Source organism: Papio anubis, chromosome 7 (assembly GCF_008728515.1).
Source record: "Papio anubis isolate 15944 chromosome 7, Panubis1.0, whole genome shotgun sequence".
Taxonomy (NCBI): domain Eukaryota; kingdom Metazoa; phylum Chordata; class Mammalia; order Primates; family Cercopithecidae; genus Papio; species Papio anubis.
The window spans coordinates 37268106-37397550 of record NC_044982.1 but is presented as its reverse complement, the minus strand read 5'-3'; the positions used below and the strand labels follow the sequence as shown (position 1 = coordinate 37397550).

At 48.4% G+C, this 129445-nt stretch overlaps 1 protein-coding gene across 2 annotated transcripts; it reads left to right on the top strand.

Moving 5' to 3' along the window:
- Positions 1-16896: 16896 nt before the first annotated feature.
- Positions 16897-113209, top strand: GALNT16 (polypeptide N-acetylgalactosaminyltransferase 16). 2 transcript variants are annotated; one of them, XM_017961276.2, is made up of 16 exons: positions 16897-17308; positions 78600-78757; positions 82558-82656; positions 83201-83268; positions 83823-83888; positions 86326-86447; positions 89341-89428; positions 90945-91029; positions 91360-91463; positions 96522-96648; positions 97398-97490; positions 99582-99665; positions 105864-106005; positions 106691-106816; positions 110852-110991; positions 112516-113209. In XM_017961276.2, the coding sequence occupies exons 1-15, from the start codon at positions 17132-17134 to the stop codon at positions 110987-110989; spliced, it is 1677 nt and encodes a 558-aa protein (XP_017816765.1). In that variant the 5' UTR covers positions 16897-17131; the 3' UTR covers positions 110990-110991; positions 112516-113209. The 2 variants fall into 2 exon arrangements, with proteins under 2 accessions (XP_017816765.1, XP_017816764.1); XM_017961275.2 differs by having other exon boundaries at positions 110852-113209.
- The last annotated feature ends 16236 nt before the right edge of the window (positions 113210-129445 follow it).

The following is a 129445-nucleotide window of genomic DNA, read 5'->3' as shown; positions in this document are numbered from 1 at the left end:
TCTTTGGCTCTATCTTTGGTAATTTCTTAAAACTAGAATCTTAGAATTGGATTGTGAAGAGGGGAACTCATATTGCCAGGGTTGAGTACAAATTGACATCACCTTTTAGGAATGAAATGCTTCTCTTTGACCCTTTAGCTCCAGTGTCCCAGCATAGTCACTGAGCTTCATATGAGTAGCAGTGAGAGGACAGTGTCACAGCAAGGGCTTCTCTGCATGCTCCCTGATCTTGTGTTTGCAGGTTCAGCATCTCTTCTTGAGTCCTTCCCGTCTTCCAACCTTATTGCCTCATTTCCCCCTTGTAGTCAATGTTTTTTGGAAATACTGTTTATATTTATTTTAAAATAAAAATGTAAAAAAGTAAAAAAATAAAATTTTAAATTTTAAAATAAAGGCTATAGGCAGATGTTTTTTTCCTGCTACGTAAACAATTAGTGATTTGCCATCCCAAAGTGAATGAGGCACAATATTCAGGGCTTTGTTACTGCTTAAGAGCACAGCCATAAGTTACTTATTCTTATCCATGTCACGGATAGAGATGAGATGACAAAATGTATTCTGTTGAAATAAAGCCATTTTAATCCTGGATTTTAGACTCTCAAGAATCCAGCAGACAGAAAGAGGTTTTGTTCACCTTCCTATTCTGCCTGTTAGTTTGGGGCCCTAACATTTGACTGTGAGTTAAGTTCTTAGTTTACCCTGCCTCTCAATTTTTCATTCATTCATTTATCCTTTCTTCCTTTTTTCCCCTTCCTTATGTCTCAGCTTTATAAGAAGTATCATTTTTTTCTTTTAAAGGAGATATTTTCTCAGTTTGCTAGTTTACTAATTATTATGTATTTTAAATGAATCTTTTTTTCTGGTCTTTTATGTTTTCTATTATAAGATGGTCATTTTTCAAGCGTACCTAATCCCCTCAGGAGTACACTAAGCATCAGTTTTTGTGGAAGAGATAAACTAAAAGAGGGCATAAGAATGATTCTTGTTTTGATTAACTATTGATTGATCTGAATAACATAAAAATAATACATAATCTCCCCAATACTTTTTTTTTTTGACAGGGTCTCACTCCAGACTGGAGTGCAGTGGTGCAATTATGGCCCACTGCTGCTTCAACCTCCAGCGCTCAGGCAGTCGTCCCATCTCAGCTTCCCAAGTAGTTGGGACTACAGCCTGTGGCACCATGCCTGGCTAATTTTTTTTTGTTTGGTTGGTTTTTTTGGTAGAGAGAGGGTCTTGCTTTGTTGCACAAGCTGGTCTCAAGCTCCTAGCCTCAAGCTGTCCTCTCACCTTAGCCTCCCAAAGTACTGGGATTACAGGTATGAGCCACTGTGCCCAGCCCCCAAATACTTTTGTTTCGGAATTCAGATACAATTTTCAGGCATTCACCAAGATGTCCCTTGTGCAGAAACCCAGCGACTTCTTCCTGTCCCAGTCCTGGAGTAGTTTTGCATCAGGCGATGGAGCAGGGATGACATGCAGCCACACAGCCTATGTGTTCAAAAGTACCTATTCCACCAGCCTGCTAGAAAGTGTGTTAGTCACTCCCTTTGCTTGAGGAAGCAAGGCCTTGCTTAAATGCTAACATGTTATTTGGAAAGGTGGGAAGTACATTAGATCATTGGTTTTTTTTCTAACCAGCTTTATCTGTGGCCAATTCTGGTTGGGGGGCCTTAGAAACTGGGTAACTGGCCGGGCGCGGTGGCTCAAGCCTGTAATCCCAGCACTTTGGGAGGCCGAGACAGGCGGATCACGAGGTCAGGAGATCGAGACCATCCTGGCTAACACGGTGAAACCCCGTCTCTACTAAAAAAAATACAAAAAACTAGCCGGGCGAAGTGGCGGGCACCTGTAGTCCCAGCTACTCGGGAGGCTGAGGCAGGAGAATGGCATAAACCCGGGAGGCGGAGCTTGCAGTGAGCTGAGATCTGGCCACTGCACTCCAGCCTGGGCGACAGAGCGAGACTCCATCTCCAAAAAAAAAAAAAAAAAAAAGAAACTGGGTAACTGGACCAAATGGTTAATCATTTGAGAGAGAATCAAGAACTGCCTTTGCAGAGGAATAGAGTTGTCAAAGGACCTAGTTCATGCATCCTGGGTTGTACCCCCTTCTGATATGGTGCAGGCTGCCTCAAAGGTCATTTTGTGTTGTGACTGAATGGAGATAATGTCATACCCTCCAGACTGAACTCAAAGCATTTGCTTTTTGCTATTTGTTATTCTCAAATTTTTTCTCTCTTGCTGGATGGGTAGCCTGTTGCCTTTCTCTCAGCATAAGCTTCAAAAGCTGCCGAATTTATAGGCAGCATTATTATAAGCATGATGTTTGCGTTCAGAATATTCCTGAGTTGAAATGGCTACTTAGAATCTACTGCTGCTGCTGCCTTTTTTTTTTTTTTTTTGAGACAGAGTTTTGCTCATGTCACCCAGGCTGGAGTGCAGTGGCACCGATCTTGGCTCCCTGCAACCTCTGCCTCCTGGGTTCAAGTGATTCTCCTGCCTCAGCCTCCCAAGTAGCTGGGATTACAGGCGTGCGCTACCACGCCCAGATAATTTTTGTATTTTTAGTAGGGATGGGGTTTCGCCATGTTGGTCAGGCTGGTCTTGAACTCCTGACCTTAGGTGATCCACCTGCCTCGGCCTCCCAAAGTGCCGGAATAACAGGTGTGAGCCATAGCGCCTGGCCCCTACTTCTGCTTCCTAAAGATCTCCCTTCTCAGGCTGCAGCATGCCAAAGTGGAGTTAAGATTCTGGCTACTCAGGCCACCAGGGTATCTATTAAGTCCTGGATAAGAAACAGAATTTTGAGCTTAGTAAGCTACCGGGGGCGAAAAGGAATGAGATTGAAACATGGATAATTTTAAAGGAGGTACATTTATTTGTTTAGTGGGGATGGAGTGGGCTGGGAGCTTGTTCATGAACTGAACTTTAAATTTTGCTCTTTCCTGTACCTAGTTCTGTCATGTATTGGAGGATCAGAGAAAAGTGTGCTGGTGACTGAGGTTCTGGTTCCAGCCACCAGCTGTGTGCCTTTGGACAGATCACTCTTCTGGGCTCCTTTCTGTATCTATAGAGGTTTGAATTAGATGTGCCGTAAGGGCCCTCCTAGCTGTAGCATTCTGTAATCCACCCCACTGTTTCCTTATGTGGCCCTTTACCTTGAGTACTGTGTACTTTCTGCTTTGTTGCACACTCTCGTCCTACCCCCAGCACTGGGAATGGAGACTGCAGGGAAAGAAGGGTAATGAGGGAAGCAGGATGCCACACCATGGCCTCATTGGCTAGGGAGAAGCCTGCTCTCTCCATCTGGTGTCAGAATACCTGTCTCACCGGAGATGTGTGGCTCTAGGGAACTCACATTTCCCTGTCGCCCAGTCGACTGAATAATCAGAAAGAGAGAAGGGAAATCTGTATGTTCAACCATATTGCCAGTGCTGTAGGATTTAATAGGAGATAAGTGTAAAAGGGAAATGAGGCAGGCGTGCCAGGTGTTGTAGATGGGAGGATATTGAGTGGGGAAAGACTGTTTCTCATTTTAAGGGTAAAAAAATTAAGATTATATATATATATATATAGGTATATACACACATATATGTATATATACATATATAACATACATATACACATACATACACATGTATACATATATACACATATATACATACATATATACATATATACACATATATACTCCATTACATATATACACATATATACTCCATTACATATATACACATATATGTATGTAATGGAGAATTGAATTGGGTACTTAAAAAAAAACAAACTTTAAACCAGTAAGTAAAAATACTCTTTCTGTGTTTTGTGTGCAGTATTGTGACAGCCCGAGAACATTGGAGGCATCCATAGTGTTAACACGTTCTTATCCATCCGTGAGTCCTAAGACATGAAGAACTCACAGGGAGACAGGGAAGCATCTCTGGAGCCTGTCTTGTATAACCCTGACTTGCCTTGGACTTTGTCCTGCTTGCCTTTGCCTTTGCCTTTGCCTTTGCCTTTGCCTGGGCATCAGCTAGACAGACACGTGCAAAATCTAAAGTTTGCATTTTATAAGCTGCTGAAGACATTTATCTCTATATATCCATCCCCTATGACCTGACAGAAAATACAATTTCTAGTCCATCCTTGTGCTTAGTTTCAGTCCCAAAGTGGATTGGCTTTTCATTGTGTAACACAGATTTGTACCAAGTGTGTTCATCTTGGAGCTCTTTTCACAATAGTCACCTAGATCTAGACATGAGCCCCTGCTTTCTACCAAATTGGGGTCCTTTTGTTGTTTGTTTCAGAAAAAGTAGGCAGCTAGCCAAACAGGAAGCTCAACTACATTTCTCTGCCCTCTCCTCGATGGACCCTAACTTTATCTAAAATTCTGAAATTTCTCCTTATATCCCATGGAATCAACTAAAGCCCTGTTGGCTGGCTTCATTTCTTAATCAAGATATGTATGTTTGGCCCTGGAGGTTTGGTAAGCCTGAGCTGTTGCACATATGGCTCCCTCTGAGTTCTTGGACACAATGAGCAGGACAAAAGTTGGCTACGAAAAGGAACAGAAGATGACTTAGGTTAGTTTTTCTTTTTTCAATGTTATACAAGTGCAGAGCACTTGGCTGCCATCCCCCTCTCACACCATCAGCAGAGCTTGACCTTGGCCAAGATTTTGCCTCATCCTCTCGGCATTTCAGCAAAGAGTTGCATTTCAGTCATGGAATGCTTAACCAAAAGCACATGCTGTCGTGGTGGTTTCCAAAGAGTAAGTTTTTGCAAAAAGTCCACATAATGTTTCCTCATAACAGCAGCTTTCTCTGAACCACCAACCCAACAAACCTCTTAAGTGGTGAGTTTTTGGCTTCTTTGTCCACAAGGACTGGGATTTTTTTTTTTTTTTAGCAATACTTTATAAAGTGCAGTATAAGTAACATATGATAAAGTGCACAACTCTGAAGAACCCAACTCAATGAATTTTGACAAATGCATATATCCGTATAACCACCAGGGGCTGGTAGTGGTAATATTATGTGAAACACCTATTCTAATGATGTACATTTTGGGATTGGAAGGTTGTGCATTCATCTAGCTAAGAAAATTACTATGAAACAGTAAATCCAGATCAAAATGTGATGAAGATCCACCTGCCACAGAGAAAGTATTAATAGAATATAAGGCTAGGGTCTAGGAGAAGTGGCCCAGGAAAGCCATCCATTCAAATTTTGTTTCCTTCCTACTTGAGAGGGTTGGGGATGAGAGGTCCGCCCTTCCCTGGCTCATAAGCCCATGAGTTGTGTAAAACACTGTTCAATAAGGCAGAATATAAGTGCTCTTATATATTGAGTCCAGGCAGTTTTCCCTTTTGTCACATCTAGTGGATTTGGTTATTGCAAAGCTTCCTGTTTGATTTTAATACGTTGATTTTTTAAAATAGGTAAAACGTACACATAGTATGCAATTTTTAAAAAATATATAATGAAAGGAAAATCGCTCCAGTCTTTCCGCCCTCCTTGAAAGCAACCAGTGTTACTATTAATTTGTATCCTTCAGAGAGATTGTATGTATGTGCGGTTTTGTTTTGTGTTTTAATTCCCAGGTTTCTTATTTGGTCGCGAACGAATAATATTCTCCACCCCTTTGTTTCATACTTTAGACTCTAGGGCATTTATACAGAAACGTTTTGGATACTGCAGCCTCAGTAGGACTAACTCTTTTTGTTCTGTACCATGAAGTTCATCCTCTGTATCTGTCAGCTGGTTCAAAAGTCCATGTTTCTCACAGGATTGGCCATGGGTTGAGAATCATTGAAGCTGTGTATATTGGGCCCTCTCTCTCTCTCTCTCTCTCTATATATATATATATATATTTGAAATTTTCCATTAAAAATGTTTTTTTTTAAAAAAAAAACTCAGTCTTCTGTTTGTTTTAAAATAATGCTTAGTTGCAACCTAGAAGCAAACTATAGATTAATCTCTAGACAGAACCCCCTGCCCCACCATCCAAGTCAGACATTCAGAGTTCCCAGTTTGCAAATGTGACCTAGGATGGTTATTCACCTTCACAAGCCATCCTTCTATTTAAACATAGGATTGACTCCCAATTTAGTTTGAAAAGCCAGCAGGTAAAATTTGATTTATACACTAATTCTTTCAAGAATATGAATCTCATGCAGAAGAGGGCTCATATTCTGCCTTCTTGAACAGGTTTTACACAACTCATGGGCTTATGAGCCAGGGAAGGGCGAACCTCTCATCCCCAACCCTCTCAAGTAGGAAGGAAACAAAATTTGCATAGATGGCTTTCCTGGGCCACTTCTCCTAGACCCTAGCCTTATATTTTATTAATACTTTCTCTGTGGCAGGTGGATAAGGAGTCAGATCTTCTCCAAATTAGAACTTCCTGAAGATACACAGTTCAGAGAAAGGAGCGAGGCTCTTGGTGTTTTCCAATTCAAGTCCCGTATAGTTTCCCTAGGGCCATTTTACCCTTGGTGCCCTTTCATGCTCGCTCCTTGGTCTTGCCATAGTCTTAACACCCAAGGCCTCTCAGTCATCATTAAGAATATTCCCACTGGTCAGGGAGTGCCCTTGGAGTGTGCCCTTAAGAGCAGCTATCAGATTTGAGCAGTATCTGCTTTCTGACAAGTTTGAAGACAGGATGAAGGAAGCCATTGAGTCTTTCCCAGTGGAAATGGATACCACAAGCTGCCTTTGGGACTGTGTTCGATATATGAGGAGTTTAGTGGCCTGGCAGCTTGGGTAGGGGTGGGGATGTAAGTGTGGGTCATTCAGGATGGGGCAGGGATCTTCATGGTCTCAGCCATGTCATCCATTCAGGGTCCTGATGCTGGAATCCTTCCCTCAGCCTTTGGCTCCAGCCTTTTCTGGGCAGGGAAACAGAACGAGGCAAAATGCCTGGTGTGTTTTAAATAGATTCTGCTTGTGGCAGCCAATGAATCCAACAGCTTGGAGGGTGAGTGACCCTTCCCGACACTTACGTTGTGCCATTTCTCTTGCCCCTAGCCCCTGGAATACTGACCACCCTGGCCCCTCCTGCTGTCCTCCCCTCCGACCTAAACTCCAGTGATGTTAGCCATCCTCCTGCTGCTCCCTAGATGGACTCTCTTCAGGCTTTTCTGGTTTTAGTATTTATTACACTTTCCACTTGGCTTTTTCTGTCCGCAAAGCTGATTTTCCTCGTGCTATTTGTTCACTCCACCCAGTGCACATCCCCATCTGCTGCTGCTTGTCTGACTCTCATGGCTTCTCGATTATCTTCTTGCCTCCACCTTCCCGTGGCCTGCTAGGGGACAGCCCAGCCCCATCTGGGCCTGTGTGCAGTTGGACAGGCAGGGGAGTCTGCTCATTGCAGTGACAAACATTGGGGCCTGCAATGTGAGGTCAGCAGTCAGTGCTAAAGTACAGCCAGGACACCCCAGATTGAGCATAGGCAGCACGTAAAGCCGTTTTCAGAAGAGTATCTTTTAGCAGAGAGAGGACTTCAGAGGACCAATGTGGCCTCTTCCCACCCTATCACGGAGACCACTTACAAGACCTAAGCATCATGATCTCTGGTTTCCCAGTAAGGGGTCATACAAAGGAAGGACATGAATATTTTTTACTTACTAAGGGGAGATTGGCTATGTTGATTCCGGAAAGAGGTAGGGTGTGGGGAAAGTGAATGGAGGGTACAGGCTCCTACCTCGAACAATCTCGGTTTTGGGGAGAGGGAGAGCTCCAGACTGGGAAGCAGACCTCAGTGATGACGGCTATTTCTTGGCAGTGTGGCAGTGCCATAAGTTGGCCAAACAGGTAATGGGGGAATCAGAAATCTGAGGAGGGGCATAGGGAAGTAGGACACACAAGTGATGGGCCAGCACCCATTCAAGGTTAGAATCAGAAAAGGAAAGTCAGGTGGAGGCTGGATGTCATGAGGGAAAGCTGATGAGGAGCCGGCACTGGGGAGACCAGGGCAGTGGGACCCTGCCAGAGACCCTGCAGCCCAGCTCTGCCACATGGAGGCAAGCAGTTTGGGGATGAGGCGAGGAGCAAAGGGATCTGTGAGGACCCTGTCTCCTACTCATCTCTCGCCCTTTTATTCTTTTTTATGAGCCTGTCCTCATGTTATATTAGTAGTAGAAAACAAACAAAGGCAGTCTGCCTTTGAAAGGGGGTGGCACAGCCTGGAGAATTTAAGGCTGGATGTATTTCCCCCTTTGCTGAATTCTTAGGCCTCTTTGCCCATCTGGTGCTGGAGCTATGGGGCCGGCCCCTTACTGGAGCACTCTGGATGGAGTCCCTACACAGCTTGACAGCTCAGATAAGTGCCGGTGGCAGGGGTAGCCAGCAGTGGGTGTGCACCCACAGAACCTCTCCAGGCCCACGGGGCAGCCAGGGGAGCAAGGCTGTTGGCCAGCCTGGCTAGAGAGGGGTGTTTGCCTTAGGGAGGGCCTGGTCTGAAGGCAGCTTCCAGTGTGTGAGTCCAGCTCAGTCACTGGGCTCCTCTTCCCCTAGGCACTGAGCTGCAGAGAGACATGTGGTAGAAGAAAGAGGAAGGAAAACTTTTTTCTTGCTGGAAAAAAATTTTAGGTAAAGAGGTAAAAAAAATTGAAAAGGCACAAAAGGGTATACAATGAAGGTCTCTCTCCTACTCCTGTTCCCCTCAAATTCCCCTCATCAGAGGCATCTCCAGATGTACCAATTTCTTGTACATTCTTCCAATTTCTCCTTTTTTAGTCTGCTGTAATCCAGAAGTTTCCAGATTCTTGATCAAATGGACTATTTTAAGTTGTTGGGGTGTGTGTGTGTGTGTGTGTGTAAGATATAGGGGGGGAAATCAAATGATAATAAAGAAAATTGTATCCTAGTTGATTGCCCATTATTCTTGCTGAGGCAGGGGATGGTTTAAAACATTAAAACAAGTAAATAGAATTCTAAAATGCTAGCACTTGAAAGGACCTTCCAAGTACCTCTCCTCTCCTCTCCCCTCCCCTCGCCTCCCTTCCTGTCCCCTCCCCTCCCCTCCTCTCCTCTCTTCTTTCTTCTGTTTTTTTTTTTCCCAAAGCCCTCCCTATAAACATGAGGAAGAGGCCCAGATAAGTGACTTTTTCAGGGTCACCGTGCTAGCTGACAGCACATCAGCTACTAAAGTGGACATTAAAGCAATGTTCCTGGGATTGGTATATATTTTGAAGCTCTCAGCAAGGCTGAAGATATTCATCGATACATTCTGAAGTATAATTTCTAAAACCCAGGTTTCCCAACTCCCAATTGTCCCAGTTGCCCAAGAAAATACTGAGTGCTCCATCTTTAGGTAGTGGTCTTTGTAAAGATAAGTGATGATTCAGAGGTGGAAGGAAAGACAAATGATCAGACATGGATTTAGAAATTTCCTCTGGTGGACACAAATAGGAGAAAAGAAATTAGTAATTCCAGGAAAAGCCCGAAGTCAAATTCCAGTTGAAAACAGAGCATGCGCACACATGCACCCGCCCGCCCACCCATACACAAGTACTGGCAGAAGACAGAAGATGACTGCCGGCAAAGTCTATTGTCTGTCTATCCTGCTGGGCTCCAGGCTGAGATTCAGGGTCCAGGCAGAGGCTGTGAGAGGCAGCATAGTGCCATCCCTCTGCCAAAAAACCTGCAGCCCTCTGGCTTACTGTCACTGGGCAGGTATTTTCTTGTTGGGCGAAAGGGAGAAATGTCAACTTAGACTAGACAACTAAGAAGACAAGCTGTGCGTGGGGAGGATGTGCCTGGCCATGCCACCATGGAGCTCTGCCACCACTGGCTCCATGAGCACTGACAGACAGCCCCAGCTGTTTCCTACCACCTACCAGGAGGAAACGCCATAAGATTTACATGCTGATAAAATGGCAGGATGATATTTTAAAATCCTCCCTGTTTTGGCATCAGCTCCAGACACTGTGAGCAATTTCAGTGTCCAAGCCAGACTGATGGGCCTTTTGATGGCTTCAGAGGGTGGCTTCAGTGAGAAGGGGACATGTAGGACTGTAAACATCGGCTGTAAAAGCCTTCAATTGCTTTGAAATGGTAAATTTCCAGGCAATATGGATCTGATGTTATATGCCTCCTGCATTAACAGCTTTTTCTTCCCGTTCAATTATTTTGACTAGTAAGGGAGTAGAAATTACACTTCAAAATATATCGATGGATATTTTCAGCCTTGCTGAGAGCTTCAAAATATGTACCAATCCCGGGAACATTGCTTTAATTTCTACTTCCCAGTTTCACAAGGAAAATGGAGATATCAATTATAAGCACCATTAGACTGAGGGAAATGCAGGACCAGGACTATGGATCTCTCTTCAAATTCTCTTTGGTCTTGTCACCTGACCTTTTTGATATTGAGCCAAATCTTATTCAAACCCTAGGTCAAGGGGTCCATCCTGATATGTACCAGATGAGATGCCCAATAAAGCAATGAGTATTCCTAAGAGCCTCGGTCCAGGGACTTGAATTAAGGCATTTGACAGAGGCAGAAAAAAATGCCAGTTTTCTGTCTCTCCATCTTCACACGAGGCATCCGGAAGCCCTCATCTCTGACAACATGGCCTTTCTGCCATGCCTAGGTGCTGGATACATAGGCAGCCACCCAGCAACATATTCGCCCCAGCTGTGTTTCTGGCTTTCTCATCTCTACCTGACTGGCGCCATCTAGTCTCCCTGAGCTCCAGATCTGGATTTATAGATGCCTTCCTGGACCGACCACAGAGAACTCAAGTTCACTGAACACACCTCCCCAATTGGCTCCTCATCCTATATTCCCCATTTCAGTTAATGGTTACATTACACCAAAGCACTAGTCTCCTAAGCAAGAAACTTACATGCTATTCTCAAATCCTTTCTCTCAATCCACCTCCAACGCACCACCAAATCTTACCCTCTTTCTCTTCTGCTTCAGTGTTACTGCTCTAATCTGTACTTCTGTGGAGCTCTATTATATCATCTTGTGATTTTTTTTTTCTTCTGAGGCAGGGTCTTGGTCTGTCACCCAGGCTGGAGTGCAGTGGCATGATCATAGCTCACTGCAACCTCAGACTCCTAGGCTCAAGCTATCCTCCCAACTAACCCTCGTGAATAGCTAAGACTACAGGCATGCACCACCATGCCCAGATAATTTTTAAATTTTTAGTGGAGATGAGAGTTCACTATGTCACCCAGGCTGGTCTCGAACTCCTGGTCTCAAGCATTCCTCCTGCCTTGGCCTCCCAAAGTGCTGGGATTACAGGCACGAGCCACCACACCCGGACTCATCTTGTGATTATCTGTGTTTATTTCCCCATTGTCAATTACTGGACTTTTCAGAGGCTACAACCAGATTCTATTAATTTTTGTATCCCCAGTACCTAGAATTGCTTGGCATGGTAGGTGTTCAAGAAGGAAAGGAAAGGAAGGGAGTGAAAATTCCACGCCAATGGGCAATCAGGCACTGGCTTTACAGTCTGAGTGGGCTATTTGGCATTTTCATGGGACAGAATGGGGAGTAGCAGCAGCTGCCACCCTCAATATTCATTCATTCATTTACTCTGCCTAGATATTTAGTGAGTGCTGCCAAGATGCCCAACACTGTGCTAGAAACTCATGATACATAAAAGGAGGCTGCCAGGCTCTGCTCAGAGGAGCTCCCATTCAAGGGAGAGACAGGCATGTGGCAGGCACTAACCTGGCCTCTTGGGTCATGTAGTCTGATCTGAGGACCTTGGCCACTCAGCTCTGCAGAGGCGACGGAGAAGGGGAAGGGGCTCAGGAGAAGGTAGTGGAGACGGGAAGGTCAGAGAGGCCTTGGAAAGGGCTCTGCCTCTGGGATCAGTTCTGCTGAGGAGTGGTTTTATTTATGTATTTCTCCTTTGTACAAATTCCTTGCTTGTTAATGAAAATCACTTGACACATTTCTAATTAGCCTGCAGCCTCTGCAATGCTATTATTCTCAAATGCAACACCTGGGTTATTTCATGATCCCTAGTAACATTTATGGTTCTTGCAGTTGTCCACCAGAATTGGGGTCATTCCTTCTGCTACTTCTGATGGGACCACAAAGGACTTTCTCTCCCCACTTATCCTGGGGCAGGAGGGCTTGGCCCTGGCTCCATGACTTGGGGAGGAAGCACTGGCAGGGGACTCACTACACTTGTCCGTCCTGGTCCTAGATGAGTCACCCGCTTTGTCTGTGCTCTAGTCCTGTACTCATTTCTCAAGTGCTTGGCTTAAGAGAGAAGTGCATTTTTCATGAAGCTACCCTGCCTTTTCTCCTCCCTCCCTCTTCCTCTCCCTTCCTTCCATCAACAAATACCTATGAGATCGCATTCCAAGGGCTTTAGACAAACAAACAAAAACCAAATACTGCACACTAACAAGCATGTACTATTTGCCACTACTATAAGCACTGGGAAAACAGTGGTAAACAAAATATACAAGAACCCCAGTCCTCTTGGAACACATACTCCAGTGGCAGAAACTAATAAGTAATAAACCACGGTTATCAGATAAATAGGAGGAGGAAGATTGACAATAAGAAAGCTGCCAAGTTCCTTTCAAAGAGCTCAGTCCTTTCCTCCATATATAATGGTTTGTAGAAACTCACCTTATAAATATCTTTTCCTTAGAGACGATGGGTGCATTGAGTGCGCTCAGCTGGCAGTGGGCAGCGGGCAGCGCATGCTCCACTTTATGCTGGCACCTCCGTGGGCATCAGTATCCTCCCCTGTGGAAAGGGGATGATTGCTCCTTCTTCACAGGGTCGTTGTGAGTATTCTGAGATCCTGTGTCAGCACATTGCCTGTTGCATGGTAACATACATTCTGTCCACCATCCCTGCCTTCTTTCCTGCTTAGAGCAGATATGGGCCCATGAGGGTATCCAGTCAGGTCCCTTCCCTACCTTCTGGGCCCTACTGCTGCAGACAGAGCAAGAGCTTCTGAGCTGGCCCAGCATCTCAAAGGTAATGAATGGGAGGCTGGGGCCCTGCTCTGTGCCTGTCCCCTGCCTTGCCTCCAGCCTGCTGAGCAGAGGCTCTGGAAGGGGCAGCCACCACCCACGGGCAGGACAGTCTATGAATGCTGGACATTAGCCATGGCCAAAGAGGCTCACGTCAGATCTGTTCTTGGCAGCAATAGTGAGCAATCCCTTTCAGGAGGCCCCTTTCACCTCTAGCAGCCAGCAACAGCCTGCGGGAAAGAGCCCCAGGGCACTGGGGTGCTTACTAGGCACTGGATTTTATATGACTTTATTTCATCCTATCTTTCCCAACAAAGTTGTGAGGTAAGAGCTGTCAGTGCCCCATTTTGCAGTTGAGGAAACTGAGGTTAAGAATTTGCCTAAGCCACTCTCTTAATTTGTGACAGGATCAGCATTCAAGTTCAGGTTGTCTAGCCCCAGAGCCAGGGCCTTACACTGAGCTGTACCCTTTCCCCCTCGGTTATCCACTCCTCTACAACCCCCACACCAAAGGCACGGAGGCGGAGGCAGAGGCGGAGAGCTCCCTGGGGCATCTGGGAGCCCCAGGGGCTTGTGGAACTTTGCCCAGCTTACCCTGAGTGCTGGCTTTGACAGCTTTAAAGCAATGTGCCTAAGAGAAATCCTGTGCCTAAGAGAAATCCTGAAAGGGAGGAAATGCAAGTTCTAAGTGGCACAGTTGGTGGGACCCCCGCTTCCCCCAGGACATCTCATATCCCTCCTTTTATGGATGAGAAAACGGAGAACTGTGGGCAGGGGAAGTGAGGCTCCTGCATACAGAAATTCAGACCACACTGCAGATTTCCCAGTGGCGTCAGAAGCCCTGCACTCGTACCCAGACACAAGCGTTGAAAATGGCACGGGACTTAAACTGAGCTTCACCACTTATTTGCTGTAGAATTCCGGGCAAGTTGAGTAGCCTTTGGGCTTCAGTGTCATCGTCTGCAGTTGGGGATATGATCATCCTTAGCTCAGGGTTGTATGGGCTTTAGAGACAGTATAGGTGAAGTGGTGGCACAGTGACTGGCATCTGGTAGGTACTGAGTAAACTGTAGCTATTATGATGACTCTTGTTTTCAAAGTTCAAAGTACGTGAAGAAACAGTGAATTCCTTAGGTGTTGCTTTGATTCTATGATGCTGCTGGAATCCATTCCTAGTACCAGAAAGGAAACAATACTCATGGTCATTTCTGAGCATTGAAACCTATCCCAGGCAGGGCCAGTTCTGCACCCACTTGGGATTAGAATCTGAAACAAAGACCACAGACTGTGGCCAAGGTGGCAATTCCTGGTCTCTAGCTCTGCCAGAGTGCCTATGGCTTCAGGCACATTACTCCACCTCTGTCTATGTGGAATTCCTGTAAGTCAAATGAGCACGGTAATTACTTGCTGTCTTACCCCCACCCCACCCCTGTCATCCCCCAGGGAAGTGCCCAACTAAGGAAGAGCTGTGGTAAAGTCATCTAGAGAGGCTACACTTCACTTCTGTGCAGTCTTTCTGGTGGCGGGGGCCAAGGAAACCTTCTGTCAGGGACAGAACTACCAGGAGTGACCATTTGGGGCAGAAATATAGCATCCTCACAACTGAGCCCTGGGCAGTAAGTGGTGAGATGTGAGAAACCCTGCCACATTCTAGCCCATCCTTCCCCTCCCTCCTTCTCCCCATGGAGCCTTCCTTTTGGAGTCACTAGAAGCCCCATCTGCCTGGTCTCAGTCAGCATGGTCCAGCTTCATCCCCATGCCGAGGGGTGAGTTTGGAGCCTTTCACCAGGAAGTGATAGGTGATATGATGTCTTCGGATCCCACATCCAAAGGCAACTAGATATGCACACACCAGGCTGGGATGAGGGGAGCAGCCTATGACAACAGGGCTACTCCCCAAGTCTTTTACCTGGCTCACCTGAGAGATGTGTGAAAATGGGGGCACCAGGAGATTACGTAGTTTCCTTACATTTTCTTGGTTGACCTGAGAGGCCTGTGGAGCCTAATTACCAAGGAGTAAGGTCTTTCCTGGCCTCCCACAGATGGCATGACCACTGGATCTGCCCCATGATTCCTGCAGAAACCAGATGGTGGCTTGGCATTGGTTTTCTCCATCTATGCAAACGAGCCCTGGCCCCTGGCGCACTATTAAACTCCCCAGGGGAGAGACACCACCTGGGAGAGCATCTGGTGTCTCCACACCCCTGCCCCTGTTGCTTGTGACTGCCACACCTTATGCCTGAAACTCCCTGCTACTTGTGTAGACCCTTTTGGGGCCCTCTTTGGTGCATTCTCTTCTTTCTAGGCCCATTCCCACTTGGGTCACTTTTGGACTTATCTCAGTGTCCTCGTAACTAGTCTTCTGAGTGAGGATATCGTATTGCAGCGATGACCCTGGGTTTTCCGCGGCAAAAACCCAACTAGGGGTTTCTTCACCTCAACAGAAATGTATTGAGCATCTATTATGTGTGCAGTTTAGTCTCGAGTGCTGGAGAAATGGAGAAAAGCCATCTGATTTTACCTCTATCTGTCAGGGTGGTGCTCATGGGATGCTTGTGGGGGGCATGATGCTGTGACCTCAGTTTGCCTGATTCCCCAGGTGGCTTCATTTAGAGGCTGGACCCTATGTGGGTCTTCGGAGAAGCCATGGTGTCCAGCAGTGCCAGCGGGAAGCAGACTCCTCACCAACTCTGCCCCGGCATTCAAGGACCTCCTGAGTTCAGACCCACCCAGCCTGGCCAACCTCAACTCCCATCAAATCCTAGGCCTCCTGCAACGCCCTGCAGCTCTCTCTCTTGAACACATCAAGCTCTTCCATCCTCTGGATCTTTGCAAGGCCTATTCCTGCATTCCCTCCCCTTTCCTCACCTCCCCCTTCCTTGCCTCTTAAGTGATTCATCCACCTTTCTGGGAGCTTTCCCAAAGACCACTTTACAATAAATCATTTCTTCCTCTGTTGGATCCCTACTTTGTTGTTACACATCTATTCATTGAGCGTTCTGTGCCCGACACTGTGCTAGTCTCCCAAAACTCATCTAAGTCACTTGCTTTCTGCCTGAAGAGTAGTTCACGCCTGATTCCCAGTGCCTCTAGGGCTGGAGCGGAATCTCAGCGTCTGTGTCCTCGTCTCTCACCACCACGTTTTGCACTTTGTCGAAAGGTGTCAGATGGAGAGATGGCTTCCATACTGGGCTCTGCCCACTAATTAGCCGTGTGGCCTTGGGAGAATCATCCGGCCTCTCTTGCTTCCCTTCTTTCCGATGAAATAATGCTGACGATGATATTTCAGGGTTGTCCAGGGTCTATGGGGCGGGATAGGGGGAAGCATCGTGAAATCTGGGAGCCCCAGGCCAGTGAAAAATGTGGAATGGCTGTACCCCCACTCTCATAGCACTGGTTGTGAGGCAGCGTCGTTTCCCCTTCGCTCTCCTCGAATGTCAAGTGCACCAGCTTCCAATCCCTCCTCTGGGCGGGCCCTGTCTGGCTAATCTTGGCTGCAGATTCCAGTACAAACTCAGGACTCTCCCCCGCCCAGCCGCCCCTACCCAAGGACTCGGCGAACACACCTTGAATCCCGCGCCAAAGCGCAGCCCGGAACTGCAGCTCCGCGGCGCTGGCCCAGGTCGGGGGTCGCGCGTCTCCAGTCGGTGACTCAGGGCCGCTCGGTCCGGGGGTGGGTGTGGGTAGGCAGGACCGACCAGGGCCGCGCGGGGGCAGCTGCCGGGCGTTCGGTCATCTAGCGGTGGGAGCCGAGGCTGGCTCTGGCCAGTCGCCATTCCGCCGCGGGCGTCTGTCTCGCCGGGTTCCCGGGCGCGGGAGGAAGGCCCGCGCCGCTTCCCACCCGGCGCGCTCCTCTCCCAGTGCGCAGTGGCCGGGTGGGTCAGCCGGCGGCGGCTGGAGCGCGGGGCCGGCCCTGCGCGCGAATGAATGGGCGCCCGGGGGACGCGCGCGCTCGGGGCTGAAGGGCATTAGGACCGTGAGGATCGCTCCGCGATCCTGTCTCTCCCTATCACCCCCCCGCCCCCCCGCCACCTCTCTCCTTTTTCTGCTCTGCAGGACTGAGCAGCTAGGCGCGAGCGAAAACAAACAGCTGGGGCTGCGAGCGCCCCCGCCCCGGCCCCTAGAGCACGCCGGCCCCGGCCCCCACCCAGGGCGCCCGTCTGCCCACCATGAGGAAGATCCGCGCCAATGCCATCGCCATCCTGACCGTAGCCTGGATCCTGGGCACTTTCTACTACTTATGGCAGGACAACCGAGCCCACGCAGCATCCTCAGGCGGCCGGGGCGCGCAGAGGGCCGGCCGCGGGCCGGAGCAGCTCCGCGAGGACCGCACCATCCCGCTCATTGTGAGTACGCCCCGAGCGTCGGGCGGCCGGCTAGGGAGCCGCGGCGCGCGTCCAGCCCCTGCGCGGCGGCCGGGGGCGCGGGGCCCGGCCAGGGGCTGAGTGCCCGCTGCGCTGGGCCGGCTTTGTATATGTTGGAGCATTCCTGCCCGTTGTTATGGCAACCTCTGCTGGGCGGCGGGGCTGGGGCGCACCGACTAAGGGAGGGTGACAGAGGGTGGGGGCTGGGAGAAAGTGCTGCAAGTTTGGTGGGCCCGGCGTGCGCGCGCGGCTGGGAACGTGGCGGCTTTCCCGGCTCTGCGCTACCGGGGCCGGGGTCCTGGGGGCTGCAGGAGCCTCGTGTGCCCCGGAAGGCTGCCGGGCCCAGCGCGCAGCGAGCGGGCTGTGGGAGCCACTCGCAGCCGAGCGCGTAGGTGGCAGTGCGCAGCCCCTCTCCAGCCTTCTGGGGGCAAAGGACATCGGGTGGGGGCGTGCGTAGGGAAGGCTCTCTAGGCGCTGCGCCTAGCTTCGAGCGCCCTTCTGAGCCCGGGTCAACTTGAACCCGCTTCTTCGGCGCGGACACTCAGCTCCCTTAGAGTTCTCTGGGTTGGGGAGAGGTCTCTCACTGTACGCGTCCCTCACTCCCAACATTAGGGTCTGCCACCACGGGTGGGCGGGCAGTGTCAGCGCCCCAGCTTGGCGATACCCTTGCATGAAGTCAGCCTCGCGACATCTAAGCGGGCGGGGAAACAAAGGCGGTGTGGCACAGCGGGGGCGGCGGCGGGGCTGCGGGGGCCCTTGGCGCTCTGGGGACCCGGGCGGGGGCGTGCGGAGCCGCAGCCGCCCTGCAGGGGGCGATCCTGTCGCTGTCTCCGTCCGAGCCCCAGGTGACAGAGCTGTGTGTGGTCAGGCAGGGGCACCTGTTGAGGCGGGAGGCTTTGGCACCCGCCGAGAGCGCGCTCGAGCGGGCGCGTTCTTCCAGACGGGGGCGGTTGGTGGACGGGAGCCTCGGGCGACCCTCGGGACCTACCAGGGCGGGGCAGCCTGGCCGGATGAGGACCAGGAAGAGGAGAGCCGAGTGGGGCGGGGGTAAGGGAGGGAGAGAGCGTGGCGATTCCGACAAGGAAAGATCTGGGCCTGGGGGCGGGGGAGTGAGGAGCTCTGCAGGGGAGGTGCAAGGTCCGGAGGGCTGAGGCTTGTATGGAGCCGAATCCGAGAAACGCATCCAGACGCGGATCTGAACCCCAGGAATATCGGGAAGTTCACTGGAGAGTGTCCCCTCATATTCCCATCCTACCCCAGATTCCGAGCCCCCTGCAAAGGAACCATTATTTCAGGGCTTTGCCTGAGGAGACCTGGGGGGTGGGGGGGTGAGGTTGTGGGTTTTGTCCTAGTTACCAGTCTGGGTGAATTCTCTGGGGGCAAGCCTGATTAGGTTCCCTTCTGGGCTGTCCTCCCAGGACAAAAAGCTGATGAGGAAAAGCCTCCTGTGCTGAGACCCCAGAGTGTTATGATCTGAGCAGAGGGACAGGTTGGAGCTGGAACTGTCCAAACCAGCAGTGGCCTCCAGACCCCAGGGAGCTTCCTCCCCAGGAGCCCAAGCTGCCACATTCATACTCTGTGACAGAAACAGCCCTAGTGCTGTGTCCCTCTTTCTGGTGAGGTGATGGGAGGAGGGTCTGAGTTGGAAGGGGAGGAGAAAGAGGCTGGGCAGGGAGGAGGAGAAGAAGGAAGAGAGCACAGGGGACTGCTGCTCAGAGCCTCTGCTTCGGAACCCGGAACCTAAACCCTGACCTGGCCCATGCACCTCTCTCCCGCTCCTTCCAGAGTCCTGCAAGATCCATTGGGAGGGCCGCTCACATTTCTCAAGAGTCCCAGAATGGTGTAGGGGACCTGCTGGAAGGATTCAGCACTGATTTTGAGGGATGGGAATTGGAGGTCATGAGAATCACCAGTAAATATCCTCTTGTCCATGCTTATTCCCACAGGGTTTGACTTGCTGCAGGTAAGAAAAGGTCTCAGAGCGGGAAGCTAAGTTTAAAGTATGAAGGAGTATCAGGGAGATACTTGGGAGCTGGGAAGTGAAGGTGCAGGAAGAAAGGGAGGATGGAAGTCCCTGGGAGTGGCAGAGCCTTCTGTGGCCACTTAGGGGCACAGCCAGCTCCCTCTTTGTTCTTAAGCTTTAGATGCCTGTTCCACCAGCACTGACCCCCTAGTCATGCACCACTTTTGACAACTGCCTTGCATTGTATCATTGTACTCCTCTCTTCCAGTTATTTCACTTCCATGTGATTCACAGCTGAATGTAAGTAACCCATGCAGGAACTATGCTGGAAGCTCCTTGCATCTCCACATTGATGCACACAGCAAGACTTCTTTTATTTTTTGAGATGGAGTCTCACTCTGTCACCCAGGCTGGAGTGAGGTGGCATGATCTTTGCTCACTGTAACCTCCACCTCCCGGGTTCAAGCAATTCTCATGTCTCAGCCTCTTGAGCAGCTGGGACTACAGGCATGTGCCACCACTCTCAGCTAATTTTTGTAGTTTTAGTAGAGACAGAGTTTCATCATGTTGCCCAGGCTGGTCTTGAACTCCTGACCTCATGTGATCCATTCGCCTCAGCCTCCCAAAGTGCACAGCAAGGCTTCTTAAAGGAGTGAAATAGGATTCTCACCCATTTCTGGGAGCAGTCAATGCTTCACATGCCCTTAATATTATTATATTGTATTCATATCACCTTAATATTTTATTATCAACTGTAACCTGGCTCTAAGTAAGGAGGTAGGGGGATGTATGCTCAAGCTTCTGCAGGCATTGAACCCTTTATTCAACTTAAAAGGGGCAGGTGCAGCTGAGAATTTACTTTCTCCCTGCAGTTTGTGGTAACTACTTATTCAGAAACATTTCTCTGTCTAGTTGGGCCAGGACGCTGCATGTGGATTTTCAGATTCTTAGAGAATGATGTGGCTAGCCCTGCTGTCAGAGACTGGCAAATTCAGACAGGCGTCATCCTCACTCCCTTGGGGAGTCAGAGAGCTGAGCTGGGAAAGGGAGGGTCTGCAGAAGCGCCTGGACCTGGAGGCAGCTCTGCTTTCACAATGTCTGGACTATTCGAAGCCAGCCAAGTTGCTTCTGGACCTTGGCGATGCCTGTTTGGCATTATAGGGTGTCGGCATGGCAACCGTATGGCCAGATTTCTCAAGGAGGTCTTGATTTTTAATATTCTGTCCTGCTGTCAGCCCATGTGTCACCAATTTTGATGTGAAAAATTTGGCTATGGAATCTGTAAAGCTAAAGGGAGATACTGATTCCATCCCTATATGGCTGCTTACGATGTGGCAAGGTTTGTGATTTTTCTATGCTGTACTTGATGGGCGAGGCAGTAGATCTGGGGACACCCCCTTGAATCTACACTGATGCACGCTGGGACAGGACCGCAGCCAAACTGGGAGGCAGGGCAGACACAGCTGGCCTTGAGTCTTCAGTCCTCACAGTTGGGAAGAACATTTGTGGTTGTTTTGGTTTGGGACTTAGGTTTTCCATATGCCAGTTCGCTAACAGGCATGGGTGGGAGGCTAAGGTGTTACATGGAATTTCACTTTACAATTTTTAAAAAGGCTATTCATTTTCGGTATAGGTGCACTCATTTGCGTCAACAGTCTCCTATTTAGAATTGTGAAAGATTTAGGCAAGATTTTTCTTAAACTGGAGTTTCTTAGCCTGAAATTGGGATACTGCTGAATAACCATGGACACAATACTTAACATCTCTGGACCTTGGTTATTTTGTCTGCTGAAGATGAGTTAATGATGTGCAAGGTTTGTTGATCCTGAGATAAGCAGATGATAGCTCCATTTCTAGATGTAAATACATGGCTTTAAGGGAGTTCTCCTGAAAGGTGTTGTGAAGTTTCTGCTTATGGAGGGACATGCTCCTGTCAGGGGAAGTTCCCACAGGAACTCTTGGGGCCTTGTAGGAAGCCCCCGCTTACCTAGCAGAAGGGGATGCAAATGATGGCTTTTCTGGTAGTGTTCTCAGAGAGCAGATGCTTTAATAAGATCTAGAAGAATTTGTATTTTATTTATAATGTGTGCATTTTGGAACTGTGGGAATATGATTTGCCTAAATATAATAACAGAAAGTGATTTCGTATTTAATTGGTTTAGGTACCACACTCGAGAAAGACAGTGAGGAGGAAGAAGCACAAACACCCACAATTCCCTTTGTCAAAATGTTCGGATTTTTTTCTTTTCTTTTTTTTCCTCTTTTCTTTTTTTTTCTTTTTTTTGGACACAGGGTCTCACTCTGTCACCTAGGCCGGAGTGCCGTGGGGCACAGTCATGATTCACTGAAACCTTCTGGGGTCAAGCGATTCCCCTGCTCAGCATCCTGAATAGCTAGGACTACAAGTGTGTGCCACCACACCTGGCTAATTTTTATAATTTTTGTAGAGACAGCGTCTTTCCATGTTGTTCAGGCTGGTCTCGAACTCCTGGACTCAAGGGGATCCTCCCACCTTGGCCTCCCAAAGTGCTGGGATTACAGGCATGAGCCACCGTGCCCAGCCAAAAATGTTCAGATACAAAGGGCCTGATTTCCTGTCAATGGGGTCTGTTCCTGGGCCCTTTCGAGACCTGCCTCTGGGACACGGGGTCAGCCCAGAGGCAACAAAGACTGGGGGTGGGGAGGTCTTTGTTGGTAACTCTCGGCTGCCAGCCCGAGAGTTACCTTCCTGGAAGGCCAGAGATCCAAGGGTGCAGGACTAGTTTTAGGGTGCTGCTCATTCTTCTGCAGGTCTTCTACTTCTGTGCTGTAACAGCATTTCCCCCCCACCCGCTGCTCCAAGAGCTTTGGGAGCATGGCTTCCTTCCCTGGTGGCTGTGTTTGTCCTCTCTGCAGGCAGAGGAAACCCTTAGGCCTGGAAATGCCATTTAAGGTAGAGGTAGGGGAACCCTGGTAGACCAGGACCAGGCTGAGTTGCCCACGGGACTGTCTCACTGTAGTGGAGGAAGCTTCCCTGAGGTTAGAGGGGAGCCTATAGCCAAGTCGTCATTACAGTTACAAGATTGAAGATTTATACCCTGTCTGCTTCTTGAGGAGACCTTAAGCACCTTCCCCATGAACAGTAAAGCAAAGACACAGGAGGCTAAACAGACGTGGAGAGAAACAGAGGAGCCAAGCTTTCAGACATGAGTCAACGCTGATTATACTTGGGCAGTAAATTCGGTTCAGTTAATCAGTGTGCTTGCCTGGTATGGTCACCGACTGTGTGTAGCCCACTCTGAAAATGGTGTCAAGTGGTTTAGTCCCTCTTCTCTGAAAGCTTACCTGTCTAGCCTCCATAGTCACTGTATACTCTGTTATGTTGATAGTGACAACATTCATTGGAGACCTGGATGCTGTGTGTTTTACAAGCTTACCTCTCTGAATCCCCTCAACAACCTAATGAGATAGGTGCCATTGTTAAGTTCTCATACGAGTAAACACACTTACTCATGCTCTGACAACTAGTAAGTGTGCCTGACACTAGGTGTTTCTGACTCCAAAGCCCGGGCTCATGTCTTCCTTCCCCTGGAGCATCTTCTGGGCAAGATCCAAGCCTGGTCTATCAGTGCATCTTTTCTGGGGCACCTGAATCAGCACCTTGCTTTGTATTCACTCCACAAACATTTGTTGGGGAAAAAAATGCAAAAACCATACAGAACAAAATGTTGGCAGTAGGGAGGCAGGATTATGGGCAATCCCTCCTTCCATCTTTTGGGTTTTTACCCCCACATTTTCTGTAATAAGCACCCATTGACATGACAGTGTTCAAACCAACAAAGATAATTATTTTAAAAACATATTTGATGACTGTTTAAGATCACTCTTGACTCCAAAATCAAAGTATAACCTTCTTAACCACATCTCACACTTCTGACTCCCCATCAAAACTTAGCATTGAGCCAACTTTCAGAAAAGGCAAGAGACTTTATTTGAATTATTCTGTAGGGTTCCAAGGAATAGAACTGGAGCCAGGAGGTGAAAGATGCAGGGAGAGAAATTTCTTTGCAGCAGAAGGAAAACATTCTCACAGAACCATCCAACATCGGAGCAGTCCAAAGGCCGGCCAGGGTTTCTCTCCACGCTCCCCGTTGGCCCTTAAGTGCACCCAACAGCAGCGGGAAAGGGAGAAAAAAGACTCTCTGTCATGAAATAGGGCCCAATTATTGCACAGCAAGAGCCCTGCACCCTGGGAAATAGGCGGGCCCCATGCACTGAGGCCAGCCCAGGACAGGGTAACGACCAGAAATGCATAACTTCTGCTGTACTCCTCTCTGCCCTGTTCCTTTGGAGCTGCCAAGCAAGGACAGAGAGAGGAAGCCAAGGCTGGTCAGAGGCAAAGCTGCAAAGTTGGAGGCACTGGTCTTTAGCATCTTTCCTCTCCCAGGACTGAGGCCTGCATACGTGTTTCTGCCTGGTGGAGGCACCTTGAGTCTGACTCTTCCCATATTCCACTTCTATTTTCCCAATCCAACCCAGGTGTGATTTCCAGGTTACCTGTCCTGTCGCCCAGGGCCCTGACTGTTGCTGCCTGGGGTGGCGCTGGCTAGCAGTGCCCCTGAACTGTGTGCTTATGGAGAAGCCACAGCCCTGGCCTGCTTGTCTCCCCACACCCCTAAACTTCGGCTGCACCCTTGAACTGTATCTGGCTAGAGACAGTATGGTCACCCAGGGGACTTTTGTGAACATTTCACACCAGACAGGAGTGGCAGGCCAGAGGTACTTTGGGAAAGAGGGGGCGACTGGAAGAAGCTTGTTGATCATATTATGTAGGGAAGATAAGGCTCAGGCAAAATTTGAGGCGGCATGGAGGCAGGTCTGCCCAGGTACCGCCTTCCCACTTCTCCAGACCCATTAGGAATAACTTCACATTTCGCTGAGGAGCACCAGCTCCTCTTTCTTGCTGTTTCACAAAGTGAGGTGTGGCTCTCTGTAGAGCAGGGACAACATTGTCTCAGAGTTAGAGGCGGGTGACATGCCTTCATGTGAATTGTGCTGTTGCAGGATTTTCCTAGGCCCCTAGATGGGCCAGGCAGAATGGAGTGGCTCAGGATGGAAACAGAAGTTGGCTGTCAGCAGGGGATGGAGAGAGGGAATGGAGAGAGGATGTGAATGAAGGCCGAGGGATCCCATTTCTAGGCTCAGCCCTGCCCACAAGGGACTGTGTTTCCTTAGGTGAGTCACTTCCACTCTGTGGACCATAGTTTCCTCATCTGTCAGGTGAGGGTTGAACTACAGGATGTCGGAGGTCCCTATCAGCTGAAATCATCTTGGACTTTGTTGAACTTCTCACACAAAAGTGAGGTGGCCTTCAGCCAGGGCTTAAGTCCTGATAGTGCTTGAATTAAGGAGACTAAGACCAGAGAGTGAGGTGTACAGAGACCTCGACCACATGTGTTGAGAAGGGCTGTAACCTTTAAATTCTCATAAGGAATAAACTGGCCCTCCTCCTTCCCCTTTCTCTTCCCTTGAAACACAGTCTGATGGAGTTACGCAGCTCCCTGCCTGCTGTACTAGAAGCCTAAGATATTTGTGAGTGTGTCTGAGAACACACAGGCATGTATACAGAAGTGTCTACAAGTAGACTTCAGATATCTCAACAATCTTGGAAGACCAGAAGGAAGCTACAAAGACCCCTTTGCAGAGCATAAATAGCCACAACACCCGTGGACTTTACTCAGAAGACAGGCATGGAATCGCCCATAGGCCACAGTCTGGAAATTAACATTGTTTATAACAATTGATTTCAGTAGTTCAGGGGGTTGGTCATCTCCTGGCAACTTTCAGTTTTCCTAGGTTACAAATATAGTAGATTGGATGAAGCAAGATGAGGGAATTACTAGGAGCTGCTGACACACTGAGAAGTGACAGCTGACAGCAAAGGCCTAGCCAGGAAGGGCTGTGTGAGGTAGGAGTGGCCCTGGCCCCTGCTGCCTCCACATACACACAAGATCAGAATGCTGAAGGCAGCATCTATTCATTCTCTTGACAATTATTTACTGAGCACGTACTATGTTCTAGGACTGTTACAGGCCTGGAAATAACAAACCAGGTAAAATCCAAGCTCTCAAGGGGCTCATATTCTAGCAGGGAGAGGCAGAAAATAAACAGAGAAAGATATATTAGGTGGTGGCAAATACTACGAAAGTAAAGCAGCATAAGGGGGCAGAAAGATGGCAAAAGGATGGCCAGGAAAGGCCTCTGGTAAGACTTCATTGGAGATGGCATTGGCATGCAAAGAGAGTGAGCCATGCGGACCTCTAGGAAGATAGTGTTCCAGACAGCCTAGGCCAGGGCGCCATCCCCGGAGAGTGTGTGCTTAGAGGGGCAGCTGGAGCAGGAGGAAAAGTGCCCACAGCAGAGGCCAGACCATTAGGCCTTGCAGACTGTGGTAAAGATAGGCTCAGAAATCCGTCCCTGAATCATCAGGAAGTGATAAATTCCACTCGGTGCACAGGCTTGGTAAATCAGGGAACTGTGTCATTCATTTCAGAAAATTTTCCAGCAAGATGCTCAAATTTAGTTGTTAGTGTTGGTTCTTTTTTCTTTTTTTAAGACTTTTTTCCTTTGCAGGATATGTGTGTGTATAAAAGTGTTGGTTCTTAAGGAGGTAAGTGTAGGTTCGTTGGAAAATGTTCTGTGTCTTGGAACACTTCATTTCCTTATAATGTGGGATCAATGTGTGTTGTGTGTGGTATGTGTGGGGTGTGGTGTGTGGTGTTTGTGGTATGTGTATGTGTAGTGTGTATGTTGTGTGGAATGTGTGATGTGTGTGTGATATATGGGCACCTGGTGCACAGGGCTCTTGGTGGGGAACTGAACTGTGGCTGTTCATTCAGGCACCTTTTCCAGCAAGATGCCCAAATTTATTGTTAGTGCTGGTTCTTTTTCTTTTAAGACTTTTTCCTTTGCAGGACAGTATAAAGCAAGTTGGTTCCATGAGGTAAGTGTAGGTCTCATGGAATGTTCTGAGGTCTTGGAACACTCTTATTCTTTTATAAATGTGGATCAATGTGTTGTGGTATGTGTGGTGTGTGGGAAGGTGGTGTTTAGAAGGTATGTGGAATGTGGAGAAACCAGTGGAAGGGGGTCTGAGGAGATCTGACGGTGGTCTGAGGGAGGTGGATCTTAGGTGGAGGGTCTTAGGAAGGAAGAGGGGAATGGATGGATGGATAACGGATGGACTGGGACAAGGACAGTGAACGCAGTGTGTGGTGCGTGATGGTGAGCCCAGTGCAAGAAGTGTGTGATGTGTGAGCCAGGAAGGGCGGTGAGACGGGCTCTGTAAGGGTGTGTGTGTGTGTGTGTGTGTGTATGATGGGCAAGGGAGGTGTGATGTGAGGCTGGTGGAGGGTGCTGGTGCCCTAAGCGATGTAAAAGGGAACAGATAATGGAGGCCTTGTTGAAATATCGGAGTGGGGCAGGCTGGGGAGGACTCTGTCTGGAAGGAGAGTTTTGTGTGGGATGGAGAATTCCTCTGAATGGTGGTACCTGATCAAACCCGCCTTTGTCTCCTTGTCTGGTTCGTGGTGTTCTCTTCTGGTACAGTTGGGACTCTGGAAATTGTTTTCTGGCAATGCAGGAACTTGGAATCCCTGCCCCTCCCCACAGCTTTTCCTCTGTTCGAGCAGACCCCCTGCAGGCTGAATTTTTCTGGGGCCTTCCCTGAGACACAGAGCAGGCACTCGTGTGGGGCGGGTAGTCACTGCTGGGTGGGAGTGGGCACTGTGCAGCTGTTTTTCGGGCAGGCAGTGGATAAAAGGGGCTGCCCTCAGGAGGCAGACAGCTCTGCCGGGCCCTTCTGAGGTGTGTCCTCTGAGGTTCAGTGGCTCCTCCAGTGCCCAGGTGACTGGTATGACACAGCGTCGTGTGTCTCTGGCAAGCTGCAGGCAGCTTTTTTCTGTGGTTTGGGTCACACACAGTTCCAATCCCCTGGCAGTCGCACCCTGTGAGATGCTGCTTGTCAAAGTTCAGATTTTCATCCCTTCATCTTCTCACAGCAGCTCTGCCTGTAGCTTCTTTAAACAAACTGTAGGGGAGGGCTTCTGTTACTTCAAGGTCTTTCATGTCAAGTAAGGGAAGCTGGCCTTGGGCTGCCACAGCCCACTGAGGCAACCTGAGTTGCCTTCCAAAGTTGCCAGGTGAGCGGTCTGCTCCAGGGGGCTCCGCTTCTGATGCCTCACACGTCTGTGACCTGATTATTTGCTTGGAAGTCATCTTTTCCCCTCCCTGTGGAAGTTCTCACTCGATAGGGAAATGCAGGGAGTGTGGGAGGCCTGGGGTACTATCCCAGGGATGGGGAGCAGCGCAGCCTGGGGCTCAGGGAGAAAGAACATGTGATCGCCTAGTGATGGCTTGCTGGGGATCTGGTGATTTGAAGGGGCGAAGCAGTCAGGACTGAGCACAGCCCCCAGAAATACCGCACCAACCTGGAGGCCGGATGAAGAAGGAGAACCAAAGGTCAGGGTAAACACACCGCAAGGACCAGGGAAGGCAAGGGAGCAGCAGGCCAAAGCGCATCTCCAAGTGGAAAGCAGAGGCTACCCACGGTGATGGGTGAGTGCAGTCTTGGTGGTGCCTTGTGGGGGCATGAACACGGCAGAGGCCTTCTCCCAAAACAACAATGGGAAATGGCTCATCGCTGGATGTACCCCAAGACTGCCGACTACAGTTTGGTTTTTTTTTTTGTATACCAGAGAACACAGCATCACCCAACTACCTCTTCCAGACAATGCAGGGTGCCTGAACCACACCGGGGCCAGGGCTCTGGGGCTGGGACTCACAGCGAGGTAAGGATGGGCTAGCTCAAGGCCTATGGAGCTTGGAGATCTGAAGGCCAGTGCTGGGGCAAAACTGAGGGCAGGCCAACCAGAGATCCCAAGAAAGATCCCTGGCAGAGAGGAAAACTGGGCATAAAGTGACAGGTCTGAAAGAGTGCTCAGAGGAGCCAGTCCCTGGGATCCCCGAAACCAAGCCGAGTCATAGGAGCTCCAATGGGAGGCTGGCATCTGCCCAAGGCTGGGGAGAGCCCTCCTCGGCACAGGGTCCAGACTGTACTCACCAATGCAGTGGTCGCCAGCCATAGGTGGCCACCGAGTGCTTAGAATGTGGTTAGTGCAACTGAGGAACTGAACTTTTCATTTTGATTCTCATTGATTTAAGTTTTGAAACAACTCTCATTTTAGCTGTGGGAAAATATTTGGGAATGTTTAGAACTTCGGTGTGTGGAATCTATATTTTCAACTGTAAATTTTTGTGAAATCTCAATACAGATCAAGTATCTGTACTGAAAATTTAGTATCTGAATTGAAATCTGCTGTAAAATAGATATCGGATTTCAAAGACAGAAAAAGAACTAAAATGCCTTGCTAGTATTTTTTACATATTGAAATGATAATTGGATATATTAGGTGAAATAACATATTATTCAAGTTAACTTCATCTATTTCTTTGTATGTTATGTGGCTACTAGAAAATTTTAACTTGCATACACAGCTTGCAGTCTATTTCCACTGGGCAGTGCTGGCACTCACATTCATGCATATGCCCTCTCTTAAGTGCTAGGAGGGACCAGGTGCTGTGGCTCATGCCTGTAATCCCAGCACTTTGGGAGGCCGAGGAGGGCAGATCGTCTGAGGTCAGGAGTTCAAGACCAGGCTGGCTAACATGGTGAAGCCCCATCTCTACAAAAATATTAACCGGGCCTGGTGGCATGCACTTGTAATCCCAGCTGCTCAAGAAGGGGAGTCACAAGAATTGCTTGAAGCTGGGAGGTGGAGCTTGCAGTGAGCCAAGATCGCACCACTGCATTCCAACCTGGGCAACAGAGTGAGACTCCATCTCAAATAAATAAATAATCAAAAAATGCTAGGAGATTATCCAAGGAAGGTTATACAGTCATGTGCTGCAACGATGTTTTAGTCAACCATGGACTACATACACGACAGTGGTCCCATGAGATTATAATGGAACTGCAATAGTCTTCACCTACTGACCCTATAGCCATTGTAATGTTGCAGCACAATTAACTTTATTTCAAAAAATCAATTTAGTGTAGACTACATATACAGTGTTTATAAAGTCTACAGTCATGTAACATCCTAGACCTTCCCATTCACTCATCACGGACTCACTGACTCACCCACAGCAATTCCCAGTCCTGCAAGCTCCATTCATGGTATGTGGCCTGTACAAGTCTACCATTTTTTGTCTTCTGTACTGTATTTTTACTCTACTTTTTCTAGGTTTAGATACCTACAGATATAAAAATACTTATTGTGTTACCGTTGCCTACCATTCAGGACAGTAACATGCTATCCAGGTTTGTAGCCTAGGAGCAACAGGGTATCCCATATAGCCTAGTTGTGCTGGAGGTTATATATACCATCTAGGTTTGTGTAAGTGCACTCTGATGTTTGCACAGTGATGAACTTGCCTAATTACACATTTCTCAGAATGGATAAGGAATGCATGACCATATATAAAGTGAAGAATCTGGCTGTGCATCCTAGTTTACCTTGACTTCAGGATTAGATCTTTCCATTCCAGCTGCTGCTGAGCTATTGGTTCCTAATTCACCATTATCCGTGAGCATGGGATACCTCCCAGCATGGGCCCTAGTCCTCATATCATCATTAAAAACAAGGTCAATATTTTTTGCAGTGTCTTCTCTTTTAGAAATCCCTTCTAAGCTCTTGCTGTGATGAAAATGGGTTTTGGAGGAGGGGTAGGAGCAGTGGAGGCGAGAAGCCTTTTACTCCCCTGGAAGGTAGAGGGATTAGTTCCAGTCTGTTGCTTTTGGTGTTTTGTCTTTGTCCTGTTAGAGCCAGAATGACAAGTAGGTCTCAGCTCTAATGCCAACTCAGAACCTGTGGAAGTGGCAGCCTGGAGCACTGCGATGAGGATTCTGGAGCTGCCTCCAGGCCGAGCGGGAAAGAGGCTATGATCAATTCGCCATGTCTGTAAAGGGCTTGGAAAGGGACCCTAGGACATGCACCTTGTATTTACTAATCCTGCATTAGGTGAGGATGTCTTCTTGGAGTGATTTTTCTCCACTTTAGAGATCTGATATGCTTTAAGACATCGGCCACTTTGAAGAAGCAGAGATGAGGCTTACATTGAGCCAGAACATGTGCAGAAGACACATTCTCATCTCCTTGGGCCAGAATCCTAGCTAAGGAGATGTGTGACATTTTAGTAAGCATTCCTATCGGGAAAATCTCAATACCCCCTTCACCTACTTGGTGAGGGTGAGCTTGGCTCTGATCCGGGGTCAGCTTACTGGCAACATAGGACATCGTTAGAGCCATAAACCCAAGAAGAGTAGGAATCTGCAGGGTCTGGGAGAAATGGGAGGGGGTGGCTCTTTTTCTGTCTTTCCTCTTCTTCACTTAAAAACAGGAGCTGTGGATTTGAGAACATGTCCTGCTTCTTGGTGCTAAATTTCTGATGATGGCTTTGTTCAGGGTGCAGCATAGCATAGTGGACATTGGAGCCAAAGTGTCGGGGTTCTAGTTCTGCCACTTACTAGCAAGTTACTTAAGCATTCTGTGCCTCTGGCTTCTCGTCTGTAAAATGGGGATACTAGTAATCCTCATTTTAGAGGGTTACTCTGAAGATTGAGTTAATTCCCATCTAGAGTTTGGAATTGTGCCTAACTCATAGTAAATGCTGTACAAGCATTTTTTTTTTGGAGATGGAGTATACAAATACAAATTGTTATACAAATTAATATACACATTTGTACTATAAGTTATTATTTGTTAATTTGTGTATTAGTTACCTAGTTCTATGTAACAAATCACCCCAAAACTTAATGACTTAAAACAATAATTATTTATTCTCTCTCATTGGGTCAAGGAATTTGGGAGTGGCTTGGCTAAATGGTTCTGGGTTTTCTCATGTGGTTGCAAACAGATGTCAGCCAGGGCTGTCGTTATCTAAAGGATTGAAGGTGTTTCTCTCATATGATTGGCAAGTTGGCGTTCGCTGTTGGCAGAAGACCTCAGTTCTCCACGTGGGTCTCCACAGGCCTCCTTGTGTGTCTTGTGTGTCTTCATAGTATGGTGGTTGGCTTCCTCCTGAGTAAACAATCTGGGAGACCCAGGCAAATATTGCAGAGCCTTGTATATGTGTGAATGTAGTCTTGGAAATCTCATAAACAGAAGAGTAATATGATTTGAGAGATTGCTGCGGCTGCTGGTTTGATAATAGATCAGAAGACAGCAGGGATAGAAGCACTTTTTGACTGTCCGGTTTGTTCTGGTACTTTCCCCCTTGACCAGCACAGCAGGCCTCAAGCTGATTATTACTGTCCTCATTTTACACATCAGAACTTGACTCAGAGATGGCAGGTTACTTGCCAACAGAGCCAGGATTCTACCAGGACTGCCCGGCTTCAAAGCTGTGGACACACCTACTTGTCAGGATACCCACCACCTACAGCTTACAAGGGGAAAACAGATTCTGCGAAGGATCTTAGTTCCCTTATACCTTCAAGTCCAGATGGGGAGCCTCAGAGGGCCGAGAGGTACTCATGGGTCAGACAAAGGATTGGAGTGAGGAAGGGGTGACCGTAGCAGCTGCCATAGCTGTGGGAAGATAGAGGGACGGGGGCAGAGTTTGGAAGGTGTTAGGGAGTAGAAGGATGCAGCCTGGGGAGAGCCCCTGCAATTGACTTAGGCTCTCCAGATTAGAACCTGTGAGGTCAGGGAAATTCTTGGTGTTATTTATTATACCCTAGAGAGTTCCATGCAAAGGAAGCGGGACCACCCACTTGGGCTGGAGTACCTTGCAGGAGTAAAATAAATGAAATCGATCAGTATATATATCAGTATGAATGGAGCTAAAAAATATGATGTTAGGGGGGAAAAGAACTGCATTGCAGAATTGATTATTTAGTATGATACCATTTATGTAAATTAAAATAATACAAAACAGTTCCGTATATAGTCCTTGTGTGTGTGTGTGTGTGTGTGCGCGGGCACGCCCATAAACATCTCAAAGTATAAAAGTGGAACTGGCCAGGCACAGTTGCTCATGCCTGTAATCCCAGCACTTGGGGAGACTGAGGCAGGAGGATTGCTTGAGCTCAGGAGTTTGAGACCAGTTTGGGTATCATAGTAAGCCTCTGTCTCTACAAAAATTTGTTTTTCATTAACCAGGCATGGAGGCATGCACCAGAGTAGTCCCAGCTACTCTGGAGGCTGAAGTGGGAAGATTGCTTGAGTCTGGGAGGTCATGAGGCTGCAGTGAGCTGCGATCATGCCACTGCACTCCAAACTGGGCTACAAAGTGAGACATGTTGTATTAGTCTGTTTTCACGTTGCTAATAAAGACATACCCGAGACTGGGCAGTTTACAAAAGAAAGAGGTTTATTTGGACTTACAGTTCTACATGGCTGGGGAAGCCTCACAATCATGGCAGAGGATGAAAGGTGGTGGCAAGAGAGAATGAGGAGGAAGCAAAAGTGGAGACCCCTGATAAATCCATCAGATCTCGTGACTTATTCACTATCACAAGAATAGCACAGGAAAGATGATTCAGTTACCCACACTGATTCAGGTACCTCCCATTGGGTCCCTCCCACAACACGTGGGAATTCTGGGAGATACAATTGAAGGTGAGATTTGGGTGGGGACACAGCCAAACCATATCACCTGTTTCCAAAAAAAGAAAAAAAAAGAGGACCAAAGAAGATACACAGCACACTTATGACAGTGAGTGTCGTGGAGGGAGACGGGAGAGAGGATCAAAAGCGAGTGGGACTTTATCTGTAATGTTTTGTTTCTGTTGTTTTTGTAGTTTTGTTTGCTGTGGTTTTTTTATAAGAAAGAAGCTTGAAGGCCGGGCATGGTGGCTCATGCCTGTAATCCCAGCACTTTGGGAGTCCGAGGCGGGCGGATCACAAGGTCAAGAGATCGAGACCATCCTGGCCAACATGGTGAAACCCTGTGTCTGCCAAAAATACAAAAATGAGCTGGGTGTGGTGGCGGGTGCCTGTAATCCCTGCTACTCAGTAGGCTGAGGCAGGAGAATCGCTTGTACCTAGGAGGTGGAGGTTGCAGTGAGCCAAGATCGCACCACTGCACTCCAGCCTGGGCGACAGAGTGACTCCGTCTCAAAAAAGAAAAAAAAGAAAGAAGCTTGAAGCAAATCTAACAAAATAGAAACAGTTATTAATTCTGGTGGCAGTACAAGTAATTGTATTCTTTGTCTTTGTCCTTTCTGGAATAAAAAAAACCTCTAATTTTAAAACATGTTTAAAGTAAAAGGAAAGAAAGAGTTTGTGACTAAGGTTGCTGGATCTCAGCTGTATGAAGGTTGAGAAGGAGGATGCAGTGGAGGACCGAAGGCAAAATTCCTGTTCCCCCAAGCCTGTCACCCATGTGGCACTGTGGTCACCTGCCTGGAGGACAATCAAAGTGATTCTTGATTCTTCTGAACCTGAAGATCAACCCTGATGGACTGTCGTTGAAGGCACTGGTCATGGAGAAAGGACTTCCCTGCTGAGAGCCAAGGCAAGAGAGACGAGATCCCAGGACCTGAAGGCCAATCTGTAAAAGGGCTGAATTGTCAAAATTGGGTGTGTCTTCACAAAGGACAAATGACAAATCCTTTTGATAGAAAGGTATGAGGTCAAAGACAAAAAGCCTTTATTATTATATTTTCTCCTTTTTTTTTTTTTTTTTAAGAGACAAGGCCTCCCTCTCTCACCAGGTTGGAGTGCTATGGTGCTATCAAAGCTCACTAACCTCCAACTCCTGGGCTCAAGCAATCCACCCACCTCACCCTCAGCCTGTAGCTAGGACTAGGTGCACACCACCATGCCTGGCTAATTTTTAAATTTTTTGGAAAGACAGGGTCTCACTACGTTGCCCAGGCTGGTCTTGAACTCCTGGGCTCAAGCAGGCCTTCCACTTTGGCCCCCCAAAATGCTAGGATTATGGGTGTGAGCCACCACACTGGTCATGTTCTGTCCCTTTAGACATAATATGTGTTTAATACACAAGAAGGAAATCAAAAGGAAGGAAATAAAAATCACCCCAAATCCTATCATTCAGGGTTACTGCTATTAATGTTTTGGCAAATAATTGATTCAGATCTTTTTTGATTGTTTTTTTTAAAAAGGAAATTATAGGTTCCATACTGTTTGTAACTTGTTCTTTTTATTTAACACTATATCATGAATACTCTTCTGTATCATACTCTTCTTTCAAATATTTTTAAATGACTGTCTGGAATTTCACTGCTGTCTACTGTTCCATAGACTATATAATCACAGTTCATAAATGATGAATGTTTAGATTAGGTTGGACTATATGACGTTGTATTTTAGGTAAAAAATTGTCAAATTGGCAGTTTCTTATGGTCTAACCAAATATGTTGTCCAGTGTTTCACTGTTATAAACAACACAATGAGCATTCCTGAAGGCAAATCTTTGCACGTAGCCTTGATTAATTCCTTAAATAAATACCTCGAAATGAATTGTTGAACATAAAGACAGGATGTGACGGGGTTGGAATTAGGATGAGGCAAATTATCTATGCACAGAGCCAAATCCTGTCTTTATCTTAATTTTTTTTTTTTTTTTTTTTTGAGACAAAGTCTTGCTCTTGTCACCCAGGCTGGAGTGCAATGGCGCGATCTCGGCTCACTGCAACCTTCACTTCCCAGGTTCAAGTGATTCTCCTGCCTCAGCCTCCCGAGTACCCGGGATTACAGGCGCCCGCCACCACTCCCGGCTAAATTTTGTATTTTTAGTAGAGACGGGGTTTCACCATGTTGTCCAGGCTGGTCTCGAACCCCTGACCTCAGGTGATCCGCCCACCTTGGCCTCCCAAAGTGCTGAGATTACAAGCGTGAGCCACCAAGCCTGGCCATTTATCTTAAATTTTAATATTTTGTTCATTAAGAATTTTTTGCATTAATTTTGATTTTTAAAAATACTTCATTAAAATATTATGTACTTAATTACTGAGTTTTTGAGGGTCCCTTTACATTTGCACCTGAGGTGAGTGCCTCACTTGCATTACCCTGAAGGTAACGATAGCACTACCTTTTAGAGTCGTTAAGATGAGTCAATCTTTTGTAAATCTCAGAACACTGTCCATAGTAAGTGTGTTCAATAAATGTTATGTACATCTCCTAAAACAGCATTGATTTTCTTTTTTTTTTTTTTTTTTTTTGAGACGGGGTCTCGCTGTGTCGCCCAGGCTGGAGTGCAGTGGCGCGATCTCAGCTCACTGCAAGCTCCGCCTCCTGGGTTCACGCCATTCTCCTGCCTCAGCCTCCCGAGTAGCTGGGACTACAGGCGCCCGCCACCTCGCCCGGCTAGTTTTTTTGTATTTTTTAGTAGATACGGGGTTTCACCGTGTTAGCCAGGATGGTCTCGATCTCCTGACCTCATGATCTGCCCGTCTCGGCCTTCCAAAGTGCTGGGATTACAGGCTTGAGCCACCGTGCCCGGCCAACAGCATTGATTTTCTTGTGTGCAACAAGCACTAAGCTAGAAGCTGGTTTATAAGGATGAATAAGATGCAGTTCCTGCCCTCAAGTTGCTCAGCCCTGTAAGGGACCGAGTGAGTGTGGGAAGGGCTGTGGGAGCCATGGCAGGGCGTATGCCGAGTATAGCATAGTCTTGGTCAGCTTCACTGAGGGCTGAATCTTTGAAGATGAGCACGTGCTTGGTGGACAGGGGAAGGAACATCAGGTAAGGGGTGTGGCCTAAGCAAAGGCTTGGCATAGTAACCCCAATTACATCTTGTAGGGTCGTCTCATAGGGTCATCTCATGGGGTCATAGCCTGAATGGAGGGGGAGTAGGCCGAGAAATAAAACTGGGCTGTTGGGGAAAGAGACTGCAGCTTCACCCTGAAGCTGGTATTTATTCTGTTCCCAAGCCACACAGACTACAGGACAGTCCAGCCTAGAATAACCTACTCATGTTCCCAGGGGCGCCCCCCCCGCCATGCAACAGAAATAATGGTGCCTAGTATTGATTTATTTTTCTTATTTTTAAAATTTTGTATTGTAGTAAAATACATATAAGATAAACTTTACCATCTTAACCATTTTTAAATGTACAAGTCAGTGGCATTAAAGACATTCACGTTGTTGTGTGACCATCACTACCATTCATCTACAGAGCTCTTTCATCTTCCCAAACTCGAACTCCATGCCCATTAAACACTAACTCCCCATTTCCCCTCTCCCTAGCCCTTGGAGGCCACTATCCCGCTTTCTGTCTCTATGACCGTGACTACTCTAGGTACCTCAGATAAGTGGAATCCTGTAAGGGGTGTCTTTTGTGATGGCTCGTTTCATGTAGCGTCGTGTCCTCAGTGTTCATCCATGTTGTAGTGTGTGTCAGAATTTCCTTTTTTTAAGGCTGAATAATAAATACTCCTATGTATGTCTATACTGTATTTTGTTTATCCATTCATCCATCAGTGAACCTCCTGGGCTGCTTCAACCTTTTGGCTAATGTACATAACGGTGCTGCAAACACGGTGTACAAATATCTGTGCAAGACACTGCTTTCGGTTCTTTTGGGTGTATATGCAGAAGTGGAATTCCTGGATCGTATGGTAATTCTATTTTTAATTTGTTGAGGAATCACCGTACCTTTTTCTTACCATTTTTTTGCTGGATAAGGGAGCTGAGGCATCCAGCACAGTGCCCACACCTAGAAAGTGTACAATGAACATTGTTGACTGGATGAGGCACATGGAAGTTGAGTCACTTGCCCAAGGTCCCAGAGTTGGTGCCAGATTCGGGGAACAGCCAGATTAGAATCCAGAGGGCAACTCTAGGGCCCAAAGGCTCTTTACCTCCAGGTTGTACAGCTCCCTGAGAGGGCCTGGCTCCATCAGTTTCATGATGTCTTCTCTTCCCTTTCCTCCCCTTGGGGAAGAAACTGAGGTTACAGCCCTTAGGGGAGCCCCCACTGCCTTCGCTGCAATGAATTGCAAAGGTGGCCAAACTGCTCATGGCTAATAAAAACACGGAGTCTTCACCACATGCCCACAGCAACGCCCAAGACCAGGGCAGCAGCTGCTGTGCACCAACCCAACTGTGCTGCAGATTGCTTTTCGTTAGCTGTTCCTTGTATACCCAGTGGACAGAGTCTGTGATTGTACTTGACCTCCACAGTGCCTGGTCCATGGTGAGCACTTGGGGACTCTGCAATGATTGAACCTACAGGGCCTACTGTGTGTCATACCCAGAGCAAAAAGCTTGACACATTCTCTGATTTAATGCAGTGAACTAGGAACTGTCAGTATCTCCATTTTGCAGATGAAAAAACTGAGACTCAGAGAGGGTGTGACAGCTAATCAGTCACAGTGCTAGGATATAGAGCAGGCTTCTGGGTTCCTAACCACACAGGCATATTAAACAGGAGGAGGACCTCATTCAGCTCCAGACCTTGTTAGGTGTGCAGGGTCCCACTCAAAGCCCCTAAAGAACCCTGGATTGGGATGGAGGAAAAGGATGAGAGGAAAAGAGGGACAATTGCAAAGCTGGTGGACCCAGTGCTCTGCTTGTCTGCCCTCCCCGCTTTCAATGTTCTGTGAGCCTGGTGGTGGAAATCTCTCTCCTTTGTTGCCAGCAGGGCTGGAGGCTGCATCCCTATGTAGTCATGACACCAGCCGAACCCTCCACTCCTGGGTTTCATGGCTCACGTGACCCCAACGAGAAGTGGCTTGTTAAAAACTCTGACGCCAGCCTTTCTCCATCCCAGCACACAGGCATGTGCCATTTCTGAGACCTAATATTTTACAAGCCTGTATTGAAGGACCCAATACAGTCTCCCATTACTCCAAACACAGTCCTCTGCCCGAGGGTGGGCGCTGGGTGGGAGCTGAGACTGTCCCCAGGGCCTGTCTAAACCCCAAGTAACCATGATGGTCATTAAAGAAACAACACTGATTTTGAAATTGCCTCCTGCTGGTATTTGCATGCACAGAGCACTTCAAAGACTAAGTGTTAGGATTATGAATTTTCATATGTTTCGTTGTGGGGTTTGTCCCAAAGAACCTATGAGAAACATCAGACTTGATGAAGAGGATGTCTGCACTAGCTGGACTTTGTTTTCTTTATGTGAAGACAACTCAAGTTGCATGGTGAGGTTTCATCACTTTCAGAGGGGCTTGTAACCTGGGACCACCCGCGTCCCTTGGAGGCGATTCCTTGCATAGTTCCCTTGCACGCTGCCTGCGTGGACACCGTGTTGAGTGGCACTGGAGTGCACAGGCCTGGAGTCAACCAGATCTGGATTCGAGTCCCCGACTTTCCTCATCTATTGTTCCCTCCACTCACTGTGCTCCTTCCACACTGCCCTCCTTTCTTTCCAACAGGACCAACAGGACCTCAAGTTGTCCTGCCCTGGGCCCTTTGCACAGGCCATCCTCTCTGCCTACAACACCCCCAGCTCCTCAGATCTGACCAAGGTTGGCTCCTCTCCCCAATCCTCTCCAGCCTGTACCTTGCTGTATTGCCTTCCCCACGGTGATCACCCTCGGAAATGATTTTTTTAGGGTTCCCTTTTATAAAGATAATGTGAACGTGAGCCCTGTATCTGCTCTAAGTGCAGGCTTAAGAATTTGTCCTATTTATTTATTTGAGACAGAGGCTCCCCCCGTTGCCCAGGCTGGAGTGCAGTGGTGCTATCTTGGCTCACTGCAACCTCCGCCTCCTGGGTTCAAGCAATACTCCTGCCTCAGCCTCCTGAGTAGCTAGGATTACAGGTGCACACCACCACACCCGGCTAATTTTTGTATTTTCGTTAGAGACGGGGCTTCACCATGTTGGCCAGGCTGGTCTCAAACTCCTGACCTCAAGTGATTCTCCCACCTTTGTCTCCCAAAGTGCTGGGATTACAGGCGTGAGCCACCGCGCCTGACCAAAATGATTTTTATGTGTTCTTTACTGCTCTCCATCCCACCTCTTCCACTAGCATTACAGCCCGTGAGGGGCAAGGCCATCTGTGGTGTTCACTTCTGTACCACCAGATCAGCCCCTGCCATGCAGACACCTGTAAATTTGTGCATTTACCATGGAGCAAGTGATCTCACCTTTCTCAGACTTGGTTTCTTCATCAATAAAATGAGCATGATTATGGTCACAGAATTACATGAAAAGAGACACTGTGCACACATTAGTACATCTTGGAACAGAACAAGCACATCACAAATGATGGATCATTAATGTCATTCACCTGAGTTCCTTGAGCACATCAGGGAGTGCACCTGTTTAGCTGCATCAGGGCCTGGACAGTGCCTGGCACTTGGTGGGCACACAGTAAATGTTGCCTGAATCGGAGGGAGGCTGGCCAGTATTGATATGGCTGCAGTTTATTTGCTCACTTGGCCCTTCATAGTCTGCATCACCCATGTCATGGTTGCTAGGATGTTGGTTTGTCTGCCATGGTCACACTTGGCCTATTACAAGTCCTGACTCTTGGGCTCAGGCTGGTGAGTAGCTTTGTGTAATGTGCCAGGGAGCTTTTCCAAGGTAGGAAAGACAGGATGGTAGTTATCACAAGGATGAAGACCACCAATGCTGGAATCTAGCTGTCTGGGTTCAAATTTAGCTCTACCACTTACTAGCTGTGTGACCTCAGGCAAGTTACTTAACCCCTCTATACCTCATACCTACATCACAGGGTAGTTAAGAAGATTTGATTATTTACTCTAAGTGGTGCTGTTAGAATGGTGCCCAACACTTAGTAAGTGCTGCATTCATTTTGTTTGTATTATTATCCCTCTGCTTTCTTAGCTTCCCTGTGTCATGTATTCATTCATTTAAGATATATTCATTATGCACCTACTATGTATCAGGAACTGTACAAGGGACTGGCAAATCAAAGATGAACAAGAACAACATTCTGGCTCCTGTCTTCAAGTTGCTTACAGTAAGGTGGGAATTGGTGATAACAGAGGTGCGGATAAATACCAGGAGAGGGTGTGCTTAAGAATGATGTGGCACATCCTTACCCATCCTGATTTGGAAAAATGGATTCCTGCCTTTTGGTGCTCACACTTGCCCTGCTATACAATCTTTGACCCTCTCCTGAGACTAGACTCGACTTCTCAGGGCTGGACATCCTCCTTATCTTCCCCCAAACACCTGCTGCAGTTCCTCGAGAAGGGGATGCCTGCTCTTCAGGCACAAGGAAGCAGAGGCACCACCTCAATGCCAGCAGCCAGGCCATCCTGCCACCCTCCAGACTCCAGAGGCAAGTGGGCCCATCAGCAGCAGCAAGGAGAGAGAGATCAATGCACCTGTCTCAGGAGCTGCACACAGGAGCTCCCAACAGCGGGTCAGCTTCAGGACTGTAACTTCCAGTTAACTCACCCTGTGTGGTGTGTGCAGACAAAGGTGACATTGGGGAGCCAGAGCCAGGAGGCTTTTACACGTGGCTGCTCACTCATGACAAATAATGCCCCTGGGCAGAAAACTTGCCACCCACCCTCGGCAGGACTCTGGGGCCTCCACTGAGCACCCGCTTAGGTACAGGAGCCTCTGATTCAGGAAAATGCTGTGTACTTGCAGCTTCATAATATGGTGAATTCTGGTTCCACAACTTACTAGCTGTGTGAACTTGGGCAAAGTATACCTCTGTTCTGTTTCCTCAGTCGCAAAATGGGGACTGATATGGTTTGGCTGTGTCCTCACCTAAATCTCTTCTTGAATTGTAGTTCCCATAATCCTCATGTGTCGTGGGAGGGGCCAGCTGGGAGGTAATTGAATCATGGTGGTGGTTCCCCCATGCTGTTCTCTTGATAGCGAGAGAGTTCTCATGAGATCCAATGGTTTTATAAGGGGCTTTTGACCCCCTTCGCTTGGCACTTCTCTCTCCTGCCGCCATGTGAAGGACGTGTTTGCTTCCCCTTCTGCCATGATTGTAAGTTTCCTGAGGCCTCCCCAGCCATGCACAACTGTGAGTCAATTAAACTTCTTTCCTTTATGTTACCCAGTCTTGGGCAGTTCTTTATAGCAGCATGAGAATGGACTAATACAGGGACTGTAAAAGTGCCTGCTGTGGGAATAGGATTGTTGGGAGGATCAAATGAGATTACACCTCTGAAATGTGTAGTATCCTGTGTGCCTTTCTCATCATTACTGTTGTCATTATTGTCATCTTCCAGGAGCAGTGAGGTCATGCCGATAAAACACACATGGAAGTAGGATGACTTCCATTTAAGAAAGATACTTTAATTTTCATGCCACACTGTCAATTTTGCACCTGCACAATGTACCGCTGTCTACATTTCCATTGTAGGCACCACTGTAGCTGGGGCTGTGGCAGTCACATGGAGGAAGGGCCTGTTTGACCCTCAGAGAAAGAGGGTTTTGTGAGGACACCAGAGAACTGGAACTGCAGTTGAAAGGGGAGGAAGCTGAGCCCCCATCTCCATCTGTCCCTCAGGGACGGTGCCATCTCTCACACAGAGTCTCTTCGTCTTCTGGGTACACACCCCCTACCCCTCACTAGCCCTGGCTTTTCCACACTTCTGCTGGCACATGGCATGCAATCATAGTGACCCCAACCCAGATGTGCCTCATGGCCCCTCAGCTCAGCATCCTGGTCTGACTCCCTCACCCGCCCCAGTGCAACCAGTTTCCCACTTCTCGAAAGAGCCTCTGGTGGCTGTGGCCTACCCTGCTAAGCCAGGCCAAAGAGGTTAAAGATCGCTCTTTAACCAGCACCTGGCTGGGTTGCCTTTGGGTCAGGTGCCCAGCCTGGGCAACTCGCTGTGGCCAGGTACTCAGAACCACAGGGCACAGAACTCATAGGGTAGGATAGCAAAGAGTAGGGCATGGGGGACAAGTGCAGAATCCTTTAAGAAGGGATAGATGAGGGAACTTTCTGGAGTGATATTACTGCTCCATTTCTTGGTAGGGATTTGGACTACACAGGTGTATGCACTTACCAAAATTCATCCAAAGGCACTCTTTTTTTTTTGAGATGAAGTCTCACTCTTGTAGCTCAGGCTGGAGTGCAATGGCGTGATCTCAGCTCACTGCAACCTCTGGCTCCCAGGTTTCAAGTGATTCTCCTGCCTCAGCCTCTGGAGTAGCTGCAGGCACCTGCCACCACGCCCGGCTAATTTTTGTATTTTTAGTAGAGATGGGGTTTCACCATGTCAGGGGTCTCAAACTCCTGACATAAGGTAATCCGCCTGCCTCGGCCTCTCAAAGGGCTGGGATTACAGGCATGAGCCACTGTGCCTGGCCAAAGACACTCTTAAGATTTGTTCATTTTACACACACATATTATAACTCCTACTTAATAATATGCATGCGAAGTGTTTAAGTGAAATATACTGAGATCTACAGCTTCCTTTGAAGTGCACCAAAAAATCAAGATGGGTTGATTGACAGATGAAAGGGTGGATAGAGGAGAGTTGTATGATCAAGCAAATATACCAAAATGTTAACAGTGGAATCCAGATGGATGTTCACTATACAACTCTTTCAACCTCAGAATGTTTGAAAAATTTTATAATAAAATATAAATGTTTTAATAAAAATGAAAGGGAGTGTGAGCAGACAGGTCTTGACTGGCATCTCCACACGATTTGCCCTTTTTCCAGTCAAAAACATAGGACCCTTCTGCCCCAGGCCTGCCACAGAACACTCTGCATCTTCTTGACCAGTGTAGCTCCCATCAGTGAATCAAGAGACTTTCCAGGACATATGAGTCACTCACCATTCCTGGTTTTCCAGATCAAGTCCCCACACACCTCACCATGGTTTGTGGCTCTGCCCACTGTTGGTCCATCTTTGTGCAATTACAACTCTGCATCACAACCTTCACTTTCATAGGGCCCCTTTGAGCATCTTTTGTACAATTGCCATTGACATCATTGTATCTCCACTGTGTGAAATACATCCCAGAGATAAAATCCCTGTTGGTTCCCTGGGCACAAGAGCCTCAGGTCTGGTTGTTGTTGCAGGCCCAGCACAGTGGCCTAGCCAGATGCTCAGTAAGCGTTTACTGGCTAAATGCAAGGATGAGTGAATTGTAGAATTCAGTGCAAGAAAGAAGCGTTTCTCTCCTGGCGGATGGGTAATCTTTCTTTTTAGCAAACAGAACTGAGCAGCACACAGTGTTTCCCTTTTGGTGCAATATAGCAATTACAACTGCTCCAGTAGCCTGAGCTCCCTCACTGGAAGTGGGAGGGGTACCTGCTCCCTCCCTTACACGTCTCTGGATTTTTGTCTCCCTGTGACTAATGCTCCAGGGAATACATAATAAGTGAACAGAAATCAAGTCCAACCTCCAGAGAGGTTAAGTGACTTGTCCAAAGGCAAACAGCCATCTGCTGGCCAGCACAGCCAACACAGAGCCCACCTTTCCTACCCGCACTTCTTTCTCCTGGACCACACTGCCTCTTGTGTTCAGATTTGAGGTGAAAACACAGCTTGGAAATGATGCAGCTGCCTCTGAGTGAGATATGCTAACCAAAAATCCCAACTGCAGGACTTAAAACCTGTAGAAAATTCTCCTCTTGATCCTTGTCTGGGTATTTGGTGACTAATTCTGAGGACTCAGAGAAAACCCTCCATAGCACCAGGAGCTCTGAATTCTCCCTCAAGCTTCTCAAGTCCTCAAAAACTGAAGTGCTAAGAACTGAAAGTGTTTCTTGGGATCAGTGACCCTCCAAGTCCAAAGCAAACTAACAGTGTCTGCCACTGCCTAGCTTAATTCTTTGTGCACTGCTTTCCAGCAGGGACTGAAAGAAGGGCCATTCAAATCTAGGAAGTGACCTGGACAGCCGCCTGGTGGCCTAATTTACAGGGGAGGAAGTGAAGGTCAGGAGAGAGTATCATTTGTTTAAAGTTGCACAGCTTGTTTGGACAGACTAGGGCTGGAATCCAGGCCTCCTGGCTTCCAGCATCCCGGCAGGACTCTTCCCACTACCCTCTGCTGGCTCTTTAAAAAGCCACAGGGCACTTGTTCTGCATTAAGGCAAACCAGAAGGCAGTTGGAACAGGCTGACAGCCCACAGCAAAGAAACCTCTGATGCAATTGGTGGTGAATGAATTTTAGTGGGGATGCTACCAAACCCGACCCCCGCTGACACAGGAGGCCCATGTGAAACAGCGGCTCTCCCACCAGTAACCCTGGCCCCCATGCTTCCCCAACACCCAGCAGGCTGGCCACGTTTCCTTCATTCATTTTGCATTGACTGAGCACCTAGCCAGTCCTGGTGAGTTGCAGCCCCAGACCTCACTAGTTTACCACCTGGAATTACTCAGAGAAAATGAAATTAATGGGCCCTTCCTAGGCTATCTCTTCAAGCATCAGAACTTCCAGTCAGTTTCAATCAACCCAGCACTCTGTAGATTGGAAAATAGTTTCCACAGTGTCAGAAACTTCAAAACTCAATATGAGGTCTGGAAAAGCCAACGCCTAGAGAATGAGAGAAGCCACATGTGGACCAGGGCCATATTTGGGTCTGATGTTGGCATGGTCTGTCATCCTAGTGAGTGGATAGAGGTTTTTTTCTTTTTTTTTTTTCAGAGACGAGGTCTCACTCTGCCACCCAGGCTGGAGTGCAGTTGTGTGATCATAGCTCACTGCAGCCTCAACCTCCTGAGCTCAAGTGATCCTCCTGCCTCAGCCTCCTGAGTAGCTAGGACTATAGGCACACACTCCCATGCCTGGCTAATTTTTTAATTTTTTATAGAGACAGGGTCTCGCCCTGTTGCCCAGGCTGGTCTCAAACGCCTGTCCTGAAGCCATCCTCCTACCTCAGCCTCCCAAAGTTCTAGGATTATAGACATGGGTCACCACACTCAGTCAAATAGAAATCTCACTGTTTTCCCTTCTGGGGCCTCTGAGGGATGCTGAGGTGCTGGAGAGTCTGGAGAGTGGCAGATCCATGTGGAAGTCATCATGTAACACTTGAACTTGTATGAGACTCAGTGAATGCATTCTGAAGTCTCTGGTTTTAAGTTTACACAACTAACAAGTCATCAGGGAATGTGATGCAGGGGAGACTGGAAACCAGGATGCTTCAGAAGGTCTCTGTGGCCAAACTTCTGAAGGCTTCAGCTCACTGGAAGGTTCAGACTCTACAAATCTCAGTTGCTGGTCTCAGGCCTAAGGCTTGAGAGGGTCTTGTTGGCTCAGCCTACGTCCTGTGGTTGCCCTTTGGTGGGAAGAAGTGGGCAGTCTCCACAGAGGCCTGCAAGGCCTGCCCCAGCTGCCATGGTGGTGATAGTGGTAGTGGGCCAGACTCCTGCATTCACCCTCCTGGTGACGTTACCCTCAGAAACAAGAGGCAGTTCCCCGGAGTGAAACCCGGGTGCTCTTAGGAAGAGGAAATGGATACTAGGCTTCCCAGAACAAATGCTGTCCCCAGAACCCATTGTAGACATTGTTCTGAGTTATTTATTTATTTGGAGACAGAGTCTCACTCTGTCGCCCAGCCTGGAGTGCAGTGGCACGGTCTCACTGCGACCTCCACCTCCGAGGTTCAAGCAGTTCTTGCAATTCTCATGCCTCAACTTCCTGAATAGTTGGGACTACAGGCGCCACCACCAGGCCCAGCTACTTTTTTTTTTTTTTTTTTTTTTTTTTGTATTTTAATAGAGACAGGGGGCCGGGCGCGGTGGCTCAAGCCTGTAATCCCAGCACTTTGGGAGGCCGAGACGGGCGGATCACGAGGTCAGAAGATCGAGACCATCCTGGCTAACACCGTGAAACCCCGTCTCTACTAAAAATACAAAAAACTAGCCGGGCGAGGTGGCGGGCGCCTGTAGTCCCAGCTACTTGGGAGGCTGAGGCAGGAGAATGGCGTAAACCTGGGAGGCGGAGCTTGCAGTGAGCTGAGATCCGGCCATTGCACTCCAGCCCGGGCTACCGAGCAAGACTCCGTCTCAAAAAAAATAAATAAATAAATAAATAAAAATAGAGACAGGGTTTCACTGTGTTGCCCAGGGTAGCCTCGTACTCCTGAGCTCAGGCGATCCACTCGCCTCAGCCTCCCAAAGTGCTAGAATTATAGGCATGAGCCACCACACCCGGCCTGTTCTGAGTTATTTTTGTTAATGAATTTCATATGAACTATGCTTTGTTGGTCAATATCAATGATCTAATGTGTAAGGTTTTAAAAAGCAAGGGACAGTGCCACGGTGGTAGTTACTGTCGCACGCCACGTATTCATCTTTCTCACCGGAACTGCAATTTGGAGATGCTCTCAAGTTTGCACTTTGACCCACACAATCTTGCCAGATCTTTGCAAGGTTCCTAGGAGGCAGCTGTTGTTTTACCGAATATGTGTTCCCAGGAGAAGGACCCTTTGCCTCAGGAAACCAGCATCTTGGATGGCCTTGCAAGCAAACAGGAAGGCGGGGGAAGAAAAAGCTGTCCCAAGACATCGGAATTGAACCCAGGCTGCCTGCGGCTGGGAACAGCACAGCAGGGACAGACTCCCTGAATCATCTGTGTTTGGTGCCCCTGCAGAGGAGCTGAGACAAGATGTTAGCAGGGGCTTTGCCCTTCGGTTTCACTGTTGATGGTTTTAAACTGACAAAAGCAGTTGAAAAGGTTGCAAAAATAGTAAGGCTCTCATTGACCCCAAGATGCTATGGCAGAGAGTGATTGAAAGATTCACGTTAAGAATGTGACTCTTGAAAGTGCCTCCCAGAATTCAGACTGGCTTAGGAAAATAACTCGTGTACTTCATTCACCTCTGGGCTTGGAACCATCTCAGCCCAAATGGTAATGGTCTCGGAAAATTACCAGCCCTCGAAAATGAGGTTGGAGAATGGAAATGCTATTTCAGCCTTAAATGGGAAGAATTAAGTGCCAAAACCTTCCATCCAGGTTCCATGACTGACAAGAGTTAAACTGTGTTAGAAGAAAGTAACATCGCCAGAGAAGGTTCCCTGAAGCTTCAGGACCCACAGAGCTCCCTTGAGAGACATGGTTCTGGGGTGCGGCAGCCCACTGGCCAGGAGACAGGGTTTGAAGCTCAAGTGTCAAGTACACTTCTTCCAGGCTGGGCGTGGTGGTTCACGCTTATAATCCCAACAGTTTGGGAGGCCAAGGCAGGAGAATTGCTTGAGGCCAGGAGTTCAAAACCAGCATGGGCAACATAGTAAAACCCCGTTTCTACGACAAATTTCAAAAAGTTAACTGGGCATAGTGGCATATGCCTATAGTTCCAGCTAACTTGGGAGACTGAAGCAGGAGGATTGCTTGAGCCTAGGAAGCAGAGGTTGCAGTGAGCCGAGATCACGCCACTGCACTCCAGCCTGGGTAACAGAATAAAACCCTGTCTCAAAAAATACAGTAAAATAAAATTTTATGTGGGAACATTTGAAGTTTGTCCCCAAAACTCTTATCTAATAAGCGCCCCTCCCCAGCTTATTAGATAAGAGGGAGACTTGGCTCTGACTTTCCGAGTCTCTAGGCTGGGTGGCTCCCAGTAGACCAGCTATTCATACAGCTGACTTGACAAGGACACAACCCAGTGAGGCCAGGGTCTGTCGCCACCCACCCTGCTCTTGGTCAGAACAGTGGGAAAGGCACCTTCTTCCACAGACATGCGCCAAGCCCTGACCTTGAGCCAGCCTGCCAGGCCTCTCTGCTGCCCTCAGCGACCACCAGGCACAGGCACTCAGGAGGAGAGTGAGTGGGGTGGGGAAAGACAATCCTCACCTCTGCCAGGAAGGGCTCGAAGTCACGTGGAACGGGAGTTCTACCTCCTGGACTTCAGTCCTTCTTCACTGGCTGTGTCGCCTCCCTTGACTGCCCCCATTTCTTCATCTGTAAAATGGCTACCATGAGAATACTCACAGGCTTATTAGATAAGAGCTCAACTGAGCAAGCGTGTGAAATTGCTTTGCAAACTGTTCAGTGCCATAAAAGCAGTCATTACTATAGTAGGCACCCCAAGCCCTGTAATGGGTGTGACCCCACAGGCACTGCTAACTTGGGAGGGGTTCAGATACCCCTCCTGGGCACAGGCCTGATGGCATCCTGAGTCCTTCCTCAAGACAAGAACCTCAGGTGGGAAAGGGGACCTGTGGGTGGCTTTGTCTTAATTTCAACACAAGCTTAACAGTAGCTGCTAATTATGGAGCATTAACTCTCCCCAGGCGTGCTAAGTCATTTTCCTCTCCCCATATCCATGTGGGGTAGGGCCTGGGGCACAGAGGAAATGGGCACAGAGAGGTGAAGTACTTTGTACAAGGTCACACAGCTGGTGAATGGCAGAGCCGGGACTCCCGTCCAGGTCCCCTCATTCCCGATTTAGTGCTCTTAGCTAGCATGCTGGACCACATCTTTGTTTCCCATTATGAACTCTGCCCTGAGACAGAGGGGAAAAGGTGAGTCAGCTGCTTAATGCTGCTGCCCCTGCTGGGCCCTGCTTCTTCTAGGAGAGGAGCCTGAGGCCAATGCAGGCAGGGCAGGGAATGGGAGTGCCATCCCAGAGCCCTGGGGAAGGAGCACAGCTGACTGCTCCTGAGCGCATCTCCGCCCTAATGACACCAAGGCGGGTCTCCTTCCATACCCTTGCTGGTTTAATGGCCCATGGAAAGTCCTTTAAGGCTAACCTAGCCAGCCTCCTGCCCCAGTCTAGACCCAGTGGCTCTTTCTCCGTTCTCTGGGGAGACGGAGAATCATTCCTTCTACCCACAATAACCTTTCTTATACCAAACTCACAGATCTACTTAAAGCACCTTATCCTTTTCTCGTTAGTCTAGTGATGGTGGCGTCCCCCTACCAGTTTGATTTGCAGTACTCAGGAGCTAAAGTTCCTGTCGTCCCTCCAGGATGATGACAGGGTTGGCCCATTGGGCAGCCTTTTCCCAGTGTGGAGAGTCGGATCACAGTGCTGAGAGCACAAGACCTTTTGTTAACCTTCCTCGATAAAGTGCTACACTTCCTTAATGAGCTGTAATGAGAAATGCATCTGTGGTGACAAGAAAATTAGGTGGAAGATCATTGACTGAACTTGTTAATCCCTCAATATGTGCCATGGCCTATGCTGAGCACTCTGCACATATTACAATATGTCATCCTTGCAACCTCCAAGCAGGTTTTTTTTTCTTCTTTTTTTTTTTTTTCCCCAACCCATTTTACAGACAAGGAGGCTGAGACTGAACAGAAGTTAAGTATCTTGTCACTGATCAGATGGCCATGTTGGTAGAGGGGCCAGGACCAAACGCTGTTCTGTCCTGCCCCAAGCCTGGGCTTTAAACTCCTCAGCACACCGCCTCACTGCTGCAAAGAAACCCAGGTGCGGTAGGAACTGCATTGACTTCTTACTCCACCTCTTAACATCTAAACCAGATAGAAAAGGGATTTCTTTACAGAGGCTCTGTAGATTTAAGCACTTTTCTTTCAGACAAACTACCTCTTAAACAGGCTTGGCTTTTTTCTCCCCAATCACTTCAAAATACAACTGGACCAATTCAAACCATTTGAGTCAGTTAAGTAGTAGTTTCTTCCCTGACTAGCATTTATTGAGCACTTATTGTATGTCAAGTACTTTGTATTCATTGTTTTTATTTAATTCTCATAACAACCTGAAATAGGTGATGTCATTGTGAGGTGGTGCAGTATGGTGCTTAAGCATTTGGCCCTTAAAATCTGGCTACCGCTTGCCCTACTGCCTGCTAGCTGTGTGACCGCGGGCAAGTCACTTAACCTCTCTGTGCCCAGTTTTCTTATTTGTAAAATGATGATGATCATAGGAAAGTTATGAGGCTTAAGCGCATTAATATATGTAAAGTGCTGGAACCAATGCCTGGCTTTATAGTAAGCATTAGTTATTCCCAGGACCACGTTACTGATAAGGGAACAGGAAGATAAAGGAGCAGCTACACTGGGAGAGCTGGCATTTTCACCCAGTGAGGCCAATGCCAGAACCCACACTTTTTTTTTTTTTTTGAGACGGAGTCTTGCTCTGTCACCAGGCAAGAGTGCAGTGGCATGATCTTGGCTCACTGCAACCTCTGTCTCCCTGGTTCAAGCAATTCTCCTGCCTCAGCCTCCTGAGTACTTGGGACTACAGGCGTGCACCACCATGCCTGGCTAATTTTTGTATTTTTAGTAGAGACGGTTTGACCACGTTGGCCAGTATGGTCTGGAACTCCTGACCTTGTGATCCATCCCCTTGGCCTCCCATCTCGCTCTGTTACCCAGGCTGGAGTGCAATGGCACGATCTCGGCTCACTGCAACCTCCACCCCCTGGGTTCAAGCAATTCTCCTGCCTCAGCCTCCCAAGTAGCTGGGATTACAGGTGCATGCCACTGTGCCTGGCCAATTTTTGTATTTTTTAGTAGAGATAGGGTTTCACCATGTTGGTCAGGCTGGTCTTGAACTCCTGACCTCAAATGATCTATCCACTTCGGCCTCCCAAAGTGCTGGATTACAGGCCTGACCCACCGTGCCCAGCCCTCTTTTACCTTTTTAAAAAGCCACTTTACTGAAGTACAATTTACATACCAAAAAATTCACTAGTTCTAACTGCAATTCGAGGACTTGTACTAAATTTACACTTGTGCAACTATCACCATAATCAAGTTTGGAACGTTTCTGTTATCCCAAAAGGATCCCGCATGCCCATATACAGTCACTTCCCCTTCCCACCCCCAGCCCTAGGGAACTACTAATTTACTCTCTGTCTCTATGGATTTGCTTTTTAGGGGAGACATTTTATATAAATGGAACCTACAATATGCAGTCTTTCGTGACTAGCTTCTTTCACGTCACCTGATTTTTTTTATGTTTATTTACTTTTAAAGAGGGGGGTCTCATCTTGTTGCCCAGACTGGATTTGAACTCCTAGGCTCAAGGGATCCTCCTGCTTCAGCTTTCCAAGGAACTGGGATTTCAGGCACAGGACACCACGCTGGCTCACATGATATTTTTGAGGTTCACCCGCGTTGTAGTTTATATTAGTAGTCTGTTCATTTTTATTGATGAATAACATTCCATGGTATAGATATGCCTCATATTTTTTCATTCACCAGATGATAGACATTTGGATTTTTTCCACCTTTTGATCTTTATGAATACCTTTTAAAATTTTAATAATCTATTATAAAAAAATTTAAACATACAATGAACCCCCATGGGCCCATCAACCACCTCAGCATTTAACATTGGCTGGGTGCCATGGCTCACGCCTGTAATCCTAGCACTTTGGGAGGCTGAGGCGGGTGGATTGCTTGAGCTCAGGAGTTTGAGACCAGCCTGGGCAACATGGTGAAACCCTACCTCTACCAAAAATACAAAAATTAGCTGGGTGTGGTGGTGCATGCCTGTAATACCAACTACTTGGGAGGCTGAGGCAGGAGGCTCACTTGAGCTGGGGTGGTTGAGACTGCAGTGAGCTGAGACTGTGCCCCTGCACTTCAGCCTGAGGGGCAAAGTGAAATTGAGACTCTGTCTCAAAAAAAAGAAAAAAAAAAATTAGGCTGGGCACGATGGCTAACACCTGTAATCCTAGCACTCTGGGAGGCCAAGGTGGGCGGATCACCTGAGGTCAGGAGTTCAAGACCAGCCTGGTCAACACAGCAAAACCCTGTCTCTACTAAAAATACAAAAATTAGCCAGGTATGGTGGCACGTGCCTGTAGTCCCAGCTACATGGGAGACTGAGGCAGGAGAATTGCTTGAACACAGGAGTGGGAGGTTGCAGTGAGCCAAGATCACACCACTACACTCCAGCCTGGGCATCAGAGCAAGATTCTGTCTCAAAAAAAAAAAAAAAAAAATTAACATTAACATTTTGCTATTGTTCTTTCGTTGAAACCACTCGTTTTTTTCTGGAGTATTTAATTTCTCATAGGTAATATATTAATCAGGTTCTAAGTCCAAGGAGTAAAAGAAGGTATTCCTTTCACTCTGGAAAGTCCTATCCCCCATCTGCTTAGTTCTCAGTTCCCTCCAACCACAGTTTTGTTCATGGAAACTTCCAAAATTTCTTTATGCATATCATTACCAGTCCATTCTTGGATTGCTGTAAAGAAATACCTGATGTTAGGTAATGTATAAAGAAAAGAGGTTTCACTGGCTCTCGGTTCTCCAGGCTGTACAGGAAGCATAAAGGCTTCTGCTTCTGGAGAGGCCTCAGGAAACTTCCACTCATGGGAGAAGGTAAAGGTGGTGTGTGCCACTTCACATGGCCAGCATAGGAGGAAGAGAGAAGAGGGGGGAGGTGCTACACACTTTTAGACAACCAGATCTCATGAGAACTCACTATTATGAGAACAGTACAAAGGGGGATGGTGTTAAACTATTTGTAAGAAATCTCCCCCATGATCCGATCACCTCCCTCCAGGCCCCATCTCCAACACTGGGGATTACAATTCAACATGAGATTTGGGTGGGAACACAAAGCCAAACCATATCACGTATGCAAGAAAATATAAATATATAGTCTTGGTCAGGTGTGTTGGCTTATGCCTGTAATCCCAGCACTTTGGGAAGCTGAGGTGGGCAGATTACTTAAGTTCAGGAGTTCAAAACCAGCCTGGGTAACATGGCAAAAACACATCGCTACAAAAAATATAAAAATTAGCCTGGCATGGTGGCACACACCTGTAGTCCTAGCTACTCAGGAGGCTGAGGTGAGAGGATTGCTTGGACCTGGGAGGCAGAGGTTGCAGTGAGCCAAGATTACACCACTGCACTCCAGTCTGTGTGGCAGAGCCAGACTCTGTCTCAACACAAAATAAAACTAGATAGATAGATAGATAGATAATAGATAGATAGATAGATAATAGATAGATGTCTTTTCTCACCTTTTATACAAAAGGTAGCATATTACATATAGTATTTTGCACCTTGATTTCTTTTTCACTTAATAGTATAGCTTGGAAGTCTTTCCATATCAGAAGACAGTCTTTTATTTGCATTCTTTTATTTACCTTTTACAGCTACATATTATTTCATTATGTAGCTATACCATAACTTATTCAATCAGCCACCTACTGATGGACATTTGGACTATTTCCAGTCTTTTACTCTTAACAGGCAATGCTGTGGTTCATTGCCTTGTACATACGTCATTTATCATGCAAAACATCTCTAGGATACATTTCCTAAAAAGGAATTGCTGGGTGAGAGAGTATGTCCATTTGTAGCATTTGTAATTTTCACTGATTTGCCCTCTTTGGCAGTTATATCAGTTGACACTCCCAGCAGCTGTACACACTTGCAAGTTCTTGATTTCCTATTGCCTCACCAATAGAGTGAGTTATCGAACCTTTTAACTGTTACATAATAGTTCTGTTTTTCAGCTTTTGCCTCATTTTGTTTCTTTCTTTTACTTTCTTTTCTTTAGTTTATACATTTTTATGTTAAGAATTTTTGAATGGGCTATTCTTGTACACCTTGACTCATGTTTTAAGGCTTTTTAAAATAGCAGCTTTAATGAAGCATGATTCACATACTATACAATTCACCCATTAAAGTGTACCAGTCCATGGTTTTCAGTACTTAACTCACTTTTAATGCTCATCCTCAACCTTTAAGAGTATTTTTTCTAATTACGTTAGTATTATGTGTTCAGAAAAGCTGAAAAAACAAACTACAAAGAAAAACATAACACTGTCACTTAGAGATATCCACTGTTAACATTTTTTTAAAACAGAAATAATACCATATTGTAGATCATATGCTGAAGTTTGCTTTTATCATTCTCAGTTCTTCTGTCTCTCAATTATGTGTTCAGCCTCTAGGTCTTCTAGTGACATAATCATCAGTGATGATAACAATAGCAGTAATAGCAATAATAGTACCGACTTACTGAGAGCTGATTATGTGCCAGGCACTGTATCTTACATACTTTATGTGCTCTACCTCAATTAATCCTTGAAACTGTTTGTTGGTCAGTACTGTACTCATCCCTATTTTACAGCTACAAAAACTGAGGCTCAGAGAGGTTAAGTAATTTGCCTTATGTTAAACAGGTAGCAAGTGAAAGAACTAAGGTTTGAACACTCATCTATGCAACTTCAAAATCTCTAGTCACTCAGCTACAAATTCAGATTAGAGACATTCAGGACTGGTTAAAGAAAGCAGCCCCTCGCTCAGGAAGAGTCAGGAGGGCAGTGGAGTTACAGCCTCTCAACAGCAACGTTGGGGCCCGCCAATGCCAGTTCCTGATGCCCCCCTCTTTCTCAGGGCTGGTGAGTGCCTAGCGCCCTTCACCTGCACTGGCAGGATTCTGTCCTAGCTGTGTGTGGCCCTCTCTCCGTCCCTGGAGGGCCCTCCCTCCTTCAGCTTGTAGATGGGGAGTGGAGTGGGGAAGGAGGTGTTGCTGGAGAAGTGGCCTGCATCGCGAGGTGTGGGAACCCCTCTGGCAGGAGTCATCTCATAGCTCTTCCAACCTGTTGGTAGCGAATGACAGAACAATTCCAAATCTCTACACTGCACAGCCTCCCGTTCCCTGTCCCACACTTCCCACGTCCTCCACCGTGTTCCAGCCTCACAGACACTCTGGGGGCATCTTCTGCAGTTGCCTAAGCCAAGTAGTCAGCAGGAGGTTCATGGCTGTTAGCTGGAGCAGAAGGCTGACTGCCTGGTTGCCACAGCAACAGCTGTTGTAAGTAAGTGGTCCTTGTGACAGGAGACAATTTAATAAGCCAGATCTGGGGGCCTAGTGGGAAGGTTGCTAGTGGCTTTACTGGGTATCTTCTGTGGTGCTGGAGCTGTAGGCAGGGGTGTGTAACTGAAGAGAGTTGGAGTCGGGGGAGGCCAGGCATCTGCCTTTACCCGAGGGCTGGAGGCTTTTGTCCTGCAGAGGTAGGCGCAGCCAAGAGGGAGCTGCCTCCTGTGTCTTCAGAAGTCCCGACACTCAGCTCTGGACATCACCCAAGGCCAAGGCCTTGCACTTCTGCTCCCAGCTGGAATGAACTAGCTTGTATCAGAGCAGTTCTTCTGCTGAAGACTGCTAAGAAACATCTGTGTGCAGTTGAGACTGAGGCAGATGGGACAGGTGTCCATATCTAGGGCCCGATTTCAGCACGTGCAGTAGCCCTGGGGAAATGGCTTGCTGTTTCTGCATCTCTGTGCTCCTAGTAAAACAGCAAAACTCCTGGAAAGAGTTGCCTACACTTGCTGTGCTGTTTCTCTCCTTTCGTTCTTTCTTGAATCCACTCCAGGGAGGTTTTTGTCCCCACTGTTCCTCCAAAATTGCTTGTCAAGGCTGTTCTCACTTCATTTGCTCCCTCAGGGATCTCACCTCAAGTCTTAGGTTCCCAGGAAGCTGACTCTGAGATGGAGGTTTACGTGCAGCAGGTTTGTTCGGCAGCACTTTGGAATGCATACTTACAAGGCACACAGGATGGCGCAGAGGGAGATGCCCCCCTGCGATGGTGTTGCAGCAAAGGCTGTGGCTGACCTCTAAGGGTGCTCCAGAGCCAGGGCAGCCTCATCCATAAGGTGGGGTGGGGAGTGCTGAGCAGTGTACTGTGGAGGCATTACCTTGAGTCTTCCTAATATCCTTAAGGAAGAGGTTCTGTCATTGTCCCCATTTTGCAGGTGCAGAGGTGGAGGCTGAGTGAATAATACATCTTGCCCATTGTGGGGATCTGAGACTCAAACCCAGTCTTCCTGCCTCCCAGAGCCCTAGCTACGCTTCTGCTTCATAAAGCCTCCAAAAAGCGTGTTGAGGAAACTCCTGAGCCAGGTCTCTGGGAGGCCTGTGACTGTCACTCCCCTGGGCTGGCTGCTGGGAATCTCATCTTCACCATGGAACTGTCAGGCTACAGTGGAGGCTTCCCACAGATTCTGTCCCTATCTCCTTCTAAGACACCAAGGCTTCTGTGTTACAGGGTCTGATGGAGCGACTCTGAGATGTTGCAAGAGTTCGAGCAGCCTCAGAAGCAGGATGAAGGGATGAGGCCCCAGAGCGCCAGGCCTCTCTTCCCTAGCCCCTCAGCGGCTGCATTTGGCACATGTGTATGCACATTTTAGGAAGGGATGTTTCCTAGGGTGCTGCCTGCTTTCCCCACAAATGGCTCTGAAACTTGAAAAAAAAGTCAATTCCAAAATAAGCAAATCTCTAACCACTGGGTGAACCCTTCTGTGCCCCCTTGAAGAACTTTTGTATTGAAAGTATGTGTGTGCTACACCCGCACACATGCATATGCTCTGATACACACAGACACATCCCTGTCCACAGCAAAGCTTGTGCCTGTGTACACACATAAGCACACTCACATATTCACACAAATATGCAGACCCAGAAATGGAAACACTGAGCAGCATCAGCACTGGGGTGATGCCACTCCTGTCCTTGCTGTCACTGGGGCTGTGGCTGGTGATGCTTCTGCTGCTGCCAGGGCCACCTCTAAGAGCTGCTGCCCCCTAGGGAGCCCAGGCAGCATTCTCTGACCTCAGAAAACCATGCTTGCTCTTGCCTATCAGGGTCTGGGGTGATGTTTGAAGCCTGCAGGAATGGTTTTAAATGTTGATTTGAGTCATCTGCAGAATCTTCCTTTTCACTTGGGGTGTGCCCATTTAACCTCTGGAGAGCTACTGCCAAATCGCCCACCCCTCCTGCAGGCCCTCCTCCCAGGTCCTAGCAGTCCCCTTTGCCATGACAGTTGGTAGAGGTCTTGGGGTTTGGTTCTTGGTACAGCTGCTTGAGAGATCTTTCAAAGCAAGAGGACATCCAACTCAGAATTAAAACAAGACTCCTGTTCCTACCCCCACACTCCCCTCCTCCCCCCATCCCAAAGGCATGGGACATAGGAAGTAAGAGGTACCAACTTGGGATTTACCTTCTGGTTCTTCTTCCTGTCCGTGGAGCCCTCCCAAATTGAATGCTTTTCAGCAGTACTCAGAGTACAAGAAATTCTTCCTCTGCATCGTATTCTCTCACACACACTTTGAAAGTGCTTGCTGTGAGGCAGCCCCCTGGGAGTGCTGAGCTAATTCTATCCCTGGCTTTGTTTCTTTTTTCAAAATTCACGTTTAACCAGTTTGGCCCAAAAGGAAGTTGGGCATTTCAGGGCTCCAGGGAGTGCCAAAGGCTTGGGATTGCGCCAGGGATTCTGAATCTGGACTCCAAGCATGGACCTCAGGGGTTTGTGAGCCTCTGAAACCACCTGCAGCTGCGTGCGAGTTTATGTGTTCATGTGTGCTTTTTTCCTGAGGAAAGAGTCCATAGCTTTTAACAGGGTCTCAGCAGGTGTGCGATTACCATTCCCCACATCCCCCAGAAAAACTTAAGAACCATTGTCTCAGGGACAGAGTATTGCCGTGGTGCCATCTCTGCTCACTGCAACCTCCACCTCCTGGGTTCAAGTGATTCTCCTGCCTCAGCCTCCCTAATAGCTGGGATTACAGGTTCATGCCACCACACCCGGCTAATTTTTGTATTTTCAGTAGAGACGGGTTTTCACGATGTTGGCCAGGGTGATCTCAAGAGACTCGCCTGCCTCGGCCTCCCAAGTGCTGGGATTACAGGCGTGAACTACTGCACCCAGCCCAGAGTATGTAGCTTTATAAACAGGCAGAGTTAAGTAATTGCATTCTAGAATCAAGAATCTAGGGAGGCGCCAGGCGTGGTGACTCACTCCTGTAATCCCAGCACTTTGGGAGGCAAAGGCAGGTAGATGATTTGAGCTCAGGAGTTTGAGACCAGCCTGGGCAACATGGTGAAACCTGATCTCTCCAAAAAGTACAAAAAAATTAGCTGGACATGGTGGTGTGTGCCTGTAGTCCCAGCTACTCAGGAGGCTGACGCAGGAGAATCGCTTGAACCCAAGAGGCAGAGGTTGCAGTGAGCCGAGATGGTGCCAGCTTGGGTGACAGTGAGACCTCATCTAAAACAAACAAACAAACAAACAAACAAACAAAAAGAAAACAGAATCTCAAGACAGATTCTTAACAAGAAGTTTAGCTTGGGGGGCTGTATGCAAAGTTTTGTGTGAATCTGCCTTCTGAGAATAGGATACAGATTTCATTAGATACCCAGAGCGTTCATAACTCCCTGATTTAATAATCACATATATAGAGAATTAAGGATGTTAAAGTATTAATGTCATCTGAGAAGGTAGATATTTTTAATAGTGATTCTTTTTCAAAATGTGAATGCATTTATTCATTGAAGAAAACTTGAAAAAAATCTTCTGGAAATCTTCCAAAAATCACCTATAATTCCAACACCCAGAAATAATAACTTTTTTTTTTTAAAAAAAGATTTTTCCAGTGTGTCTGATGTCTGTCTGTCTCTCATTCTCTTTCTCTGTGTGTGTATGTGCATGTACACACAAACCTAGAATCATACTGATTTTAACATGATTTTTATCTATGTAGTATCTATTTTATGAGCACTGTTTCCTGTTGTTAGTTTTCTAAAACAGTATTTTTCAAACTTTGTTTAGTAATGGAACTCTTATTTTTAAACCAAATCTCGCACAGAAGTCTAAAATATAAAAGAGATAAAAGGTGAGACATTCTAGTTAAAGCGCAGGAAGAGAAGAAACACAATTTGAAAGCTACTGCGCTAAAAATATGAATTTTAATGGCTATATTATATTCCATCATATGGATGTATAGGGTGACCAGATTTAGCACATGAAAATACAAGACATCCAGATAAATTAGAGTTTCAGATAAAAATGAATAAAGGTTTTTTTAAATTTTTTTTTTATTTTGAGACGGAGTCTCGCTCTGTTGCCCCGGCTGGAGTGCAGTGGCCGGATCTCAGCTCACTGCAAGCTCCGCCTCCCGAGTTTACGCCATTCTCCTGCCTCAGCCTCCCAAGTAACTGGGACTACAGGCGCCCGCCACCTCGCCCGGCTAGTGTTTTGTATTTTTTAGTAGAGACGGGGTTTCACCGGGTTAGCCAGGATGGTCTCGATCTCCTGACCTCGTGATCCGCCCGTCTCGGCCTCCCAAAGTGCTGGGATTATAGGCTTGAGCCACTGCGCCCGGCCAAAAATGAATAAATTTTTAGTATAACTCTATCCCAACTTGAATTTTAGATAAACAAATACTATAAAAAAGAATAATTTTTTAGAATAAATGTATCTTACAGCAATATTTGAGACATACTTATACCAAAAAAATTATTTGTTGCTTATCTGAAATTTTAATTTAACCGGGTATCCTGTATTTTACATGGCAACCTTATGATATGCCATAATGTAACCACTCTCCCATTATTGGACATTTAGATTATTTCTAATATCTTACTATTATAAAAAATATTAAGCCTGTGTCTTTATACCTACATCTTCATTACTTATTATTTTATAACACCCTAGAATCAAAATTACTAGACCAGAAGTTGTGAACATTTTAAAGGCTTTTGATGCATTTGCCAAGTTGTTTTCTTCAAAGAAATGTACCTTCCACAGCTAGGTGTGAGGGCACCCTGACCCGTTGTTAGTGGTTCACATTTGCTCGCCGTTCTGCCCCAGCAAGGTCCTGAGCCTTCAGGTGGGATCCAAGATAGCCAAAATGGGTGGGGGCCTGAAGGTGCTGAAGAACCCAAAGGGAGGGGCTGGTTAGCCCAACAGCATCTGCTGCTTGGGGTCAGGGATCAGGGCTGATAAGAAATAGGGTAGAGATGGCAGAGACTTCACCCAGGGAAAGTCAGCTCCAACCATGTGTTGCAGAGACCATCCTTTCTCCATGAAAGTAACAGTAAGCTGTACACTAGGCCCATGGAATGCGTTATATTTAGTAAGCAGCCTTACTTACCATAAAGACAACCATTCCAAGGAGAGGAGAGGCTACAGAGGAAAAAGTCTGAAAAGATCTGAAAAAAAAATAACAATTACATAAACATAGTAACAACCGAAAGGATGGAAAATCACCCATAATCTTCCCATCCTAACAAATCACAGTTTTTAGTTTTCAGTATACCCTTCTTGTCAAGGTCCGTAATTTTTACATAACTGCAATCACACAGTGTATACAATTTTATCCTGCCCTTTCCTCCCTTTATTGTGCAAGCGTTTTTTTGTACTGCTACAGAGCTTTTATAGCTAATATTATTATTGTTATTTTTTCTTGATTTCAGAGGTATAATTATTCAGCAAGATAAATGAGAACATTCAGATAAACAAAAATGGGATCAAAATGCACATATTAATTTGTAGCTTATTTTTTCCCATTTAACTATGTCTAGTGAACATCTTTCCATGTTAAAAAATGTTGATTTCTGCATCATTTTTATAACTGCAGTATGTTCTATTTAAGGAGTCTTCCATCACTTTTTTTCCAGGCTCTTTTTAGGGGTGGGGGTGAGGGATCAGCTCATATTTAATGATGACATTTTTAAATTGTACAAGTATTTTCCCATTTGCCCACTACAAATTTAGTCTGTTAAAATGACAGGAAAACACCAACCAATCACAGGTTTAATAAGTTTACCCCTTCAGTTCCAATTTGCAACACCCAATATTCTTTTGAAATATAAAACAGACCAGTAAAGGCCAACAGTAAATTTCTGCCCTCTTGACAGAGTTGGAGAGTTCAGTCCAGGTTCTATTATGGTTTAATTTTATAAATGAAGAGATGGAGATTCAGAAAATGTAAATAACTTCTAATAGATCATATGTCAATGAGTGAGAAATGTAGGCCTTTTAATTCCATATGTAGTTTTTTTCTTTTTTCTTTTGTATTATTGCAGTAAGAACACATAACATGAGACCTACCTTCTTAGCAAATTTTGAAGTGTACAATCCAATATCATTGACTACAGGGACAATGTTGTACAGCAGACTCTAGAGCTCGTTCATTTTGCTTGGCTGAAACTTCATAGCTGTTGATTAGTAATTCCCTGTTTCCTCTACACCTCTTCCCAATAGCCCCTGGCAACCATGAATCTGACATTTTGATGTCTATGAATTTGACATCATTATATTTTAGATACTTCATGTAAGTGGAATCATGCAGTATTTGTCTTTCTGGGACTGGCTTATTTCACTTGGCATAGTGTCCCCAAGGTTCATCCGCATTATTGCAAATGGCAGGATTTCCTTCTTTCTGAAGGCTGAATAGTTTCATTGTATGCATCTACCACATTTTCTTTATCTGTTCATCTGTCATGGACATTTGGATTGTTCCCGCATCTTGGCTATTGTGAACAATGCTGCATTGAACACAGGAGTGCTAATATCCCTTCAAAGTCTTGATTTCAATTCTTTTGGATAAATACCCAGAGTGGTCTTGCTGGATGTTATGGAAGTTCTATACTTATTTTTTTTTAAGAGCTTCCATCCATACTGTTTCTGTAGCAGCCGCGCCATTTCACATGCCCACCAACAGCATGCAGGAGTTCCAGTTTCTCCACATCCTCACCAATACTTGTCTGTCTTGTTTTTTGTTTTTGTTTTAATAATAACCATCCTGACAAGTATCTTTTTTTTTTCTTTTTTTTGGAGACAAAGTCTCATACTCTTGCCTAGACTGGAGTGCAGTGGTGTGATCTCGGCTCACTGAAACCTCTGCTTCCCTGGTTCAAGTGATTCTCCTGCCTCAGCCTCCCAAGTAGCTGTGATTACAGACATGTGCCACCATGCCTGGCTGATTTTGTATTTTTAGTAGAGATGGGATGTCACCATGTTGGCCAGGCTGGTCTTGAACTCCTGACCTCAGGTGATCCACCTGCCTCGGCCTCTCAAAGTGCTGGGATTACAGGTGTGAGCCACCGCGCCCAGCCCTGAGAAGTATTTTATTGTGGTTTTGATATGCATTTCTCGATGATTAGTGATACTGAGCACTTTTTCATATACCTGTTGGCTGTTTGTGTATATTCTTTGGAGAAATGTCTATTCAAGTTCTGAGCCCAATTTTTAAATCAGGTTACTAGTTTTTTGTTTGTTTGTTTGTTTTTTGTTTTTTTACTGTTGAGTTGTAGGAGTTCCTTATATTTTTTTGGAAATTAACCTCTTATAAGAAATATGATTTGCAAATATTTTCTGTCAGTCTTTTCACTCTGTTGATTGTGTACCTTGCTGTGCGGAAGCTTTTTCAGTTTGATTCAGTCCGGCTTTATTTTTGTTTCTGTTGCCTCTGTTTTTACTGTCATGTCCATGAAATCATTGCAAGACCAATGGTATGAAGATTTTCCCCTGTGTTTTCTTCTAGAGTTTTACAATTTCCAGTCTTATATTTGTCTTTAATCCATTTTTAGTTGATTTTTGTGTATGGCATAAGATAGGGGTCCAATTCCATTATTTTGCATGTGGATATCATGTTTTCCCAGCACTATTTGTAGAAGAGACTATCCTTTCATCAGTGTGTATTCTTGGCACCCTTGTTGGACATCAGTTGACCATATATGGATGGGTTTATTGGGGTATCTATTCATTTCCAGTGGTCTCTTTGTGTCTATACCAATTCCATACTGTTGTTTGATGACTGTAGGTCTGTAATACATTTTGAAATCAGGAAGTGTGATGCCTCCAGCTTCGTTTTTCCTTTTCAAAATTAATTTGGCTGTTTGTTGTTACATAATAACTTACTGAGCCAATTCCCTACAGTTGGAACTAGGGTTTTTTCCTACAATCGTTTGCTATTATAAGTGAAACCAAATTTTAATCATTTCCTTAGGAAAAATCCCCATAATTGAATCACGTGCCCTTTTTTTTTTTACTTTTGATCATACTGTTAAATTTACCTCTAAAAGATTTGTACCAGTTTATACTCCCACTAATAATGTATTAAAGAGTACCTACTTCCCCACGGCCTATATCAAATATTGTAAATCATTGCTAAATATTCTATTCAGTTGAGAGAACGTAATTTATTTACTCTTTTTCCTGCTGTTAACATTTAGATTATTTTCAAATTTTCATTCTTGTAAGACCATTGTGAACATCTTTCTGCCTAATATTTGTCTATAAGTTGAATCATGATTAAAATAGTAATCCTGGGTGAGAGGGCCTATTTACACATGTCGCTTGTACTTTCCAAAGGTTAAATTGAAATCTTCTGGGTAGATGGGAGATTTGGGGCACCCTGCCATGCCTAGGGGAAGGTAATGGACAGAATGAAATAGAAGAGGCCATGTGCCAAAGGATAAAGCACTAGAAATGTACTGCCAGACTGTTTTCCAAAAGGGTACTAATTTAATAATCATTCCGCTGGCTTAAAAACAATTTAATGCAGTATTCAAAGATATTAAGTAAGGAAGAAAAGCACTATCCACCATTAACCTGCAATTATGTCATTCCTCACAGAGCACCCTTCGACCTCAATAAAACACACATCTCTGTCCCTCCCAGACCTACAGCTAGCATGCGCATCTGCCTAGCTCATGCACTTGGCAGGAACCACCTGTGGAACTCACAGGGTAGCTCATCTCCTGGGGCTGCTCTGTTCTAGAATCCTTTGTATTTTTATCTCCTGTCCAAAGCTCGAGATCCCCAAGGGAGCAAGTCCCATTTTAGTGACACCTAATCAGAACTGCTGAAACTCCTTCAGCTCCTGTGGAGCCTAGGTCTCTGGGGCACAATGAACACAGTTTTTCACGTGACAAACATACCTCAAGCAGCTACTGTGTGCCAAGCAAAGCGACAGGTCACAAAGAAGCTCTCAGCTCTTCAGCTGGCTTGTCCAGAGACCTAGTCCTCACTGTTTCGGCATTTGCTCCATGATCTGCAATAAATATGTATTGAACAATGATAGGATGAGTGGGTATTGTTCCGGCTCATTTGATATTTGAGGTGGAAGAAGACTCAGAGATCATCTTGCTGAAACCCCTCCTTTTATACAGTCATTTAGTGACGGCCTCCCATGACCCGAGGTGCTTGACACCCCGAGGAAGTACCATTACCTTCTTTTCGCAGCTGTGGAAACTGCTTCACTCAGAGGTTAACTCGACTGCCGCTGTGGAGTGGCTGTGATCTAGCTGGAGGAACTTGACCGATACCCCTTTTCAGCTCTCCTTGCCCTGCCTGCCCCCTTCAACTAAGTGACTAAGTTAAGCACTCAACACCAGGCACTTTAGAAAAAGATGGGGTTTTTTGTTTGTTTTTTGTTTGTTTGTTTGTTTGTTTGAGACGAAGTCTCGCTCTGTCACCCAGGCTGAAGCGCAGTGGCGCGATCTCAGCTCACTGCAAGCTCCGCCTCCCGGGTTCACGCCATTCTCCTGCCTCAGCCTCCTGACTAGCTGGGACTACAGGCGCCCGCCACCGCAACCGGCTAATTTTTTGTATTTTTTAGTAGAGACGGAGTTTCACCGTGTTAGCCAGCATGGTCTCCATCTCCTGACCTCGTGATCCGCCCGCCTCGGCCTCCCAAAGTGCTTTTAATGGTCAAGACGGAAAAGGAAATGGCACCAATTGCCCATGTGCCTAAGTACCTAAGTACCAGCCTCTTGGGAGTGTTCTGTGGTTGATGTCTGCAGTACAGGTGAGGAAAGGCTTGGCTTCTCGGCCCCCACCCCCAGTCCACCCTGTTTTCAGTTGTTAGGCTTGTGCTTTGGGGAGATATTAGGCAAAGTCAAGTTGGGTTGCCAACCATCACATGAATGATGAATTCACCTGCAAAAGCACCTCCCGCCCTGACACTGCAGTTCAGCCTCCATGTCCTGCTCCCCTCCCTCCTCCACTTTCCTCTCCTTCCTGTCCATCGGGACTAAGCTACTCCGGATGTACCTCGGCCCTCAGATGTTACAGCTGAGGAGGGGCTTACTTTTCATCAATGTATTTATCCCTGAGTTTCACTCTGAGGATGATGATGATAATGATGACAGTAATTAGCTCAATCCTTTATCTTAGGTAGAGAAGAATTAAGGTTCACCTGTTTCTTAAAAATTTTATTATAAAAAATAAATCCTGGCAGGGCGCGGTGATTCACGCCTGTAATCCCAGCACTTTGGGAGGCCGAGGTGGGCGGATCACGAGGTCAGGAAATCGAGACCATCCTGGCTAACACACGGTGAAACCCTGTCTCTACTAAAAATACAAAAAAATTAGCCAGGCGAGGTGGCGGGCGCCTGTAGTCCCAGCACTTTGGGAGGCCGAGGCGGGCAGATCAGGAGGTCAGGAGATCGAGACCATCCTGGCTAACACGGTGAAACCCTGTCTCTACTAAAAATACAAAAACATTAGCCGGGCGTGGTGGCGGGCGCCTGTAGTCCCAGCTACTCGGGAGGCTGAGGCAGGAGAATGGCGTGAACCCGGGAGGTGGAGCTTGCAGTGAGCCGAGATGGCGCCACTGCACTCCAGCCTGGGCGACAAAGTGAGACTCCGTCTCAAAAACAAACAAACAAAAATCCTTATTTATATTTAAAAAACCTGACATATATGAAGGAAACGGTTAAATGCTTCAGTTTTCTTTTTTATTTATTTACTTATTTATTTATTTTTTTGAGACGGAGTCTGTCTCTGTCGCCCAGGCTGGAGTGCAGTGGCGCCATCTCGGCTCACTACAAGCTCCGCCTCCCGGGTTCACGCCATTCTCCTGCCTCAGCCTCCCAAGTAGCTGGGACTACAGGCGCCCGGCACCACGCCCGGCTAATTTTTTTGTATTTTTAGTAGAGACGGGGTTTCACCATGTTAGCCAGGATGGTCTCGATCTCCTGACCTCCTGATCCGCCTGCCTCGGCCTCCCAAAGTGCTGGAATTACTGGAGTGAGCCACCACGCCTGGCCAATTCTTCAGTTTTCTATCTCACCCCCCTGCCATTTTCCAGAGATGACCATTGTTGAGCGGTTTCCTGTGTATTTTTCCAGGTATACCTATGCATTTACACATGCATATGTTTATAAACTATATAAAATGAATCATACTGTATATACTTAACTTTTTCCTTCTAACACTCCTTTAGAATTCTAGTATAAGGATAAACTATAGTTTAATCAGTTGTCTACTGATAGACATCTATTTCCACCATTTTTATTAAAAATAATGCAGTAATTAATATATTTGTACATTTCACACATTTACATGAGTTTAACTGTAGGGTTAATGCCTAGAAATATAAGGTGATCATATAATCTATTGCCTAAACCAGGACAAGTGCTCATTCAGAAGGGCTCCACAGACAGCATAGGAATGTACACTGGAATTGTCTCAGGAAATCAAATGTATTTTTGCCTAAAAATGAAACTTCTGCTAAGTCGAAGAGTGAGATTTTTAAACGCTGATGTTGACAAATAGCCTTCTATCATGGTTATACCAATGTATCATTCACCAATGTATAAAAGCTTCTATTTGTTCGAACTGTCAAAATACTGAGCATTAATAATTATTCTTGAACTTTGCCAGATGAATTAGCAAGACATTATGTCTCATTTTAGTTTTTGACTTTTGTTTTCTGTATTCAACCAGAATCAACCAGATATGTCTTGCTTTAATTTGCATTTTTATTTAGTCATTAATGAAGTTGAACATCTTTTCATTTATTAATGGCCATTTGCATTTTATTTTTATTTTTTTTCCTTTTTTAACATGCACTTATGTTTATTATAAAAGAATGTAACTCAGGAAAAGTCAGATGGAAGAAATGCATAAGGCAAGATATGGGGAAAGGGGCACAAAGCTTTCATGACCTCTTGAGATGTGCCACCTACATTTCATTTTTCTTTCTTTTTCCTTTCTTTCTTTTCTTTTCTTTTTTTTTTTTTTTTTTTTTTTTTGAGATAGGGTCTCACTCTGTCACCCAAGCTGGAGTACAGTGGTACGATCATAGTTCATTGCAACCTTGAATTCCTGGGCTCCAGTGATCCTCCTGCTTCAACCTCCTGAGTAGCTGGGACTATAGCATGCACCATCATACCTGGATTATTTTTATTATTTTTTTGTGTTTATAGAGATGAGGTCTTGCTATGTTGCCCAGACTGGTCTTGAACTCCTGGCCTCAAGTGATCCTCCTGCCTTGGCCTCCCAAAGTGCTGGGATTATGGGCATGAGCCACTACCCAGCCACACATTTTTCTATGAACTTCTTCATATCCTTTAAGCTTACATTCCTTTTTAAGTATTGGTTCATTTCTTATTGATTAATAAGAGCTCTTTGTGTATTAAAGAAGTTAGTTCTTTGTCATATTTTTATTTAATATTTTTTCCCAATGTAATGTTTGTATTTTGATTTTATGACATTTTTGACATATAAAAATGTTAAGTCTTTGTATAGTGCTTTATTTTATGACATATGGGCTTTATGGCCAAGATTGAAAATAAATGAAAAGTGACCAATTTTTTTCTTTATATTTTTAAGTTTCTTTTTCAGTTTAAATATTTGAGCTACCTGAAATTTATTTTTGTTGAAGAAATTAGTCCAGCTTTACTGATTTCCACATTGCCTAGTCACTTTTCCTAACGTCATTCACTGAATGGCAAAGCTCTCCCTCCCCGCTGCCATTTGAAGTACAAATGTATCTTACGCCAATCCTCCACGTGTATTTGGGTCTATTTCTGATCTCTCCTCTGTTGATCTGTTTGGCCTTATACTAGTTAGACATGCTATAAGACTGCCGGTACTACTAGTATAGTAGTACTCTACTATATGCTACTATATAGGATATAGATTTATATCCTATAGATACAGGATACTATTATATGAATAGCATCTGTAGTCTTATGGTATGTCTTAAAACCTGGTAGGTAGTTTTTTTCAGATTTTCTCTAATTGTTCTCTCATGTTTAAACTCTTCCAGCTGAACCTCCCTTCCCCCAACACAATTGTTATTTTATCCGAGTTGCATTAAATTCATAGATTAAGTCAAGGAGAATGTATGTCTTTACATCACTGAACCTTTTTCAAGCACGAACTGTGTCTTCCCTTTAAGGTCTGTTTAACTACAGGGTGGGTGGCCATAAAGGGAAACATGGACAAACATACCTAATCAGTGGTTTATTTCTATCACATTACAATACATGAAACTGTTGTTTTTACTAACAACGTATGGTTCAGTGTACTGTGCAAAATTGCAATAAATGCCCCATTTCTATTGATCCCTGCACATGCATCTAAAATGTGCTATGATCGGAACGTTTGTGTCTGTTTTCTAATGGAATAAAACTGCCCTTGTGGTATCCCAGAAGTAATCAAAAGGGTTTTTTCTGTCTAAAAAAAATTAGGGCTGGATGCAGTGGCTCACGCCTGTAACCTCAAGACTTTGGGAGGCTGAGGCAGGAGGATCACTTGAGCCTAGGAAGTTGAGGCTGCGGTGAGCTATGGTGGCACCACTGCACTCCAGCCTGGGTGACAGAATGAGACCCTAGCTCAATAAATCAATAAAATTTTAATAAATAGTATTATCCCTCTTTCCAAAATTTATGGGTACTTTGTGCGTTGATAAAATACTGGGCTACAGGGGTAGACGCAGTCCAGGGGCATGGTCCTATTGAGGGGACAGGTCACACCTGCTCCAGCAGCGGTCCTGTCTTTGTGCTGCTGTAACAGAATATCATAGACGGGGTGGCTTATAAACAACAGAAATTGATTTCTCACAGTTTCGGAGGCTGGAAACCCAAGATCAAGGCACCAGCAGGTTTGGTGTCTGTTGAGGGCTGTTCTCTCTGTTTCCAAGATGGTACCTTGTTGCTGTGTATTCCAGAGGGGACGAATGCTGTGTCCTCACATGGCAAAAGGTGACAGGGCATAAAGGTGTGAACTCTCTCTGAAGCCTCTTTTATAAAGGCATTAATCCATTCATGAAGGCGGAGCCTTTCTGACTTAATCACTTCCCAAAAGGCCTTACTTCTTAATACCACGACAATGGGGATTAAGTTTCAACAGGAATTTTGGAGGGGACATATTCGAACCACAGCAGAGCCTCAAAGAAAGTCACATGAGAGGCAGGCTGATTTTTTCCCAAGTTCTCCTTCCCCTCTCCCTTTTCCTTATGTTTAATCTGACTCAAAAAATCTGCCTTTGTCATGCTGTGTCCTATTGGTGGACATTATTGTGAGAGTATAGCCTAACCAATTAATTACAAGTCACAAACCACAGGTAACATGTTTCTAAATTTGACCCACCGTGCCAATAATGTGCCACATCGACCACTACTCTGTTTTTGGCTCTCTTTTCTTTTTTTTTTTTTTTTTTTTTGAGATGGAGTCTCGCTCTGTCGCCCAGACTGGAGTGCAGTGGCCGGATCTCAGCTCACTGCAAGCTCCGCCTCCCGGGTTTACGCCATTCTCCTGCCTCAGCCTCCCGAGTAGCTGGGACTACAGGCGCCCGCCACCGCGCCCGGCTAGTTTTTTGTATTTTTAGTAGAGACGGGGTTTCACCGTATTAGCCAGGATGGTCTCGATCTCCTGACCTCGTGATCCACCCGTCTCGGCCTCCCAAAGTGCTGGGATTACAGGCTTGAGCCACCGCGCCCGGCCTTTGGCTCTCTTTTCTGAAAAGTGTTATAAACCGAGACACTCAGCTGGCAATCAAAGCCTTGCTGAGTTCTAATGTGTTGAATTGGATTCTGGCCCCCACTGGTCCTGACCTCAGTCAGTGGTGCAGAAGGCTGTCACCATCTTTGCAATAGTCACACTGTACGTGTTCTATATGTTATATGGCCCATTATTACTTTTTCCTCCCTTAATATGTTGGGGTGGCTCACGCCTATAATCCCAGCACTTTCAGGGGCCAAGGCAGGAGGATGACTTGAGGCCAGGAACTTGAGACCCGCCTGGGGTAACATAGCAAGATCCTATTTCTAAAAATAAAAAAAATAAAATAAAATTATCTATCTATCTATCTATCTATCTATCTATCTACCTACCTACCTATCTATCTATCTATAATATATATAGTCCTGCTACTATGGGAGACTGAGGTAGGAGGATCACTTGAACCTAGGAGCTTGAGGTTGCAATGAGCTAGAATCATGCCACTGCACTCCAGGCTGGGCAACAGAGCAAGACCCCATCTCTAAAAAACATTTTTTTTAACTTCAAGTGTGATCAGTCCGTGTTGCATAGATACTGACTGTGAAATAGCTGAAGTACAATGGTGGCATGCAGACCTTGATGCTTTACGCTTGTGACTACAGCCGAAGTGGCACCGACCTGAACCCCATGTTGGCCCAGAGGGTGTTTATTGGGGCCTCAGTTGCCTTGAGGTTGTCCTGTCTTAGCAATTCATGCTGCTCATGTCCTTTTCCTCAGCAACAGAGCAGGACCAGGTTGTTTAGGGGACTGGTACCCTGAGCAAGAACGACTGTCTCCCATTAGATGTGACTGCTGCTGAGGGTCATCAGGACCCTGAGAGTGTCGCTGGCTGAGAGGACCCAGGAAATCTGGTGGTGTGCTGATTTGGTCTGAGTACACAAACTCTTGTATTTTTCTGTTTTGCCATGTTCTTTTGAGCCATGGTCGAGAAGCGCATGTCCAGGCCAAGAAGTGACAGCACTGGGCAAGTCCCTATCTGAGTCAGGAGCTGATGCCCTGATCCTTGAGCCAAGGAGGGAAGCAACCTCCAGCCTGAGCTTGTCAGGACCCAGCTGTATGCCGGGCACCAGAGGCCAGCCTGCTTTGGAGCGCAGGACTCAGTATTGGCAAGGGGGGATGCCAAGGACATCTGAGCCACGAGCTGGTCTGAAGACACACAGAGAAGGCTTTGTGCTTAGGCTCTGTGGCCAGACAGCCTCAATTTTGGTCCCGGCTAAGCCACTCAGCAGCTATTTGACCTTGGGCATACTATTGTACCTCTTTAGGCCTCAGTTTCCACCTCTGTAAAATAAGGAAAAGAGGAGCATTTGGAGATAGAAATAAGCCCTTGGCATAGCACCCACTGCACAGTAGAGCCTCAACGAGCCGTCAGCATCAGCTGATTCCTGTTGAAGACGCCCAGTCTTCCCTCACACCCTGGGCTACAGCAGCTGTGGCTGGAAGGATCAGGCAAGGCTTTTATACCCCTCACAGACCCAGGGATGCTCGACTTGCACTGGCGAAACTGATAAGCAGGTGCAAGCTGAGCATCACATATCTCTGGCATGGACCAGCCTCACACTCCCTCCATCCCCAGATGGCCTCTGGGCTGGGCAGAGTGTGGGAAATGGAGACATGGGGAGCCTGGTGGGCCTGGAGGGGACCCTGGGGTCTGAGCAGAGACCGCCTGGAATGGCGGGCCTGCTGCCTTGGCCCAGCCTTAGGTAGAGGACACTGGTTGGCTCATATCCCTAGGGGAATAAGCAATGGGCCTCCCTCCACTTTCTTGGTGAGATCACTGGAACCACAAGCACTCATAAGGTCACAGGAGCTCTTTCTCAGTGAAACCACTAGTGTTGGAAAGCTTTGCAGTCCTCAGTACCGCTGGAGGAGTCGTATTAGAATGTGTTGGGAAATCTAACTGGAGGCCTTAGGTGGGTCTCCCCAGGTAGCTCCCATCTCGTGTTCTGGATATGTAACTAAACTAGGGCCTCCCAGGCCTGTGGGACAGAAGTGTTGCAAGGTAGTGGATTTCCATAGTAACCATAGTGGCTCTAGCTGAGTTTCAGTTGGCTCTGCTGATGGTGAAGTTTCTGGTCAATACAAACAGAGGCCAAAAACCAGACTCACGGTTAGTCTTCCTGGGAACGGGGTCAGAGGAGACAGCCTTTAAGGTCCCTTGTAGTTCCAAGATCCTATGATTTCACCAGCCCATGATTAGCCCCTCACCATCATGAGTTTGTATAAAGCAGCGGCTCTCAACTTGGTATCACACTGGAACTGCCTGGAGGGCTTTAGAAACATCTGCTGCTTTCGTCCCACCTCCAGAGATTCTGGTTTAGCTGGTCTTGGGTATGACCTGGACATCAGGCTTTTTGCCATCTTCCCACGTGATTCTAATGCGTGGCCAAGGTTGAGAACTACTGATAAAAAGGCAGATAACATAATATGATAATAATAGTTAATAATAATTCATTAGTTAATAATAATAATTAATCATAATTCATGTGCCAGGCACTGTGCAAAGCACATTATATACATTGCATTCTTGATAATTTCCATTCTCCAGATGAAGAAGAAACATGTTCAGAAAGGGTAAGTGACTTTCCAAGGCCAGAGAGCAGTAAGAACTGCCATGCTACTCCAGGGCCATGAGAGTTCAAAGCCCTGGCCAGTCACTACAGTAATTGCCACTTTTGAGGCAATGTGCAGCCAAAGATGGGGACATGTCTGGAGCAGACTCCTGAGGGACCCCTGATACCCCACTCAGCCCGCAGCACCTTGTCTGGTTGGATGAGACCACTGGCAGCTCAGTGGGGTTGGCTACTTCCTGAGGCAGGCTCAGGGAGGCCCTTTCCCCTCCTTTTCATTTGGAAGAGCTGGAACCTGAGACTTTGGGCTCAGAGTTGTTGAATTGTGTGTTTAGCTTCCCAGCTCTCATAATGAATGGCAGTCTTTCAACTTGGTACAGAGAATCAGGTAAGATTTTACTCCCAGGGGAGAGGGGAGTGGTTGGAAATCACATTTTATTCACCAGGTGTTTTTGGTTTATAATAGACTCAGGAAAAAAGTCAGGGGCCATCCATAAAATAGGGCCAGATCCTTTTCACTTGCAGTTTCATTGAAATTTAGTGAAAGGCAAACCCAGCAGGTACCTGTTTTACTGGCAGTTAAAGAACACTGGGCAACAATTATTTAAAATGAGTCAGAGCTGTTTAATTCTAAAACTTAGGGGCATGTGTATGTTTTAAAAGAAAGTTTACAAGGCTTGGAGATTTGGACTGAACTGTTTTTGATGAAAATGACATGGAAAATATTTTCCTTTCTTATTTTAAACCTTCTTCTTTGCTGTTTGTTTCCTAAATTTAGCAGGAAGCAATAAGCAAAAAAATAAGCTGGAAAAAAAAAAAAACTGAAACAAGTCAGGGAAGTTTCAAGGTCTAATTGAAATGATAGACTGAAAATAAAGCTGTCCAAGGTGAGATAGTAATTCTTCCCATTTTATAGAAAAAAGTCATTATTTCAACTTAAACCATTTCAGATGTGATTGACCTACTGGACACGGAAGTGCTGGATTTGGCACTCCCTAAAAGTACAAAGACTGGGGAGGGAGGCAACTGTCTAAACATCAGCCAAGAACTCTCAGCGGGAGGCTGGAAGGATGTGGGAGGCTCATCAGCCTGTCACTCACCATCTCCCCAACCTTCCTTCCTCACCATGGCAACACCAGGGCTTCTGGAGCCATGGTCCAGATGGAACCCCCAGTCTCAAAGCCTGAACACAGCCCTGCCTGCTGGGGAAGGCTGGGAATGCCCCACCCAACTCTGGACTTAAGCCACTGGCCAAATGCCAAAGACAGGCCTGATATTTTGGAATGGAACGTTGCCACCAATGACTGTGATTGTTGTCAGTGACTCACTTGTTGAGATTTGGGTTTGATTTTGCTTTTTACTTGTGGAGAATGATTTTCTATTTATTGAAATAACTGAAGGACTGATATCTCTGAACTTTTGGTCACTAGAGAAGAACATCCAACTCAAATTAGTTTTTTTAAAAAAAAAATATGTAGGTAGGTAGGTAGGTAGATACTTTACATCTCCTGGTTCTGATTGTTTCTTCTTGGTTAATTTTTCAGACAAGGTTTCTCCATGTGATGGACAAGAAGATTCTCATTTTGCACGCTTGGCAGTGCTGGCAAAAAAAAAGTTCATTGTATAGAAAAGTCTCAGGGAAGATTCTGATTGGCCCAGATCAAATCAAATGACCACTGCTGAACCAATCACTGTGTCTAGGGGTGCAGCAATAAGATTGGCCTAGCCAGGATCTTGTACTCACCCTTGTGGTGGTGCTTGGGGTGTTGGTGGGGCAGGGGACAGTGAATGACAGTCCTTCCAGGAGCCTATGAATGAGGAAGAAGATCTCTAAGACGGGCAAAAACTACCCTATGTCAGCTTGGCCCACCTCAGTTTCAAGTGTTGTGTTTGGCCAAGGGTGCAGGTGGGGAAAGGAGGAAGGAGAGGCTTGAGATCACACATGTATTCAGTAGCTATTGTTTTTGAGTGCCTACAATCACCAAGGTTCTGCTCTGGGCTTTGGGATTCAGCATTGGACAAAACAGAAAACCCCTGCCCTGGTGAAGCTTATAATCTTATCAGGAGAAGTAGCCAAAAACCTAAAATAAATAAGTCAAGCACATACAGACTGTGAGATTGCGATGAGTGCCATAGGAGAAGTAAAACAGTGCAAGAGGGCAGGGAATGTGAGGGTCGGGTTGGGATCACAGAGTTACATATGGTGGTGGGGGAAGGCTCACAGAGGAGGCGAGGTTTGAGCAGGGCTCTGCAGGAGGTGAAGGAGAAAGCCACACAGAAGAGCCTTTCACAGAAAGAAAGTGTGACTGGAGCAGAGCACATAAGGGGCAATAGTGAAAGCAAGCTCAGCAAGGTGACACCTGCCCAGAGAGTGCCTCAGGCCATTGTGAGCTTGGGGGCTCGTGGTCTGTGAGACAGCGGGTGGGGGTGGGGGTCGGGGGGGCATTGAAGGTCACGTGATGTATCACAGGGTCCCATTTGTTTGCTGTTGTTTTCTCTCCAGTTGATTATAGATCCTTTGAGAGCAGGGACAATATTTAGGTATTCATTCATTTACTCATCTATTCCTTGATGCAGCAAACACCTATTGAGTACCTACTATGTGCCAGGTGCGGGGAGCCCCGTGAGGAAGAGCTCACCGTCTAGTGAAAAGAAAGAGAAGTAAAGCACAGATGTCAGTGTCATGTGACATGTGCCCCTGCCTGACATAAGAATTCCACCAACAACCCAAAATACTCTCACCACCCCCACCAGAGAGGGCAGCCAAGCCAGTCCCATCCAGTGGCTCCAAGCCCAGGATCTCCAGTCTCTTGAACTGGTCCAGATATAGCTCCTCATGGTCCTGCAGCCAAGTGCCAAATGATGCATTTACTCCCTCGCCAATACGCGCTTAGTGAGCAATGTGGATGGAATGCAGGCTAGCAGCAGCACAGTTCCCCTTTAGAAGAGGGGAGGAGGGAAACAGCATCCACTGGTCACATGACATCTGCAGACTCCTGCTCCAGTGGGAGTCGGGGTAGGGGGAGGTTCTGTGGTCAGTTCCCCAGCTGCCCCCGCTCTGAGCTTGGGATTGGAGGTTTCTTCTTCCTGATCCGACATGGCCAAGCCTGGCATGGGATGGGGCATGAAAGGGACCAGATGCTTGGATTCCTGTTCTAGGGGTCATGTTGCCTTTTGTTTATTTCCACATTCCCAGCCTTTTACCCAGTGTATGTACACAGTAGGTTTTCAATCAGTGTTTGCTGAGTTAATACCAGTGGTGTTAAGTACACTGCCTATGAATACACAGGGCAGACGTTGAATCAGGCTATGGAGCATGGGAGGGCATCAAGGATGACTTGGTGAATTCATGACTTGGGTGGAACTGCCCATCTCTGCAACAGGGAATGCAGGAGAAGCAGCAACTTTGGGATAAGTGGGGATTTGTTTTGAGATGCCAAGTTAGGGGCACCCATGGGACATTCAAAGACCTGAAGTCTCAAGATCAAAGAATGGGACTAAAGGCAAAAGGAGGAGTTCAAGAGCTGGGAGGAAGTGATTATGGTCTGGGCATGGGAACTGGGGTTACATATTAGAAGTAGAACAGCTCTGGGTGGTGACCCAGGTGAGGCCGGAGAGAGCTGAGGAGAGAGGAAATGAAAGCCCTTCAGAGGTCATGGAATTGCCAGGAGCCACAACCTACCCTTCCTCAGGATCCCCTCCACTTCACTGGCTCAGGGCCACTGACATTTCAGCTCCAACCCCAAGGGACAGCAGGGTCATCCTGAAAGGAGAGCTAAGGCCTCTGGGCCTACTGTTTCCATGATACCTGTCTCACAAGCTGTCTCACAGGTGAAGAGTCAAACCCCAAACCCTGATGCCACCCGGAGCGGGGTTGGACCACCCAGAGAGTAGGGCTTGTGGAAGGGAACAGCAGACTTTTCCAATAGCATCTTTGAGGATGTGTAACTCAATTTCAAGGGTTTGGGAGGAACTCTCTAGAGAAGCCTGGGCCTGAGCAGACATTCTTCCACAGCCGTCTCCATGGCCCTGAGGAAGTCTTGAATGAGGTGGGGAAGGCAGCAGGCTGGGGCAGGGGGAACCATCTCAGAAACCTTACTTCTGCTTCCTGGCACATAGGAAGTGCTCGGTGGAGCTTTGTGGAATGAATGCATTAATGAATGAATGAGTGAATGCAAGCATTCATAAACAAATGAATGCATGTTTAGGTGATTCAGAAGGGTGCCCCAGTGCCTGGTAGATGAGTGACTGTCAGTGTTCACTGGGCAATGAATGAGTGTGGGATGAGGACTCAGAGCTTTCCTGAGCCCACAGAGCGGCCGTAAGTCCTAAACAAACAAACATGGCTATTTCCCACCGCTGACCTGGAGGATAATGAAGTGCACACTCTCCCTTTGGGAGCCTCAGCAAATCATCCCTCCGCAGTTTTTCTTTATAGCTCCTTTGCCATCAACTGGAGGCTCCGTTCAATTTCCCTGACCCAGAGCGAAGAGGGCCTCCATTGCTCTCCCAGGTGGGAAGGACACAAAGAATCACTCTCCCTTTCACTCTCACTTTCAGAGTTGGATGGCTTGGATCCTTCTGGCGATCCTCAAGCCAAAACAATCCTTTTCTCCCTCCTTCCTTCCTTCCATCCTTCCGTCTTTCCTGAAATGGATTTTGAGTTCACCGGGGGCTCTGCCACATCTGTTCAGTCTCTGGCATGGCACCACCTCAACATTCCAGCACAGCCGCCACAGCCGTGTTACCATCATGAGCATCTTTGTCTAGCATGGGGTGGGCCCAGCGGACACGAGGACATCTCCCTCACTGTTCTGCCCTCAGAGAGCCTCCAACTGGCTCCTAGGACAGGAGGCAACCTGAGAAGGTAGCATCGCTACAGAGTGGCAGCAGTTCCAGAGATCAGAGCTCCCTGGACCCTGGGCATGCCTGTCCAGTGAGGTTGGGGGCTAGGCTCTCAGGGGAACGTAGAGACCCTGAGCTGCTGGTGATAGTCCCAGTGTCATACCACACAGCGGTCCACTCCCCACAGGTCCAGCTGCCTTGCTGGGAGCATCCCTCTAGGACTAGCCTGTGATAGCATCCTCAGGCAAGAGTTTTGTGAGTGGGCAATTCTCACCCTCCTTTCTGCTTCCTCTGGGGCTACAGCTTCAGCCTAGGGCTGATGGTTGGGTGGAAAGTTGGAGTTGGGATGTACCCCCAGTTGGTGATATTTCATGGCACTCTGGAGAATATCTAGCCAGCAGTTTGGTTCAAGTAATGAGATGTCAGGTGTGTGCATCCATCTGTGCATTTCAGATGTGTCCTTCCCCAGTGTCTGTTGATGGGGACTCTGGGAGCACAGGGTAGGGCGTGGCTGTGAAGGAAGGGGATGGGCGATGGCATCTACCATCCATCACTGCCCAGTACTTAGTGCCTGGGGACCAGTGGATCTTACAGGGGGCCATTTCAGGAGCAAGCAAAAGTCCCAGAGAAGATGCACCACTGTCTGAGCACCTGAGTTCTGGTAGCTCTGGCTTCAGCCTGCAGGGGTTTGCTGTCCTTACAGGTAGTTCTTTCTGTAGCAGCTTGTCCAAGCCCTGGTGTTTTACTGATTGGTGCCTTATATAATGCCTAGCCCAAGGCTAGGCCCAGGTTTCTCCCTAGGAGACTGTCAATCTGCAGGTGCTTAGAAGGGTCCATTCTGGTTTGTAGTCCCCTCAGGACACCTTGACTTAGAGGTCTAGTGCACTCCAGGACTCACCCTCCCCGTATCCTGCCAAGAGCATTGGTTAAGAGCATGGGCTTTGGAGTCAGAATAACCAGTTTAAATCCAGACCTTGTGACTTACTAGCTCTGACCCTGGATGCTTTTTAAGAAGCCTCTTGATGACTGGGTGCAGTGGTGCATGCCTGTAATCCCAGCACTTTGGGAGTCCGAGGCAGGTGGATCACTTGAGGTCAGGAGTTCAAGGCCAACCTAGCCAACACCACGAAACTCCATCTCTACCAAAATTATGAAAATTAGCTAGGTGTGGTGGTGCGCACATGTAATCTCAGCTACTCAGGAGCTGAGACAGAAGAATCGCTTGAACCTGGGAGGCGGAGGTTGCAGTGAGCCAAGATCTGCACTCCAGCCTGGGTGACAGAATGAGACCCTGTGTCAACAAAAAAAAAAAGAAAGAAAAGAAAAAAAGCCTCTTGAGCCTCAGTTTTCTCACCTGTACAATGGGGAAGATAACGGTCTCCTCCTCACAGAATTGGCGTAAGGCACAAATGAGGCCACGCGGCTGGCTCCCGCCTGGTGTGTGCTGAGTGCTCGCCATACGGTGGGGTCCTCCTGCCTGTGGTCCTCTCTGACGCTGACCTTCATCTCAGGTGACAGGAACTCCCTCGAAAGGCTTTGATGAGAAGGCCTACCTGTCGGCCAAGCAGCTGAAGGCCGGAGAGGACCCCTACAGGCAGCATGCCTTCAACCAGCTGGAGAGTGACAAGTTGAGCCCGGACCGGCCCATCCGGGACACCCGCCATTACAGGTACGGCCTCCATCGTGTCGGTGGAGGAAGAAAGTCTGAGAAAAGGCCAACATTGTTTAGTTTGCCTTATTTTACATGTATCTAAGAAATCAGGATGACTTCCTCAGACTGTGTCCAGTGATTTAGACATTCAAAAACCCTCACCCTCTGTTGTTTTTTTATCTGACCTACTGAGGCCCTGCCAAGACCAAGGAAACTGCTCAGCTGAGGCCAAGGAGGCCCCGAGGCACTTCAGTCTGGCGTCCCAGCAAAAGTGACCTGGGAGGGGACCAAAAGGAGGTCCGTGGGGGTGGGTGAGCCAGGCGCTCTTGGGGCCTTACTGGTGGTGCCTAAAGTGGAGAGAGTCACAGCCCTGCCCATTGCAAACAGTGGGGTGCTGTGCCCCACCCCATTGACCTACCTTTCCTCCTGCACCACAGCCCCACCTCCTCAGCAACTCCCAGAAATGCTTCCCAGTCTTGTTCTTAGTTCTCCCCGTGTAGTGAGGTGGGAGAGGCCTTAGACCAGGACCAATGAAGCCTCCACTCTCATCCCAGCTCAGTGTGAGTGACCGGCCTTAAGCAAGGCATTAGCCCCTCTCCAGGTTTAGGCCTTTGTGTGTTCTGTCTAGAGTATGAAAGTCACCATCTGCAATCTTTCCTCTTCCTGCTGTCACCTGCAGGAATAGTCTGAGTTCCTGATGCTGAAGCACCACCCTCCCCTCCCCGTGACCTGGCCTTACCCACCTTTTCCCCAGCACTTGATGGTCCAGCAGTCACGGACTCCTCCCTCCTTCCTTCCTTGCTTTCACATGTGCTGTTTCCCCTGCCCAAACGCACGTCCTCCGCCCCACCTACCCTTTGAGCTACTTGGCTCACTTCAAGGACACTTGGCTCACTGTCCTCCCTTCCATGGAAGGCTCCTTCCCAACCCCGGCTAGGTTGGGCCCCTCTTCTGCGCTCTATGCAGACATCTCACAGAATGACCAGGGCACTGTTGGAGCTGACCCACCGCTGTGCCTGCAGCTATGTGCTCAGAGCTAGGCTGGGCCTCCATCTGGTCCTGGTTTGAGGGTAGGAACAATGACTTGGATCAAGGTTGCTTTTAATTCTGAAGCAGCTACTCCACAGCACAAAGGGTATAGGTGAGGTGAGGGTACGAGAGGGCCTGGTTCTAGCACCTTCCTTGTCACTCACAGACGCATGCCTGAAGTCCAGGGTGCTTGGTAGCCCGTGCAAGGTGAGATGAACACAGGGCTGGAGGAGCCCCAGACCTCAGCCTTGCTGTCCTGTAACACCAGCACTGTCAGCCTCCAGAAACCACTCATGCAGCCAAGTAAGGCAGTACTCCTGGTACACGGCAAGGCCAACACCAGGTCTGCTGGCCGTTTCTGGGCCTCAGAAGTTCTTTCTCACCTAGGCCTGGGCAGTGTCCCCTCCTGTCTGCCTGTGCCACAGAAGAGGTTACATCCACGTAGCTCCACTTGGAGGCCTTTCGTGGGCAGCCCTAGCCATGGCCGACCTAGTCCCAGGGTCTGGAGGATCTGCTGGCCCCGATCTGTAAATCGAGGGCTTGTCCTGGGTAATCTCTGTTCACCCTCCAGCTTACCTGACTCTGAACCTTCTCAGGTGCTCACTGAGAAACTTAAAGGGGGAATTGCCCTGGGGGCTACGTAGATTTTTAAATGAGATGCTTTAAATCCAAGGTAGTGGTGGGTGGATGAGGTCCATATGCTGCTGCCGGGCCCTCTCAGAAAGCTGAGGTGGGCCGGGCACGGTGGCTCACGCCTGTAATCCCAGCAATTTGGGAGGCCGAGGCGGGCGGATCATTTGAGGTCAGGAGTTCAAGACCAGCCTGGCCATCATAGTGAAACCCCATCTCTACTAAAAATACAAAAATTAGCGGGGTGTGGTTGTGGACACCTGTAATCTCAGCTACTCAGGAGGCTGAGGCAGGAGAATCTCTCGAACCCAGGAGGCAGAGGTTGCAGTGAGCCAAGATCACAGTACCACACTCTAGCCTGGGTGCCATAGTAAGACTCCGTCTCAAAAAAGAAAAAAAAAAAAAAAGAAAGCTGAGGTGGCTCACGGAGTGTGTGTGTGTGTGTGTGTGTGTGCATGTGTGTGCACATGTGTAGGGAAGCAAAGGACGTGCTGGCTTTGGTGGGCAGGCCTCCCACCATGATGGGGCCAGTTCACTGGTAGGAGCTGCTCTTCCTTGCAGCCCTGCAGGCTATAGTGTCTGCTGGACTCCAAACTGTCAGGTTCATTTCTGGTCCAGTCCTCAATCTAGGGAGCCCCGTCCAGGGAAGCAAAGGGACATAAACCACATAGGACAGCCCAAGGAGGATCACAGAGAAAACCCCACCAGCTCCAAACTCAAAACTCAGGGCTGGGACAAACCCCTTTAGAGACTCCTGGCTCCTGGGAGCCAGATAAACCCCCATCCTCAGGGACATCAATACATCAATCCCAGAGGCATACATGGTGGAAAGGGTTGGAGGGGGCCAGTGGGGAGGGGAGGTCAAGTTCACCCTTCAGATGGGGTGTGGGTGGGTTTGCCCCCTCCAGGGAGACATCGCTGTCCCGATTCCCTCCTTCCTGGGCACCGGATGGTTGGGGGATCAGGACAGAACGACTGGGGCCCTGGAGGTTAGCACTGGGAGGGTACACACTTAGGAGGTATCTGCTGCTCCCAGCACACCCCAGCTCAGCCAGCCAAGCTCACTCCCACCCCCACAATTCGTAGGCCCTTGAGCAGCATGGTTTCTCAAGGGGCAGAAGGCAAATTTCCCTCAGCCACCACTACCCCACACCCCCTCTCCAGGAGAATTATTGCACAGCCTGTCAAGATTTCCCCCAGGGGGGTCCCAGGCTAGTGGGACTCCCGCCTGTCTGACCCGGTCTGCTCTGCAGGGCAGGAAACGGGCCTGGGAATTCGGGCTGTAAGCTGCTGTCAGTAGAATGAATGCCATAATGAAAAAATGGTCACTGCTGGAATAGTCAGAGAGCAATTGTAATAAAGAAGATTGCTATGAAAACCAGCAATGGAGGCCGCCTTCCAGCGCCCCAGGAGCGCAAATAAATGCATGCACAGAAACAACAGGGATGAAGTCTGGCAGGAATGAATTGTTTTCACTCCCTTTCTAGAGGAGAGGGAGCCAGTAGGCCAGAAAATGTGGTGTATATGGATGGCTGGGGAGGGAGGGGGTGGCGAGATAGGCCTTTGGTGTCTTATCAGAGGCTTGTTTCTTCCAGGGGACCCAGGACCCCCGGAGGAGCGAGACTGCTCCCCAGTCCATTGTCTGCAGCAGGGCTGTCAGTATTGGGCAGTGAGAGGGAGGAATTCCCTGGCAGCCAGGGTAGGGGTGATTCCTCTGCAGATGCTACCAAATGTCCTGAGGTGGGAGGAGAGAAGGAAGAAGCTCCAGGGTATCGGGACAAACAAAGAGGTGGTTTTCCCTTTCGCATATCCCCCCCATCATAGGACAGAGAGTTCTGTCTGTGTGGTCAGGGCTGTATCCTGGGGCCTGGTGCTGTACCCTCTGGGGGCTCTGGATCCCTGGTAAAGAGCCCTCAGGCTTTGGAAGGTCTCCCAACCTGCTGCTTCCCTTCCAGGACCCCAGGATGGGTGGCATCTGGGCTCTGGGCCAGTGTGGGATACAGCATGGGGGTAGAAGGGCGGGGCCTCTGGCCTGGCTTTGGGTGTGCCTTCTCTGCCTCGCAGAAGTATTCTCGGGTGCAATAAACTGGACAAAGAAAAACCTTGGCCTGCCCTGAGGATGCCCTCATGGCTGGCTCTGACCTCTGCTCCCTGCTCAGCTGCCCGTCTGTGTCCTACTCCTCGGACCTGCCGGCCACCAGCGTCATCATCACCTTCCACAATGAGGCCCGCTCCACCCTGCTGCGCACGGTGAAGAGGTAAGTCCAGCCACAGGACTGTCATCTCAGTGGTGCTGGCAGGGGAGGATATTGGGATCGGGCGCTGTGGCCAGACAGCATGAAGCTCAGCAGGTGCTGGAGGCTGAGTCCTGTACTTCTGAGAAGGTGAAACTGGTGAATCAGGGCCAGGAAGACCCCAGAAGTCCAACTGTTAGAGGAATGTGATAGTCAAACACCAGGTCAGGTGTCCAGGACAAGGACAGAAATGTAGGTGTCAGGAGCTGAGGGAGGTCGGGCTAGACAGGAGACCTCAGGAGGGTGATGGAAGCCCAGCAGTGTCTGTCGGTGTCACAGAGCAGCAGATTGGAGGTGGATTCTTCCTGCTAGGCCTGGGCTTGTGGTCAAGTTGAACTCCCATCTCCCCTTTTCCTTAATGAACTTAGACAAGAATGGGATTCAGGTAGGAGCACCCAGGGTGCTGGCCCTGGAGCTGGGCGGCTGGGGAGTCCCACGGCCCAGGGAGGGGTAAAAATGGGAGGTGGTTCCTAAATCCAGGCTCTTTCTGTTTCCACTGCTACTCTAGTGTCCTGAACCGAACTCCTGCCAACTTGATCCAGGAGATCATTTTAGTGGATGACTTCAGTTCAGATCGTGAGTAGTCACCTTCCTTTTTGCAGCCCTGCATTCCACCCTCGTCTCCGTTTCCCCAGAACACCAAGGCAAGGTTGGTGTTGTCCTGACCATCACAGACACCTTTCTGTCCCCGGCAGGGATCCTGTCTTTTCTAGGACCCTTCCCTGGTCCTGTTTCCTGGTGTCAAAGGAGGGGAAAGAAGGGTGGGTGTTGCTTTGGATGGGACAGTTGTGAGATGATATATTTTTTTTAAAGTAAAGAAACTCAACAGCATCCTTCATTATTACAACTGCCAAATGCAGATGCTAGCTGGGCTGGTAACCACCTCCAAACGTGCTCTCTGGTGCTCCCTGAGGTGGAGTGGAGTACTGCCGTAGGTACAGGCACTCTTCAATCTGGCCTGAGAGTGGGGCAGGGCAACCCTTCGGCCAGTAATGATGACCATACCCCTTCCCCATTCCCATCCCCAGCCCTTTCCTGGGCTTAGTATGGGGCAATTTTCATGGCAGCCAAACCACTAGTGGCCTGATGCCCATGTCTAAATGAGCTTGCCTTCCTCTCTACGTCCTCAGCGGAAGATTGTCTACTCCTGACCAGGATCCCCAAGGTCAAGTGCCTGCGCAATGACCGGCGAGAAGGTGAGTCCTTGCACCCTGGTTCCTGCCGAGGGCCCATCTTGGTGTCATCCTCTGCACCTCCGCACTCTCTCTTGGTGCTGTGGCACACCAAGCCACCATGGCCCTGCTACATTCCTGATGGCTGGGACCAGGCTCTGCAGAAGACTCTCCTGCTTCCCAGATCAGCCCCATGAAGGCACAACTGGAGGCAAGTTGCTCCATCTCTGACTGCCTTAGCTGTCTCTCCTGAGAAATGGGATAAGACAGTCCCTTTCAGCCTTGCAAGGTGATTGTAAGGATTACATGAGACTGGCTGTGTGGAAAGGCTTTGAGAAAAATTCAGAAAAATCCAGAAGCATAAAGCAGATGTGACCTCACTTCCAATCCAGACGTGTTTTGGAGTAGCAACTATAGCATGGCACTCTAGGGGACACGAAGGAAATACAAAGTGTGGTCCCTGCCCTCGGAGGGCTACTACATAGCCAAGGGGTCAGAATCCACTGCAGCCACAGGTTGGTTGTGGTTGTGTATGAATAGCATGGAGATCGGAGGAGAGCTGGAGTGAGCAGTTAAGGCTTCCGTGGAGGAATGGGCCTCAACGGGGTGTGGGGGCGTCATGAGACAGGTAAAAGGTAGCAAGGGAGAGCATGCCGGCTTGTGCACTCCGCAAGCAAAGGCATCAGTCAGGGGTATGGGCATGTGCAATACTAACAGCCCCTTTCCTGAGGGCTCCTCCCCTGCGGGCATCCATTTTGTTACTTTCAGTCCTTGTACTAAGCCCATTGTGCCCGTTGTACAGACAAGGGAACTGGGGTTTAAGGAGCTTCAGCGATTTGCCCAGGGTGATGAATAAAGCAGCCATGGTTCCAACCTGTGGGGCCCAACCCAAAGGCCAGCCTCCTAACCTCCCTCTACTCATACTCCCTTCCTGCGAGACCCCAGGCCTGGTCAGCAAGGGGAATGGGTGGAGTGAATTGAGATGATAGAAGACCTTGGAAGCCAGAAGAAAGCATTGACTTCATAAGGCAGAGGTAGCACGGAGCCACTGAAGGTTTTAGAGTGAGAGAAGGATGTGATAGATATGTTTAAGATAATCCCAGCACTTTGGGAGGCCGAGGAGAGCAGGCCACTTGAGGTCAGGAGTTCAAGACCAGCCTGGCCAATGTGCTAAAACCCAGTCTCTACTAAACATACGAAAATACCTGGGTGTGGTGGTGCATGCCTCTAGCCCCAACTACTCAGGAGGCTGAGGCAGGAGAATCACTTCAACACTTGAACCCAGGAGGCAGAGATTGCAGTGAGTCAAGATTACGCCACTGCACTCCAGCCTGGGTGACAGAGCAACACCGTCTCGGAAAAAAAAAAGAGAGAGAAAGAAAGACCAGTCAGGCTAAGGGGCCACAAGGATATCAGTGACGGAGACCTTCAAACCGGAATGGAAGTGGCCAAAGTTAAATGCTTCCCAAGCCACTAGGCTGTAGGTACCATCGGGTCTGGGAATATGCTGTCCCTGGATTTGACAACAGTAAATGTACATTTATGACTAGAGGCTTTGTAGACACTTTTGGGGTGGAGACTGATGGGCTTTTGGCTGGAGGGCGGGCTGGTAGGCAGCTAGAGGCAGAGTGTGGGGCAGAGGCATGACTAGGGAAATGTCTCCAAGGAGCTGCTTATACTCAGAGCTCTAAGAGTAAGGTCCTTCCCTCCCACAGCTCACAGGGCTGCATGGCCACTCTGGCAGGGGCAGGAGAAGCTGGGCCTCCTCCCTCCTGACCAGGCGGGTCCCAGCCCGGGGCACAGTGCTGCCCAAAATGAGGCTGGTGAGGCTGTTGGAGGACAGGCACAGAAGAACAGAATCTGACGTGTGTGGGTCCCCCAGGCACAAGCTCTATCCCTGTCGTCTTGTTTGATCCTGACAGTCAGGGATTATTATCTCTCTGCATCTTATAGATAAGAAAACTGAGGCTCAGAGCGGTTAAATAACATGCTGAAGGGAAGGGAAGGGGCTGCCATACAGACTTCAGCCTATCTTAGTCTCGAAGATTATCTCCATGCTACACACAGGGGTATGGCTGGAGGGGACCACCCACAGGTTCTCATGGGAAAAAGTTTTGTTTTCCGGTTCTCCTTTAGGATCAAACTATACTTTATTGCCCTTTCCATGCTCTAAACTGTGACTGTTCATCAGTGTGTCCCTAGAGCCCAGACAGTGACTGGCACATAGAGGGCACTCGGGGTGTGACCCTGGAGTGATGGTGGTTGATGGGTGGATAAGAAGAAGCAAGGGAGGGAGGCAGGAAACAAGCAGAAGTACAAAGACAAATCTAATCACAATAACTCAGGAAACCTCAAGGAAACCTCAGCCCCTGAAGGGGAGGAGAGCCCTGGGACTTTGGGGGACAGGTGGGAAGCCAGTTGGCCCAGTCCCAGCACCGAGCCCTGTCTACTCCCCTTGCAGGGCTGATCCGGTCCCGAGTGCGTGGGGCGGATGTGGCTGCAGCTACCGTCCTCACATTTCTGGATAGTCACTGCGAAGTGAACACCGAGTGGCTGCCGCCCATGCTGCAGCGGGTGAAGGAGGTGAGCCGCCGTCTCTAGGGAGCTGGGCATCCTTGGGGACTCAGCCGCTACATTCCCAGCACCGAGGCCTGTGGGACAGTCTTCGAAGCTGGGCAGGCATCGTAGGAAACCCAAATAGTCTACTTCCCCCGAGTGACTTCACCTTATTGAGTTTTCTCATCTGAAAATGGGGATAATTGTAATAATTATCCCATTGGGTTATTGTGAGAATGAAATTGGATGAAAGCCTGGGTGAGCTACAAAGCTCCTACTATAAATGGGTGTTGTTTTTCTCCTGAGAGAGTGAGGGTCCTGTGCTGGGAGAGCTTTTGTTCAGGCTGGGAAGCCCTTGCAGGAGGGAGGAGAGGATGCTGTTCTCAAAGAGAGGGGAGGGTAGGAGGGCCCCTGCCACGTACCTACTGCTCTCCAGAACGGGGAGGATTTTGGACAGATGGCAGAAAAGGATGAGATGATTACAACCTGACCATAAAAAGACAAATAACCCAATTTAACACTTGGCAAAGGGACCTGGAGCGGTGGCTCACCCCTGTAATCCCAGCACTTTGGGACGCCAACGCAGGCAGATCACCTGAGGTCGGGAGTTCAAGACCAGCCTGGTCAACATGGTGAAACCCCATCTCTACAAAAATACAAAAAGTAGCCGGGCATGACGGCGGGTGCCTATGCTCCCACCTACTTGGGAGGCTGAGGCGGGAGAATCACCTGGTCCTGAGAGGCAGAAGTTGCAGTGAGCCAGGATCACACCACTGACTCCAGCCTGGGCAACTGAGCGAGACTCCATCTCAAGAAAAAAAAAGTTGGCGAAGGATTTGAGTAGACATTTTTCCAAGGAAGATATAGAAATGGCCAATAATCCTAGGAAAATATGCTCAGCATCATTAGTCATTAGGGAAATGCAACTCAAACACATAATGAGATGCCACTTCACACCTGCCAGGATGGCTAGAATCAAAAAGATGGACAATAACATGTGCTGGCAAGGACATGGAGAAATAGGAGCTGTATCAGGCCATTCTTGCACTGCTGTAGGGAAATACCTGAGACTGGATAACTTATAAAGAAAAGAGGTTTAAGTGGCTCACATTGTACAAGCATGGCACTGGCGTCTGCTTGGCGTCTGAGGAGGTCTCAGGGAGCTTTATTCATGGCAGAAGATGAAGGGGGAGTAGGTACCTCACATGGCAAGAGTGAGGGCAAGAGAGAGTTGGCTGGAGGTACTACATACTTCTAAACTAACCAGATCTCATGAGAAGTCACTCACTATCACGAACACAACACCAAGCCATGAGCGATCCACCCCCATGACCCAGACACCCCCAACTAGGCCCCATCTCCAACCTTGGGGATTACATTTCAACATGAGATTTGGGTGGGATAAATACCCAAACCATATCAGGAGCCTTCATATATTGCCGGCAGGAAAGTAAAGTAGGGCAGCCACGTTGGAAGGCAGTCTGGCAGTTCCGCGAAAGTTTGAACATAAGTTAGTTACCATATGACCCAGCAGTGGAGCTGCTAGGTGTATACCCTAGAGAAATAAAACATATGCTCACACAGTATCTTCAGAGCAGCACTATTCAGAATAACTGAAAGGTATGAAAAATCCAAATGCCTGTCGACTGACGAATGGGTAAATAAAATGTAACGTATCTATACAACAGAATTATCCCGTCATTAAAAAAATGAAGAACTGATTCATGCTACAACATGGATGAACTTTGAAAACCTATGTGAAGTGAAAGCCAATCACGAAAAGCCATACATTATATGATTCGATTCATAGGAAATGTCCAGAATAAGCAAATCTATAGAAATAGCAAGTAGATTGGGTTTCTTATTGGGGTGGTGAGAATGTTCTGGAACAAGATAGTGGTGATAGTTGTATAATCTTGTGAATATACTAAAAACCATCAATTGTGCACTTTAAACCTGTGATTTTATATCTCAGCACAAAAAAGTCTATAAAAAGGATGAGGTGAGGCCCTCCACAGAGCATTGAAAAACCATCAAAGGTCTCCGCTGTTCAGGCCCATCTCAGGCTTCCGTTATCTTGATCTAGGGTGCGAACCGAGGGGTAGAGCTGGATTCCAAGTTCCAGACAAGAGGATTTGGGGGGCGAAAGCAGAGTGGAGAAAGAGAAGAAAGAAGGGGCTCTGTTCCCTGTCCCCCATGGAGGGCGAAAGACGAGAAGGCTCATGAAGGGTGATGAAGTTTTGCATGTGGTATATGATGTAATCTACCACCCAAAAAAAGAGACCAGCAAAATCAACATTATTCCTCAAGGTTTTGGATTTGGATTTGTGTTCTGGGAGGTGATGCAGGGAGTGGTGAGTCTGACCTTGTAACAGTGGATGTGGTATGAGAGAGATAGCACCCAGATTACGTGGGGACCACAGAGCCCCTGCCCTCCAGCCGCTAGTAGTCCTGTTGGGAAGACTCAAACAACTATTATACAAAGGTAAATGATATTAATAAAACAACAGTTCAGACCAGAAATAGAAAAGCCATCTCAGGCAGCACAGTGAGTCACTGTCCCAGGAATCATCTAGGCTGTCATTGTAAGAGCAGTTTAAAAGAGGAAAAAATCCTTCAGCCTGCAGCAGTCAGGGAAGACTTCATGGAGTAGGTGAGATTCTAGCAGGGCTCAAAATGATGTGTGAGGAAGAGGCTGGGAGAGTACATGGGACCCAAATAGGAACATCCAGGAGCTTGGGTGTGGTGATGTGGGACAGCTGCCAGGAGCCTGCCAGGGTTGAGGGGCGGCCCTGGGCATACCCTGCAGGAAGTGCTGAGTGCCCCATGTCTCAGAGAGGCCTTCTCCCCAGAGCAGGCAGCTAGGCCTTTTTCTGCAGAGGAGTCCCAGGCCTCACACCATCTCGCATCTCTCTCCTAGGACCACACCCGTGTAGTGAGTCCCATCATTGATGTCATCAGTCTGGATAATTTTGCCTACCTTGCAGCATCTGCTGACCTTCGTGGAGGTGAGTTCTACTCCCAGGGATGGGGCTGTAGACATGAAAGGAGGTAAGTGAGGCTAGGCAGGCAAAAACCCTTGCTTGCTGCTCTTTCCGGCTGTGCCAGAGAGCCTCATGCACACTCCTTCCACCACCTCCAAAGAGAAAATGAAGAGGGATTGGGCGCAGCCCTGGGACTGGGGACAAAGGAGCAGCACTGGCAGTTGCAGGCTTCTGGTTCAATCAATATCGGAGCCAGACTAGTCTCTCATCTTTCCCTCCCTCCAAATATTGACACTTTCTTCCCAAATGCTTCAAGCCTAGGGATCATGGTCACAAGTCCTGGCAGAAGGCCATGATGTGACAGCTGTCTTGAGGATGAGGATGTCTTGAGTGGGGATCCCTCGGCCTTGCATGACTTCCTAACACATGTGCCCCAGAGATGGTCAAGACCTGTGCTGTGTATGGCAATTATCAGCCACATTTGGCTGTTGAGCTCTTGAAATGTGACTAGTCTTGAAAAGTGACTAGTTGGAACTGAGAGTGCTGTGGGCATAGAAAACCCACCAGGTTTCCCAGACTTAATGTGAAAGAATGTAAGATACCTCATTAGTAATTTTTTGTATTGATTACATGTTGAAATGACAATATTTTTGATATATTACATTAAAAAATTTCATCCAAATTAATTTCATATATTCTTTTTCTGATGTGATTACTAGAACATTTGAATTACGTATTTGGCTTACATCTGTGGCTTGTATTATATTTCTTTTGGACTGTGCCAGGTTATTCAGTACAGTAGATAATAGCCACGTTTGGCTACTTAAACTTACATTAATTCAAATCAAATAAAACTTAAAAGGCAGTTCCTTAACTGTACTAGCCACATTTCAAGGCTTAGTAGCCACATGAAGTTAGTGGCTACGGTATTCGACAATGCAGATATAGAACATTTCACCGTTGCAGAGAGTTCTATGGAACTGTGCTGCTCTAGAGAGTCTGGTGCTGGGAGCTAGTGGGCACAGCGGATTCCCCGTTTGGGATCTGGACTCCGAGTATATGGACCCAGCCATTAGTTAGATCGTGAGTCTGGGTGGGATTCTGAAGGGAGCCAGGCATTTCCCCTTTGGGAAATCACCTCAGGGCTTTGGCACTGGCAGCTGCCCCTGCCTGGAATTCCCTTTTTCCAGGTATCTGCATGGATCTATCCTTCATTCAGGTCTCTACTCCAAAGTCACCAGAGAGCCTTTCCTGACTATTCTAACTATAATATTAATAGTATGGGCACTCCTCCTTTTTTTTTTTTTTTTTTAGTGCTTTCATCCCAGCAGACATAGCCTCCGTTGATTTATTTATCTTTGTAGTTTCCGTCTTACCCAGTAGATGGTGCACTTCCTGAGAGGAGGGGCTTGGCTCATTCCGCATGAAGGAGGGACTGCACGAGTAGCCAGGGCTCTGATCAGGGGAGACTCCGAGTGAAGGGGCTCAGCAGCCCGCAGCTCTGCCCTGAGCTCTGTCCTCACCTTGCTCTGTCCCTTAGGGTTCGACTGGAGCCTGCATTTCAAGTGGGAGCAGATCCCTCTTGAGCAGAAGATGACCCGGACAGACCCCACCAGGCCCATAAGGTCAGGGCTGCTGTGGGCTCTGGGGGACCCCTTCCTTCCCTGGGTCAGGGGCCTGGGAGGCTCTTCAAAGGCTACATCGGTCGCTTGGGCTCCTGAGGTGCACTGTCAAGTGCCGACTCTGTTCTGGGCCCTCAGAGCCTGTCTGCAGGGACGGTGCAGACAGAGGCCATGGGAACAGATGTGGGGGGCCAGGGAGCTGGCCAGACATCCTGCCCCAGTGACTCTGCAGGGAGGGATCTAGAGGCTGGCGGTCTTGGGTCCTGGGGCCATCTAAAGGGCCTCCTTGCTTCTTCAGCTCATGTGTTGCCTCTTCCCTCTCTTTGCTCCCAGGACGCCTGTCATAGCTGGAGGAATCTTCGTGATTGACAAGTCCTGGTTTAACCACCTGGGAAAGTATGATGCCCAGATGGACATCTGGGGAGGAGAGAATTTTGGTGAGTTGGGAAGTAGTGACAGTGAAAATAACAGAAGTGATAAGAACCATAGCTAACCCTGACAGAGCACTTTCTATGCGAGAGGACCTGATCTAAGGACTTCACACACATGAGGTCATTTAATTCTCTCAAGGACCCTCTGAGGTAAGTATCATGATCTCCATTTTACTGATTTTAAAATCCAAGGCACAGAGAAGTTAAGCAATTTGTCCTAAGCCACACAGCTAGTAAACAAAGAGGTTCTATTCAGGGGAGCCCGTGGTCACATGGCTGAACATGTGTGTGGAAGAACACACAACTGTATCACAGACCACAGGTTACACACGTGGCTGCTTCCCTACCAGCAAGGCTGGGAGGTGTGTGGTAGAGGGTGGTGGTGAGATGCTAAGTAATGGAGTCAGATGGCCTGGGTACAAACCCTGGCCCTACCACCTGCATGCTGTTTGGCCCTGGGCAAGTTAAAACTCTTTAAAGTCTGACTTTCCTCAAGAGGTTGTTATGAGTACTAAATGAGGTGATGAGTTAAAGGCAGGTCACAGTGCTGGTGGTCACTGTCATTAGGCGGTCTCTAGACTCAGAAGGCACAGGAAGCTGCCCCTCCCTGCCCTGAAGCAGCAGCGAAGGAGACAGAGGTGGGGGCGAACTGTTCCAGGAGGGAGCTGGAGGGGCTGGGCCCTCATACACTTGCTTCTCAGCTCATGGTGTTGGGACCACAGAGTACCAGGAAGGGTTACCAAGTGGGATCGGAGCCCAAACTCTGGACTCCATTATGTGTGGGCTGGCAAGCCAGTCAACTCTTTGAATCTCAGTTCCTTCATTTGCAAAACAGGGTTGCATGTGAGATGGAAGTTAGATAAGGGTGAGCATCATCAGTTAAGGTCCTGGCAGAATACGGAAGGCGCGCCCAACGTGCGTGTTTATTAAAGGCCTTATTTACACAGTGCAGGCAGGATAGAGGGAACCGCAGGGACAGCGCAGTACTGGGCAGGATTGTGAATTCTGGGAGCTGTAACCACCCCGATGTCTGAAAGACAGGGTAAGGGAGCACCCCACGATGGAGCTATGGTCATGGAGCACATGCAGCCAGCCCATGGCACCAGGTGGAGAGTGTCCCCCTCACTCTACCCCAACCCCATCATCTCCTGCTGGTTCCTCCCTGTCCGCCTGAGGAAGGGAACTCCATGGTGCAGCCCTCAGGGGCAGTCTCACAAACAGCGATGTGGAGACGGGGGCGGTGGGGAGCACCATTCTGGGGTCTCCAGGAGCAGGGGTATGTACTTGGTGGCCTGTTCTTGCCCTCTTGGTGGACCCAGCCCTTCACAGAGCCCTGTCCCACTGCTTCCTTCTTCTTCCTGACCAGGTGTTCTGTGCAGTAACTAGGGCTGGTGGTGTCTCACCCATCTGACAGGTGGAAAGACTGAGGCAGATGCTGCCTTCCACATTGCAGTCCGGAAACTCCACGTGTAACGGGCATATGCAGCTCCTTTACCAGAGCCACTTATGTGTTTGTGGGATGTTGGCAAAGTCACAGTCTATGTCTCTGAGATGTGAGGAGCAGGGATTCTTTAAGTCTTTCTCCCTGATCAGGAAAATAGCAGCAAGGGGGCTTGCAACAGGCCTGATCCCGAATCAAAACCAGCTGGAGTGGGAATGGGCATGGGACTCCCCCTGCTTTGTAACTTGCTTTTGGAGGCTGTTTCCAGGCAGGGTTTGGAGGAGTAAATTCTGGGAACTGGGGTGCAGTGACCCCTCCATTCTGACCCCTTTCATGTGTTTTGGGTCCAAGTGACCTGCTTTGTGTCCTCAATCTCGGCCTGAAGGGCTTTGGCAAAACCAGTTTCCTGTGAAGACTTGGAAAGCTGGGAAACCCACAGTCTCCTTGCTCTGCCTCCAGAGGCCTTTTTTTCTTTTTCTTTTTCTTTTTCTTTTGAGGCTAGAGACAGAGAAACAAGTGAATGATCAAATAGCTCACTTCAAACTCTGCCTGAGGCAAGGGCTCCGTGGTTGGAGAACTTGAAAGGTGAACCACAGAGTGGTTCTGGCGAGGGTTTTGTTTCTTAGAAGAAATTCAAAGAAATGTCTAGGCTCGCTGCAGTGCTCAGACGTTCAGTCGCTGGGACCGGTTTTGAGCTGTGAGACTCCTGTCGCCGGCGAGTTTGAGCCTTTTCTTTTGTTCCTGTATTGAAGGAAGGGAGATTCCCACACCAAGATGTGTTCTTTCGTGCCCAAAGAATTCCAACTCGGGAGCCCAGAGGCCACCTTGAGTGTGGCTGGCAGATGTGCAAACTTTGGGATTCATGTTGGGGATCCTTTTCAAACATAAATTATGTTGCTCCTGTGCTCAAAATCTTGCAAGGATTCTCATGTCACTCAGAGGAAAACCCAAACTCCTTACTGGCTACGAGGCCCTAAGGTATCTGCCTGTCCCTGCAGCCACACACCTGCCCTCACTTCCCACTTACCCCACCTGCCTCACTCCACGTGGGCTGCATGGCCTCCTTTCTTTTTTTGTTTTTTAGATGGAGTCTTGCTCTTGTTCCCCAGGCTGGAGTGCAGTGGCTCAATCTCAGCTCATTGCACTCTCTGCCTCCCGGATTCAAGCGGTTCTCCTGCCTCAGCCTCCTGAGAAGCTGGGATTACAGGCACACACCACCAGGCCTGGCTAATTTTTGTATTAGTAGTAGAGACAGGGTTTCACCATGTTGGCCAGGCTTCTCTCAAACTCCTGACCTCTCAAGTGATCCGCCCGTCTCGGCCTCCCAAAGTGCTGGGGTTATAGGCATGAGCAACCGTGCCCCCGCCAGCACAGCCTCCTTGAACCTGCCAGCTATGCCCTTACCACTAGGGACCTGCCCTTGCCGGCTCCTCTGCCTGGAGTGCTCTTCTCCTGCCAGCCACAGGACTTGCTCCCTCACCTGTTTCAGGTCTTTGCTCAAATGTCCCTTTTACAGTGACAACTCTCCTTATCAGCCGAATTTAAAACACAGTCATAGTCCTCCCCCAGCACCATCCACTGGCCCTCTTCAATTCCCAGCTTGGGTCATTTTTCTCCATGGCCCTGACTACCATCTGATATGCTCTATTTATTTTATTTTATTTTATTTTTTATTTTTATTTTTTTCATTTTATTTATTTATTATTTATTTAGTTTTAGAGACGGAGTCTCGCTCTGTCGCCCAGGCTGGAGTGCAGTGGCGTGATCTCAGCTAACTGAAACCTCTGCTTCCCGGGTCCAAACAATTCTCCTGCCTCAGCCTCCCGAGTGGCTGGGACTACAGGTGCATGCTGCCACATCTGGATAATTTCTTTTGTATTTTAATAGAGACGGGGTTTCACCATGTTGCCCAGGCTGGTCTCAAACTCCTGAGCTCGGGCAATCCGCCGCCCTCAGCCTCCCAAAGTGCTAAGATTACAGACGTGAGCTACCGCGCCCAGCCGATATGCTACATTTTTATGCATTTTCTTGTTTACTTGTATTTTTTTGCTTCTTATTTTACGGAGTTCCTTTCTCCCTGCTTCGCTGCTAGAGTACAAGGGAATCTAGAGCAGTGTCTGACATATAATGAAAATTTGCTGAGTGAGCTAAAGAATCTGGCTGTGTGGCTTGCTGGACACAGTGTGAACTTGATGCTGCATTTCTGCAACTGAATATTTGAGTGACCTTGGAGAGGTTATTTAACATCTTTGAGCTTCAAAGTTCTCATTTAAAAAAATAAGGGTAATAGTCCTGACTTCACATGGTTGTAATGAGAATTAGACATTGGATAGAAAGAGCATGGTGTGTAGTAAGTACTCAATAAATGGATGGTTACTGCTATTGTTATGGCCATTGTTGATAATAATAACAATAGTTAATAATATTATAGACAATCTGGGCTGAGTGGGATGAAGTGACTTAACTAGCATAACAAAGTTGGGATGGCAGAAATGGAACCAGAATGCAGATCTTCTGTCCCCCAGGACTGTCCCCAGTTCTAAACCTTAGTTACTGAGGCCAACACAGACCTCTGACCAGGAGAAGGGATGGATGCCTGGCAGTTTATAGGCAGACCTAGGGAAGCCCATTGATACAGCCATCCTTACATGTGGGTCCAGGTATGCCAAGTGTCCAGTCCTGCCCCTGAACCACATCTGGATGTTGCTTGGTGCACATAGGCTGGCCAGAGGTGGGCTTTAGTCCTGCTTCCTCCACTCTGCTCTTTGCTAGTCACTGGGAGGGTCCTGACCAGCTACACCAGGTGAGAGCCCCCAGGCCTGGCTGGAGACCATGAGTGTCCTTACAGCCAACTGAGGAGTGGGAAAAGACTATAGGGTTAATATGAAGGAAGGTAGGAAATCAAAAGAGATTATGTGAGATTCAGCCAGCTGTCAAGGTGGATCCTTACCATAAATGGCAACTGGTGAGTGGAGATCAGAGTGGTAACTTTTGAGGTCCCCTTCTGGGCAGCAGGATGGCCACTGCTCTCCCGACACCACTGGGGACCATAGTCATCCACAAAAGCTGGTTCAGCTCCATCGCCACCGTCAAAAGGAGGCATGGCTCAAGAGGGCCAGTGAGAGCCTGTACAAGGAGACCAGCTGGGCCAAGAGGGAGGTTGGGGCCAGCCCAAGAGGTGCCAGCTGGAGCAGCCTGTGGTTTGGTTGGCAGCTGGTTTTCCGACCTCGCGGGTGCACAGAGCTGGCTGATGAGCAGATGTGTTTTTCCTTAGCTCATGTCTGGCCGGGGCTTTCTAGACAGAGCCTGGAAATGATGCTGCTGTTCGGTTGTTTTCCTCCTATTTATGTTCTTGCTGTTCCTTCAAGCTTTTTCCACTGCTCTTCCCGGAATGGGCCACAGGGATCATGTGTATATGTGTGTGTGCGTGTGCACATGCACACGTAGAGTGGGCAGTCAGGAACATTGGCAAGAAGTGGAAGCACTTCATTTGAGCAGGCCCAGGAGCCCCGACCCCAGCATGTACCTCCAGTGAGACACCAAAGGGAAGGGAAGTCAGCCCCTTCCCACCCTCACTTGCCAAGGAGCCCCTTCCTCCTCCTGACGGCTACCATTTCCTGCAGAGCTCTCCTTCAGGGTGTGGATGTGTGGTGGCAGTCTGGAGATCGTCCCCTGCAGCCGGGTGGGCCATGTCTTCAGGAAACGACACCCCTACAACTTCCCTGAGGGTAATGCCCTCACCTACATCAGGTAGGTCACCGAGGAAGGAGCACGGGACTCGGAGCAGGACACCAAGGCCCAAGCCCCCAGCCCTGCCAGTTATCGCTATGTGACTGTGGGCAGCCACTTCACTTCTTGGGCCTCAGTTTCCCCATTTGCCCCCTCTGGTAACCTCCTGGGATTGCAGGTACCTTCAGGGGTGGAGGGATGAAGTTATGGGAGTTGCCACCAGGTCTCTCTTGCCTTGACTTCCTTTGTCCATATGAGTCTCGGAAAATTGGCCAAATCGCCAACTAAGCCATGCTCTCCACTCATTGAGCCCCGAGTGCTGGTCATGGATGCCAGTGTCTCAACCCTGACTTGATCAACCATCTGTCCATCCCTATCCCCAGCTACAGGGTCCACTAGTCTCAAGGAGAGTGGGTAATGTCCTAGAAGACCACTCCATGGTCTGCTGTCCTGAGGAGGTTGGCAGGGGAGGATGAAGGGCTTGTCATGAGCACCCTCTTACATATGGATGGTTCTTCACCTTGTCGAGCTCATGCTTATTTGTACAGGGTTTGGAGCAGCAGCTGCCCAAGTCTAGCTGCATACCTACAAAGTCGATGGGTATTGACAGACTGTCTTCCAAAAGGATTGTGCTCATCTATACCATCCAAGTGTCACCTTGCTCCTGAGATTCTCATCGCCCTGCGTTCATGGATCAATTCATCTTGACCCTGACCACTAACCCTGTGGCTTCCCTGGTGACCTTATTTTGCTCTTTCCTCTCCTTTTAGGAACACCAAGCGCACTGCAGAAGTGTGGATGGATGAATACAAGCAGTACTACTATGAGGCCCGGCCCTCGGCCATCGGGAAAGCTTTCGGCAGGTAGGCCCCTCCAACTCCACTGTCTGACTCTCTCTACCCACATTAGCACAACCCCAGCAAAATACAAAGTGGTGTGTACGCCAGGGAACCGCCCACAACCTCCCCAGCCACTGAGCTCCCACTCTAATGGGCTTCTTTGGGTCCTGGGAGGGAATGCAATGCAGAGACAAGACTTAGGCTTTGAGGAGCATGAAATCGCATGGGGAGAGAAGGCTCACTTATGAAAAAGAGCTGCCTGTCCACAGCTGCCTGCAGGAAAACAGGCATCTGTGGGAGTGCTTAGGAAGAGGCTGCCTGCAGAAAGCATCTGGGGTTCTGCCTCCACCCCCTGTTCAAAATTGAGATCTGTTAGCCTATTTTCCTGTCACGGACTGTTATGACTACGGTCTAGTTAAGCATTTTCAAAATGCAGCTGGGTTGTGAAATCAATTTAGTGGGTTGTGACCAGCATTTAAAAAGAGAGAGAGAGAAGTAGAACACTATAGATTAGATTAGCACAGAGCAGGATAGAAAATGAGAGTTGATTGCAGTTAAGGGTTAGTATTGTCCTTATGAAACTCTTATTTCAGTTGTGGGTGCATGTGTGTGCATGCATGTACCTACACATGTACAGTCGCCCCTCTGCATCCACAAGGGATTGGTTCCCGGACCCCCCATGGATACCAGAATCCACAGATGCTCAAGTCTCTGATATAAAATAGTGTAGTATTTGGATACCCTATGCACAACCTCCTGAATATTTTAAATCATCTCTAAATTACTTATAGTACCTAATACAATGCCTACACATCACTTCATTTGCGTGGATACCATGTACTACTCAATGCATGGTGAATTCAAGTTTGGCTTTGGAACCTTGTGGAATTTTTTTTTGTTTGTTTGATGGAGTCTCATTCTGTCACCCAGGCTAGAGTGCAGTGGCGCAATCTAGGCTCACTGCAGCCTCCACCTCCTGGGTTCAAGCAATTCTCCTGCCTCATCCTCTAGAGTAGCTGGGATTAGAGGCATGTGCCACCATGCCTAGCTGATTTTTTGTGTTTTTAATAGAGATGGGGTTTTACCATGTTGGCCAGTCTGGTCTAGAACTCCTGATCTCAAGCAATCTGGCTACCTTGGCCTCCCAAAGTACTGCAATTACAGACGTGAGCCACTGTACCTGGCCTGGATTTTTTTCCTGAGTATTTCTGATCCAAGGTTGGTTGAATCCATGGATGCGGAACCCACAGATACTGAGGGATACTGAGGGCCGACTGTACATGGGGCATGTTAGATTACAATGTAAGATATTTATCTCCTACTTAAGCTTGTGGTCAGAACAGTTTGAAAACACAATTAATGATCATCAAGGAATCGTCTCCCTATTTATTCATATCTATCTACCTTTTTTTGAAAAAAAAAGTTATGTCACTAAATATTTTTTGTAATGAGGAACTGACGTTTACTTAGCACCTGCCCTGTGCTAAGTGCTTCATGTCCCCTTAATTCGCTTGATTCTCACAAAAGCCTTCTCAGACGAGTGGTTGTGTCCCCAGATGAATGTAGAGGACACTGAGGCTCAGATAGCTGGTGACGAGGGTGTCAACCAGTGGCCATTGTGGTGGGTGTACCTGAGGAAGGTGAGGGTGGCAGTGTCCCAAGGACACATCTAATGGTTTTATTTGCCAGCACACCTGAAAGATGTTTAAAGCTTGCTCTTCCTGCTGTTAGACCTTTCTCCTGTACTTCTCGTTAACTCTGCACAGATAAAGACCAATTCATGGTCTGCTAACTGAGGTCTCAAGGAGTGAGACGCTGAGAGAAAGACGTGGTCCTGTATGGTCTGTGCTCACCCTGAAAGGTGAGCTCCAGGCAGGAATTTAAGGAGTGAGGAATAGCCAGGAGACCTGACTTGAGCTTGCAGGTCAGAGAATGACATCAGACAAGTGGCCAGGGCTGGACATGGCAGGCTGGAAGGCTCCTCGTCCTTGCCTGCCTGAGACAGATGGGAAGAGGGGGCTGACTCCTGGGGTTGGGGGACGGGCCTCTGGCGTCCTCCCTGGGGCTGCCTTCCACACTGGCAGGCCAAATCCCGAGCCCTGCCTCCTCCTACAGTGTGGCGACGCGGATAGAGCAGAGGAAGAAGATGAACTGCAAGTCCTTCCGCTGGTACCTGGAGAACGTCTACCCAGAGCTCACGTAAGTGCACCCCTTCTTCTCATCCCCCAGGCAGGTAGGGGGTGGTTGGGGCCAGCACCCTGGTCCCCACCCCACCCTTAGATCTCCTCAACACCAGTGGTCTGGCTCTTTCTAGTTGCCAGGTTTTATCTTCATGTGAAGGCTCTGGGGGAACTGAGAGGGCATTACTAGGAGTTATAAATTAGGTGTGGTGGGAACCAAATTTTTAATGGTCTCAGACCTAGAAATGGACATTATCCCCTTAGGAAACAACATTCATTGCATTACATAGCAAAGGCTGCAGGACATTCGTCCCCTTTAGCCCTGCTGTCTCCCTTCTGGGAGATTATCCTAAGGAAATAAAGCAACCAAAGCAGAAGCTGTTAACCAGTAGATCAACAGCTGCCGTGAAAAAATGAGAAACTGCCAGGCACAGTGGGTTATGCCTGTAATTCCAGCACTTTCGGAGGCCAAGGCAGGAGGATAGCTTGAGTCCAGGAGTTTGAGACCAGCCTGGGCAACATAATGAGACTTTGTCTCTACTAAAAATCAAAAAATTAGCTAGGCATGGTGGGACACACCTGTGAGTGGGAGGATCACTTGAGCCCGAAAGGTAGGGCTGCAGTGAACCCTGATTATGCCACTGCACTCCAGCCTAGGTGTTAGAGTGAGGAAGAGGAAAGGTGCGGGGAGGTGAGGGGAGGTGAGGGGAGGGGAGGGAAGGGAAGGGAAAAGAAAAAGAAAAGAAAGAGAGAGAATCAACAATAGGGGTTGGGTTCAGTGAATCACCATACATAGATCTAAACAAATATTATGCACCCATTAATATTATAATCATAGAAACTGTGAAGAAAACACAGGGAAATGTTTGCTCTGGCAAATGAGAAAACAAAATGCAAATGGTATGTGCACTCAGGCTGTACTTACCCAGGAATATGTGTCCACTCTCACAGGACTGTGGGCAATAAGCTACGATGGCCTTTTCAGTGTCTTGGTTACATCCACGTGGTTCGTTTCCTTACCTTCCTCAGGTCTTGACTCAAACGTCCTCTTCCCAGGGAGACTTTCCCTGAACACTCTGAGTTTGCATCTCCACCTCCCTCCCCAGCATCGTCTTCTTCATGTTCCTTGTAGCCGTTATTATCATCGGCATTATCTGGTCAATTAATTTTGTTGTATCTCCCTGAACTTGCCTGTAAGTTCCATGAGGGTGGAGGCTTTGATCTGCTTGTTCACTGCTTTATCTCCAGCACCTGGAACAGTGCCTGTCATAAAATGGGCACTCAGTAAATATTTTTAATGGAATAAATTGCACAGTCCGTACACCTCAGTCATGTATAAAAGCCACATGCTCCCTCTATAGCTGTCACCTTGGGGAACACGTTTCCCACCACTGCCAGCTTTCTCTCAAGGACGCTGCCGTGGCTTTCCGGAACACTTCACCCCTCAGAGCTTGCATATCCTTGAAAGAGGCAAATCTTTGTCCCTTTGAGGACAGGTTTGATTTTTGGCCAACAGCCACCATTAAGTTGTAGCCAAGTGCAGTGAATAAGCTAGATGATTAACCCAGATAATTATAATCCCAGGTCCCAAATACAGCATGACTGTAAAGGAACGAGATTAAACTGACACTGAGAGCAATTTCCAAGAAGTTCCAGAACAATGTGAGCAATGGCAGTGTCACTGGGAGAAAGTCAGTGGCCTAGATAACCCCAGTTCCCTGGACACTAGCTGTGATGGGAAGAACATTAATTTATGAAAATGCAACTTCCTGAAGTGATCACTTGTAGGGGACAGTGCTCATTCAGATGCATCATTTCTGAGGCGCTGAAGAAAAAAGAGCAGTCACTTCTTTATGCTGTGTCAGCGTTCATACAACATTTGGGTGAAGCCCACTAGTTCCAGTCCTAGGGCATGAGCTGGGCAGCCTGTGGGAAGAGTGGGGGAGGCCTGGGAATGCCGTTCCTCTCCAACCCCAGTGCCCTGCCACAGGGTCTGATGACACCCCCAAGGACCAAGGGGAAGAAATGTCTCATAACTCTCAGAAACCTGGCTCGATCACAAGGCAGGAGAGTAGATGAACCAGCTACGCCGATGAGGAACAGAAGTCTTCTTCTGTTTGTTCAGCCACTGTGTGAAAGTTAAAATAATTTTTTGTCGCTAAAATGGAGACCTCATTCCTATCTGGATTACTCACCCCCAGTTCCCAGGGTGAGGGGCCAGGAGTGGATCAATTTGTTGATTAGAAAGGGGACCCATAGGCCTGAGTGATACCAACTTTCCTCCAAATAGGGGGTCCCTAAATAGTTGCCTAAACAGTCAGTGGGGAGACTGAGGAGGCTGAAAGAAGAGGCTTTTGCTCTCCTATGCCTGCCATGGCTCTGCCCCTTCTCCAGGTTAGAGCTCTGCAGCTGGCCTCAGCAACTGCTAATTTATTACTTGCATTAGGACTGTCAGGAACTGTTGTTCAGGCTGTACATTGCACAAGCACATCATGTTTGTGAGGGTGCTAGTTGCATAGTAGACATGGCATGTCCATGACAGTAATTCCAAGCAAATGGCAGTAAGCATTCTTCTTCTAACAAAACCAGTATGTCAATTTTCTGTCAAACAGAAAGAAGTAGTGTCTTGGGGAATGGACCTAATGGCAGCCTGTGTACACGGAAGAGACCCATAGAGAAGAAAGTGGATGCAGAGTTTAGAGGTCTGCTGACAAACAGGACAGCTTAGCCTGGCACTGCCGGGGAGCTGGGGAAGGGTGGCGATGACTGCTATCCCAGCTGTTCCACAACTGCTGCCACAGTGACAGCTTAGGAGCTGCGTCTGATCTTGAGATTGTTCCCAAGCCTAGGGTTTCTTCCGTAAGCATCACTGGGCATTACCAACCTTGGTCAGTGTCCACCTCACCTCTGAAAGCTGATCAGCTTGCACAATACCCCAAGCAACAGGGGAGTAGCAGGGTCTGGAACAACCCCTGGCCCTCGTGCTGTATTCCCCCTGAGCAGTTATAAAAGAGGTCTCAGTACCCGTCTTGTCGCTACAGAGAAGGGAAATGTAACACATTGCTCCTAGATGAGGCCGAGAGTGTGGAGCTCCTGCCCTTCAACATGCTTGCACGTGGCAGGGTTTGTGAACTCAAATTCTTACAGTGGTCAGGCAGGTGATGTCAATAAGTCAAATGGGTAGGGATGAGACAATGGAGAGTTGTGGGGACTGTGGCAAACTGTGATGCAAAAGCCCCACTCAGAGGGGCAGCAGCTACTCACCGCGGCGGATTAGTGCCATGCTGGAATGCAAGCTCCTTGTGGCCTGATCTTCCATTTTTCTCAAGAGAAGCTAGATTCAGATTTGAAGGTTTCTATGTAACCTTAAAATCATTCAATATTGCCAACTAATTAAAAGCAACAACCACCACGCTATGCAGGCCAGACCATGTCCAGGGTCCAGGTTCAGCTTGGCAGTCGGCGGTTTGCCACCTCTGCTAGAAAGTTGCACGGCCTCCCAAAGGGAGTCTGGAGAGGCACAGGCTGCTGCCAGGGGTGTGGGAAAGGAATCGAAAGGGTCTCTCTGAGCCTTTTGTGAGCAGATCAGTTCTGGAACTTTGCGGCTTCTAGCCAGCCCTGAGGAAGGAAGACCTGGTTCGGTCTAGATCCTACAGATGTCCACATCAAAGAATGCCAAACATATTATAATGGCCCAACCCCCCAGGCCCAGATTATTTCACCGACAGAGGTAACAGGAGGCAGAGAAGGCACACAGTTAGACTGTAACCCCTCCTGCTTTCCCGTAACTCCCAGGCCTGGTGAGTCCTTAATCCAAGAACGAACATAACCTGAACTCAGGTATGCAAGCCTGCAGCAGCTGGGGCCAGCAGCGTCCTCAGGTTTATTACCTATAAGGGGTGTGTGTGTGTGTGTGTGTGTGTAAGCATATTTTCCTGTGCATATGTGAGGCAGGCAGGGGAGGGAGCCCCTTATTTTATAAGTGAGGAGACTGAGTGAAGGGAGAGGGAGGAAAGACTGAGCTGGGGCCTGCTGACTCCATCACACCAGGTCTGAGACACAGGAGCCTCTTGGATACAGGAAACTCAGCTTGCCTTGGAAACAGGACCAGCAGGGGACCAAGAAGGACGGCCGGATTTATATTATTAAAACCAATGTTTTAATAATATAATATTGGCCGGGCGCGGTGGCTCAAGCCTGTAATCCCAGCACTTTGGGAGGCCGAGACGGGTGGATCACGAGGTCAGGAGATCAAGACCATCCTGGCTAACACGGTGAAACCCCGTCTCCACTAAAAAATACAAAAAACAGGCCGGGCGCGGTGGCTCAAGCCTGTAATCCCAGCACTTTGGGAGGCCGAGATGGGCGGATCACGAGGTCAGGAGATCGAGACCATCCTGGCGAACACCGTGAAACCCCATCTCTACTAAAAAATACAAAAAACTAGCCGGGCGAGGTGGCGGGCGCCTGTAGTCCCAGCTACTCGGGAGGCTGAGGCGGGAGAATGGCGTGAACCTGGGAGGCGGAGCTTGCAGTGAGCTGGGATCCGGCCACGGCACTCCAGCCTGGGCGACAGAGCAAGACTCCGTCTCAAAAAAAAATAATAAAAATAAAATAATAATAATAATAATAATATAATATTTTGGCCGGGTGCAGTGGCTCATGCCTGTAATCCCAGCACTTTGGGAGGCCGAGGCGGGTGGATCACAAGGTCAGGAGATTGAGACCATCCCGGCTAACACAGTGAAACCCCGTCTGTACTAAAAATACAAAAAAAATTAGCCAGGCGTGGTGGCGGGCGCCTGTAGTCCCAGCTACTCAGGAGGCTGAGGCAGGAGAATGTTGTGAACCTGGAAGGCGGAGCTTGCAGTAAGCTGAGATCGTGCCACTGCACTCCAGCCTGGGTGACAGAACGAGACTCCATCTAAAAATAAATAAATAAAATAATAATAATTATAATGTTTTAAAACTTGCCTGTTTTACTTAATAGTGTGCTGTGAACATTTTTACATACTGGCAAGTATTATTTCACAAAGTCATTTTTTAAAATTGTATTTTATTTATGTACTTTGAGACAGGGTCTCACTCTGAAGCCCAGACTGAAGTGCAGTGGTGGCATTACGGCTCACTGCAGCGTCAACCACCTGTGCTCAAGTGACCCTCCAACCTTAGCCCCACAAGTACTTGGGACTACAGGCATGTGCCACTGTGCCTGGATACTTTTTTTTTTTAACTTTTGTAGAGATGGGGTCTTTCTGTATTGCCCAGGTTGGTCTTGAACTCCTGGCCTCAAGTGATCCTCCTGCTTTGGCCTTCCAAAGTGCTGGGATTACAGATGTGAGCCACCATGCCCAGCCGTAAGTCATTTTTAATGGCTACAGGGTTTTCCATCCTATGGATGAATCCAAATTTATTTAGCCCAGCTCCTGTTGTTAGATATCTAGAAATTTCTGGTGTTTTCAATATAATCAATCACTCTGAGTTGAATATCTTTTACAACATTTATAATTATTTCTGTAGGATATGTTTCTACAAGGGGCAATATTGGTCCAAGGTGTTTGCATTTTAAGGGCTCTGAGACGTAATAGCACACTGCCCTCCTGAGAAGCTGTGCTAATCAACACTCTTACCAGGAAGGTGTGAGAAGATTCAATCTCACAGCTGTTTCCAACACTGGGCATTGTCATTAAGAGTGTGTGTGTGTGTGTGTGTGTGTGTGTGTGTGTACAAATGTACATACATGGTAAATAAACATTGGTGACTCTGATATGTAGCTCTTTAATCATTACTGAGATTAAACACATTTTCATATTTGTGTTTAATTTGCCTCTTCGAAGCGCCCCCTTCCCTGTCATTTTGGGATTGATTATTGAGCATACATTTTGGCCCCAGGCTCTCCTGAGGCTTTCCTTTTTCTGGACTGGGGGCTCTGTTTTTCCAGCCTGAGCTCCACCCATGGCTCCCCCATCCTCTGTCTCAGGCCCAGCCTCCAGGGCAGAGGCTCCCAGAGCCACTTGGAAGAATTCCTGGGGCCCAGGCCCAGCCTTCCCAGAGGCCACTCCTGCTCCTCCCCTCCCCTGCTGGCCAGGCTGCTCCCAGGCCCCTTCCCGCAGACACCTCGGCGCTCCCGGAGCTGATGGGATGCTGGCGTCTGGCGGAGGGTGAAGGTAAGCCTCGGGGCGCAGAGAACAAGCCTGACTGCTGTCTTTTCTCTCAGGATCCCTGTGAAGGAAGCACTCCCTGGCATCATTAAGCAGGGGCCGAACTGCTTAGAATCTCAGGGCCAGAACACAGCTGGTGACTTCCTGCTTGGAATGGGGATCTGCAGAGGGTCTGCCAAGAACCCCCAGCCCGCCCAGGTAAGCTGCTTAGGACCTCAGGTAGGAATGGGAGTGGGAGAGAGCTGGGGACATTGCCCAGGCGTGGGGTGAGGGACTTCCCCCTACTCATTCTCCTCTGTCTACACCTTACACAAACCCACTTTGCCAGGGGCTAGACTCTGGTCCTACACATTCGTATCCCCTTTCCAGCCTGTCACTCGTGTGCACCACCTGCTTTGTGCTTGCCGAGGGAGAAGTGCTGCCCAGATAGTGCCCAGTTCTCTCCTGAGATCCAGCTGGGTTCAGCTTATGCGACAAGCAATGTTCAAGATTTCTGTGCACACATGGGTCCAACATATGAGTGTTGCACCCACATCGAAACTAAAGCAGGTCATGGAGACTCCAGTGAGGAGCAGCTCTCGGCTGCCCTGGTTCCATGTCTTGTCATTCTCTCTCATCCCCCGCAGTCCCTTGGCACAGCCCTGATTGCCCTCTGGCCAGCTCCAGCTAAGCTCCCCCAACCCAATATTTTATCAAAAAATTCAAACATTTAGAAAAATAATAAGAATTGTACAGTGAATACCCATACAACCACCCTAGCTCCTACAATTATTTGTAGAAATCTTACAAAAATATGCCATGTGTTTGATTTATTCCCTATCTACCCATCTCCCCACCCATCGCTGTACTTTTTGACTTGGCCTTTCTGCTCCCTGCCTTGCAGGCATGGCTGTTCAGTGACCACCTTATCCAGCAGCAGGGGAAGTGCCTGGCTGCCACCTCCACCTTAATGTCTTCCCCCGGATCCCCGGTCATACTGCAGATGTGCAACCCTAGAGAAGGCAAGCAGGTGAGTCTCCTTGCCTGCAGCACAGAGGCCCAGCAGCCCCAGGGGACCGTGCTTCAGGGTGGCAGACCTTGGCAGGGGAGCCCCTGGTTGACTCAAATAAGCCCTTCAGAGGAGGATCTGCGGGGAGGGGAGCAAAGTCAGCGTCTAGGTCAAGCCAATTATTGTGCCCATGAGGAAATACTTCTTTGGGTACTTATTCGTTTAATGCCATCCTGCCAGGCTGTGAGCTCCATGAAGGCAGGGACCACTTGTCTTGTTAACACTGTATGCCTGGCTCCTGACAACCACCACAGTTCAAATAAGTGTTAGCTTTTACTGACAGCCTGTGCTAGAAATTTGAAATAGATCATCTCATCTAATCCTCCCAGCCACCCAGTGACGTGGGTTCTAGTACTACCTCCATTTTATACGTAAGTTGAGGCTCACTGAATCTAAAGAATATAAGTCGGATCACACTGCTGAGAAGGGGTGGAGCTGGGATTCAAACCCAGGTCAGTGTGACTTCTAGGCACATAGTCTTAACCCAGCACATACTAGATGTTCAATAAGTATTTCTTGACTGCTGGCAGACTAGGGAAACTGAGATCCAGACACAGTGATGTCCAAGCTGGCATGACCAGCCTCACGTGAGCACTGCCTTTTCCATTCGTCCGATACTCTCACCCACACTGTCACCACTAATCCTGGGAGACAGGTCAGGGTCAGGGAAGAAACTGATGCACAGAGAGGTGAAGTCACTCGCTCAGGGTACACAGCAACCAGTGACAGTGGAACCAAAGGCTGGATTTCCAGAGCCAGCCAGCTCCCTTCTGTGCTGCTCCCTTCCTGTCTTGGAGGGCTCCCTTGCCACCCAGGGAATGGGACCCAAGGCTCAGAGGCTGCTCCAGCGCTTCCCCTGCTCACGCTCCTCGGAAGCCCTCCCTGTGCCCGCCTCCGTCGGTGCAGGCAGTGAGGACGGTGCTCCCTCTCTGATTTGGCCTGCAGGGTTTTCCACCTACCCCCTGTTCTTTGCTTGAGTCGGCACGTTTTTTAAAGGATGAACAGCAGTTTGCTGTGCCATTCTGGAAAGCAGCCACATCCTCTCCCTCCAGCCTGTGTGTGTCTGAGGGATCTGTGTGCCTAGCCCACTTGCTGGACCTGTGGGACACTTGAAGCACATTTGGATGGTGGGGGGATGCAGTCCACCCTCGGCCCTGCCCTGCAGTGGGGCTGTTGCAGTGTCCCCTGCATCTAGAGCACCCACCTCTCTGAGGGCAAATCCTTGAGCCCACGCCCACCCTCTCCCACTGAGGAATTATCTCCAAGCAAACCTCCACTCAATTGCCCCTCTGGGGCTGAATCACCCATTTCCCCCCTTGTGCTGACGCAGCCTATGGGGTGTGTAGGAATCTCCCTGGCCCCATTCATTCTGCCCCTGCAAGTCCTGCCAGGCTCCTGATGGCACTCTGGGTACCTGTGCCCCTCTTCTCCCAGGAGGCCAGGATGAGCAGCTATCCCACTGCCAATGCCTTCTGGAATCCAGCCGTCCTTCTTGGTCCCCTGCTGGTCCTGTTTCCAAGGCTAGCTGGGTTTCCTGTATCCGAGAGGCTCCTGTACCTCAGACCTGGTGTGATGGAGCAGCAGGCCCCAGCTCAGTCTTCCCTCCCCCTCCCTTCACTCAGTCTCCTCACTTACAAAATAAGAGGCTCCCTCCCCTGCCTACCTCACAACGAATCTGTAAGAACCAAGATGTGGAGATGGGACAGTGGGTGATGTGATATTATTTCTCAGACAAGCCCAGAATTGAGCGGCCTGGAGAGTCAGGAAACCCTGAGATTGTGCCTAATAGCACTGATAGTAAGTGAGAATGAGAATCCTGCTGTTTAGGGAGCACTTCCTAATGATTGGGTGATTCAGTCATTCATTCATCTTAAAACAAAATGACAGCCAGGTGCAGTGGCTCACACCTGTAATCCCAGCACTTTGGGAGGCTCAGGTGGGCAGATCATGAGGTCAGGAGTTTGAGACCAGCCTGACCAAAATGGTGAAACCTCGTCTCTACTAAAAACACAAAAATTAGCCGGGCGTGGTAGCATGCATCTGTAATCCCAGCTACCCAGGAGGCTGCGGCAGGAGAATCGCTTGAACCCAGGAGGCGGAGCTTGCAGCGAGCCGAGATCGTGCCACTGCACTCCAGCCTGGGCGACAGAGCGAGACTTGGTCTCAAACAAACAAACAAACAAAAACAAAATGACGTTGGGTGCCTACCTTGTACCAGAGAATGTACAGATCATATTGGCCACAAGGATGAAAGGACATGGTCCTTGACCCCCAGGGAATTTGCACTTTAGTGGAAGAGAAAGAAAGGAGTGAGCCACTATATTACAGAAGGCTAGATGCTGAGGTGGCACTAAGCACCAAGACTCCCTGGGGTGAGGATGGCCATACTCTCTCCAGCTGGGCGTTGCTGGAGGTTTGGCCTATGTGAGGTAAATGTCAAGGACTAGAAGAGCATGAAGAAATAGGAGGGGGGATCCAAAGGCCCTTGACCTTTAGGCTTCCTGCGGAGACCATGTGGGCCCAGAGAGGCTGAGTCTTGGCCCTACCCCTCACATCCCTGCATTCCCACTGGGAGCCCAGGCTCTGCACCTGCCTTCCACCCTGTGTGCACAACCCCCTGCAGCCCTAGCCCTATCCCTGCAGCCCTAGCCCTATCCCTGCAGCCAGGTGGGTTCATCTCTCTCCCCCCAGCTGCTCCCTGTCCACCCACTGCCCTCAGAGCCCTCTGGGCTCCCTCCACATGGTCACGAGCACTCCTGCCTCTAATCAAAGACACAGTGAATGAGAGGAGAAGGAAGAGGGGAGGTGGTTGCATGGGAGGCATATAGGAGAGAAACCCAAAATGGACCTATCTTACTATTATTTTTCCCTGAGCCTTGAAACCTAGGTCTCTGCCTCTCATCCCTTCTCATAAATGTTCCAAGCAACACTCCATCCTCCACCCAGGCACTTCCCTAATGTTCTACAGGAACAACTCTTCTCCCCCTTGTCAAACCCGGGGACGGGGAGGCACCAGGAGGTGAAGGCACTGACCAGGAGCCCCTGCATGACTCTGATGCGAGACGTCCAGTCTCCCACCACCCTGCTGGCCCCACACTTCATCCCTACAAAGAAGGCAGCTTCCCACTAGGGGGTGTAGATAACTGGCCTCACAGGTCAGAAGCTTAGGACTGTAGGAAGAAGAAATCATGTTTGCAGAAGTAAAAGATTTACCTAGGCCAGGACTGACAAGCTCGAGTGCCTACAGGGAGCTGGTGGGAAAACCCCAATAGGAGAAAAGTCGGGACCAGGCAGGATCTATGGTGACCTGAAGAACAAGAGCCCATCTAAAGCAGAGGGCAAATCCTCAGCCCCAGCAACTGATGCCATGTAAGAAACTGGGCCCAATAACTACACAGAAGCTAGAAATGCAGATTTGCACGTGGCAACCAAGTTAAATTGTAAATAAACACAGGGGACTTCTGCTTTGCCTCCTCTGATCTGGACAGGAACTTCTGCAAACTACAGAAGCAAGACCCCTGCTGGGAAGGGCAGGGCTTAAAGCTGGTGTTAGGGTAGGATGGGGGCAGCCTCTTACGTAGGAATACACAGCCTGATTTAAATGAGGGGCATGACTGGGCATGGTAGCTCATGCCTGTAATCCCAGTGCTTTGGAAGGCCAAGACAGGTGGATCTATCTAGACCAGCCTGGGCAACATAGCGAGACCCGGTCTCTGCAAAAAATTAAAAATTAGCTGGGTATGGTGGTGTGCATGTATCGTCCTAGCTACTCAGAGGCTGAGGCAAGAGGATTGCTTGAGCCCAGGAGTTCGAGGCTGCAGTGAGCTATGGTGGCACCACTGCAAGAACAAGATCATGCCTAAAAAAAAAAAGGAGGGGGATGTGTCCTGGTTATATACAAGGGTTGAGTACATGCATGTGAAATGAAAGTACAACATTATTTTTTTAAATCATTGTTTTTTCCTTCCTCTCTTAACCCATCTCCGTTCCTCCTAGAAATGGAGGAGAAAAGGATCTTTCATCCAGCATTCAGTCAGTGGCCTCTGCCTGGAGACGAAGCCTGCCCAGCTGGTGACCAGCAAGTGTCAGGCTGACGCCCAGGCCCAGCAGTGGCAGCTGTTGCCACACACATGACGGTAGCCCCGGGGCCTCCTGTACCTTTTGCATGAGACTTTGGGACCGGAAGGGGGTTAGGGTGGGGGAGTGCAAAGCAGGCTGTTCCCATCTCCCACATTTCCGCCGGGACCATCAGCAAATACCCACCACAACACACGTTCTCCAAAGCTTGTTCCAGGAGGGCGCAGGCGGGCACGCCCCGATGCCCTCAGCGCTGTCCTGGCCGTGCCCCGGGAGAGGAGATGGTCAGGGTGCTGGACTGTTGCTGGGTAGAGACTGAGTAGGTGCCCCTGGCTCTTTGTCCTCTCCCTTGGCGCTTCTTGGGGCCAGGACAATAGTGTGTGGTCTCTCCCCTTGTTGCCTGGAGAGAGCAAGGACAGAAGCCCACACAGGGGTCTGTTGGGTCATGAGGCCCAGCTGTGTGGGCAGGCAGGGCTGGGGGAATTGGGCAGTGTGGATGGAGAGGCTGAAGGGAGAGGGGCAGCCTGCAGGAGCAGGTAAAGAACAGGAAGGAGGTGAGAAGCCTGGTGACCTGTCAGTGATGCCAAGCCCAGGGTGGCACTGGGTTGGGTGGGGACGGATGGTATCTTGGCAGCAAAGGATGGGTAATTTGCAAATGAACATGGATAGAAGAGCAGCAAAGCACCAAAAGAACAAGTTCTCTTACTCACGACGCAGTCCCTTCCACACTTTACCAGCCCCGGGGTCTGAGCCCGGCACTGTGCCTCCGGTCCTGTGCCTGAGGGTGCCCACATTCTTAGCAAAAGGCTGCAGAGGGATCTCTAGGGGAAGATTCGGGCATAGTTTATTAAACAGACTCCGCTTCTGTTTGGCCACGTGTCGGCTGAGACCTCTCTCTTGGAACAGCTCGTGCCCTGTCCCTGCGGCCAGGACCCACTGAAAGGACGGGTAGCCACACACACCCCCGAGTAGCCCCAGCCTTGTTTGTCATTTTTGACTCCTGCTTTCTCAAAGGTTTTGGCCTCTGTCAATACAGCATCATGGGTCAGGGTGGTTGGAAAGAAGGGAACCTCCTTTCTGGACCATGAACAGCCCCTAAGTCATTAGGGCTCAACATCACCCTTATTCCCCTCCCCGCTACAGGAGGGATTTTCTTGAAGTGTCAGCTATTGCACTGGGCTGGGAGCCTGGCTGTGGCTCCTGTTTGTGTAGAGAACTCCCAGTTCCTTTTCACAGCCGCTGAGAACACATTCACACATCTACCCCATGGCCTAGTCTTGGAACTGCTCCTGCTATCCCTGCGCCCTGCTTCCCTTGCCCCACTGGCTCTTGGGCAAAGGATTGTTGGTACCAGGACCCTGGGGGTCTCCCCTACAAAGTAGGCCAGCCTGGGGCAGATATACCTACCACAGGAGCCCCCTGTCTTTCATAGGCCAAGGATCCACACACCTGTAGAGTTCATGGATTCCAGAAGGTCTAGGAATCTCCTGAAATTGTCCCTAAAATACTGCATGTGTGTGCATACATGCATTTTCCTGGGGAAAGAGTCCATGGCTTCTAAAAGAGGTCCCTGATCCCCAAAGGGCCTGAACCTCTGCTCTGGATTGAAGCCACTGCCTGCCCAAGCTGCCACCCCCTAATCTTCCTCCCTGGTGTGCTCAAACTGCCATCGCCTGCTCCCTCCACGCGGCCCTTGGGGTCGGCAGCCGAGTGTGTGTGGTCCGCAGCACCTGCTCTGGAGGGCTCTCCAGCAGTTTCGCCTCCTGACTCTCACCAGCGTCCTCTCAGCAGCGCTCCCATGCCCAAGTGCACACCCCTGGACTTGCCAGTGCAGGGCCCTTCGCCCCCAGGGCCACGCTTTGCCCGTCCTCTGTTGTGATGTTTCTTCCACAGCCAGGTGCAGCCTCAGATCCCCTGTTCATCTGGGAAGCCTCCAGCCACAGCTTAGGACAGAACCGGGCCCAGGGCAAAGGCCTCTCCCCAGAGGATGGACTAGAAGGCCTGGGCCACACTCGGGCATGGACCTTTGGGGCTGGGGAGCGGGGGCTTCTCCTCTTGAATATAAGAGGACTGCTGGCCAGGGGGCCTTCAAAAGGGTCTCTCCTTTGCTGTGGTCAGATCAGGCTCTGCACTTATCAGCCAGTCCCTTGTGGCAACTCAGCCCTATTCTGTTTTTGCTTTTCCTCTTCTTGACCAAAGCATGTGCCACTAGCTGTCCTTGAGGACCTCGTCTTTATGAAACACACACCTGGAATAAAACCACTTCTTACATGTCCACACGCACCAGCGCCTTCCTTTCTGCCTCCAGGCCTAGCCCTTCAGCACCACCCTCCGCCGCCTCGTGGGGGAAGTCAGGGCCTCCTTTCTGTAAAAGTGAAACTGTACGTGCTCAAGTCTAGCCCTCTGCTGCACCTGGTAGCTTGCTCGTCGGCCTCCATGCCCTGTGGTGCCCCAGGAACTCCTGACTGCTCCTGTTGGTGGGGGCCAACAGGTGGCCCTACTGCAAGGGCAGGCCTTGGACCAAAACCAGGAACCAGCTCAGGTCGGGCAGAGTCCAGGCTCCTGTGGCCTCATCACAGGATCCTACTTGGGGCTTAGAAATGGAAAGCAAGGCCAGGCACGGTGGCTCACGCCTGTAATCCCAGCACTTCGGGAGGCCGAGACGGGCGGATCACGAGGTCAGGAGATCGAGACCATCCTGGCTAACGCTGTGAAACCCCGTCTCTACTTAAAAAATACAAAAAATTAGCCGGGCGCGGTGGCGGGTGCCTGTAGTCCCAGCTACTCAGGAGGCTGAGGCGGGAGAATGGCGTGAACCCAGGGGGCGGAGTTTGCAGTGAGTGGAGATCGCGCCACTGCACTCCAGCTTGGGGGACAGAGCAAGACTCCGTCTCAAAAAAAAAAAAAAAAAAAAAGAAAGAAAGAAATGGAAAGCAAATTGCTTCTCCAAATAGGTATGGCCCTGCCGCCATGCTTGCCTTTAGCCAGCCCTCTCTCCTTCCCTGAGAGCCAGCCCTGTCCCCTTGGAGCTGCCCTCCCCTGCTCTACCACACAAGAAGGCAGTGGTACAAATTCAGGCAGGACGCACTTCCTGGGTAAAAACAGCAAAATAATTCTGAAAAGAGTCTTACCAGACCAGCTTTGCTTGATTGGGTAGCAGATGCTCTGCCTAATGTTCCCATGGAAACCAATGGAAAACCCCCACCATATCTGTGATCAGAAGCTGAACCTACCCAGGTAAAAATAAACGCTGCTTCAACACACATATGAACTGCGGTCGGCAGGCCAGCACACCACTAGCTTCTCCTGGACGCAGCCATTTCTGCCCTCAGCCCCACTTTGCCGTAGGGCTGATCTGGAGTTACCCAGAACTTCTGACCCCTGGGCCTGAAGAGCCTGGAGCAAAGCCCTCGCTGGCTGCAGAGAATACGCCTTGGCTACAATGTCCAGCTTGGTCTGGGCTTGGGAGGCAAGTCACTGTAAAAGACCCTGGCTGCAGTCTCCATCCCCCCATCCATCCCTCCATCTTCTCAGGGAGCACAGCCCACCACCCACCGCCTACTCAGGGCTCCCTCCTGGCGCACTGAGCCCCATTTCCACTCTCCATCTATTTTCACTCTCAGCCTTGGAGGGCTCTGGTTCTTGTTCCTCCTGAGTCAGGCTCTCTCCTCTTGCCTTCTCTCCTCCAAACCTACCTCTCCCAAAGGCCATTTTCTGTGCCACCCAGTTATTTTCTTGGGAGCTAAGGCTGTCAGCCTTTAGCCAGCCCCCGGAGGAATCAGCAAAAGCCCCAGGCTCGGTATTAACAGTTGAGTCACTGGCAGGAGAGTCCCCCAAAAGCCTATGGGCGGGGCGGCAGGAGGCACTTCTGCACCGGGGCCAGACTCCCATTTGTACAGCAGGGAGCAGTTCCTGGATCCCTGGGCCTCTGTGACTTGGCTTCAGTTTTTATAAGGGCTCTTCCCCCGGCCCCTCAGGAAGGCTGTCTCCATTTGCAGCTGGGAGAAACCACCTGGACAATATGACTGTCCTCCCAGGGTTCCAGCACCCCAGGGCCTGCAGGGGATGTCTCCCAGCACTGCATGGGGTGTGGTCCTCTCCCACCAGGGAACAGGAAAGGAAACCTGGAAGGGAAAGGCTGGCATTTATAACGTCTGTAATTTCATTGCCAACAATGTTCTCAGTGTGTTTGGTATTTGTGTGTCCCTGTGATGGTCTGAGTCAGTGCTCCTCCAGAAGGAGGGGGCGACCCAGCCAGCTTCTCTAATGGGAAGAGGTCTTCACTGCCAGGCACTTAGGAAAGACCTGGAGATGGAGCAGGGGAGGGCCTACTCTCTCCTGGCCTGGCAGCTGGGCTGTCTGAGTAGCTGACCTGGACTGAGGCTCCAGAGCCATCTGAGGACACCTTCTCCTGCTGAATTCAGCCCTGTGAAGCGTGGAGAAGAGTGTACGAGGGGCGTGGACTCTAAAGACCCATTCAAGCCAGACACAGAGGCTCACACCTGTAGTCCCAGCTATTCAGGAGGCTGAGTTGGGAGAGTCCTTTGAACCCAGGAGTTCAAGACCAGCCTGGGCAACATAGCGAGACCCTATCTCTACAAATAAATAAAAATTCAATTAAATTTTAAAAAAATACCCAGTCGGCCGGGCGCGGTGGCTCAAGCCTGTAATCCCAGCATTTTGGGAGGCCGAGACGGGTGGATCACAAGGTCAGGAGATCGAGACCATCCTGGCAAACACGGTGAAACCCCGTCTCTACTAAAAAATACAAAAAACTAGCCGGGCGAGGTGGCGGGCGCCTGTAATCCCAGCTACTACTCGGAGGCTGAGGCAGGAGAATGGCGTGAACCCGGGAGGCGGAGCTTGCAGTGAGCTGAGATCTGGCCACTGCACTCCAGCCTGGGCGACAGAGTGAGACTCCGTCTCAAAAAAAAAAAAAAAAATACCCAGTCAGCTGGATCCCTCACTACTCTGCCATTTATCAGCTGTGAGCTCTTTTTTTTTTTTTTTTTTTTTTTGAGAGGGAGTCTCACTCTGTTGCCCAGGCTGGAGTATAGTGGCGCAATCTCCACTCACTGCAAGCTCTACCTCCGGGGTTCACACCATTCTCCTGCCTCAGCCTCCCAAGTAGCTGGGACTACAGGCACCCACCACCACATCTGGCTAATTTTTTTGTATTTTTAGTAGAGACGGGGTTTCACCGTGTTAGCCAGGATGGTCTCGATCTCCTGACCTTGTGATCCGCTCGCCTCAGCCTCCCAAAGTGCTGGGATTACAGGCGTGAGCCACCGTGCCCGGCCAAGCTCTTGAATAAGTTATTTCATCTCTCAGCCTTGATTTCTTTACCTGTTAAATGGGGTACTCATAGCCCTAAAGGATTTTTTTTTGTGAAGCCTGATCGCAAAGCATCTGGCCCTTTCCAAATGCTTAATCAATATGTTATTACTGTTATTAATAAACATTTTCTGAGTGCCTGCTACATGCCAAACACTTTGCTAGGGGGGATGACACAAATGTAAACAAAACAGAAATGGTCCCTGCCCTCGAGAACGAATATTCTAGCAGAGGAGATGGACCAATCAGCAGCAACTGTGATACCACATGATAAAAGCTACAGGGGAAGGCAGGAGCTATGGGAGCAAGGAGAGGGAGCTCTCACCCAGGGTGTCAGTGAGCTGGTGCTCTCTTCCCAGAAGACAGTGCTTCCAGGACAGCTTGAAATGACATTCCAGGCAATGCCTGCCTCAGGGCTGGATAAAGGTTGGGCTGGATAAGGTCCGGTGAAGTCCACTGGCCACACTAGCAGAGTTGGCAATTCAGCTGGCACCTTGCTGGGTGGCCTGGGCTTTTTACCCTGCAGGCAGCATCATGGTGATGTAGACCAGCCTTTACAACAGGAGAATTCTAGAAGGAAGCTATGGGAGCCATTTCAACCCCAACAGACACAGCCTGTGCTTCTTGAGCTAGGGACCGTTCCTCCAGGACTCGGTATTCTTCCTTCGGGAAGGTAGGACTAGTCATGGGAATGAGTGACGCTTGTCTGGAGAGAACGATACTCATAGTGGAGGTGTTCCAGGAAAGACTTGTTTTTGCCATGCTCTCAGGTTGCTTCTGATCCCCTCAAGCCATCTGAAAACAAAGCCTGTCTTTCAACGATTTGTCTTTCAAATATGTGTCTCAAGATGTGGTCCAGATAACCTGCTCAGTATCCCTGGAGGGATTGTAGACCTGTATGCTCCTGGGTGTGACCAAGACTGGGAGGCTCAAAATTCCTGTGTTTGTATTGAGTGGCCCAAGTGATGCATTTGCACATTTAAGTCTTCAACTCCCATGCACCAGGAAGGAGAGCTGGAGGCCCAGGGAGGGGCAGCTGTGCAGGAGAGAGTCAAGATGAGCTGGGCTCCGGATTGAGTACCCTGACGCTCAGCACTGGACTCACCACAAGAGGGAGAAGTCAAGAGGAAAGAAGGCTACCCTTGTACTCCTTACCGTAATTCCCCAGGAGCCAGAAGAATGTAGGGACCACATCTTGGACCTGAAGGTCTGAGCCCAGCAGTGGTGGAGAAAGTCCCCAGCTGGGAGACCCTCAATTGGATGGGAAACCAGGGATGGCGGTAGAGTGTGAGGGACTCTCTGGCAGGAGAACCAGGAGGTAAGAGTCTCTGGAGACAGTTACTGTAGGGCCACTTCAATGGGGTCTCTGGGCCCCTCCCCACATTTTGAGTCAGAGACCGCTCTCAGCATGGCAGGAGGCTTGCCGCTCTCCCCATGGGTGGACTTCTGGTCCCACAACTCTGTCGGGCAGCTGCAGAGCCCCAGGTTTCTTTGCTCACAAGGGCAGGGGCTGCCCCTTGCCCAGGATGACTCTGCCTTCCAGAGCCTTGGTCTCCATGGGGGTAGGAGAATGGGGGGATGCTAAGGTTAAATCAGGTCACAGTCAGTTGTGGGGACAGCAGGTGGAGCAGCAGAGTGGCACTGGGGGCTTTCTCTTGGGTGTGCGGTGTGGCCTTGGTCCTGCAGCCATCAGGTGGGGGCTTGGGACTGACTTCTCCTTCTGAAGGATGCTGGGAAGCTGAGCTGGCTTTGGCAGTGCTTAGAGCTCCTGGGGGTTCCCCCTCCTAGACCATGCAAGCTCTCACACCTGTGCATCATCATCACGCCCATCATCAAGCCCACAGTGGTTTGCTGAACACCTGCCCCACAAAGGACGTGGAATGCTCTTGGAGGAGCCCGTGAACCACTGATGGTCACAACTATCCAATGCCTGACAGCAGACAGCCAGGCCAACCTCAGCTCCCACTCTCTCTTCCTCACCCTACAGTCAGCCAAACTGACCTAAGTCATGTAGTGTGAAGTTGCTTTCTGCTTTCTCCTGTTTGTGCTTTTGCTGTTTCTTCTGCCTCATACTTTGTTAACTCCATGGGTTAATGCTACCCATTTTCCCAGACAAATAAATACTGCTTCCGCAAGGAACCCCTTCCTGATCCCCCACCTGTCTGAAAAGAACCTCTCCAGCTTGCTTCTTCAGTGTGCTGAGTGTTCCTTCCCAGCCTGTCATCACCTTCCTCCGTACGCTGTGGCATGTTCCCGTCTTCTCTAGTCTCATCCTCTTTTTTCTGTTAGATTGTAGCTCCTTGCTGACAGGAACCATGCCTGCTCCAGCTTCATACCTCCCACTGCTATAGCACAGAGCCTGCTTCTCAGACTTACAGCAAATGTTTGTTTCCTGAATGAATTAATTAAAGATAAAGCATTCTAACTGGGTTTGTTTTTGTTTTGTCTTTTAATGATAAAGCATTTTGGCATTTAGGAATTAGTACATTGCATACAGAAAGCACGCAATATACATTTGTCCATTTTTCCTCTCACTTCTTACAAGTTTGATATCGTCACAACTCCACCCTCCCTGTTCATTAGTTGTCTCAACAACAACGTGTTGGTGATGCTGAGGACTGACACAGATTGAGCACTTTTTGGGTACCCAGAATCTCAGTAAGGCTACCATAGGCACCCCAACGAGGTAGGTTCTGATACACTCACTTTATGGATGAGGAGGGGAGGCTCAGTTGAGAGAAGAAATTTGCCGAAGGATAAACAGCTAGGTTTAAACTCACTCCCACAGGAGCATCTGTCAGTGGTCCCACAGACCAGCCCCTTCAGCTGGGAACTTACGAGAAATGCAAACTCTTGGCCTTGTGCGATGGCTCACGCCTGTAATCCCAGCACTTTGGGAGGCCGAGGCAGGCAATCACAAGGTCAGGAGATGGAGACCTTCCTGGCTAACACAGTGAAATCTCGTCTCTACTAAAAATACAAAAAATTATCCAGGTGTAGTGGCACACACCTGTAGTCCCAGCTACTCAGGAGGCTGAGGCAGGAGAATCGCTTGAACCCAGGAGGCAGAGGTTGCAGTGAGCTGAGATTGTGCCATTGCACTCCAGCCCAGACGACAGAGTGAGACTCCGTCTCAAAAAAAAAAAAAAAAAGAGAAAAGAAAGACAGAAATGCAAACTCTTGGCCAGGCACAGTGATTCCTGGCTATAATCCCAGCACTTTGGGAGGCCAAGGTGGGAGGACCACTTGAGCTCAGAAGTTTGAAACCAGCCTAGGCAAAATAGTGAGACCTCATCTATACTATAAATTTAAAAATTAGCCAGGTGTGGTGGTGCATGCCTGTAGTCCCAGCTACTCAGAAGGCTGAGGTGAGAGGATCACTTGATCCCAGAAGATTGAGGGTGCAGTGAGTTATGATTGCAGCACTGCACTTCCAGCCTGGGCAGCAGAGCGAGACCCTATCTCAAAAAGAAAAGAAAAGAAAAAAAAGAGGCCGGTTGGGAGACTGAGGCAGGTGGATCACTTGGAGCCAGGAGTTCGAGAGCAGCCTGGCCAACATGGTGAAACCGCGTTTCTATAAAAATACAAAAATTATCCAGGCATGGTGCCAAGTGCCTGTAGTCCCAGCTATTTGGGAGGTTGAGGCAGGAGAATCCCTTGAACCCAGGAGATGGAGGTTGCAGTGAGCCGAGATTGTGCCACTGCACTCCAGCCTGGGTGACAGAATGAGACTCTGTCTCAAAAAAGGAAGAAAAAGAAGAGGAGGAGGAGGAGGAAGAGGACGAGGAAGAAGAAGGAGGAGGAGGAGGAGGGAGAGGAGAGGAGAGAAAAAGAAAAGAAAAAATAGAAAAGGAAAGAAATGAAATGCAAACCGTTGGGCCCCACTCAGACCTACTGAATCAGAAATTCTGGGGGTGAGGCCAGCCCTCTGAGTTTAACAAGCCTCCTGGGGATTCTGATGCACGCTCAGGTTTGAGAGCCACTGTTTTGGTGACTGAGATGGGTTCTGGTTCCCTGATAGGGGCCACGTGTCAGCACGTGGTGCAGAAGGCTCAGAGAGCTGGGTGCTGCGGGCCTTGCCTCTGCTAAGCAAAATGCCTGCCACAGAGCTCTGGGCAGTGATGGATCCCTCTGAGGCGGAGGGAGAGTGGGCACTGGGCTGGGCTGAGGGTTGCCGCTGAGCCAGCTGCCACGTGCCAGCCTCGCTTTGCATGATTTATTAATTTCTTCCCCAATACCAGCCACATATGGCTGACTTCATTCTAGAAGAGTTTCTGCCTCAGAAGATCGATTAATCAAGGAATCCATGCTGCATCCTCCAGCCTGCAGGACGGGCATACATTTTACCATCAGTTACATGGCAAAGTCCTTTCTATGAGCACTCCATTCAATGACATTTATAACTGGTCCTGTCAGTCACTGACCAAACACTGAGACACACATTTTATCTTCTTTGATCTTTACAACTCTATCAGACAGGTATTTTCAATACCACCCCATTTACAAACTAGATATTAAAGCCCAGAGAAGTTAACTATCTGCCCAAGATTGCCCATCTAGCAGGATGGAGGGCCAGGATTTAAAATCATGAAGTCTGATCCAGGGTCCAGGCTCCTTGCTGCTCCTTATTGCCTTTCACACATCAGTTTGTGTATTCGTAGAACATTGACGTGTATGCACTGTTATCCCCATGTTGCACTTGAGGACACTGAGGCCCTGTGCAAAGCTCTAACAGGCTGAGAGCTCTTGTCCCCACATCCCATATGCTTACATGGCTGATTCTTAGAACGGAGGTAGGGTGGGCCAAGGTTGTTTCCACAGTCATCATTTTGCAGATGTAGAAACAGGATGAGAGGCTGAAGCACCTAAAGTCACAGGGGGCCCGGTGCAGTGGCTCATGCCTGTAATCCCAGCACTTTGGGAGGCTGAGGCAGGTGGATCACCTGAGTTCAGGAGTTCAAGACCAGCCTGGCATGGATGGCAAAACCCCGTCTCTACTAAAAAAACAATAATTAGCCAGGCATGGTGGCGCGCGCCTATAATCCCAGCTACTCAGGAGGCTGAGGCAGGAAAATCACTTGAACCCAGGAGGCGGAGATTGCAGTGAACTGAAATCACACCACTGCACTCCAGCCTGGGTGACAGAAGGGGACTCCATCTCTAAATAAATAAATAAATAAATAATAAAGTCACAGGGCAGGAAATTGGGAGTACAGGACACGGTAGACCCGAGAATACAATGTCCTGTGACGCAGCTCTGGAGGCGATTGCGAATGGTCTGCCTGGGGCCAGGCATCTTCTCTGGGGCTAGGGAGGGTGAGCCCCCTGACTGAGCTGGCTCAGGGCCCAGGGCTATGACCAGCATGGCCTGTTTTCTCCCTGCCTCCTGGCCAGGACTATTTGTTCCCAATGTCCCTCTGGCCTCAAGGTTCTCTGCTGTGCCTTATTTGTCCTCAGACATCTTGTGCTTGTTCAGACCCGTGTGTACCCTGCCTTGTGGCTTTGTCCACTTGAGGTGGAGGCTCCAGGGTGCTTTGTGGAACCCCACAGCTTCCACCAAGTGCCTGGATCTCTGCATGCTCATTAAGCAGTGAGGCTTATTTAAAATTATTATAACCTAATGTGTCCATCTCAGTTATTTCTTGGCTGCTTTTCTGTGTTGGACAGCAGGGATGGAGAGGAGAGTTCAGCCTTACAGTAAGAGAACAATTGCTGTAGCTCTGGCCCAGCTATTTCTTTTCTTTTCTTTCTTTATTTAGAGATGGAGTCTCGCTCTGTTGCCCAGGCTGGACTGCAGTGGCATGATCTCAGCTCACTGCAAGCTCCGCCTCCCAGGTTCACGCCATTCTCCTACCTCAGCCTCCGGAATAGCTGGGACTACAGGCGTCCGCCACCACGCCTGGCTAAATTTTTGTATTTTTTAGTGGAGATGGGGTTTCACCGTGTTAGCCAGGATGGTCTCGATCTCCTGACCTCGTGATCCGCCCGCCTTGGCCTCCCAAAGTACTTGGATTACAGGCGTGAGCCACCACACCCAGCCTGGCCCAGCTATTTCTGAGCTGGGAGACTTTCAGCCAACCACGTAGGCATCCTGAGCCTCACTGTTCTCAGCTGAAAAATGGGTATGATGTGGGGGCAGATCAAAGAGGAAAATTTCCGTCGTCAGGCCTTGTACACTGGAAACAGAGTCTGGAAATCCTGGGGATATGTTTATGCGACCCTGGGCAGGCCAGAGCTGCTGGCCCCTAAAGTTTTGAATTTTCCAGCTGGTCAGGACTTTCTCCGGCCATCGGGGCAAGACTTTTCAGCTCAGACATGGTGGCCTGAAATGGTGGGAAGTTAACCAGAGAGAGGAGGCTGGGGAGTCCCGGCACCCACTTAGTTCCTGAGTGGAAGACTGCTGGTCTGGCTTTGAAACCTTGTTTCATGGCACTTGCTTTTACCTTGTGAAGAAAGGAAAGTGAGTTCCGCAGGAGACTTGATGTTCCAACAAGGCTTTGAAAACCTTCTGAATATTGGGGCCGGGAGGGAAGGTTGTGAGGCAGGAAGAGCGGTTCTGTTTGGGGTCTTCAGAGCATAGCTGTCCCACCCTTGTCTGCATCCCTGCCTGACATGATTTAGGGCTCCCTGGGCCTGCCTCGTGGAGCAGAAAAGATGCAGGTTGCGGAGACAGTCCTCGGCCGGTGCCCTCTGCTTGTGGGGGCCATGCAGCGCATGGCCTTGCTGCCATCACCAGGCCTGAGGGAGGATGGCAGTCATGCTGCCGAGAAGGACCCACACATATTTATCACCAACACAGAGAAAGCTGCTGTCAGAAAGCCCCTTCCCAGCCCAGGATTCTGTCTGCCCAGCAGAGGAGAAAGAGAAGAGGCTGGGGTCTAACCTAGAGTTGTAGCCTTTCTCTTCCTAGCTGGGCAACCTGTAGCTAGTTACTCGAACTTTCTGAACCTCGGTCCCCTCACCAGCAAAGCAGCGATAATAATAACTGCTTCTTAGGGGTGCTGTGAGATTTAAATAACATTTTTCAATGAGCGGAAGTAAATAAAGAAAAAGAGGCATGGTGCCCAAAAGAGTGCCCCAGGTCCCTGAGGAAGAAGTATCTGTCCTGCTCACGGCTGGCCTGCCAGAGCTTGGTACAGAAGACGTGGTCAGTAAGTGTTTGCTAATGAATGAATGAACGAATGAATGAATGAATGAATGAGTGAGGCTCTGTTAAGGCAAGATGAGCCTCTCCTGGAAGGCGCTGACTCCAACCCCAGTCCTAGCCCTGGTTCCCGGGCTCTAAAAGGGGGCACGCATTCGAGACAGAGGCATGCCGAGCTTGTTAACCTTGCAGACAGAGGAATCCTGTCAGGGATGGATTGGACAAATGGATGCAATTCAAGGGAAAGAATGCCAGGAGCTTCCTTGAGATTCTCCACCCATATCCCTAGCCACTGGATGAGGGGCCCCCTTAGAGGTTCCCTGAGTGCCTGTACTTCCCTGCTTTTACCTTGAATCAGGGTTGCATTGGAATGGCCTGTGCTTTTCTGTACTCCAGGTGGATTGCAGACTGCATGAAGACGCAGACTTGTCTGTTGCACTTAGTATAATACCCTGTGCATAGTGGGTGCTTGCAGTGTTTCTTGAATGAATGAACAAGTGGCGATCAGTACAATAAACCTACTGTTCTCCCTCAATTCTGAGAGTCTTGGGGGTTTATTCTTTGTCAGTTTGTTCTCTGTTTCCTCTTTTAATTTGGCTGTTGACTTGCGTTTTCATGAAATTAGGTGAGGTTTGACCCACTGAAAATTCTTTTTCATCAGGCATAGGAGACGCAGCATTTGCAAGTGGATGCCAAATCAGTGCTTGATTAAACAGACAATGAATGTGAGAATAAAGATTATACAGCAGAGATGATGCAGTACATACAGATGGGGATGCACCTACCTTGCTAGAAAGCTGCCTTCCATACTAATGGATTTGTTGAAAGGCTAAGGCAGTGGAAACTGCAGCTTTGAAATTATCTAAGCTCTTCACTTAAACTGGCAGCAAAGAGAAACTGATGCAGGCTTCCCTGTGGTCCAACAGTCGTCTTCTGCAAGGTTTTGCCCAGGGCCATGTCTCAGCTCAGGATATAGGAGTCTTTAGTTTATTTGCATGCAAATTGCAAATATCTACAAATTCTTTGCTCAAGCAATTTTTAAGCAAAATGTTATTGCTTCCCTGAAGGTCATAATTCCTTGCTTTTTCTCTTCAATATTCTTCTCACTTAGGAGCCACTCACATTGACCCAGATTTCCCACCCCAGGAGTGTGCAGGAGAGTGGAAGGAGCCAAAGGAAGGGGAGCGGGTGGCTGAGTGATGGAACCCATTTTTCAGGACACCCAGAACCTAAGTGTTTTAAGTATTATTTCCAGCTCTTTGGAGTAGACACTATCATGATACCCATTTATAATGAGGAAATCAAGGTTCAGAGATGTTATGTGAATCTCTCAAAGTCACACAGCTAGGAATGGCAGAGCCTGGAATCCAACGATGTCTGATTCCCAGAATTGAGTCTTAACCTATGCTATTTCTGTAAACCACTTACTCTTTATGTCTCTTTAAATATATTAGGCAATTCTATTAAAATTATTAACAATAGTATGCCAAGTCTACTGACTTGTCCCTAAACTGTTGTCAAATGCGAATGTGCTAGGAGCTTTCTGGAGTTAAAGTGGGGGTAGGATCAGCTATATACTTTGGAGGCTTTAGTGAAAAATGAAAATATGGGTCATCTAATTAATAAATAATAATTTCAAAATGATGACAGCAGAGTATTAAACCAAGTGTGGGGCTCTTTTAAGCTCAGAGCCCTGTACAAGCACGCAAGTTGCATGCCAATGAAACTGGCCCTGAGTCAGGGTTCTGGGTGGAATATATGTCTATTTTGTCTTGGTCCCTGGCATTGGGTCTGGCACATGGTAGACATTAAAAGCTACTGGCTAATTGATATAAAGGAACGAGATCATGTCCTTTGCAGGGACATGGATCGAGCTGGAGGTCATTACTCTCAGCAAACTAATGCAGGAACAGAAAACCAAATACCACATGTTCTCACTTATAAGTGGAACTGAATGATGAGAACACATGGACACATTGGTGGGGAACAACACACACTGCAGCTTGTTGGAGGGCTCAGGGAGAGGAGGGAGAGCATCAGGAAGAATAGTTAATAAATGCGGAGCTTAATACTTAGGCGATGGGATGATCTGTGCAGCAAACCACCATGCCACACATTTACTTATGTAACAACCCTGCACATCCTGCACATGTACCCCCGAGCTTAAAGAAAGAAAAAGAAAACACTGCTGGCTATTTGAATGAAATAATGCAATAAATACTTATCATTACTACATACCAAGCAGGGTTTAGGCACAGGTGACACAGCGGCAGACAATATACGTAAGGTCCCTGACCCCGTAGCACATATAGTCTAGAGAGACAGAGAAACAAGTAAACCAAAAAATGCACAAGTTTATTCCAAGATAGTAATAGGTGTTATGTACAAAATAAAATGGGACAATGGAAAGTCACTAGGAAGATGGTGTGGAGGGGTAAGGGATAACTTCAGATGGGGCAGGAGTTGGCATTTGATGCAAGACTTGGGTGATAGGAGTCAGAGAGACTGGGGAAGAGCTTTCTGGGCAGAGGAAGTAGTACACGCAAGGTTTCATAGAGGAATGAATGAATGACATGAATGAATGAGCAGCATGGGTAGAGTGGAAGCATGCCCACGGGGGTTTCCCATGTAGTAAGCTCCAGTCCCTTGGCTATCCGCCACCTCAACCCATGATGCCCCCTGCCTACCTATCCAGCCTCCCTCTCACTCACTGTGCCAGTCTTCTTTGAATCTTTCCAAGGCACCAAGCTCTTCTCTGCTTAGCGCCTTCCCACAGCAGATCTTCTGCCTGTAGAGTGCTTCCCCAACTCTGCCTGGGGGCCTCGTTTTCATCTTTCAGGTCTCAGCTTAAATGTCAGGGCTTACGGGGGCCTCTGCTCATCCATGTTCAAGCAGCTCAAAATATTATTCTCTCTCATAAAACCCTGATGATTTCCTTCATAACAACAACCAAATTAGCTTATAGTTTTTGCTGTAAACCTCTCTAAGGGTATCATGGATCAAGGGTCATGTGTACTTTATTTGTTTATGAACCTTAGTTAATAAAAATGAAGGCTGACCTCCCTCCCTGCCCCATACTCCCTTATAATGGAACCAGTATGAATAGGCAGACACAAGTGAGAGTAATTCCCTGATACCATAAATCAATTAACTAGCTAATTGATTAATCACAAACATATGTTGAGAACCTATTATTTAGAAGGCACTGGGGATTCCAATGTGAAAGATGTGGTTCACTCTTCAAAGAGCAGAGATGATTAAGGGAAGCAGACAATCACAACAACAATCCCACACAGTGCGATATAAGCCATGACAGAACATGGCGGGGTGGAGGGATTAGGTTATCAGGGAAGGCTTCCTGGAGGTGGTGATGCCTGAATGGATCCTTAACCTATGATTCAGGGTTAAAGTGTATGAGCCTTGAGGAATGAGATGTGCCCCTAAAAGGGAGAACATATAAGAGGCATGGAGAGAGTGTGGGGTGTACTAGTGGAACCACGAGAAGTATGGTCTGTACAGGGAACAGGGAGTGGGATTTGTGGAGGCTGATTTTTGACAAGTTGGCAGGTGCTGCTCATGAAGGGCCTTGGGTGACAAGCTAAGAAATTTGGATTTTATTTTAAGAATGTGCAGTGGATGAATGTTTGTGCTCCACCCCTGCAAGCTCATATGTTGAAACCTAACCCCCAAAGTGATGGTATTAGAAAGTGGGGACTCTTGGGAGGTGATTAAGTCATGAGGGTGACAGCCCTCATGAATGGGATTAATGCCCTTATAAAAGACACCCTAGAGAACTCTCTCACTGTCTTTCCTCCTTGTGAGGATACAACAAGAAGGTGGCCATCTGCAACCAGGATGACTCCCCTCACCAGCGCCTAACCATCCTGGCACCTGATCTTGGACTTTTACAGCCTGCAGATCTGGAGCAATACATTTCCGTTGTTTATCAGCCACCCAGTCTATGGTACTTCGTTGTAACAGCACGAACAAACTAAGAGTGATAGAGAGTTTCAAGAATTCCAAGCAGGGGCTGTGCAGGGGAAAAAAAAAAGAATTACATGCAGGAAGGCCAGGCATGGCAGCTCACACTTAAATAATCCTAGCGCTTTGGGAAGCAGAGGCAGGGCAGGGTAGGGGGGAACTGCTTGAGGCTGGGAGCTTCAGATCAATTTGGGCAACATAGGGAGACCCTGTTTCTACCAAATAAAAAATTAAATATTAGCCAGGCATGGTGGTGCATGGCTTTAGTCCTAGCTACTTGGGAGGCTGAGGTGTGAGGATCGTTTGAGCCCAGGAGTTCGAGGCTACAGTGACATGATTGTGCCACTACCCTCCATCCTGGGCAACAGAACAGGATCCAATCTCTAAAGAAAGAAAAAAAGACAAAGAAAAGAGGAAGAATGGCAAGAAAGTGACATAATCAGATTTTCATTATGAAAAACGTCCTCTTCCATAGCACAGAAGAGGACAGACTATTAGAGGGTAGTCTATTCTTTAACAGCCAAAACCGCCTGCTTCCTTTTCCTGGGAAAAGCTCTTTCTCTTGTGGGTTGAATAGAAGCTTCCATTTTATTATAGACTCTATTAACTACCTATTGCTGTGTAACAAATTACCCCACAATTTAGTGGCTGGAAACAATTAACATTTATTATCTCACAGTTTCCATGGGTCAGGAATCCAGGAGTGGCTTAGCTGAGGGTTCTGGCTCAGACTCTCATGAGGTTGCAATCAGTGTGTCAAGCCGGGGCTGCAGTCATCTCAAGGCTCAAGCAGGGCTAGAGAATCTGCTTCCAAGCTCACTTCCATGGGCTGTCTCCGTAGGGCTGTCTCACAACATGGCAGCTGGCTACCCCTGGAGCCAACAGTCCCAGTGAGACTGAGAGAGCGCACCTAAGATGGAAGCCACAGTCCTTCTGTAACTTCATACTGGTAGTGAGACCTCATTACTTCTGCTGTATCCCATTTTTAGGAGAGTCATTCATAAGTTCAGCCTTCCCCTAAGAGTAGGGTTTCCACGAGGGCATGTGACTACCAGGAGGCGGGAATCGCTGGGGGCCATCTCAGAGGCTGCCCACCACACAGATCCCACTTTGTCCTCAGGGCAGGTGACTCAAGCTGGGCCAGTCCAGTCAGAACATGTCTTGGGATTTTTGAACTCGACTAGAAAGAAGGAATCTTTCTAAACTGGTAAAACTCAAAGACATTGGGCATCCCCGTCGGAAAGAAGCTGGCCTCTGGGGAGAATGACACTAACACTTAAAGGGAAGCAGGGGCCAGAAATAGCAGGCATTCCTGCTGCCCATCAGCTTCTGGTTCCATTTGATCCTAAGACTCACCTGTGCTCTGGCCATTCCTGTAATTTATTTACACAACTCAATAAACTATACCCCTCACTCTTGTTGCCTGAGCTAAGTCAAGATGGGTTTCTGTCATTCATAATGAGAGTGATGACTGACTAACTGATTGAGACTCACCCTGAGGTAGGAAGGTCAATTAGGAAACTATTGCAGATGATAACTGATGAGGGCCTGACGAAGGCACTGGGGTTGTGATTAGGGCCCAAACAGGAGAACACATAGGAATGGAAAGAGGGATTATGGGGGACTGTCTTATTCCATTGTATCTCCAGATGTTAACATTGTGTCTGGCACATAGTAAGTGCTCAGTAAATATTTGTGGAAATGAATAATTAAATAAATGAACAAAGGCAGAGAGACAAAGATAAAAGCAAGACTTGCTGACCAATTGGATGCGGAAAGTGAGGAAGAAAGAAATGAAAGCTTGTACCCAGATCTCAGCCTTGAAAGGCTGGCTGGCTAGCAACTCCATTGAGGCAGGAAGAGCCGCTTTGGGTGGGGTCCATGAGGAGGGGTGCTGAGCTCCACTGTGAACCACTGGCATGTGTTTTCAAGGCGAGTGGCTGGTCTGAGGGAATGGAGTGGTTAACCTTTCTTCATGAGGAACGTCCATGTTGTTGGCCTCCCCCAGCTCTGTCCACGTTACCTACAGAGTGACGCAACCACGTGCACTCAAA

What these genes read in the sequence shown, in the direction of transcription:
- GALNT16 (XM_017961276.2), top strand. Translation starts at nt 17,132, where the DNA reads ATGAGGAAGATCCGCGCCAATGCCATCGCCATCCTGACCGTAGCCTGG. An exon ending in AGAACCCCCAGCCCGCCCAG is followed by an intron (nt 106,006 to 106,690) that starts GTAAGCTGCTTA and finishes CCTGCCTTGCAG; the next exon opens with GCATGGCTGTTCAGTGACCA. An exon ending in ACCCTAGAGAAGGCAAGCAG is followed by an intron (nt 106,817 to 110,851) that starts GTGAGTCTCCTT and finishes CGTTCCTCCTAG; the next exon opens with AAATGGAGGAGAAAAGGATC.